This window comes from Polypterus senegalus, chromosome 2, assembly GCF_016835505.1.
Source record: "Polypterus senegalus isolate Bchr_013 chromosome 2, ASM1683550v1, whole genome shotgun sequence".
NCBI classification, from domain to species: domain Eukaryota; kingdom Metazoa; phylum Chordata; class Cladistia; order Polypteriformes; family Polypteridae; genus Polypterus; species Polypterus senegalus.
The window spans coordinates 128,948,649-129,092,827 of record NC_053155.1 but is presented as its reverse complement, the minus strand read 5'-3'; the positions used below and the strand labels follow the sequence as shown (position 1 = coordinate 129,092,827).

The following is a 144,179-nucleotide window of genomic DNA, read 5'->3' as shown; positions in this document are numbered from 1 at the left end:
CGGTGCAGGAACTGGGAGTGGCATCCTCATGCCCGGAAGTGACGTCATCCTTGGGGCCGGCAACAGGCGAGATTTCCCAGGAAAGGTCTGCACGGGACTGAGAGAGATAGTCAGTACATTCCGCCTGGCGTAGAATTACTAGTGCTTAGGCCCTTCAGCTGTTTCCCATGCGCACATGTGTGACAATATATATATATATATATATATATACTAGCAAAATACCCATGCTTCGCAGCAGAGAAGTAGTGTTTTAAATAAGTTATGAAAAAGAAAAGGTAACATTTTAAAAATAACGTAACATGATTGTTAATGTAATTGTTTTGTCACTGTTATGAGTGTTGCTGTCATCAAGGATTTGATTAGCATTATTTCTTTCAATCATGTTCGTATTTGGAGGATGTGTTGTGTTCAAGTTACATTCTGTGTTTGTCAACCGTTGTAAAGTTAACATGTTTCATTCATCGAAGTGTTCACTACCCAAATCGTTACTCGTGAATCTAAGATATTTAACAGGCATTCCCGGTATTAAGTTGTGGAATTGTCTGCGAGTATTTAGTGGCAGCGTCTCTATGAACTTGTGGATTTGCCTGCAAGTATTTAGCGACAGCGTGTCTATTAACTTGTGGATTTTTCTGCGAGTATTTAGTGGCAGCATCACAAAGTTGTTTTCGTCTAGCTGAATCAGAAAATGTACCATGACGTCTGACATGCCTCCTTTTTACTGTTTTCTCGCAGCTTGGATTGCTGCTGTCATAATCGGTTTGAGTTTCATGGTTTGTTTCAATTATGTTAGTATTTGCAGGACTTGTGATATTCGGCATTTGTCAAGGGTTGTAAGCGTACAACCGGCTTCATCGATAACTTCGCATCCAGCTTTTGCAAGTTGAAACATTCATAAACATCAAAGTGTCCACTACTCAAATTGTCACCTGTGAATCTAAGATATTTAAGAACCATGGCGGTTCTCCAAAGGTGTAAAATATTTGGCCATTTCGGTACACTTGAAAGCGACAACCGAACAATTCAGCGGCAGCCATCAACTAACATGCAGAAACATAGGTGAAGGGCTTAAGCATTTCACTCTTGTAGTGCCCCTGTGTAGTATAATTATCTCCTGTATCATAAGTCCACACCTTGAACCTGTCCCAGTCATTCAATACATAAGACACAATGTTTCTCCAGATATCGAGATTGAGCCTGATATGGCCGTGCAATATGTAACACAGAGAATGTAAAAGGCAGGCGGCATCTCCGGACATTGAAACCACTCAGTAAATGACAGTTCTTTGACCGATGGTGATCACCTCGATAGACATCTCACTACCCAAATTGCTACTCGTGAATCTAAGATGTTTACCAGACATTCCCGGTATTAACTTGTGGAATTGCCTGCGAGTATTTAGCGGCAGCGTCTCTATGAACTTGTGGATTTGCCTGTGAGTATTTAGTGGCAGCAAGTCTATTAACTTGTGGATTTTTCTGTGAATATTTAGCGACAGCGTGTACGGACAGCCTTATATGGGCAGGCAGTCAATTACGTGGGAGGCGTGGGGATGGGGGACGCAATATAGGCGGGCAGCCAACTACGTGGGAGGCATGGTGATGGGGGATGCAACGCTGCCTCACACGGCGACTGAGCTGCAGGCTATGGGTGTATATATGTACATAAGTAGGATTCAATTATGGCCGCTACACATAGACTTTCGAAATGAAACCTGCTTAACTTTTGTAAGTAACCTGTAAGGAAAGAGCCTGCCAAATTTCAGCCTTCTACCTACACGGGAAGTTGGAAAATTAGTGATGAGTGAGTCAGTCAGTCAGTGAGGGCTTTGCATTTTAGTAGTATAGATATACAGTATATATATGAAAATTCATGTAAATTCATGTTTTCTACTTCTTGTTATTAATGCAACCTTATTTTTCTGTAGTAAAGAGTGAAGTATCCAAGCCAGTCTTAACTTAAACTTTCCAGTCTGAAATTATACAGTATATCCATCCATGATTTCCAGAGCGAGGAGGGAATAATGCAGTTGCATCACAGTTCCAGGAGACTGGGATTAAACCTCTGCAAGATCATGGTCTGCTCGCAATTGCCTTATTCTCCCAGTGTCAGAGTGGATTTTTCTCCTGGTTTTTCTCTAACATTGCCTGTAGTTGAAGTGGGCTGATACTCACTGATATGACTTCTTCCAATTTCAACTTAGAGTACTTTTCTTAGGATACTGTTGACTACCAGTATGTTATACATGCATCACTAGAAGCTTCACAAAGGACCCCCCCTTTGATTGAATGTAATTGTACTGCAGTACTCAGCATTTCAAAGGTGGACTGCCCCTACCCTGATCTTTAATCGAATGTTATTGTTTTGTGGCACTTGAACTTTTAAGGAATACCTACTAGGTGTACTGGCATTCTTTTCCAAAATAGTGCAGCATGGTGCTTGAATTTTTAAGGGGGACCCCTCCAGCTTTACAATTCAATGTTATTATACAAAAGTACTTGTGGAGGAACCCTCCTACTCGTTAATCGAATGCTATTATTGCTATAAAAAGAATACCACCTGTCAGTTGGTTCCTCTTTAAGCACTTCCCAGAGCACAACACCTTAAGTCACCTTGTAGTTATGTATTGTGATTTGAGGCTTCATGTGAAGGACACAAATGTAAAGAAAGGTGCCAAGCTGCCAAATGGTCTTCACCTAATATTGAGTTACCTGAGACACGGGGTATTGACTGGACAGTTCTAGTAAACTTCTAGAGGCCATTACTGTTATTCAGTAGCCTTTATTCGAGGGTGAATTCAACTCTAATCTCCTAAAGAGTTTCCTGTTCTTTGAATTTGAGAATACAGACAATGAACAAGCTGTGCTCAAGATCTTTGTTGCTTTGCTTAGATGTAGTTGAAGTTCTTCATGGTGTCAAATCAAGCCACAGTGTAGGTCATTTCAGAGTTAAAGAAAATCTTCCATGCAAATATAGAGGGAAAGACTGTGGATTTGACTGAAAGATGTCAGAAGAGCAAAAAGGCAAAAAATGTGCAAGTCAAAGACATGACCAATTAGTAGGAAATTGGTGGGACCATCAAGGATAACTGTGCAACCTGAAAGAGGCCTATGTACATATAATCAAAACAGGGAATTTTTTGCAATGGTGTTTCTCAATAAGGGTGAGGAAACCTTGACCTTAAGTACGATATATTGTTGGATGGTAGAAGAAGCACTTTGAGAAAGTTTTGAAACAGACAAACATACCCTTCTCTAATTATGCAACATTGGAAATATCTGGTAGCTGAGGTCATATGCATTAATAAGAAGCACCTGTAATGTTAAGGGTGCAGAGGTTGAAGAGATCCTGCCCAGTAAGACAACCTCATTAGTTAATCTGTCTTGGTGAATGACCTTGTTTAAATTTGTGCTGAAGACATGATAATATTTGAGGTTCAGCTCAAAATGTTGAACAAGAGGTTCTGTTCCAATTACACAGAAATCACACTCCTCAACCTGAGTCTGAGTCTGAAAAAATCTATTACCTTTGTATGGAAGAGAAACTTCAGTTGATAATCTTGTCCTGGATTAGGAGAAACATTTCAGAGTCCCTCATGGGCCAACTCATTATATTTCCAGAATATTTGAGTGGTTGTGTGAGTTTGCCAGACCTGCCAAAATATATTTTCTCAAGAAAGATTATGACTATGTATCCCAGGATACTTTGTTGGAGTTATTGTGAGAGACTGAGGTTCCACAGCCATTGAGGTAAAGGGCAGGAACCATTCTTGTTTGAGATGCTCTTCCAGAATCAAATAAATTCAAGGTTATACTAAACAGGGCAAATTTGAGTTAGCAATTGTCCTAACATGCACTTCTTTGCAATGAAAATGTAAAAGGTTGGAGAAAACCTGTACCAATAAATCGGTAGGACAGGACTGGGCCACTACAGAGTCCTGACAATCAAATAAAACAATAATTTGGACTGGAGCTACATCATACATGCAAAATGAATGGCAGTAGTGTGTATATTTATAGAAAGTGTTTCAGGAGCGCAAATGTCTGAACAATACATTACAGATTTTTAAGTAATGGGTTATAAATCCCTCAGTTCATTAGATAAAAGCAAGAAGGTCCTGTACTTTAAGTTAGGTTCTTGCTTTTTGTTTGGATGGACATGCCACCTTACTGATCTGGTCTATTAAGGCTGAAATTGAACTCAGAGCTGTAGAAATGAATGGGGCAAATACATGGAGCTCTAGAGAGCTATCCAAATGGGTTAAAAGGGTAATGCCTAACCTTGAGAGTTGGTGCATTTTTATTCCAGAAGTGATGCCTGGCTGTAACATGAATGCCCCTCTCATAGGTGATCAAATGAGTTTAGAGGCAGGAGTTCAGTTGGCAACAGCTTGACTGGTGGGATCAAGATAGGCTAGAAGATTTTAAAAAGAGGTGTGGAAGGAAAGATCGAGGAGTGCTGGGTGTATTTTTTTTAAGGTGGGAAAAGGTCCAGCAGTTAATATTATGTATTACATAAGAAGGTCCAGAGAAGCACTGAGATTTGTAGTTTTCTTTTTCATTGTGTACTATCATTACTTCCTGTTTTATCTCATTATTGTCCTTTATTTATAAAAATGAAGACATCCCTTCTGTAACCTTTGCCTCTATGGCATCCTGTGTCTTGGAATGACTTAAAAGCACCCCTATTTTTCAGTCCACATAGGCAATGGGATAATATGCAAACTCCATACAGAAAATGAGCAGCATGGGAATTGAACCCAGATCTATGCAATTCAGAAGCAGTGTTGCTAAACAGTACAGCAATGTGTCACCTCATGCTGAAAATCTTACATTGATTAATGTAGCAGGCACTGTGAAAACAGCCCATTACCAGCCCAGAGACACTGGAGACTGGTGTCATTCCTAGGTGCGACTACCAAAGGTCAAAAGCAGTAAATGTTATCTGTCTGAAGTGAAAATTGTCTTGTTGCAATATTTATATGCACAATTCATGAGGTGTTTCTTGTATTTGTCACTGATCAGGAAGATTGCTGCAGATTCACAGTTCATTTGTATTTCTCTATAAGCTGAACTTATTTCCATTACTGTGTCATCTCTGCAGAGCCTTAGGTGCTAAGATCCAGGCTCTAGTGCAAATACTGGTGTCAAAAGACAATAAATGCAGTATGTAAAGCTAAAGTAATTCAACCATCTGTTTTCTGTACTGGTGGTGCAGTGGTAGCGCTGCTGCCTCGCAGTTAGGAGACCTGGATTCGCTTCCCGAGTCCTCCCTGCGTGGAGTTTGCATGCGTGTCTGCGTGTGTTTCCTCCGGGCGCTCCGGTTTCCGTCCAAAGACATGCCGGTTAGGTGGATTGGTGATTCTAAATTGCCCCGTGAGTGTGTTTGTGTGTGTCCTGCAGTGGGTTGGCACCCTGCCCAGGATTGGTTCCTGCCTTGTGCCCTGTGTTGGCTGGGATTGGCTCCAGCAGACCCCCGTGACCCTGTGTTCGGATTCAACGGGTTGGAAAATGGATGGATGAATGTTTTCTGTACTTGCTTTGTGTAGTTCTGAGCCATGGGGTTCAGAGCTTAATCCTGTGTCATTGATGAGACAAAAGATTGCTAAAAAACTTGAAGGAGAATAATTTCCAGGGTACTTGTGAGGGTGACTAATGGGCAAAAGTTCTTTGGGATAATCCACAACATACACATCCACACATCAGTGAGATCAAAGGTTAAAGTAACATGTACAGGTCCGCCACTTCTCCAGTGTCACTGCATTTTCCCATCAACAGCTTTTCAGATAAGGAATCCTGCTATTTTATAACATTTTCAAGATTTATAGAGAAATGTTTATCCCCTGCTGTAAACAATAACATTTTGATCAAAAAGAAAGACAGAACTGATTTAAATAAATGCAAAATACTTTTTTTATTTTTACTTTTTTTACATTATTTCTTTATTTTATTCTGCTTATAACTACATTAATGATTGACCTTTACACCATCAAATCACATTACTTATCATTTAGTTTGCATTGACTTCAGCAGCAGTAAAAGTTTGTTTAAGATATGAGTTATTCTGTGTGCTTTTACTCATGTAATTTTCATAATAAACAACTGTCACATCATTGATTTTAACTAACCTGAAACCTGTCAAAATACTTCTTATTTATTATATGTTCATAGCACTGGTGTCCTATTCAGGCTTGGATCTTGTACTGCTGCCAGGATAGGCTCCTGTCCTCATGACCATGAATTGGACCAAGTATTGGACCAAGTGGGGGTAGATAATGGATGGATGGATGGATGGACCTACATTATAGTTATCAATGCATTCATTAATTACCATACTGGAAGATGATGATGATTGTTCGACTGTGGCATGCACAGTAAGCTTTAGCCCTGTGTGACTATATGGTGTCAAAAAGGAGACACAACCTGGGGCACCTTGGTCACCCTGTATAACTAGAAAAGTTGAGTATCACAACAAGTTGCAAGAGTACAAGTTGTTGTCGACTTAAGACCTATGCATCTTATGACCAATCGACTTTCAACCGTTACCACATCTCATGGGCAAATGACAGTTTTCACCACTCCAGCTCTGTATGCCGTAGCTCCTTCATCTTGATGTCAGTTTATTACCTGCAGTGGTTTTGATTGCATTTAGTTATATTTGTCTTACAATTACAGGAAAAAAGGCAATTGATTTTGACACAAACATGAAGATGATCAAGCAGTATGTGACTGCTGTGCTCTGCCTTTGAATTCGGTTAACCGCCAAAGCTTTTGCATTGCGTCTCACAATGTGCCACTTTGTGCGAACCACCACAAAGGGGTAATGAAACCACACTGAACTTTATCTGTTAATGTTTATTATTAGCAGGCTAAAATGTTAAAACAGAAAATAGATGAGTGCTCAAACTCTGCCAGTACAATTCTTCCTCACACAGTTAACAATCAACACTGGGAGAGGCTCACGCTGATGAGTAACATAACACAGACAAAGAAAGGATCTGTAAAGCTGTTAAAGGTTCAGCACCCATGCAAGCAACAGTAATCATAAAACAAAATAATAAAATAAAAAAATTAAAAAAAAGAGAGGAAAACTACAGAATGAGCTAAGAAAGATGATAAAACAAGGATATAAAACAAACAATATGACTTAAAGGACTTATTAATAGTACTATACATACGGTTAGTTTTTAATACATATATGGGTCCGTCTAACATCCAGATCTACTTAAGACCAGTCTGTTAGAGCTGAATGTGGTCGTAAAACGACAATTGTTTGAGTGTCTTTTAAGACGTGAGCTCAGTTACTGAACTTGAGTAAAATGGCCAGTTCCATGTTTATATGGTGATTTGGTAGGAAAGGGTCCAGGAGGGTGGAAAACGGAAGTGACGTCAGCGGTGGAGTGGCTTTCAGTCTTCCGTTCTCCAGAGGGAGGAAGAGAGAATGTATTAGTCTATAGCACCAGCCTCTGGTTTGGCAGGTTATTACCATCACCAGATCCTTTAAGCTGCTTCCCATCTGCATGTGTAAGCAAATGGATAGAGAAAATCTGATTTTTTTTCATCATGTTAAAGGACAGAATCCTATAGGTTTATATTATTTTGCTTTTTCCTATTGTGTGCCATTTATTGTAATGTATCTGATAAGTCTGGCAGTAATAAACCTTATTGTTCTTTCTTCCATCCCAGCAATACATCCTGAGTTTGTTTGTTCCTCTTCTTTTCTGATACTTATAAACGTGTCCGTGCTTTCATTACATCTCACAATAACTACTGCACACCTTTACTGGCAAGTGCCCCTTCTAATCTGTTAATTGCAGTTCTAGCTGGTTCAAAACTCTGCTGCAAGAATCATTGCACAGACCTGCAAAAGAGAGCACATAACACCCATCCTGATCCAACTTCACTGGCTCCCTGTGTCTTATAGGACTGAATATAAAATTTTATTAATAACCTACAGTATAAAGATTTAAATGGCACTGCACAAGACTACATCACTAATCTCTGTTAATCTCATTTTGTTTCAAACTAATCTGTGCTCTATGGGGGGTGTCAGAGTCCTCAACTCTATAGCACCCAGGCTTTGAAATGACCTACCTAAATTAATGAGATGCTCAATACATTCTTTTAAAAGGCAATTTAAAACTAATTTGTTCAGGAAGGCATTTAACATACCCTGACATTCTGACCCTTTCTTTTAGTTTACCCTCTCTGTCCAAGTGCTCAGGATTGTATGTATGTGCAGCGGCTGATCTACTATGAAATTAATGAAACTTAAACTTCAGGGCCCCTAATCCCAGAGGGACCCCAGAAGCAACTTTAGTCCAAATTACTCCAAAATTTAGGTAGTCTACTGTATGAAAAGGCCCTACATATAGTGGTTAAGTTTAGACAAAAAAGTCTGGTGCTCTGTCGTGGAACAACCCCATTGAAGAAGGTAACAGTGGTTACCCAGGCCACACTGCTGTTTGCAAAGATGCCTCCATAACAATTAAAGCTTCAGGGTCCCAAAAATATAGGTTGTCCACTACATATTTGTATCACTTATTATGTTATTTGTGCATGGTGTTCTAATAGTATTTTATATTTTTATATTTTATTTCATCTTATTGTCTCTTATTCTAATTCAGAGCTTTGCATTTCCTATAAAATGTATTTAATGTAATTTTGTATCCAGTATTGTGCATTTGATCTTTTCTATTCTTTTTTGCTATTATTCATTTTGAATATTTATGAAACACTTTGAGCAAAACAAAAATAAAATGTTATTATTAAATAAATAAATTATTATTATTATTATTATTACTACTGCAATTCAGCATTTTATCTATTACACTCAAGCAAGATGATCCGCTGTGGCAACCCCTAATGGGAGTAGCCGAAAGAAGAAGAAGAAGATCTATTATACTCAAGCATGCTGTTGTTTAGTGGTGAGTGGATCACAAATAGCTGTGTGTGTGAGTGAGGGTTAATTTTATCTGAGTCATATTCCATGAAAGTACAAGTTTAGGCCTTGGTGTGCACAGCTATGTTTGTATTGTTCATATTCCTTGGTTATTTCAGTAAACATCAGATAAAGTAAAATAACTCTTTGACACATGAAGAATTACCATTTTACAATTACCTGTCAGCTCTCTTTCTGCTTCATGCTGCCTGGCTAAGGGAAAAGCATCAGTACAAGTACTAGGAAAAGTGCAAATACCAATACCATCTACTAATATGTCCACTTGTACACCTGTGAGTTTTTTTAAAAAATACAGGGAAAACTCTTGACATCTTGAGGACTTCCAATAAACCCACTCTATTCTGGAAACCCAGCTACACAAACAGGACAAGTTGCATAATTATTGTATGGCTGAAGAATCAGAAACAGTTAAAACTCCTTTTTTTACCTCAATAGAGGACCTTGAATAAATAGCACAGCTTTATTGATTAATATTGATCTGGCTTCTTTAAAGATAACAAAGTTGATGCTGAGCTGCAGTTTCCCAACAATTTGGCAGAATCTAGAAATAGCACCTAATGGCTTATGTCTAATCCCTCAGACATTGCAGGCTACAGCAAAATAGGAAAAGGGCAATGATTCAGAAAGTGCGCTTAGTGGCACTGAGTAAATAAATAATACTGCTCTCAGATAAACAAAGAAAAAATAAATTAAATAATTTGGTATTAAATAAAACAGTATTTGATACAATATTTGGAAGACAAAAACTAAATTCTACATCCACTCAATTGGCCTTTATTTTTAATAGTGAACACCATCCCAAGGTATCTTAGAATTACCGAGGTATAGTACCTTTAATGTGTATGTTTTTTTTTCAGTTTCAGTTAAAGTACAATTCTCTATTCATTAGGGCACTCCCAGCGGTGGCTGGTGGTCTTTCAAAAACAGGAGAAGCATGTTTTAGGCCTACATCTTAAAATGAGTCAATTATTGCTTCATGTTACTTATATATAAATTCTGCCCTCCTTTCCTAGAAAATGCTCTGTGAACCTGTCATAGTGACTGGGAGTCTCTTCCAGAGACTTCACCAGTTTCCTCTCAATGGCCAGCAGAGATGGGTAGCTTAAATGGTTTTGGCCTGTTGTGTTGAGGCTATACGATTTGACTTGTTTTAAGCAGGACAGGTTGTCTCTACACCTCCCAATTCAGATCCAATTGTCACCACTAAAGACAATAGCTTGTACAGCTGAGGCATTGCACTATCCACATCCACATTTTTAAATAACACCAAGAACTCACACAGCTTAACCCTGTTGCTCTTCAAGTCAGGATTTGAATATAAGACTTAGAGTTCAGATCTCATTCTCCCTGAATCAAAGACATAACTTTTCATTACACATTGGAATACCTGCTCAGAAAACACCCGTCTCATTTTATCAAATTTTCCTGTATTGATTAATTCTAGGAAGTGCATACTTTTCAAATTTGAAAAACACTGAGAAATCTGCTCCATAAGTTGGAATAGGATAGCCATTTACAGATTTCCGTACCACTCCTTGGGATCCTGTACTGCGTTCACCTAGGTTCATTTTGAGGATTTGATATGTGAATTGCCGCTTTTGGCTAATCATCTCTGAAAGTCTCTTCTGATGACTTCTCCTTTGCAAAAGTAAAAAAAAACATCCATAGCCTTCTGCTGCACAATGTCAAAGACCACATCAGTTTCTGAGATAATTTGTTCATATGTGTTCAAAATGAAAACAAACTCAAAAACCTCCAGTGTCCTTAAGAAGCCTTTGGCAGCATTGAGTGTGTCCTCATCTACCATGGTCGCATCCTCAATAATCTTTTCAAGAGTCTGCAGGAGCCCATTATCATTGTTCACCACAGCACACACTATTCATGATGTAAAGTTCCATTCATTAAGAGTGTGTCTGACCAACCTTGAACACCATGCAGACTCAAGGAAAGTCATTGTCTTGGTAGATTTTGAAAAAAATGTGGCAAACCCAGAGAGAGAAGCAAAAAACATTCTGGATTCAGGCAAGCATTTTGCCCCCTGAGACAATACCAGTTTCAGTCTGTGGGCATAGCAGTGTACAAACATTGCATTGGGGGCTATTTCTTTAACTTTAGCCTGAAGTCCATTCAGGGAAGAAGCCATGACAAGTTTTTCTTTGTAATGGTAACCCTGCATGTTTTTATTTAAAACATCAAAGACAGACTGGGCAGCTTGCCACCCAAAACATTAAAAAAGTCCAACAAATAGTTCCTGAATTTGAGTTGCAGTATCAACATATCAAACTAAGACAGACAGTTGTGCAGGGCATGAAATGTCAGCCGTCTCATCTTCTTGTCATGCAAAACAGAGAGCAGTTTGAACTTGACCACTGATTTCTTCAACAACTGTGGATCCAATAGCAAAAATCAAATCGTTTGAATGGAATGAGACATGCCAGAAAACACAGAAGATGATTGGACGTGTGTGGCCAAGTCAGAAACATATTTGGATAATGTTTCAGTGGATTCTCTATAATTCCTCTTGTTAGCAGATTCACTACCCTTTTCATGCCCACTGAATACCAGCTCTTGACAGCCGAGCAGTAAAGTGACGTCAATTAGGAGGTGAAGAAAGGCCCTGTTTTTTCACTATAGCACTTCATTCAAGCCAGAACTGAGGGTAATTTCCCTGCTTCCTCATATTTCTCATATTTCACACCTTCTCCTCATATAGGGTTGTGCACTGTTGACCACTAGAACTTGATTTATGATGGTAATAAAGGAATACAGTGATCTAGGTATCCGACATGAATACAGAAAAGTACTGTATGCCTTATTGAGCGGTAACTATTGACTGTAATGAAACCTTCACAGTTATAATGTATTACAAAAAAATTAATGAGCATGAAATTTCAAGTTGATGTTAGCCATCTTCTACAATAGTAACTGCTGATAGAAACACAACCTTTTACTTTTAAAGTGGAGGGCAAGTAATTTTTTCAGTTTGTTTTCTGTCTCTTTGACCTCCCTCTCACTCTTGGATGCATCTAAGCTACCCAAGCAATTTCTCTCTATGTGCACCCCTAGCACACAGTAGCTTGCTAACTCCCTTTTGTTCCCTCAACTCCAAATAAAGTTGGAGTCATCAAGTTCCTGTACTTTTGGAATGTAAATCATAATAACTATAACACAGCCGGACAGTGATGTGAAGGAGAGTGGCTGTCACTTCCTAAACTGAAGGAACATCTCTTTAACTTAACATGCTAAAATGCTACTAATTCTCTCTATGTGGTTGGGTAATGGGATATCCTTTAGACGTTAAATTTATGCAGGGTGGAAAATATGATGAAATTAAGGAATGGACATTTTTAATTCAGTGCTGCAGTGATGTCAGCTTCCATTGCTGAAAAGGGTTATTGTAACTTCCTGAACTGCAGCAATATTTCTTTACCTCAGCAGGCTAAATTGATTATAGGTTCTTAAGTATATTGAATTGTAACACAGCTATAATGTTAATTCTTGTCTTCCTGAATAACAGTTATCATGAGTTTGAGATAATAGTAATGTTTCCTAATAGTATCTTTAACAGGAAGTGTCCTTGTGAATTCTAGCCAAATTATACTACAGATCATTGGATGCTTTTAAGAGCCCTAGACTGCTGTACTCCAATTGTATTGGCTCTCTCTACATACAGTTGAGTGGGAATTGCTTCTCCTAGCAATACAATTTCTCTTTAGGGCAGATACTGAGAACAAAATAGTTTAATGGTGTGAGACTTACTTTTTTCAAATTGTTAAAGACCAGTGTCCATATTTATGAAGCATCTCACAGTAGGAAAATACAAGGGGGTAGCCAAAAATAACTGGAATTGAAAACAAAAAATTTTTACTTACTGAAACTTTAGTCTCCTTCAAAGTAACATCCATGTGAATGAATGCACTTGTCCCAATGGTTTTCCCACTGGTGGAAACATTTTTGGAATTACTGAAGAGGAACATTGTCCAATGCCTGTAGCGATTTTTCTTACTCTTCCTCCACAGTACAAAAACGCTTTCCTTTGAGTTCTTTTTTTAGAGCAGGATCAAGTGACATTTCCCCCTGTTTAAAACACTAACATCACTCATAGACCTGTGTTGTACTTAAAGTTGACTCTTTCAAAACAGTTTCAAACATCACTGCAGTCTCAGCAGCTGTTTTCCCTAAGAGAAAACAAAATTTACTGCAAACTCGCTGTCTTTATGATCACCCATCACAAAAATCGCAGAACATCTTTAATAAACACCAAGAAAAAAACAACACGGAATGCCATACGAACAATACAGAGCAACACCACTTGGCAGACTTCCACAGAATACTCTAGAAATGCTGCACCTAGCAGCAAAATTCTAGATTGTGCACCAGGTACAGATTCCGGTTATTTTTGGGTAGCTCCTCGTAGTTCTAACTGGCTCAAAAATCTCAGAGTGATGCCTATTTGTTCCTATCCTTAGAAGTAGGAATAAAAGCACTTTATTAAGTTTCCCAATGTAGCTAACTACTCCTAACTTCACTGGGATTTAGAAGAGTTTGTGAGCTGTCTTAAATCCCTAGGGACTGCCAAATGATGGCATTCAGGAAGAGGTCAGCACACACATCCCTGAAAATGCAAAATGTTTTGGAAACACTGGACAATAATGAAACTTTAAAAACATATCATTTTGACAGAGGAGGAGGAGGAGGATGGGAGCATGTGCTGATTACAGCATTTTGCCACACCCACCAACCACATGACAAACCACCAAGATTGGGATCCAAGTGCAGGATTGACACTCCAGCCTCTGTAAAAAACATCACAGTTTTCATTGTGGGGGTGAGGTGTCAGAGATGGAATAATAAATCTTTTATTTTATCTGATCACTCCATCCTCATGGAGGAGCCAAACGCTGTTAGCCAAAATGAAGATGCTGGTAACGATATATTACTTGGCCATTGGGAAAATGCAGCTTGGCAATAACAATGATTTGTCATAACCAACCATTTCTTTGAATTTTATAACAAACTCTGAATGGCTGTGCAACATGTGAGGTAATTAATAGATTTATATATATCTCCACCGCTCAACATGAGGTAAAGTTAAAATAAGCTGCATTCATGCAAATCACTGTTTGTTTTTGTTTTTTTTGGGTTGTTGGTGTGACTGATGACACTCACATAAAGATCTTTGCCCCAAATCTGTATTGCAACCAGTATCACAGTATCAACACCAAGGTGGACATAGATACAAACTGCATTGTAGTAGTCAGCATATTACTCTGAAGATAGGTGGGGGAGGCTAGGCAATTAACAGTGAAATGTTACACAGTATGCCACGTTCTGCATTCTGTGAACCCCTGGAACATTTGTTTTGCACTTTACAAGTTCAGGAAGGTTCAGAAAGGCAGGTGGAGACTAACGAGGCATTGGATAAACAGAGCCTGTCAGAAGAAAAGGGGGTATCACTATAGAGATATAGAAAATACAATCAGGAACACTGGGAAAATGAACGCAACTTCAGTAACAGAGAAAGAATAGCCAAGTCTAGCTTTAGTAACTTTTATTTTACAAGGCATTTCCATGGCCATAACAGCAGGATAATGATTATTCTGAAAGTTCAACTGTGTTAAATAAACATGGCCGTTATTGGCTTTACTTCATTTTAATGTGTGTGTGTGTGTGTGTCTCAGTCTTTCCATCTTGGTACTTGTTACAGTATTATTCTTGATGTTTTTGTGAAGTGGCAACAGTTAGTTGTAGTTTTGCACAATATCCTGACTAATTATGCCTTCCATATTTGTCTTCTTCTTCTGTTGCTACTACTTTGAAAGTTACTATTATTATTATGTTTGTGGTGACACCTTAGCTCTAGTGTCATAAAACTACAAAACGTCATCACAAGTGCAGCTGAGATTGTTGTAAATCATTCATTCTCACATGTGAATTCCTACTCCTCACTCCTACAATGTGTACAATGCTTCATAACTACTTCTGATGTCCTACTCTGGGGTAGGAAATAATTCCTATCCTAGTCAGACTTTTAGTGCAATTACTGAAATGTTTGATAATAATATGGCACAGATTTCTGTCATTTTGGTATTCCAATCAAGATGAGATATTGTATGAAACTGGGAGACATTTAAACCATACAAATAATAAAAAATGAATGAAGGGTATACCCAGCTGAGTCAATCTTATTTTGTGGCCAACTGAGATTCCGGTTAAGATGAAGAGAACTCTACAAAAGTAACCTATTAATGGTGACAGATTGTTGGATTATAGAATGCCAACAGGGGAGTGAGTGATCTTTACGCTATAGAACTTCACAGTTTTATTTTCTCCAGCATACTGTCCACTGGAGTGTTTACTTTCATGTCTTCTCTGGTCATCTGGCCATAAGAATAAGGTTGAGCAACATATGGCAAGAACATGAGTTTTACTGAACAGTCAATATGGGTTCAAAAGAGGGAGATCATGTTTTACCATCAAAAGGATATAATAAAAGTGGAGCATATGATATTATTTGTCTGTTTTCACAAAGCGTTAATAAGGCGCCAAATGAAAGGTTGGGCATTAAACTAAAAGAAGTGTAAGTTCAGGGTGTGGTGTGTAGATGGGTGCAGAATTGTCTCAGACACAGAAAGCAGAGGGTGATGGTGCAAGGAGCCTTATAAGAATTGGCTGACGTTAAGAGTTGTGTTCCACAGGGGCCAGTGCTAGTGCCAGTCCTATTTTATACATATACAAATGGCATGGATAGGAATATACAGTAAAAAACAAGCTGGTTAGGTTTGCAGATGATACCATATTAAGTGGATTGGCAGATAATCTCAAAACATTTGAATCATTACAGGGACATTACAGGGACATACAGGCTTGGGCAGATTTGTGGGAGATGAAACTTAATGCTAGTAGATGTAAAATATTACATGTAGTAAGTACATATGTTGGATGTGAATATACAATAGGAGGTCTGAAAATTGAAAGTACACCTCATGAGAAGAATTTAGGAGTCATAGTGGACACGTCATTATCAACTGTTCAAAAGCCATTAAGAAGGCTAACAGAATAGCAAGATGTGTAGAATACAAGTCCAAGGGGTTTGGTTATGCACAAGTTTTGTAACATACTGGTGATGCCTCATCTTGAGTACTGTGTGCAGTTTTGGTCTCCAGGCTACAAAAAGAACATAGCAGCACTAGAAAATGTCCAGAGAAGAGCGACTAGGCTGATTCCAGGGCTACAGTGGATGAGTTATGAGGAAAGATTAAAAGAGTTAAACCTTTTCAGTTTAAGCAAAACAAGATTGAAAGGTGACATGACTGAAGTGTTTAAAATTATGAATAGTATTAGTATGGTGGATCAGGACTTTTATTTTAAAATGTATTCATCAGGAACACATGGACACAGTTGGAAACTTGTTAAGGGTAAATTTCGCACAAACATTAGGAAGTTTTTCTTTACAAAGAGAACGACAGACACTTGGAATAAGCTACCAAGTAGAGTGGTAGACAGTAGGACTTTAGGGACTTTCAAAACTTGGCGTGATGTTTTTTTAGAAGAATTAAATGGAGAGGACTGGCAAGCTTTTTTGGGCTGAATGACCTGTTCTTGTCTAGATTGTTCTAATGTTATATTGTTCATAATTTCTTACAAAGCCGAACATTATGATTCTCTGTTGTTAAAAATGCAGTACCTGTTTCGTTACTTTTTACATTCTTTTGTAACTCTCTTTAGCTATTATTATTGCTATCGTGGGCTGCATCAGGAGTGGGCAGGAGGAGGAGTATAGGAAGCTAATCAAGGACTTTGTTAAATGGTGCGACTCTAACAACTTACACCTGAACACCAGCAAAGCCAAGGAACTGGTGGTGGATTTTAGGAGGACCAGGCCCCTCATGGACCCCGTGATCATCAGAGGTGACTGTGTGCAGAGAGTACAGACCTATAAATATCTGGGAGTGCAGTTGGATGATAAATTGGACTGGACTGCCAATACTGATGCTCTGTGTAAGAAAGGACAGAGCCACCTATACTTCCTTAGAAGGCTGGCATCCTTCAACATCTGCAATAAGATGCTGTAGATGTTCTATCAGACGGTTGTGGCGAGTGCCCTCTTCTACGCGGTGGTGTGCTGGGTAGGCAGCATAAAGAAGAAGGATGCCTCAAACCTGGACAAACTTGTGAGGAAGACAGACTCTATTGTAGGCATGAAGCTGGACAGTTTGACATCCATGGAAGAGCAACGGGCACTGAGCAGGCTCCTGTCAATCATGAAGAATCCACTGCATCCACTGAACAGTATCATCTCCAGACAGAGGAGCAGCTTCTGCGACAGACTGCTGTCACTGTCCTGCTCCACTGACAGACTGAGGAAATCATTCCTCCTCCACACTATGCGACTCTTCAGTTTCACCCGGGATGGGGGGTAAACGTTAACATTATTCAAAGTTATTGTCTGTTTTTACCTGCATTTTTATTACTCTTTAATTTAATATTGGTCTTTGTATCAGTATGCTGCTGCTGGATTATGTGAATTTCCCCTTGGGATTAATAAAGTATCTATCTATCTATCTATCTATCTATCTATCTATCTATCTATCTATCTATCTATCTATCTATCTATCTATATACAAAGTATTGTAAAACACTTTAAGCTACTTTCATATGTTGAAATACAAATAATTGTTATTGTTGTTCTTTTCACTTTTTCACATTTCTCATAATCAACAATTGCAGGAAAACATTTTTATGATTCAGTTGAACTATGGAAGGCTATTCTCCATAATTTTTTATATGATAAATGGTTTCAGCTTTACCTATATCATTTATGGCTTTTGCTGAGAAAAGGTCAGAGTCTTTCATAGAATGTGTTCCATTCACTGAATTTATTTACATCAATAGAAACAAAGCACACTTCAAGTGAAAGGTGTCAAAGTGAAATGTCATAGTAAAAAGTAGTAAAAAGAGTATATTTCCACTAGTGTTATTTTTTAAAGTGATCCTGAAAAAAAAAGTTACTAATAGAAAAGGAAATTAAAACATGCAATAGAAGTTTAAACTACTGTATACTGTAGATAGTAAAAACTATAGGATATAATTCAAAGGAGCATGATGCTCACATTCTGCAAAAAAAAAACCACTTAAGTATAGGGGCTGATTCGGAAACTGACAAATTTCTTTCAATAAGCAGGTGTATCCATTTTGCATTTGTTTTTCTAACTGGTTTTGGTATTGTAGGCAAAAACAGTTGGATGCTCTTTATCTGCTTTACCTCAAAGTCAATATTTTGAATGTTACTACTAGGCACCTATTCATTTTCTAAACCTGCAGGTATATATATGAGGTGAGACACAAAAATAACCAGACTGGGCTTGGGGCTTTCTTGGAAAACCATCTGGAGGTCAGCCAGATGTGAATCATAGAACTATATCCCTTCCTACACGCCCGCTCAAACCGCTGACTGGCTAGGTATATCCTGTGACTAGCCCAGTCAGTATTTGCACAACAATCGCTACACAAGTTGCCATGATAATGTTGGGTGAAAAAATCGAACAGCGAATCAACATCAAATTTCTCGCAAAATTGAACAAAATGGCCACAGAAACTTATGAAGTGATAAAAACAGTGTACAGTGATAACAATTTGTCTTGCACATAAGCTTTTGAGTGGCACAGACATTTCAAGGAAGGACAAGAAAATGTGGAAGACGTTCAACGCCCAGGTTGCCTATGCTTGTCTCGGACGGATGAAAGCATCAAAACAGTGAATCAGATTGTTCGAAATGATCATCACCTTGGTGTTTAAGCTATTTCAGAGTTGGCTGGTATTGACATGGAATCAATGAGACGCATTTTGCACAAAGAGCTTCACATGACAAAAGTTTGTATAGAAGGTGACAATGTTTAGAATGCTGTAATTCAACAATAAATATTTTTTTACCAATCCAGTTATTTTTGTGTCTCACCTCGTATATATAGATAGATATATACATACATATATATATATATATATATATATATATATATATATATATATATATATATATATATATATATATATATATATATATATATATATATATACACACACGGTGTTGTACAGCCAGGGCCCTTGCCCAACTGGGGCGCCTCTGCACTGGAAGGATCATGGGGTGGGAGCGTATTCAGAGCATTACCTCTAGGTGGCAGTCCCTCCTGGGTTGCAACGACGCCTGAGACTATCGCCTGGCTCCATGGGAGCTGAAGTGTGGTGCAGCCCTGTTGGGTCCCATGGGCGCTGCTAGGGGGTGGTACAGCTGCTGCTGAGCCATTCATTGCAGCTCTTACACCACGTCTGGAAGTGCTGCTGGAAATAGACACTTCCGGGTGCCTTATAAAAGGAGCCAGCAGCCACTGCTCTGGGAGCCAGATTCAGGTGGAAGATGACAAAGCTTGCCAGGAGGAGTGAAAGTGGACAGAGAAGAAAAGCAAAATGTGCTTTGTGTTAGAACTGTGCTGTACACGTGGGAAATGTTTTTTTTACAAATTAGAGTGACATGAAGGTACAGTGTTCAGTATTCTGGGTTCAAACTTTGCACCTGACCATTATCCATATATTCTTCACATGTCTATGTAGGTTTTCCTCCGGGTACTTGGGCTTTCCTCCAACATTAATCTGCATTCTGGCTGTCCCAGTATAAACAGCTGTTAAGCTAAAAAAAAGATTCATTAGAGTATGTTGTACAAAAAGGACTTGTATGATATGCAAAATGGTTTTAGTTTCAATGGACACGGAGGAAGAAATTACAAAGAGGAAAACCTATGGTGAAGCTATGTATGCCACTCTATATTTACTCAAACAGGTCAAAGCTCTTCAAAGTTGAATTTTTGCTGCAACCCCAAATAGCAAGCATGGGTTATAGGCCACTTACACTATGTATTAAGATACAGGCTTCATAGTAAAATACTCCCCCAGTACATCCTAGGAACAATAGGCAAAAACTGATATTTTACAGAAAATGTGAAAACAATGGAAAGGTCTAGCTTAAAATCAATAAAACACACTTAATAGGCAACAATAAAAATGTATATATTCTTAACTGTTATTACTTGACCTAAATAAATATTGTTTATTGAGTATACCAGTTGCAAATCTGAATGTGAAATTAAACACTTCTCTAAATACCTGGACAGTTTCCAAAACTGTCGTGCAAGCTATAAATTGCTGGTGCTTTCTAACTAAACACACATGTTAAAACTTAAGATAAGCTTAACAAATATTGTGCCTGTGACTGAAACCTTGATAACATTCCAAAAATGAACCACATTTTACAAAAAGACGATTAATATGTGCAGTATACAATACCAGATATGGTATAAAAAGTCAGGAAAACAAATGACAGTACCAGTTATTGACTTGTAGCTTTGAAATATCTATCTATCTATCTATCTATCTATCTATCTATCTATCTATCTATCTATCGTGGCCTGTCACAGAGCCCCAGACACAACCAGACTAAGGACAGTTTTGGGCACAACTAAACTATTTATTTAAGAAAGTACATTAAAACAGGATACTTCTTCAAACTCAGCATAATACAAATTTGATTCTCTTTCTTCTTTCTTCATTCCTCCTTCACTCCTCCTCAGGTGAGATGATGAGCTCCTTTACGCCAGACCGAGAGTACTTCTGGTGCATCAGCACTGTCATGTGGGAGCACTTCTTCCATGTAAGTTAGAACCTCCATCCAACAGAGAAGCCTCTTCTAAACAGTTCCCTCTAGTGGTCCACAAAGATCCCACCATGACTGTTCTCCAGAAGTATAGCCCTGTGGGTGTCCAAATACGAGCTACACCAGAGGAATAATGTCACCCAGTACACTTAGCAAACTCATGGCACCACGGAGACTGTCACCCCCTGCCCTTCCATTATATCATATTGGCTGGAAAAGGAAATGCCAACCATTGCAGCCAGGATGCCCATTTATCAATGTTTTCCATTCATTTTGATAGCCTCACAGCCTGTTGACTGATCCCCCATCTATCTATCTATCTATCTATCTATCTATTGTGGACATTGCCCCGGACACAGACAGGCAGACACGCTCATGTCACCCAACACACATTTATTTTTCATCGTTTTTTACAAAAGTCAATTCTCACCAGTCCCAATACCCCTCAGTCCAGGCCAACACAATGCCTTCTCTCTTTTTTCTCCTTCAGGCCACCTCCTGCCTCCTCCAAAGACCTTGTCCACTCTTCCACCTGACTCTTGTCCTCTTCTGAAGGTAGGCGGCCCCTTTAAATAAGCACCCGGATGTGCTCCAGGTGTGTTCCCGGCAATCTCCCACCGACACGCCCCAGTGTGGCAGAAGTGCCGGCTGTCTCCCCAGAAGCACTCCGGGTGTCCCTGTTTCTCTTCCCTCCAGCACTTTCTGGTTTGGCAGAAGTGCTGAGGTCCAGAGTCTTCCAGGTATTGGGGTCCGGTTACCGGGTCCCTACAGGGTCGAGCTTCCCAGCTCTTTACCCGCGGCCCCCAGGGCGGCCGCCCCCTTGAGGTCCGGAGGAGGCACAAGCCCTCCTCCGATCTTCTCGGGCATCCCAGCTGGGTACGACCTCCATCCGGGTACCACACTATCTATCTATCTATCTATCTATCTATCTATCTATCTATCTATCTATCTATCTATCTATCTATCTATCTATCTATCTATCTATCTCATTTAAAGGTACTGTTTCTTTCTAATGCATTTGTAATTTGTTAAATACATTTATTAATATTGTTTAAATTTAGTCTTATATTTTAAAATAAAATAATATATCTTGTAATTTCTTAAAGGTTGAGGGTGGTTCATCATCTGGTGGGTGCGGCCAAATGCTGTTATCAATGCATGCTCCCAACGTCTCCTCTTCTCCTTCAAAGGTTATGATATTATGAGGTCTCGGTGGGGCAACAGTGGAGCACTTCTGAAGAAAGGACATGCTGAACCCCGTGATATATGGCTGAATGAAAAAAAGGGCACAGCCTTTTACAAATTGGCATTATTTACATAGAAACACTTTTTTAAGCAAGTCAAGATTTCTACAATAAACAAACTCCCAAACCGCTTTACAAGTTTAGAGCTACAGAACAAGTCTTTCTTATTTATCAATTGACGGACAGCCAGATTAAGTGTTAGTGTGCCACTGAAGGAGTTAGATCAAGCAGTCAATCTTTTATCTATGGGGCACTCGTCACATAGCACACTATCACAAGACACTTTATAAAAAAACAAGGATATAATTCATATTGAGCCAAACACTTTTTGATTTCATGTCCAGAACCTTAGGCCACAAGACCATAAGGTAAATCGACACTGGACCAGTTTAAAGAAAGCATTTAGCCATCTGTTATGTGGAACATTGACAGGAAATGAGAATCCAGAGGGGAAGCCCACATAAAAATTAAAGAAGCACATAGATTCCACATTGAAAATGGTGGTGGGATAGCATTGGGCCATTCTCTGTAAAATAAATTTAATAGCTAATTATGATCAAATATTTAAATCATGCTATTGATTTATTATCTAATTTAACCTGTACTGTTATATTAATTACTTTGCAAAGACCTTTTTGAATCTTTCTCTACCATCTTTAGTACTGTTCCATTATAATATTGCTAAGATCCAGAGCCTCTCGTGTTGACATTAGGAGCAATGGAAAACCAACATGAAGGGAGGATTAAAGTGGTAAGTGTGTACATTACAGGGCACCCTTGCATTCAATAATATGAGGTCAGTCAACAATGGCTGTGAGAATATAAATGCTTAGGGATGACACCAGAGCTGCCCTGGAAAAAAAACCAAAAAAAAAAACGTTTGAATGCCACAGAAGAAGCACCCTGGCAGAGAAGTAAACCTGGGCATCAGAACCTGCGCGGCAGCAATGTTAAGCATTGCGTCACTGTGTTAACTAGACTTTGTGATTGTAGCCATATCAGATTACTTGTAGATTAAACAAGGATACCATGAGAAGGGGGCCATAGCACAGTCAGAGTAGTCAAACCAAGCAAATACGCAGTCATACAAACTATGATGTGATTTTCATTTAGTTTGGACGCCTGTGTTCACATTCTCTGAATGGATAAGTAGAACCTTCTGTTCTTATTTTTAATCAAATTAATTCAAAATTATAGTCCCAAGTAAGTAATTTGGTTTGCCAGCTGGGATTTTATGCATTGAAAACACAGTAGACAAGAACTCAGCCAACAGACATAATTTTGTACAAATGTTGTAGTGAAAATAATATAATATCAGATCACAATCAGGATGTATGAACTGTATTAAAATTAATCTAATATTAACACTTACCAAATAAATGTCAAAAATGAAGAACAATAGGACCATAAAATTAGTATGTGGGTGTTTAAAGTAAACCGTATTTAAAAGATTAGAAGCATTTGGAGTGAATGTGTGTCCCAGCTCACTTTACATTGTAAATCAATTTTTGTGAATGTGCAGTAAATAGTATCATAAATCTTTTAGGACAGCGTTATTCAATCCTTTGCAAAACAGGTTGTACCCGAGTTCTCTATGAAAGACACTTCACAAATGCATGGATTAAGTTACCAGGTTGAGTGGTATACAATAATACATTGGGGACATTGAAATCTCAGCTCACTAATATTTAGCAAACTATAAATGAATAAGGATTAACAAGCAATGCTGGGGTAGAATGGTCTGTTCTTGTCAAATGTATTCTTATAGTCTTTTAAGAAAAACACCAGCTCATTGAAATTTTAAATTGGAAGTGAACATCAAACAAACCAATGCCTTTGAGCTCTTGTAAAATACTTTTCTAATATAAATACTGTAATCAATTTGTAATATTAATGTTTTGATCTCAGTGGAAGCCTCATAAATTAAAACTGTGTGCAGTCCCTGAAATATAAACTTTAAAAAGATGTTATGTGGTAATAAACCACTCAATACCCATTAGTGGGTTTGTGACAAAGTAAATATGAATTCAGAAGAAGGTCATCATTAAGGTTTTTACTTCACACTGTATTTTAGGCTGTCTTAGCCTCTTCTGCCTTCCATGTGTTTAACTAACTAGATCTGTAGCACCATAGTGAATTGGTTCCTGGTACTCCATTACCTTAATCTGTATGATCCAATTTTCAGTTTTTGGCTAGTGCTCTGAAACTAAGAAAGTTGAACAAGGTTCTGTGCTTCTGAATTTGGAATGATCAAACAAAACAATGAAATTGTTCCTTACAAAGATAATTCAACTTCTAGTCTTGCTGGCATCAGCACTACAATGGAGAGTGAGTTGAAGAGTTAATTTGCTCTACAAAAGAGCATGGTTTCATAAAAAGTGGCTGTTCTGCATGATGCTGGTGAGACATATACAGTGGTGTGGCTTTTTTAGAAATTGCATATCTGTCTATGATGCAATTTTTCTTCTTAAGATATGCATATCATTGGTGATATTGTTCTACATATCTGTTTGTACATTCTGCTGTAACAAAGTACAACTACCTTCCCCCAGATTACCACAGAGTATTTTGCACTCTGTATATGACATAACATTAACAACCTTGTTTAATCTGGGATGTATGGGGGCAGCTCCCTGTCATGCCAGCATTGCATAAAATTCAGGAACTGAACCTACATGGGGCACCAGTCCATCACAGAGGCTACTTACACATTTACCCCCCAGTCGAGCTTACACAGGGCATGCTTAGATTTGCTTATAACCCAAAAATGTATGTCTTTGTGATTTGGGAAGAAAACTGGAGTAATAATGTGCTAAAAGTGGATAAAATTATCATTAACAATTTCAGTGTGACTGTGACAGGGCGGGTTAGCTCCACGCTACAGGTTCCTCTTGAATCTGTTTTCGTTGGTTCTGTCGCATAAAGTGATTCAGTGCTTTTATTAAAATCCAGCAGTCAAAACAAACAGTGATCAAAGAGCAGTGGTCCATCTGCTATAAACTAATAATCCACAAAATGTGATAATGGATGTTAAAAATAAATAAATAATCCATTAAAATGAAGGCAAAACACTGTGAATGTAGCTTCTTTACAAATCTCCCAGCTCTGGTGCATCTCCAGCCTGGCATCACCTCCCCTTATCCTTGTAGGACCTTGCAGGAGGTAAGGATCCTCCTTCTTCCACAGGATCCAGTCCTTACTGTCCCATAACATCTAGCAGGGCTTCCAATCTGGACCTCATTCCAAGACCCGGGTACATGTGGCCATCTGTGGGCCCTACAGGGCTCCCCATCTGAGCCTCCCCAACTCCCGCTGCCTCCCTGGACTTAGACAGACGCGGCATCCAGGTCACTCCAGCTTCCTAATTGCTCAGCTGGAGTAACCTTCTCTACCCCCAGAGCGTTGGCTGTACATCCCCCCAACATCTCTCCTTCCAACTGACTGCCTCCTGTATCACTCACTCTTACACCAGCTCTCTCTCCTGTTTTCCTGCCTGCTTCTCTCTCTTTCATTTAACCTCCTTTCTTGTCTTCCATTCCCTTTCTTTTCTTACATTTTCTACTGTGCCAGTTCCCTTTTTATCTTTCTATGCAAGTGAAGTGCCTCAATTGTGAACTGCGGAAAACCAATGCAGCAATTAAGACAGAACACACTCTCATGTGCAGGTGTGCTTCATCTCAATCACCACACCAAACTCCTGCAGCCAACCGAGCACGCACACTCATGGAGAGTGAGCCAACTATTAGTTATTTATTTAAAAACTGACCACTGTGGCTTAGCCATGGACCTGTTATACCTCAGTCACTTTAAAGACTTAATCTAACTTGACAGTAAAGGCTTAATAAATGTGTTGGTTTACCCTTGCCCACTTTAATATATTGGTAAAACACTGACACATGGAACACAAAAATAATACCTGGACTCACTCCAAACACTGAAGAACAAAAAAAAACCACTGTAACCAAATTTTTTTACCAACCAGATTTTGTTTAAACACTAGCCAGAGTACCTGTCAAAGACAGATAACAGAATAATTTAAAAACACAGTATTTGCTACCTCTGGTTCTATGTGTACCTTCAGTACCTTTCTTCTGTATTTACGTGTGTGTGAACATCTCTTCACTAGCGCTCAGTCTCTCAAGCGTGTTCCCATAAAGCTTGCTTTCTCGCATCTCAAAGAACTCACTCTTGTAATTTAGAAATTTTAATATAAGAAGCCATGGATGTACTGAGGTAAGACATCTGGCATAAATATTGTGACATCTACCTCTGGATGAAAGTCATTTAAGCATGGAAAGATAGTTATCCTAATTGTTTCAGTGTGTCAGCACCATCTAAGCCTACTTTCAGACCTGAAATGTAAAGGTTTGAACAGCAACTTCAGAGTCAGTGAGCTTAGCCATGAGAGGAGTCACCTCAACTTGCAAGCTTTCAAGTTTCTGTTAATGATGACTTTTGACCATTTTTGTCACAGCAAACTCTCTTGCAAACATCTTTTGCCCTTCCTTAATTGGCAATATTTCTAACCACACCTCTAAAAATTATGTTGTACAGTTACATGTATTTTCGAGACTTGATCTAAAACCAAAATGTTTCATGTCCTCAGAGAGGGCAATCATGCTAACATTGGTAGTGTAATATCCCTTCCCAGACGGGGAAATGAATCTCACGGCAAGTGGTGGTAAATTATCAAATAAAAGAACTAATCAATGGTTTTTATTCACTTTCCTTCTTACTTCAACAAGCTGACAACCACAAAGTAGTCAGGACAAAGAAAATAGCAAAAACACACCCCACTAAAACCCAACCCACATACTAGAACCCCACCTTTTTTTAACTATTTATAATTAAACACTCTGCCCAGTGGAAATTTCTTTCCCAGATCGTTACACTGCCCCCCCCACTAGCTTCTCGCCCCCGAGGACACTTCAAAATGTTGATAACGAGCTGGTAATCGGATGATTCGTCTGGGCCGCTCAGGACACGTGATGTCGTCTGTAGACGGCATTTCTGTTCCGACCGTCTCCAGCACCGAAACGGGCTGTTCTTGGTTTACATCTCGGTCGGCTGGTGCTTCAATCCTAAGGCGCCAACTGATCCTGATGCAGAAACACCCGACGTCCCCTTGGTGACATCTGCACCCAGTACACTGCTTCGCCCACGCACTCGAGCACTTGGCAAGGGCCCACCTATGCACTGTCAAGTTTGGGAGAGAGACCTTTCTTCTGTCAGGGACTATACACCCACACTCGGTCGCCGGAGGAGTACGGGTGTTCTCTGGCTCTGATGTCATAACGCCGCTTTTGGGTAAGGCCAGCCTTGTGCAGATGGTCCTGTGCGAATGCATAAGCCCTGTCAATGCGGTCCTGAAGACAGCTGGCATAGTCTTGTCCAGACTGATGTTCTTCCCTTTCTGGTGGCAAACCATACTCGAGAGAAGCTGGGGTTCTCAATATCCGGCCCAGCATCAACATGGCAGGGGTGCACTGCGTAGACTCCTGGACTGCTGTCCGGTATACCAGGAGAGCCAAAGGTAGTTGCTGATCCCAGTCACGTTGGTCCTTGTTTACCACCATAGCCAACTGAGCCGATAAAGTACGGATGAATCGCTCGGCCAAACCATCGCTCTGTGGGTGAAGCGGGGTGGTGTGCATTTTCCGAATGTGCAGCAGATCGCACACATGATGAAAAACTTTACTTTCAAAATTATGCCCCTGGTTTGAATGGAGTTCTAGCAGCATGCCAAACCTACTAAACATGCCTTCAACTAAGGCAGTAGCCACGGTTTCCGTATCTTGGCTCGGAATAGGGTACGCCTCCAGTCACTTGGAGAAATAGTCTACCCCAACAAGGATGTACCTATTTCCCTGACGCGAATGGGGAAAAGGCCCCAATATGTCTATTCCAACCCGCTCCATAGGCAGACCGACTTGATATTGTTGAAGGGGGGCAACCGATTGTTCAGGGGGCCCTTTTCACACAGTGCACATGTCGCAACGGCGGCAGTGATCTTCAACATCTCGTCGGCACCGCCCCCAGTAAAACATCTGTTGGAGCCGCTTAAGCGTCTTACTAACCCCAAAGTGGCCAGACCCCACACCCCCATGCATCGACTTACGAACATCATCCTGTTTCCCCTTTGGCACTATTACCTGCCAAGTGATCTCTCCAGTGGCAGGGGCTCGCCATCTTCTCATCAGCACCCCATCCTGAATGTTCAAATTGTCCCACTGGGCCCAGAGACCCTTAACAGTCATACCCTCTGGGGCTACCTCCTCCCAACTAGGTCGTTGATTGTCTGTCACCCAGGCTCTAACTTTCTTTATCTCTGGATCCTGGTTCTGCCAAAACCCCCAATCGCATTGCCCCTTAGACAGCGCTGACATTGAGCAACTGTGTCTCACCTCCCCTGTTCGCTCTCGGTCCTCCTGACGGCGGCAGTAGTCATAGTTTGTCTGAGCACATGGCCTGCGGGATAGCTCATCTGTGTTGTGATGTTGACCCCCCCGGCAATGTTGGATTTCAAACTGAAATGACTGTAGCCATTCCAGCCACCTTGCCACTTGCCCCTCTGGCTTCCTAAAAGACATTAGCCATTGTAAGGAAGCATGATCGCTGCGCAGTGTAAATGCAGTCCCTTGTAAGTAGTGTCGAAAATGCTGGATTGCTTCCACTACTGCCAGGAGCTCTCTCCATGTGACACAGTAGTTTCTTTCTTCTCTGCTTAGGGCTCGGCTGAAATAAGCAACTACTCGTTCTCGCTGGGAGTATGGTTGTGACAGGACGGCACCTAGACCTACATTGTTGGCATCCGTGTCTAAAACAAAAGGCAGGGCAGGGTCAGGTGGGGCTAAGATGGGAGCCTGGCATAAGGTATCTTTCAGGGCTTGGAAAGCGGACTGTTCCTCTGCTCCCCAGTGGAAATACTGACCCTTCTTTGTTAGCCGGTGAAGGGGAGCAGCTACCATAGTGAACCCAGGAACAAAACGCAGATAGTAGGATGCCAATCCGAGGAACCCCCGGATTTGCCGTACATTAACTGGAGTCGGCCAGTCACGGATCACTCGAGTCTTGCTGTCTTCTGTGGCCAGCCCCCTTTCACTTACTCTGTGTCCCAAGTAGGTGACTTCTCAGTGCAGCAATTGGCACTTATCAGGGTGTAGGTTAAGTCCTGCTTCCCGCAATTTTGCTAGTATGGTTCTAAGGGAGTGCAAAGCAGTTTCAAATGTGGGTCCATGTGCCATCACATCGTCCAAATATACCAGGCATCTGGAACGAGGGATGCCCATTAGCCGTTCAAAAGTTGCCGGCGCATTGCACAATCCAAAAGGGAGCACTCGAAACTGGCAAAGCCTACCCCCGGTTGAAAATGCAGTTTTTTCCTTGGCTTCCGGGGCTAACTCCACCTGCCAGTAGCCACTTCTCAAATCTAGCGTGGAGAACCAATGCGACCCAGACACCAGATCAAGGGTCTCATCGATTCTAGGAAGCGGATACAAATCTTTTTGCGTAACTGTATTCAACGGCGGTAGTCAACACAGAAATGCCATTCTCCTGATTTCTTTTTAACCAAAACAACAGGGGAGCACCAAGGAGAATCTGATGGTTCAATAATTCCAGAATTCAACATCTCAAGTACCGATCTGCCTCGATCTGTCGTGCCAGGGGAATGCGCCGCGGATGTTGTTTGATCGGGTGTGCATCTCCCGTGTCGATGTGATGGTGGACGAGGTGAGTTCGCCCGATGTCCTTAGAAGAAGTGGCGAGACAGTCTCCAAATTCCTCCAATACATCCTTAAGTTGTTGTCACTGAGGTTCCTTTAATCCCTGGCAGCTTCTTTCCCAAAGGTCTTCCAGGATATCGTTCCATTGCCCACCATTATTGCTCACAGGGGTGGGGAAGGCTCCCAGTTGATTGACAGAGTGGGGAGGTGGTCCTGACTGAAATTGGCAGCCCATCAATTTTTAGGGTGCACTGCCAGGTATCAAAAGAGTCCCGTGGCCAAAGTCAATCTGTGCCTGGGTTTTAGTCAAAAAGTCTACACCCAAGATGCAAGTGTCTATAATTTTTGCTACCCAAACAGGGAATGTCCAACATGTCCTCCTATTCTTAGAAGAGCGGTGGTCCGGCCCTCCATCATAACATGCTCACCCGTAGCAGTAACGAATTGGCAGGGAATGGCTTGTAGGGAGCAGTTTTTAGGTAGCAGATCACATCGCACTACAGTAGATGTAGCCCCGGTATCTATCAAAGCCTTCACATCAGTGTCCAAAATTCGAATAGGCAAATGACAATAATCTCCACAGCCTAGCTGTCCCACCGGGATCACCAACTTGTCCCGGCCCGCATTTGTTGTCAGTTGCAGCAGAACTACTAAAGGGTGCGGAAATGTCCTGCTTACTCCAAACCCTGGCCGTTTCCCGACATTTCTCTGGAGCCCAGAATAGTTGCTGGACAGAAAGGACAAAATCGACGAAGATGCCTGGGTTGGCCACAGCGCCAGCAAGTAGGTGGTGTAGCGGCCTTAGCTGATGTTCTCATGAAGTTTAGTCCCACCGGGAGAGTTCCTCCTGAGGGTTCCTCTCCCAGACACAACACATAGTCACGCGGTGGCTGGCGGCACATCCTTTCCCGCTCCCTCTCCCGACCCTCTGTATAAGTCGATTCCCCCTCACATACCAATTCAAACTCTACAGCCTGCTCGAGGGCCGCTTCTAGAGTTGCTGGTCGGGCAAGTTGAGCGTGGTGGCGCAACGCTTTAGGTTCAAGTCCACGGAGAAATGTGTCACATGCCAATTCGTCCCGGACCCTGCGGGGGAAATGTGCATAGGCTCGCCCCACCAGCCCCTGCACTTCCACAGCAAATGTTCCTAAACGTTCTCCAGACCTCTGAGTTCGTTCGTGCAGTTGCCTTTGCAGTCCTAATATGGTTTCTGTCCTCCCAAAACGACGCTCAATGGCCTTCAAAAGCAGTCCTAGGTCTGTTAAATCCTCCCGCGGAACATCCTCAAGGATTTTCAAAGCCTCCTCTTCCAACGCTGCCACCAACTGCACTGCTCTATCCTTGACTTCCCACCTATTCGCCTCTGCAACAACTTCAAACCTGTTTCAAAAGGCTTCCCAGCTGCCCATCCCGTCGTAGCGTCCCGGTTTCAACCTTGGTAAATCATGCCTTTCCCTCACGCCTCTTGGTTCTTCATGTTTGACCTTGGGTTCTTCTTTGCACTGCAGTAACCACCAGGGTGGAGGGGGAAATTCTTCGTCCGCCATTTTCACGTCCTCTGTTTCTTGCAACAGCCATCTTAATGGGATGCCTCATCCCACTTCTAACACGAGTGCAATATCCCTTCCCAAACGGGCAAATGAATCTCGTGGTGGTAAATTATCAAATAAAAGAACTAATCAATGGTTTTTATTCACTTTCCTTCTTACTTCAACAAGCTGACAACCACAACGTAGTCAGGACAAAGAAAATAGCAAAAACACACCCCACTAAAACCCAACCCACATACTAGAACCCCACCTTCCCAGCACCCCAGAGGCTGTTTTATTAAGAGTGGCAGTTGTTTCTCTGTCCAACCCTTTTTCTTTTTTTTTAACTATTTATAATTAAACACTCTGCCCAGTGGCAATTTCTTTCCCAGATTGTTACAGTAGCTTTACCATAAACAGACGCATCCTTCTCTCAGGGAGATTTTTTTATTGGACCGTGGAGATCAGAGTGGAATGTTCCCGAAGGATCCAGATCAGGAAGGTTTGAGTCCAAGTGAGTGTCAGAGTTATTATTTTAATTTGATTTCAAAGAAGTGTGCTTTTGTGGGGTGAAGGCACAAGGTGAACTCAGAATGAAGCCATCATCCTCAAGCATCATGCGATTCTCGCTGTAACCCAACTTAAATACTCTGATTTAGATATAAACCTTACGTTAGGCATGGCAATTTTGATTCTCTTCTCTTACAGACTCAAGAATTCAGTATATTTAAATGACACACAGTAATGTCACACAGGTTTAATGAAAATTTAGACTTTGCTTATTTTCTATAAAAGAAGGAATCATTGGGTTCATATTGTGTTCTGCTGTTCACCTCTGTAAGAACATGTTTTTTTTGGCATTCTTTCAGAAATTTTTGAGAGAAATCTCATTTTATCTTCCTTCATTCAGATACTTTGTCTTTTACTAAAGCTAAAATTTCTTCTTATGTATGGAAGTTTATATTTTCAATAGTTTGTTTCCAAGTCTCCAGTTATTACTCATTAATTAGTATTGATTTTTCTACTTGACACAGGACAAGGTAGATTATTTCAACAAAAGGGATTAGTAGACAGAAGGTGACCCTTAGCCATGATGAAAATCTATATCAGGAGATCAGAAGCTCAAAAATAAAGCCAAAACGCTAGATAGATTTGTAGTCAAAACAGATCTTAAAGCCACTGACATCCCGTGTTACTTTATCGAAATCTAGCATGAACAGACAATTTCTCAATTAAGTCATGTTTCAAAATGGTAGTGCGATGGCATCATCATAACAATAGAAATCTACAAATATTATTGTCAAGACCTGGCTTATATGTTTAATTATTTTCAACTGTTCTTTGATCGCTAACAATTATGTAAATGTAGTTTTCATGGTTTCATTATTTTCATCTTTTGCTTCCTTGTGTTTTTGATGGTTGATAAAAATCATTCATGTCTTCCTGTAGTGCTATCTTATTTTCCTTTTCATTCTGCCATGTTGTTAAGTTGTGAGGTCCCATTGCTGGAAGGTGGTTCATGGAGATTGCATGTCTTGTCATTGCTAGCACAACAGTTTAAAAAACTGGCATCAAACTTACCTAATCATCCAAGACTTGGATTGGATTAACTGGTTATGACAGTTTTCCTGCCCTCTGATTACATGTACCCATTTCGGCTTATGACTTACCACTCTGTTCTCTGACCATGATTCTAACTGCAAGTCCTGAGCTTTGTTGCTTAATTATTGTCATTCTGCTTGGTGTAAATTTTGACTTCTCTGTGCCATCTTCAGATTCCTTTTTTTTTTTTAAAGTGATATCACCTTGTCCGAGAAGTACAATTATAAAAACAAGCTTTAATTCAGAAAGAAATGCATAGAAATCAAGGAGTATATTGGAGCAATTGAAATTAATGACAGGAACTGTAGTAGAAAACTGGAGTTCCTCAATGAAAAATCTCACACACACACGTGAGAAAGTGTTCACAGATTTTATTTTCTTTCATGCCCTTGTTAAAATTTAATACACTTAAATGCTATTTTTCTTAACCACAGATGCCAATTAACAATGAATTTTAGATGTCAAGATAATTAGCAAATAACCAGCTCCCTTGGTCCCATTTGCTGTATGTTTAAGTGAAATATTTAGAAAGGAATAAGAGTGAAAAAGTGCAGGGCCAATCAGTTCCTGTCCAATTAGAGCATTAGAACAATCTAATCTAGAACAATCAAGAGAACAGGCCATTCAGCCCAACAAAGCTTGCCAGTCCTATACACTTAATTCTTCCTAAATAACATCAAGACTAGTTTTGAAAACCCCTGAAGTCTTACTGTCTACCACACTACTTGGTATCTTATTCCATGTGTCTATGGTTCTCTGTGTAAAGAAAAACCTCCTATTGTTTGTGTGAAATTTACCCTTAATGAGTTTCCAACTGTTTCCCCGTGTTCTTGATGAACTCATTTTAAAATAACAGTCTCAATCGACTCTACTAATTCCTTCATAATTGTAAACACTTCAATCACGTCTCCTCTTAATCTTCTTTTGCTTAAACTGAAAAGGCTCAGCTCTTTTAATCTTTCGTCATAATTCATTCATTGTAGCCTTGGAATCAGCCTCGTTGCTCTTCTCTGGACTTTTTCTAGAATTGCTATGTCCTTTTTGTTGCCTGAAGACCAAAACGGATCACAGTACTCCAGATGAGGCCTAACCAGTGTGTTACAAAACATTAGCATAACCCCGTTGAACTTGCACTCCACACATCTTGCTATTCTGTTAGCCTTCTTAATGGCTTCTGAACACTGTCTGCTACTATGTCTTTTTCTCATTTTTTTTGTAATTAGTTTTTTTTACTGATGTCAAAAACAAATAACAATGCAACAAAAAGGAAAAAACAACATTTATATAGAGAGAGTTTGAAGAAAACACCTCACTGGCATCTACCCACAACCTACCCCACCCTGGAGGTGGTTCGCTGTCAGCCATGACTTGGTCAGGGAAATAGTGTTTTCCCATTTGCTAATAGTATATGCAAGCACCCCATTAATTTGTGTGGCTGACAATCTAATAAAGCAAGGTTGTAAAAAGAGAACTTCCAGACTGAGACTGGTATGTCCTATTTGTAGCCTGGACACCAAAACTGCACACTGTACTCCTGTAACAAGTGTGTTATAAAGCCTGAGCATAGCTTCCTTTAACCTGTACTCTAGACATCATGCTATATAACCTAACATTTCGTTAGCCTTCTTCTGATCACTGTCTGTCTGGAAGTAGATAGTGTCCAATCCACTACGACTCCTAAATCCTTCTCAAAAGATGTACTTTCAATTTTCGGACCTCCCATTGTGTATTCAAAACCTAACATTTTAATTTCTACATCTAATACTTTAAATTTACTTACATTAAATGTCATCTGCCACAAGTCTGCTCAAGCCTGGATGCTGTCCAAATCTCTTTTTTAATGACTCATCAGATTTTAGGTTATCTGCCAATACACCTATTTTGGTATCATCTATAAAACTTAACCAACTTGTTACTTATATTATTATACAAACCATTTATATAAATTAATAATAGCAGCGAACATAACACTGAACCCTGTCGAATAGCACTGTTAACATCAACCAATTCTGATAAGGCACCATAACCCTCTGCTTCCTGGGTCTCAGCACATTTTACACCCATCAACAAACATCACCCTGAACTCCCACTTCTTTTAGTTTGATGCCCAACCTCTCATGTAGCACCTTATCAAATGATTTCTGAAGCAATTGGAAGAACAGAATTTTACTTTATTTATCAATAGCATGAATTAACTTCAAATTAAGAAACTGGTTTGAGTTAATATCTGCACCCATTGGAGTGCTTGCCAGGGAGACCCTTATGACTGAGTGAACTACATAGCTTGATCAAGAAACAATGTGGAGCTGCCATGTGAGCTTATCAAGAGCAAGTTTAAAGGTAGGGATAAGGTGCAATGCCACGAGGATGTTTGGAGTATTTGCTTATATATAACATAATATTCTCTGACTTGCTAAATCTAATTTAGACTAACAGGGAACTATGCTAACTGCATTGTGGGCATGGCAGTTGACAGCCAAATACAAGGCACCAGTCACTTGTAGTGCCCACTCATGTACACATCCACTCTCACACTCAGTCAACCTAGAATCACCAACTAACTTAACATGCATGTGTTTAAGAGTGTATGTGGAAAACCAAAGAACTTCGAGGGAAACACCCAAAAACATAGTGAGAATGTGTAAATTTTATGTAAACAATACATGATTCAAACCCAGAAGTGTAGCCCCATGATATATAATGAAGTATATGTAGAATTACCTTAGCTTGGGCAGTGTATGTAGTATCACATCTGTATTTACTGTTTGTCATGCAAAAAAGGGTGGGAAAGAACATTCTCAAACATGCTTCATCCAAACCATGATCACAGGCGGCCTGTAGTCTATCCTGGCTGCATGTGTGTAATAGGGGATTAAGCCCTGGAAAGAGCACATGTCTATTGCTGGACATATACAGTGGTGTGAAAAACTATTTGCCCCCTTCCTGATTTCTTATTCTTTTGCATGTTTGTCACACAAAATGTTTCTGATCATCAAACACATGTAACCATTAGTCAAATATAACACAAGTAAACACAAAATGCAGTTTTTAAATGATGGTTTTTATTATTTAGGGAGAAAAAATCCAAACCTACATGGCCCTGTGTGAAAAAGTAATTGCCCCCTGAACCTAATAACTGGTTGGGCCACCCTTAGCAGCAATAACTGCAATCAAGCGTTTGCGATAACTTGCATTGAGTCTTTTACAGCACTCTGGAGAAATTTTGGCCCACTCATCTTTGCAGAATTGTTGTAATTCAGCTTTATTTGAGGGTTTTCTAGCATGAACCGCCTTTTTAAGGTCATGCCATAGCATCTCAATTGGATTCAGGTCAGGACTTTGACTAGGCCACTCCAAAGTCTTCATTTTGGTTTTTTTCAGCCATTCAGAGGTGGATTTGCTGGTGTGTTTTGGGTCATTGTCCTGTTGCAGCACCCAAGATCGCTTCAGCTTGCGTTGACGAACAGATGGCCGGACATTCTCCTTCAGGATTTTTTGGTAGACAGTAGAATTCATGCTTCCATCTATCACAGCAAGCCTTCCAGGTCCTGAAGCAGCAAAACAACCCCAGACCATCACACTACCACCACCGTATATTACTGTTGGTATGATGTTCTTTTTCTGAAATGCTGTGTTCCTTTTACACCAGATGTAACGGGACATTTGCCTTCCAAAAAGCTCAACTTTTGTCTCATCAGTCCACAAGGTATTTTCCCAAAAGTTTTGGCAATCATTGAGATGTTTCTTAGCAAAATTGAGACGAGCCCTAATGTTCTTTTTGCTTAACAGTGGTTTGTGTCTTGGAAATCTGCCACGCAGGCCGTTTTTGCCCAGTCTCTTTCTTATGGTGGAGTCGTGAACACTGACCTTAATTGAGGCAAGTGAGGCCTGCAGTTCTTTAGACGTTGTCCTGGGGTCTTTTGTGACCTCTTGGATGAGTCGTCTCTGCGCTCTTGGGGTAATTTTGGTCGGCCGGCCACTCCTGGGAAGGTTCACCACTGTTCCATGTTTTTGCCATTTGTGGATAATGGCTCTCACTGTGGTTCGCTGGAGTCCCAAAGCTTTAGAAATGGCTTTATAACCTTTACCAGACTGATAGATCTCAATTACTTCTGTTCTCATTTGTTCCTGAATTTCTTTGGATCTTGGCATGATGTCTAGCTTTTGAGGTGCTTTTGGTCTACTTCTCTGTGTCAGGCAGCTCCTATTTAAGTGATTTCTTGATTGAAACAGGTGTGGCAGTAATCAGGCCTGGGGGTGGCTACGGAAATTGAACTCAGGTGTAATTCACCACAGTTAGGTTATTTTTTAACAAGGGGGCAATTACTTTTTCACACAGGGCCATGTAGGTTTGGATTTTTTTTCTCCCTAAATAATAAAAAACATCATTTAAAAACTGCATTTTGTGTTTACTTGTGTTATATTTGACTAATGGTTAAATGTGTTTGATGATCAGAAACATTTTGTGTGACAAACATACAAAAGAAAAGGAAATCAGGAAGGGGGCAAATAGTTTTTCACACCACTGTACATGCAAACACCCAAATCACAATTATACAGGGACACTGTAGACTTACCAATCAGCCTAACACACACAGCCCTGAGATGTGGGAGTACAAGCCCAAGGAGGTTATGCTCAACCTTTATAATGCACTGGTGAGGCCTCATCTTGAGTACTGTGTGCAGTTTTGGCCTCCAGGCTACAAAAAGGACATAGCAGCACTAGAAAAGGTCCAGAGAAGAGCGACTATGCTGATTCCAGGGCTACAGGGGTTGAATTGTGAGGAAAGATTAAAAGAGCTGAGCCTATACAGTTTAAGGAAAAGAAGATTTAGAGGTGACATGATTGAAGTGTTTAAAATTATGAAGGGAATTAGTACAGTGGATCAAGACTGTTATTTTAAAATGAGTTCATCGAGAACATGGGGACACAGTTGGAAACTTGTTAAGGGTAAATTTCTCACAAATATTAGGAAGTTTTTCTTTACACAAAGAATAATAGACACTTGGAAAAAGCTATCAAGTAGTGTGGTAGCCAGAAAGACGTTACGGACTTTCAAAACTCTACTTGATGTTTTTTTGGAAGAAATAAGTGAATAGGACTGGCGAGCTTTGTTGGGCTGAATTGCCTGTTCTCGTCTAGAGTGTTCTGATGTTCTAATGTTCTGAGTATCTGGAGAAAAACCCACCTATACATGAAGAGGGCCTGCAAGCCACACACAGATGACAACCAGGCTCAGGATTTGAACCAAGGACATGGACTGTTAGGCAGCAGCACTACTATGTCCCGCTGGTTATACACAAAGTATAAATCCTAAATTCTGATGTGTGCCACCTTTCTCAATGACCTTTCTCTCACTTTTCTCCTCTGTAAAATAACTTGTCAGTCCCCTAACTTCATACTATACACTAACCTTCATACCTGCTAACTTCATTTTAAGTTGGGCCCTTCATGTGTTCATTTCATAAGCTAGGGATTTAATTTTGTTTATTGTAATATTTTTTTTTCTTAATTTGAAGAACTGCCACTTGCATAGAAAATAAATGCTCTAATTCACTGAAGAAGCAGTAGTTTGAACAAATAATCAACACTTAATCAAATGAAGTAGTGTTGTAAAATCTTAGGTTATATTTTGCAATGCTTTGAATCAGATTCGGTTTTGCAAAACTGAAACTAAAATTCATTTTGATAAGAGTTGTAGGGGGTTTAAAATACAAAAAGAATATAACTCTTTAGAGCCTTGTTCACACTTCCATCTTTACCTATGTTCTTTTCTGCAGCTGCGTAATGCATGTAATCTTCATCAATAATAACATCAATTCTATTTATGCCTCATGTTCATGTCACAACATGCTGCATATTTTCCACATAAAGACAAAACTAAAATGCACCGTTGTGCACATTACCTGACTTTAGAACATGGCAAGTCACTGCTGCCAAATGCCATGTACATCTTTTTTACTAGAGATATTTCATTCCAGTGAGGAACAACACACCTCTTCCTTCAGTGCTTCCATTGGGATCTATCATTAGAAAACATAATGTTAATTTTCACTTATATGCAAATGACACCCAATTATACCTTTCTTTCAGACCAATTGATGTTTCTCCTTTGTTGTCATTAATTAGTTTTCTTAGTGAGTTAATGGAGAGAATGGATGAAGACTACTTGTCCCCAAATACAAAAATATTAGAAATTTTATTTACTCGAGGGAATAAAGATAACTGGAACAACATTCTGTCACTTTTTAACTTGGTTAGAATCACCATTAGTTTTACCGAATTAGTATGCAAATTAAGTGCTATCTTTGACACTAGCATGTCATTTAAAACACACATTACAAAACTATCCAAAACATGTTTTTACCATCTTACAAATTTTGGAAAATTAGGTTGTTTTCCAAATATGCGGGATACTGAGAAATTATTTCATACCTTTATTTCTAGTTGTATTGACTTAATCATTCACCGGCTTGTTAAAATCATTCTTTATGCAGCTTTCCGTTCATTCAAAATGCTGCATGGAAGAATCATTACAAAAACTAGAAAGTACAAACACATAACTCCAGTTCTCAAGTCCTAACACTGGCTCCCAGTTAAGTTTAGGGATAATTTCAAAATCCTCCTTTTACCATAAAAAGCCTTAAATGACCAATGCCTTGCTTACTTATCTGAACTTAGGCTTATTTACAAAGCAGAGTACACTTTAAGATCTCAGGATGCTGCCTGCCTGCTTAAAATTTCAAGGATTAATAAAATAACAGTGGCAGTTTGAGCTGTTAGTTGCAGGGCCCAGAAGCTGTGGAATGATCTGCCAGCTAATACGAAAGGTGCCCAATAAATCTCATCTTTTAAATCCCAGCTGAAGACTCACTACGTCTGTTTAGCATATCCTGAGTAGAGTTGCAGATTAGCTGTGCATACTGCAATCCTTATTTGTTAGACTTTTGCACAAAAATATAAGTAATACATCCATCCAGCCATAGCCTAACTACAGAGTCATGGGGGTCTGTCAGAGCCAATCCCAGCCAACACAGGGCACAAGGCAGGAAACAAACCCCAGGCAGGGCGCCAGCCCACCACATGGCGTGCACACACAAACACCAACACACCAAGCACACACACTAGTGACAATTTTGAATCGCCAATGCACCTAACCTGCAGGTCTTTGGACTGCGGGAGGAAACCAGAGTACCCGGAGGAAACCCATGCAGACACGGGGAGAACATGCAAACTCCCCGCAGGGAAGACCAGGGAAGCAAACCCAGATCTCCTAACTGCGAGGCAGCAGTGCTACCACTGCACCACCGTGCCACCCTATAAGTAATACAATATTTATAAATTAATAACCCAACATGGTGGCACAGTGATAGAGCTGCTGCCTTGCTGTCAGGAGTTCAGGATCCCAGCACAGAGTTTGCATATTTTCCTCATGTCCAATTCAAAGACAGGCAGTTTAACTGTGCTGGCAATGCTAAACTGACTGATGTGTGCATGTTTGTGTGTGTCTTTCTCTTTGATGGACAGGTGCTGTATTTGGGGTATTGTTCCTGTCTTCTGCCCTGTACTTGCAGGGATAGGCTTCAGCCCCTCACCACCCTGGGATCAAAAAAATGGTATGGTATGGTACAACCTATCTCAGTTCTGTTTCTCTTGATGGTATCTTGAGGTAACACTTGGTGACATTGCTTTATAGCCTATGTAAAAGTGATCTTAGATAAAGCAGCATTGGAATCATCGGATGAGATGATTTTCTCATCAGATTGCATGGGGGTTGTTTAGTTGACCGAGTTCTCCAGGACCTTGACTGGGTCTGAGTTTGTCTTTGAGTTTCCCTTTTAAACAATTTTTATCTCTTCTGTTGCCATAGTTCAACAATTACAGTAACTAATGAACAGATATTGTTGATTTCCATTTATGTTAATCTGTTTCCGCTTTGTTTCTATGTGTTTTAACACATTTGTGTCTTTATCTCTACTAATTCTGTATTGAGTGGTTAGTATAATGTATTCTTGCATTTTACCTGAGAATGTGTTCTCAGCACTCTGTGTCTGCTCTCAGTGAAGAGTGCTATACAAAAATAAATTATTTTGTATTATGTGTATGGTACGGATATGGATGAAAGCAAAATGCAACTTATTTTCACAGTTTTTTTTCACTGCAAATTTAATTTCACTCTTTACTACTTATATTTTTAAGAGTCTCTTGTATCAGAACTTGGTTGAATTGAGCACAGGAAATATTTGAAAAAAGGAATGTTTAAGTACAGTGATTATGCACTCATTATCACTGGAATTACAATAGCGTACTGTAAAGGTCTTCTTTGGATAACTTTAAAATGGTCATAATTTTTTTTTTAATAAATGATAATTAGTCTTTTTCTTACACTAAGAATCTATCGAAGGAAATAACACCAAGTCAGTAAGCAACAGAGAACATAAGGTATATGAACAAGGAGATAAATAGTGATTTTGCCATTTTAGAAATGTTTTGTACTTTTATTTCAAGTAATATGTACATTCAGTACAATCTGTTTAATAGCACAATAAAAGCAGCAAGACAGCTTAAAAAATAAAAACAAATGGTTATTAGAGGCACAGTATTTTTGAGAAAAAAAGTCTTTTAATGCCATTTCATGAAGAAGAAAGAAATGTGCTGCTTTTCTAAATAAAAGAAAGGTGCTTATCCTCTGGTACGTCGTATTTGGATTTATGATCTTCAAAAAGCTGGCAGAGTTCTTCAATGTACTTCTGATGTAAAGTGTTCACTTCCTCTTCAGTGGGTTTGTCGTTCTGGATCACTTTAATGGGTTTCCCAACTAAGACAAAGAAGGAAAACTGTTAAATGCTTCATACTGTATCTGCAACGGACATTAAAACAGCAGTTCTTACAAGGCATGGCAAACCCTGATGTTTTCAGTTACAGCTGAATAAAAGGTGTTTTCCTAGTAAAGGTGCCAGGAGGAATTTAAAGGGAGGTGCTGTACATGGACCCTGACCTCTTTTTTTAGCAGTCTAATGTTGTTTTAAGGGAGATGAGAGAAATCTGCTGACACCGATGTTAGGATCTATATAGTAAACTAAAACACTGATAAAAAGAAAAGCCCTTATTAAGAAGAATGTTCTCCTCTGCCATTTAAGTCTGAGCTGCCTTTTTTTACAACCTATTTTAGAATAAATGGTATTTTGAAAATTCCATAAGTATATTGTAAAAATCATGATTTAGCAGAATGTAAATTTCTTGCAAATAGATGGAGCCCCATGTTTTATACTTCTGAACTGAGGCAGAAAGCTTTAAGCAAATTTTGCTGAGGTGGGGAGGGGGTAATGTTAAGATAACACTTATCATATCTAAAGGTAATGTGTAAAAATGTAAAAAAAAAAAAAAACATAGTAAATAGTGTTTTGTATTTTAAAACAAATTATATTAGTTTAGATAAACTTTATTAATCCTATGGAAAAATTCAGCTGTGCAAACATTCAGAACAAGGATACAGACTCACAGGACAAATAATACAGCCAATCAATCAAGTGTTAAATAAAAAATAAATAAATACATATTGTGAAGATATTTTAAAATTAACTTAATGAGTACATAAGAAAGAAACATTTAATTGCCTGTTAGCAGTGGGCAGAAAATACACCCAAAGGTGTTTCTTAGCACTCCGTGGTTGAATGAGGATTTTTCATCCACTTTTCCGCAACAGCTTCCAGTGTGTCTAGGGTTTGTCTAGTGATGGTGCAGGCTTTCCTGATAAGTTTACTCAGCCATTGTGCTTCATTTGAGCTCAGGCTGCTTCCCCAGAGGCAACATACATCAAAAGACCTGAGTCTCCTTAGCAAGTACAGTCTGTTCTGGCCCCTTCTTGTACAGAGTCATTGTGTTGCCAGACCAGTCCAGTTTGTTGTTTATGTGAACCCCCGGGTTCTTGTAACTGCATCACTTCCACCTCCTTCCCCTGGGTGGTGACTATTCTCAGAGGTTCTTTGGCATGCCAGTAGTCCGCCACCAGCTCTTTTGTCTTGACTGATGTTGCATTGCAGATTGTTGTCCTTGCACCACAAAACAAAGTCCTCCATAACCTTCCTATACTCTGACTCATCTCCATTATTAATGCAGCCTATGATGGACGAGTCATCTGTAAATTTCTGTGGATGACAAGCACTGGCATTGTGCTAGAAGTCTGTTGTGTACATAGTAAACAGGAAGGAAGACCGGACAGTTCCCTGAGGTTCTTCAATATTACACACAACCAGATACAGATACAGACAAGACAAAATGGTATGTCTTAGCATCATCAGCTGGGTCTAGCCCAGTATGCTGTGAGGGTAGTGGGACAATCGTGATTTGCATGAGTATATGAGTATACTGATTCATCTGTTCTACACTACAGCCAGTATGAGGCTTCTTCTGCTGTTTCTGACACCTGTTGGATCATAGACTCTCTTTCTTTGCTGGTTATCCCCAGATCCTCTAACATTCTTCAGAGTGACTGGGCTAGAAAACTACGTCTTCCTGCCTCAATTAGAAGTGACCAGGCTTTCCTGATACTTTGCTTTTTCCTCTCAAAAGTATTTTACGAAAAGTAGCTCACAGAATGCAAACAATAATGTGTAATGAATAAGGCGTGCAATTATTATCTCAGACAAGTCTGTGTTTGTGTTTGGCTGCAGAATGAGCCACCCATTGTGGAAAACAGACTGATAAATTTGATATTTCACCTTTTTAGCCATTGTTAGGAAATGTGGAGCATATTCACTTTTCTGATTTAAGTCAAAAGCCACAAAAACAATATCTTTTATATATGCAGGTTTGCCTAGAATAATAACAAGTGATTTAAAATTACAATGTTTTGCTTGTATAAATGCTTCCAAATTCCACTTTTTCAGCTGTTGTCACTATTACTCTGTATGAGCAATAACCACTGAGTACATATTACATGTACTGTACTGTGAAAATACCGCTGACTGTCAAAATACCATTTATTCTAAATTAGCTCAGTACATACTACATGTAGTGTGCAAACATAAAGAGGCTCAAAGGTCAAGGGCTAACTTGAACACATTAGTGCATTGTGGGAGCCTCTGAAATTTAAAAAAAAAACAAAAACTGTCAAAATTTTAATCTTTGAATATGCTTGTCTAACATCCATAAAGAGATACTGTCACAGAAAGATTTTTAAAAAAGGAGGTAAATTTGACAGATAAGATTGGAAGCAACTATTCTCTTCCTGCTGTTTGCTTTTGGAGAGGTGCCATGCACTTAGTTTTCACTGTTAAAGTTGCTTTATGGCTGGAAATCCCAAAGATTTTTTGGATGTTGCAATAGAGATTTGGAAAGTGTAGCATTGCTCACTTGATTTGGACATCATTTGTGTGATAAACTCATGAAAGAACAGAGATATTACATTAACTTTTCTGCATATAGACACTGTGAGAAACAGACTCAAATTATATACGAGAAAAACACCTTCAATGTAATTTATAGATTTACCTACACAGCTGATTGAATAATAGTTAATTTTTTAAATATCTGTTGTCACGATTGGTTGTCAGAGGATCTGTCAAGGTATGCAATAACCCGCCTGGACAAGACGGCGAGCTACCACTAGCATTGTCTCCCTGCAGCACCAAGAAACTACCCAGTGAGGGCATCTCCTACCACTTCTTCCAGTACCCCATCCATAAGAACCCAGGCTTCAGTTTGGCAAGAGTGACCTGCCGGATGGAGATCCCTACCAAACTGACCCTAATTCTAGGCTTGAAGCCGAGCTTTACTTTTTATAATTTTCAGCCCAGAGATAAGGGCAAAACACCTAAGAAGCATTTCTTTTGTTTAGTTTTTGCTGCTTATTAAACTGGATGACCTGGATGGCACCTCAAATTTTCTTTTAGCAGCCTGTCATTCCTACACCTAGCTACACCTTGTTATTCTGAACAACCACTCATACTCCTTCTAGTTATAAATGCAACCCCTATAAAATCTTCAATGCAAAATAGATAAAATCATTTTTTAAAGTAGAAGAAAAAAATATTCTCATTGTAGAAGGAAACAAGAGTTCTTGATCATGTTCAATTATTTTAGTGCTAAAACCTTTTGGTTTTGACTTTGAAAGTTAAGCCCTCAATCTGAAGGCTACAGATGAGTATAGGAAAAATTCTGACATGTACCACCACTGACTAAGAAGGAAATATAAAAGATATCACTCAGCCATTGCCTGTATTGAATTCTTTAATTTTGATTTAATTGGGACCCTGTAACTTTTCAGTTACTGGTGGTTTGACTGCTCAAGTCTCAATAATCAGTATGCTATTGTTTACCGTATATGCTCCCTATAAGTTGGGTCTTGAAACCCGAAAAATCGATCATAAAATCAGACCCCAACTTATACGCCTGTTCAAAAATGCAACGCTTTTTTTTACATCTTCTTGCCTCCTCCAGTCTTGCATCAGTTTCTCAGATGTATCGAATTTTGATACAGCAATGCTGCTACAAATTTCGTTTGCTATTTTTCAAACCAGCTTCATATATTCTTCTTATCGAACGCTCCATCGCAGATAAGGGATGCTCTTACGATAAAGGTGAATGAGGGTGTGAGATACAAAAAACACAAATCAGAGCAAACATTGCTTTGGAATATTTCAGGTATTACCGTGTGGTCACGTAGGTAGAATAGAGAGGGAGAGAGAGAGTAAGGCTAGGTGCACACGCTGATATAGCGCATTGCTGCACCCACATAGAAAAGAAAGGCAGTGTGTTCCGTGGTTAGTCTCTCGGGTGGGCATTAGCATATCATAATCTCTTGGACCAATAGTGTGAGTTTTCCGCATTCAACTTATACAGCCGACATTATAAAATAGCAGAAATTATACTGTAAAATTCCCAGCTTATCGGCGAGAATATACAGTATGTGGAAGACATTTTTATGTACTTGACAACTTTGAAGATTCAGTCAGAGGTCGTTCTTTATACTGTTATATTAGAGCAGCTGTGCAAAACTCAAGACAAACTTTAATCAAAAACTAGGATTCAAATCTATGAGAAGGCATCTTAATATAAAATAGACCTGGCTCTGAAAATCAAGAAGCAGGCTTGTGGTCTATACATCCTCACAAACAATGCCAAGCTTAGAAATATGAAGTGAGAAACCATAATAACAAAAACTCTAGCCTAAATAAAAAAACAAAGTAATTAAATATACATTAAACGATTTATTGTAAAACATTATTCCAAAACAATTCAAAATGTGCAAAACAAGAACAAAAGGAGTAGATAATGTTTGCTTCAAGGCTAAGCCAAAAATAACAAACTCAAGTCCACAATCCAAACACAGAATCCAAAGTCCAATGGAGAGTTCATAAACCAGAAGGTCAAAGAATTACTTGCAAACTAACAATTAAGTCAACATCCAAAAATTTAAAAAGGAAAAAAAGATCTGAACACACATTAACAAATACAAATGTATCAACACCGAACTGAGGACTTGTCAGAATTTACATAGGCAGATGGTGGTCACCAGAGCTGCAACGTCAAAGCCCAATCCCCCTTGGATTCAACATATAAAAGACAAGGAACATCACAAACACAATAACTGTTATATTTGGCTGAAGTTAAAATGCCATTTTTGTTCATTTTTTATTACTTTGCTTATGTTAATATTATTGCTCATTTAGCTTCTATGTACTTATGTATCTTATGTATTGTGCGTTTAGTGGGTGGTCATCCAAGAGGCAGACCCTCCTGCCAATCACCACAATTGACTGTCTTCAGCCTTATGAAGCCAGAGGAAAACCACAGATCCTTGCGGCTCACTGAATGTGTTCGTGGTGGTGGTGAGTTTTCCTGTATTAATAGCTTGTTGAGTATTTGTGATTTACTGGATTCTTGCCCTAATACATTTTTTGACTTTGTATTTTGGATTTGTTTAGATTGTCATTTCCTTTTCACGCATCCCCTGTTTTCCTTTTTGTGCTCTTCTGAGCTTAGCTTGTGCATTTTTATAAAAAGTTTTCTTTTATAAATATTCTATATTTACCCTAATTATTTCTAGCTAGAGTTTGATGGTTAATCCTCCTTCTAGTGGGTGCTTTGAATATTTTTTGTGACATTTCACTTAGGCCCTCTCTAACAAATTAACACTAACAGAATTAATATAAATTAAAGAGTATTAATCAAGAAAATATGAATTAAGGAAAGAAAATCAGCCATTAAAATCATGCCAAAACATCTGTTGGAGAAGTGTGTTAAAAAAAATAGTGACCCCATATAAAATTGGGAATAGCTACAGAAGAAGAAGAAGAAAAGAATTCAAAAACATAAAACACAAAGAATTTCATAACAACATCAACATTTAAAAAGGAAACAAACAAAAGTCACATACAAAGTCCTGTTTAAACACATACAAACTTAAGTTTCTTATATCAAAGGTAAGTTCTACACTGGAATGGCCTAAAAACAAAATGCAATGCAAACACAAGCCTTGTTAAAGTTAATGAAATATTATGGGTTGTTTTTGTAAGATGTCACTGGAAAAGCTGTGCTCTTAACCAAATTAGTTTTGGAAGAAGGCTCCATTAAATGTCTCATGATCTCAACAAGCTGATGTATAGCTTTCAAAAAACTTAGGATAGCATTATTGAGTGATGACTCAGATTATCCAGGGAATGAAATTCCCCTTAATGTTCCTTAACTGAAAGTTATCACTTTAGGGGCGTACAGCCAAAAAGATGGAGAATGGCAGTTCACATGAGCCGATAAAAGAATCACTAGATTAATGAAAACCAAAACAACATGTAAGGACAAAAGAATCTTTCGTCAAAACTAAAAGATGAGTCAGAAATCGAAGTCAAAAAAGCCTAGCCAACACTGTTATAAAATTCGCACAACAGAGTCTTTTAGAAATTATTCACAATCTTTAATTAAAAAGCTTGGTACAATGCCATATGATGCAATTTCCTAGCAATCAGAACTCACATCATAGCAGCTGCTGACCAAAAAAGTGAAAAACCAAAATGGCACAATAGAAAATAATAAAGTAATCATTGTCTTAGAGAAGAATGTCAATAGAAATAATCACAAAATCAGAATCTGCTAATATCAAAAACCCGCAGACAAGTAACTGTCGACTTTATAAAAATTGTAATATAGGAGAAATATGTTTTTTTAAATCTTAACAGGGAGAAATTGTTTTCTGCTCTTGAAAGAGATGGTTTGGCTATAAAATGGGCTATTACTTTGTTAAAATATAATTGGGTAGGTAAAGAGCACTCACCCTGATCACAGACCATACGGGTGATGACTGGCAATAATAAATAGAACCTCATGGGAGAAGCTTATCACTTTAAGGAAGATAAAGAAATTCATTTTTTGGCAATGCAAATCCTCTGCACTAGATGCACAGCTTTACAGCTCATTCTCCTACAACCAGTAGCTCAACATTTTGCGAAAAGTTAAGTAATTATCACAATGGGCCTGTTCCTAATTAATCATAAGGTTAAGGGAAAGTGTATATGTGTGTTTCTCTGCATTCCTCAAGGTGTGATTTTGTTGCTTCCAGGTATAACATCTGGCTCCTTCACTCAAGGAATCTTGTCAAGGAGGTCAATCCCACAGCACACCTAAGGTCTCTTCACATTTGGTAGTTTGAAGGCTTAGAACATATATAACAACATAAGAATTCTGACAAACAAGAAGAGACCATTCAGTCCATCAAGCTCCTTTGTTTAGCTAATTGCTAAGTCCTCCGAATATCTCATCCGGATTCTTCTTAAAGGATGTCAAGGTTTCTGCTTCAGCTACATGTCTTGGTAGTGGTGGTTTCTTTCAGTCTCACAACTCTTTGTGTAAAGAAGTACTTCCTGGCTTCAGTTGTAAATGCACTTCCTCTTAATTTCCACTGTTCTCCTCGAGTACTTGATTCACCCTTAAGTTGACAGAATTTACTTTATTAATGCCTTGAAAATTTGTTTTCTCAACTGCATATTCCTAGAGATTTATATTTACTGATTATCTAACTTATATTTACATTGGTCTATTCCACAACTCTAAAACAGCCTAATATTTGTGAAATCTTGAAGACAGTGGTATTACCCGCCCTTCACGCATATTTTTGCAATGTTTCACTATGCTTTAACTGTTTAATGAGTTAAAGATTCATTCACTTATTCATCCACCTGAATCCAGTTTTTGCAGCTAGATTGCACTGGACACAAGGAAGTCTTAGAAGCCTTTATGAACACAGGGTATGGAAGGGCATTCAAGAAATGCTGAGTGACTAGTGAGGTAAAAATGACCTCAGGAGTTGGCAAAAACCTTGCTCTGTGAATGGACCAGGGTCAAAGAGCTGGGAGGACAGAGTGATCCAACACCAAAAGCATAAACCAAACCTGGAGTAAAAAAACACAGCCAAGATTCTTACTCTTAATAAAAACTAATTCAAAAGTAGTAAAGCGAAATTAAAGGGAGGATATCAAAAGCCATGCTCCGCCATCTTAAATAGGTTGAATGAGAACATGGTAGGTCCTGTTACCCGAAACAGGAGTAGCGAATAAAAAAATGGCTGGATAGTTGGATTACCTTGTCAGATCCTCAAGGATATGTTTTGAATCTTAAATGACTTACAATATTTTGGGTAATATTTCAAATGAAGTCAATAGACAAAATTAGCTACTATATTAAAAAAATGAAAATTGATACATTTATTATATCTTGAAAGATATAAAACTGATTGAATAGCTGGTTATGAAAACACAACACCAGATAATATGAACATTTTTTCTTTTTTTATTTGAAACTTTGTAGGTTTTATAAATCTCAGTAAAAAATGACATTAAATTTTACACCCTAAATATAATCACATTTATTACCTTCCATGATTCAGACTATTTTTATACATCCAAATATATATGTTCCTACCATGTGCCCAGGGCTTTACTAGATGGCTCTGACTTTTCATGCTGGAATAAAAAATATGATAAATGGTAGAGCTTTCTGCTTTAAAAATCTAAGGTCTTTATTTAAGCATTTTGCAAGTGAAATTTCTTACATGTGGCCTTTCATTACCCACACCTCCTTTCTGCACAGCCAGTAGCTCATGTTAGATAATGCTCAAATCTTACATAAGGTGTTTATTTCAGACACAAGCATTGTATCACATAGACTGAACTCCCCTCAGAAACAAACTCATCTTGCAAGCCATTTTTGACAGCTGGACACACTCCATATTATGAAATCTCTGAAAAGAGTTCTTGGAAATATTATTTTTTTATTTCAAATTAGGCAGCTAAGCATGGCCTTGTTTTTTTGGTTTCTCATGTAATTAGGCAGCACAGTAGTTAGTGCTCATGCCTTAAGGCTTCAAATTCTGGGTTCATCTCCCAGCTCAGACACATCCTGTGTGGATCTGTATAGGGTGATGTAGTCTTCTTTCCATATACATGTCACTTCAACTGAATACCTTAAATTATGCAGGGTGAGTGAGAGTGGGTGTATGTATAAATGTACCCTGGGGTGGACTGACCAGAGCTGGCTCCTGTATCACATTAAATGATGTCAGGATATTTACTAGCTCTAGATTAAGGAGGAAATAGCCAATGGATGATGATTTTGCAAAGTACTTTGCTATACTGTTCACAATGAAGGCTTCTCACCATGTGCCCAATGCTTTAAAGGAAGGTTTTTGCTTCTTCTCTAATGCATGAATGAATGAATGAATGAATGAATATATGTGCATTCTCACATCAGAAAATATGTGAGAATATAGTTTTATATATCTTCACTTTTTGAAAGTATCTCTCCATTTATTGACATTCTAATGCAAAATGGACAATGATGTCCTGTAACATTCTCTGATGTTGTCCTTAATTAGATGTGTTAGTGAATTATAGCAGTGGATGGATGAGAACTATTTATCTTTGGATATAGGTAAAACAGAAATATTGATTACTAGCCGAAGCCCGCCATAACATACGGCGGTGTAAGAATAGGAATGGAAAACGGTGAGAAAGGAATTCAGTAATCAAGAAGAAATAAATACTTCTTGAAAGACGCAGGTGTGAATAGGTGTTTTGGTGGTGACGACAGATGATGAGTCGAAAGATCTAACCCTAGAAATGGCCACATACAACTAACCGTGGCTGAAGACAGGTTGTTAGAATTTTTGTGAAGAGTAAAGAGCATGTAGGTATGAGGAAAGCCGCACTTCTGAAATTCACGCGCAACTCTTGTTGATATAATCTGAGATAGTTGAGATGCATGCCCTATTAACATACGTATATACGACTTACTGTTGGAATAGTTCGCAGTTTGAGTGCAAAATACTAAATATATTCCTCATTGCTCATCTGTATGCGTAAAAGTGGCATTAAGTAAGCCTTCTTCGCTTGGCGGTTCTTTTATCTGGAACATGTTGTAAATCTTTGTGCCAGCCAATGTCTCCGTAAGGGAATAAAAGTGGGTAAACCATAGGATTGCAATCTGTTTATAGGAGTTGCCTATGGGACAGATGCAAATGTCCCTTTCAGCAGGCTCGCCATCTTCTCTGACGAAAATCGCTGCAACATTGGTGTGACATGTTGGGGCATTGTATCGTCGTAAATCCTGACTAGGGTTTTTCTCGAATAGCATTCGTACAGATGCTGTTGGATTGGACTGAGCAATTTCATGCATGTGTTTGTATGATTTAGCAAAGGTTTGATGGTCCTGAGCATGGAATCTAGCTGGAGAAGTAAATTTTCACTACATTTAGCTCTCTATCTTGCATGCGTCTTGCTTGCCCTTAGTTAAAGTTGGCGGGCGGGGTTCTGTCGAGCATATCTCATGGTCTTAGAGTTGGCGGGCAGGGCTCTGTGAGTTGGCAGGCATGGCTCTCTGTCTTGCGTGCGCTCTCTATCTTGTGTGCGTCTTGCTTGCCCTTAGAGTTGGCGGGCATGGCTCTGTCGAGCGTATCTCATGGTCTTAGAGTTGGCGGGCGGGGCTCTTTGTCTTGCGTGAGCTCTCTGTCTTGCTTGCCCTTAGTGAATTATATATATAGATTGGACAGAATGATGCTGAAGGCAATAATATTTTGTCATTATTTAACTTAGTTGGAATCACCATTAGTTTTACTGAATCATCCCACAATCTAGGTGTTATCTTTGACAGTAGCATTTAAAACACACATTACAAAACTATCCACATCATGTTTCTTCCATCTTAGAAATGTTGGAAAAGTAAGGCGTTTTCTGCAGGGTACTAAGAAATTAATTCATGTATATTTAGTAGGATTTACTACTGCTCAAATTGTTCTTCATATGGCTTTCAGTTAATTAAAAATGCTGCTGCAAGAATTATTACAAGAACAAGAAAACATGAACACGTCCTTTCACTAACTCTCGGTTAAATTTAGGGCAGATTTCAAAATCCTCTTTTTAACATATAAAGCCTTAAATGCTCAAGATCTTGCTTACTTATCTGAACTTATCATTACTTGCAAACCAGATCGCACATTAAGATCTCAAGATGCCGGCCTGCTTATGATTCCAAGGATTAATAAAATAAGAGTGGGCGGTTGAGCTTTTAGTTTCAGGGTCTTGAAACTGTGGAATGGTCTGCCTGCTACTATAAGAGGTGCAGCTTCATTCTCAGCTTTTAAATCCAGGCTGAAGACTCAGTTCTACAGTTTAGCATACCCTGACTAGAGCTGCTAATTAATTGTACACACTGTATCTCTGATGTTAGTCATTAGTACTAAAACGCAAGTAATATGATATATATAGACTGTTTTCTCATAGCTCAGGTCACATTATTGGCCACAATAATCATTCCAACATATTTGCCACATGCTTCCCTAGCTCTCAGGGTCTCTTTTACCCTAACCCTGGAGAATATTTCTAGAGAAATGCCTACCATGGCAAAATAATTTATAAACAATACAGTATTCCATAAAACAACAGAGGCAGAACAAAACTAAATACAAAATTGATAACATAATATGAAAAATAATATTTTAAAGATAACAGAAAGACTAAATAGACAAAAATATATACTTGAACCAGGGACAAATCCCTGATGGAACCATGGAATATATAAGCTGAGGGTCGCCCCAAAGCTGTAGTGTTAGGGGGTCTCACCACCTAAGTTCAACATACACAGAGCAACAAAAATAATAAGCACAATCAACGTAAGAGTATTACCAGTATTATACATTTTTCCTGCCTTTATTTTACTTATTTTAAATTCTTTTCTCTTGGTCTGGGGTGTTTTGTTATATGCACAATTACTTTCTGAACTTCTTGTTTTTGTTTAAATAATACTTTGCTGTGTTTATTTTATTTTATGTCTTTTCTCTAGACCTTGCCATCTTTGCCAGTGCTTTTGTTCCAGTGTAGTTTCCCTTTCTTTTTTAGATCCACATCCCTGACGCAGCTTTATCAAATGCACTGAAATTAACCGAATATCGTTTATTAGTTTGAGGCATCTGATTGCAATCAACCTGTAACCATATAATGATGCACAGAATGGCCAAACTATTCCAAATAGTGTAGCTGCTTTAGCGTTGTCACTGTCAGTGCACCACTCAGAGTATTTAACACACTGTATCTGAGTGTGGAGTAACAGCTGTACAGCAGCTGATTGGATTATCGGGATACAGCATCAAGCACACGTTGCCTCAACCATGTGCGCAGTCTATTTGAATTGTTCCCATACAGCAAATGCTTCAGCGCATTTCCTGTAGGGACCTTGCGGTTCAGAAGCAGTTTCATCCCAAGAGATCTAAACGCACTCAATTAGTCCATCAAGTGTTCCTGGTAGAACTGTTTATACTTATAAGTACAATCACCTCACTGTAAACTTGCACTACAGTTGTAATATTGCACAACCTGTGCCACTTTTTAAAGCATGTATTTACATATGATGGTGACTGGCTTCTAAATCGATTTAGATTTCCAAGGGTTATCTTCTTTGAGCTCTTGAGCCAGGGATTGTTCCTGCCTTGCGATGTATGCTTGCTGATACTGGCACGACCCTTGATGGATAGATGGATAGAATAATTAAACATGTACTAGGAAGATATTTCAATGTTTCATGAGTGTTTTGAAGAATCAGTGTTCTAAGCTTGGCATCTATTACAGAGCTGATCGTGTGGCGATTGGTTACTTGGAGAAAGAAAAGGAAGAACAGGAATTGGGGGTTAGTATGTTTGAGAGAGACAGTACTGCTGCAATAAATGATGAAATTGAAGGTCGCGTACAGTGCAGTAAGCATCTTGCGGGAGGCAGGAACAATCTCTGGACAGGGTGCCAGCTCGTCACGACCACTGCGCTGTGTCCCCATGTTTAATACATGCTTTAATTCCTATCATTACGAAAATGATATCAAGTATACATCTTAGTATTTAAATTGTTCAGAAAGCTGTAATATCATGAATGCAATGTCCTGTCCTGTCGGCAGAGGAGAAAGCCTGTTTAAGAAGCATATAGTGACTACATAGAACATATACAATATGAAAAGCATTTAACGTGCTACTTTAGTTATGATGGGATTTGAGAAACTAGTAAATAAAATGATTTTAAGATGAAGTTTATGACGTTCTACTTTAATGACAAAATAAACTACATGATTAAAGTGGAAATTACGAGATTAAAGTTGACATTATTTTCTCATTGTGTCCCTATTTTGTTTTTCTTTTCCCTGTACCCTAATACGCTTCCATATGACACTCAGATGGTGGGCAACGACTCGCCTTTTCATGGCGACTTTGATATCTGACCACTTCTTATTTATTTTGGGCACTTTGCGACTTTCTGAACTTGAACTTTCAAGTTTCTCCACCACTCTGTCACTCGATCAGCTTCCTTTTGTTGATTATATCATTGCTTAAACCAACAAATAGTACTTTTTCCCTTGCCTCTACCTGGTATTCAATGAAATTCTTCTTTTTCCCCTGTGCTTTTGCCATTGTCTTTTCACAGAACGCTGAGCTTAAGGGCTATTTATATTGATTTGCATATTCAAAGAGGTGTAATTCTGGGAGGAGTCTGGGAGGAGTCTGGGCGGTAGGTACGTGCACGAGTGTTACATTTCACGCAGACTGGGATTCATGCAGCGGAAGAATGTGGAAGATGGCGTACACACAGATTTATGCATTTGGATTTTTTTCCACTTTTGTCTGTATGCCATGTTTTAGTGTGAATTCTACGCATGGCGTTATGCATGAGGCCCCAGGAGATGAAACATTTATCAATCAAAAATTAATCAAAACAATTAAGACTAAACCTAATATACCAAAGTCTAATCATCCATCAACAATCAAGATCAGATAAGTTTTTATCCAAATCACAGAAACCTAAAGACTTTTTGTGCTGGATTTAAAGAGTCTTGCTGAGACGGAAAGGTGTGGTGTCATTCTGCACAACTTTCATGGCAAATGGATGATGCGTGCTGGTAACGACAACAATAACATGGCGATGGCTGATTGTAAAACAAAATAATGTTGCAGTACAGTAAATAATGAATCATTACATTCAGCAAACAAATAACTGTGTGGAACCACTCTGAACAGTGATAAGAGAATACCCACGTAACGTGAAAAATATTTTAAGAGAGAGAGAGAGAGAAAAAAAATTCTCAAAGTGCACAATTCATAACATTTGAGTCCTCAGATAAATCATGACAAATCTCTGTGTTAGTATGCTTTTTGCTCATCAGGATTCTTTACTTAAAGGTCTTCTTTTATGACTTTGAGTTTTGGTTTCTCTTTCTTGGTTTTGGATTTTTGGTTTTTGGGCATCAGCTGAGGCCCCAGCATCTCCTGGTCGCTGCATTATACTTAGTGTGTCAGATGCGGCAGTAATGAGAAGTCAAGCAAAAATGATACCTTTTATTGGCTAACTAAAAAGATTACAATAAGCAAGCTTTTAGGGCAACTCAGGCCCCTTCTTCAGGCAACACCCTAGTACTTCAGATGTGGCAGAAAGACAAAGAGAAAAATGCACAATAATTGCTAAATGGAACAATGCTGATTAAAAAAATTATAAACACAAAGGTAAAGAAAACAAAAACATTTTCAATAATGTAAGGCACAAAATAATTCTCAAAAAGCAACAAAACAAAGAAACAAAAAGAAAAGAAAGTAAAGCTAGGGACAGATACCTGGCAAAACCTGGGCAGGAAATTCTGCTGTAATTATCCTACAATGTTAGTTAGAGTATCAGAGATGCTGAAGCACAAACAAATCAAAGTAAACATTGTGGTATATGGCCGGCTTGTCATCCCGGCCAATACCCCCAGGCCGCCACATGGAGCCCTCCCTGCAGTGTGGAGGTGCTCCGAAGACCAGCAGGGAGTCATGGACTATGTAGTTTTTATACACGACCCTGCTGGATACCACAGGGGCCGCAAGAGGGAGCTGCAGGGAGCACCGAAGAATCATGTATGCCCTATAACCCGGAAGTGCGTCATAGGAAGAGCAACAACAGAAATGACGTGCTTCCGGGGTGAGAAGAAGGACTTGTACCTGACCCGGAAGTGATAAAGAATCACGTGGACTGGGGATTGGAAACACTTCCAGGTCAGGGAGGATAAAAGGACTGTGGGAGCTCCCAGACGGTGAGCTGAGCTGGGTAGTAGGAGGGCAACGTGTCTGGGAGTGGTGGAGTGGTTATTGTGATTGTTTTGTGTATATTTATGAGTATTGTGGAAGAGAGGGTGCTTTGTGCACTGTGGCTTATGAATAAAGTCATATTTTGGACTTTTATCTGGTGTCTGGCGTATTGGACAAGGGTTCAAGGGAGTGATAGCGCCCCCTATCTGTTACAACATACATAACATAAAAGTGTTATTTTATTGTGCTGTCCCCTATGCAACCCTCCCTTTAACTTAAGAAACGTTTGTCTTAGCATTTATTCAGAATATTCTGAGATGCAAGGAAGGTGCTGAACATCTCCAACTGTATGTGGCTAGCTGGTGTAAACAGCACAGATATTTACGATTGCTATCCCCTGTATGTTTGTGCTCGTTTTCAGCATTATGTAGAATTAAAAGTACATTTTCCAAGAAAAAAAAATGGCCAACTAACAATAAGGATTGTCTTTCAAGAATAGATCATTTATGGTCAGCCTCATTGGGTATCCTTATACATGTGCACTTTACTCCTCCACAAACTACACTCAGCTAACCCTTTGTTTGAGCTGTTAATTTTTTTCCACCTTAATTTGATAATTGGCTTCTGAGTTACTTGACTAACCATGCATTTAATTGTCCCTACTGAAAAATAATGGGGCTAGGAGAGCACCAAAATTTAAGAAGGATTAAACCAGAAACATTTTGGTGGTGGGTGGAGAATTATTAAGACTTTAGAGTCCTCAGATATCATTTTGAAAAAAATTAAAAAAATGATTTGACCTTTTTTTTTATCTTATTGCTTAATGGGTGCAGTTAATTTTGAGTCCAGAGTAAAAGAGAAACATTTAGACTATTAAGCAGGCATCATGTTCAAATGTAAAGTTCTTAATGTTCTGTGTGCCCTAGCTTTCCATCACTTTTAGAGCAGAAGTCATAACAACATCTAATATGTTGTGTAACAAAATTCTGATGAAACTCCAAAGTACTGGAAATTTCCTTCTAAAGTGTCTTAAATGATATCTTTGTCCAAACAGTCTGCTATGTAATTTATTTTAAATGCATTAATCTAAAGCGAAGCAGAATAATTGGCCATAGATAATTTTGATCACGAACTCCATGTGACTCACCCACTGTAAAAATTGGCTTCCTGTAGGGAATAAGTCCAAAGCTGTACTGGAAGACACCTCTGGCATGGAAAAGCGGGAGTGCAACACCCATCACCTTCTGTAGACGCTCCTGTATCCATCTCAGCCATGTTCCTCTAGGATTCTCAACTTGATCAAACACTTCATTCTCACCAAAGGAGAAGATTGGCACAAGATGAGCACTGTGAGGTCAAAGAGAAAAAAACTTAAACACAAATGCTGGAGCATCTCTATCCTTTGAAGCATTTCTCTAATCAAAATGTAAGCAATACATACAGTATAGTGCAAATAGGTCATGTGCTTAGTGCAGTGAAGCTCAAATAAAAGCTACTACACAACCAAGAGCAGGGCAAGATGTTACACCTCTGCATCTTGTTATATACAAGTGGAAACATGACTCTATTTTCATGTTATGCAGGTAAGGTCCATGAAGTAGTGGACTAGAGGTATGATAGATGGCCAAGAGTTTGTGAAGTTTTAGGCAGAGGGGCTACAGAGGCTATTATTAGGGGAACTAGTCATCTGACCCAGCAACAGCCCTGTTGAGTGAACATGGAAACATTGAAGGAAATTGTTCTGTATGGCCTGGGGCCACATTTAAATATCCATCCATCAACATTAAAATATTCATCTCTTCATTTCCTCATCCATCCATCCTCTTCCGCTTATCCGAGGTCGGGTCACGAGGGCAGCAACTTGAGCAGAGAGGCCCAGTCTTCCCTCTCCCCGGCCACTTCTTCTAGCTCTTCCGGGAGAATCCCAAGACATAGTCCCTCCAGCGTGTCCTGGGTCTTCCCCAGGGCCTCCTCCCGGTTAGATCTGCCCTGAACACCTCACCAGGGAGGCGTCCAGGAGGCATCCTGATCAAATGCCAGAGCCACCTCATCTGACTCCTCTCGATGCGGAGGAGCAGCGGCTTTACTCTGAGCCACTCCTGGATGACTGAGCTTCTCACCCTATCTTTAAGGGAAAGCCCAGACACCCTGTGGAGGAAACTTATTTCAGCCGCTTGTATTCGCGATCTCATTCTTTCGGTCACTACTCATAGCTCATGACCATAGTTGAGGGTAGAAAAGTAGATCGACTGGTAAATTGAGAGCTTTGCCTTATGGCTCAGCTCCTTTTTCACCACGACAGACAGATACAGAGACCGCATCACTGCAGATGCCTCACTGATCCGCCTTTCGATCTCATGCTCCATTCTTCCCTCACTCGTGAACAAAATCCCAAGATACTTCAACTCCTTCACTTGGGGCAGGATCTCTCCCCCAAACCTAAGAGGGCACTCCTCCCTTTTCCGGCTGAAGACCATGGTCTCGGATTGGGAGGTGCTGATTCCCATCCCTGCCACTTCACACTCAGCTGCGAACCGATTCAGAGAGAGCTGAAGATCATGGCCTGATGAAGCAAACAGGACAACATCATCAGCAAAAAGCAGTGACCCAATCCTGAGTGCACCAAACCGGACTCCCTCAACACCCTTCATTTCCTGAGCACACTTATTCCATATAAAGTCAAGAGAAAATCTGGAGCAAGATAGGAACCTTTATAAATGTTAGTTATGTCTCAAAAAATTATCCATGTATTTTTCACTGAAATATTGCTCATAACATTTTGTCTATTTAAAATTGGGCTTTTCATATCTCTCTGCCTTACAGTATATAACACTTTATCTATCTATCTATCTATCTATCTATCTATCTATCGTGAAGGGTTTTTGGGGTTCATGCCTGACCGGGACACCCTTCACCACATCTGCCTTGGGGACAAGGGTGGGAAGCCCAGTATCTCCATGGACGCTAGATGGCAGCCTCCCTGGGTTGCAGCGGTGCCTCGGACTCCCCCAGGGCTGCATGGGGGTTGGAGTTCTGTGTAGCTCTGTGGGGTTTCACAGGCGCCACCAGGGGGTGCTGAAGCAGGAGCTGCTGGCCCCTTTTGGGCACTGGTTTCGCCTTACCCGGAAGTGCAGGCAGATATCGCCAATCAAGCACCTAGAGCACTTCCGGGTACCTGAAAAAAGGGAGCCAGCGACCACCACTTGGGAGCCAGAGTCGGGTGGAGGAAGAAAAGGTTGCCTGGGGGGAGTGGTGGTGAAGAAAGAAGAAAGTGCTTGCTGTGATTTAGTGAGCTTGAGACTGTATATTGCCTGTGGGACACGGGGAAGACTTGCGCACACAGGGGAAGAAAATAAATTGTTTATTTATTTTACACGTGCCTCCCGTGTACAATTTGTGTCGGAATGGGTGCTATATAGCATCATTCTTACACTATCTACAGTGGTGTGAAAAACTATTTGCCCCCTTCCTGATTTCTTATTCTTTTGCATGTTTGTCACACAAAATGTTTCTGATCATCAAACACATTTAACCATTAGTCTAATATAACACAAGTAAACACAAAATGCAGTTTTTTATTGATGGTTTTTATTATTTAGGGAGAAAAAAATCCAAAACTACATGGCCCTGTGTGAAAAAGTAATTGCCCCCTGAACCTAATAACTGGTTGGGCCACCCTTAGCAGCAATAACTGCAATCAAGCATTTGCGATAACTTGCAACGAGTCTTTTACAGCACTCTGGAGGAATTTTGGCCCTCTCATCTTTGCAGAATTTTTGTAATTCAGCTTTATTTGAGGGTTTTCTAGCATGAACCGCCTTTTTAAGGTCATGCCATAGCATCTCAATTGGATTCAGGTCAGGACTTTGACTAGGCCACTCCAAAGTCTTCATTTTGTTTTTCTTCAGCCATTCAGAGGTGGATTTGCTGGTGTGTTTTGGGTCATTGTCCTGTTGCAGCACCCAAGATCGCTTCAGCTTGAGTTGACGAACAGATGGCCGGACATTCTCCTTCAGGATTTTTGGTAGACAGTAGAATTCATGGTTCCATCTATCACAGCAAGCCTTCCAGGTCCTGATGCAGCAAAACAACCCAAGACCATCACACTACCACCACCATATTTTACTGTTGGTATGATGTTCTTTTCTGAAATGCTGTGTTCCTTTTATGCCAGATGTAACGGGACATTTGCCTTCCAAAAAGTTCAACTTTTGTCTCATCAGTCCACAAGGTATTTTCCCAAAAGTCTTGGCAATCATTGAGATGTTTCTTAGCAAAATTGAGACGAGCCCTAATGTTCTTTTGCTTAACAGTGGTTTGCGTCTTGGAAATCTGCCATGCAGGCCGTTTTGCCCAGTCTCTTTCTTATGGTGGAGTCGTGAACACTGACCATAATTGAGGCAAGTGAGGCCTGCAGTTCTTTAGACGTTGTCCTGGGGTCTTTTGTGACCTCTCGGATGAGTCGTCTCTGCTCTTGGGGTAATTTTGGTCGGTCGGCCACTCCTGGGAAGGTTCACCACTGTTCCATGTTTTTGCCATTTGTGGATAATGGCTCTCACTGTGGTTCGCTGGAGTCCCAAAGCTTTAGAAATGGCTTTATAACCTTTACCAGACTGATAGATCTCAATTACTTCTGTTCTCATTTGTTCCTGAATTTCTTTGGATCTTGGCATGATGTCTAGCTTTTGAGGTGCTTTTGGTCTACTTCTCTGTGTCAGGCAGCTCCTATTTAAGTGATTTTTTGATTGAAACAGGTGTGGCAGTAATCAGGCCTGGGGGTGGGTACGGAAATTGAACTCAGGTGTGATACACCACAGTTAGGTTATTTTTTAACAAGGGGGCAATTACTTTTTCACACAGGGCCATGTAGGTTTGGATTTTTTTTTCTCCCTAAATAATAAAAACCATCATTTAAAAACTGTATTTTGTGTTTACTTGTGTTATATTTGACTAATGGTTAAATATGTTTGATGATCAGAAACATTTTGTGTGACAAACATGCAAAAGAATAAGAAATCAGGAAGGGGGCAAATAGTTTTTCACACCACTGTATCTATCTATCTATCTATCATATAGAGTCTTTCCTATCTATCATATAATGCCTTTAATATCAATTTATGGAAATTATCAAAGGTTGTTCTTGTTTTCATTTCGGAACACTAATTTTATGAACTGTACTTAGCATACTCAGACTGTCTACCTGAATATTGTATAGCATTGAAAGGTGTCCAAGTGCTGCATATTGGTTAAACATACAAATAAGAATTTCACTGTATTTGGTATACATGACAGCATTATCACTATTACTACATGTTAAGCAGTTGCATCTTAATTAAATAGTATCATGGTGAATATTTCCTTTACATAGTTTTACAATTTTACAAGCAAATACATATTATCATTAATGTTAAAAGAGCAATTACTCAAAGAAATGATCATTTTTAGTCACCATACCCTTTTTCTATGGCCAGCCTAACAAATCCTTTCCTATTTTTCAGCAGTAGAGTGAAAGCACCAGGCCTGGCATCAAGAGACTCAGGAGCGCCCCCTATAGCTATGACGACTGCACTTCCACCTTGCTTGTTCTCAAGCAAATAGGTTGCACTTTCTTTGTCTGATGGAATTAGTCCTAGCAGAAAAGAAAACAAAATGTTATCCAAACACTGCAGAAATTGCTAATTATTTACAGCCTTTTGTGTTATTGCAATACACATGCTTCTAGTGTTTAAATATTCATTATGCAACATTATTTCTCAATGAAATACATTGGGATGTTACATTTTTGCTGGTAATATAAATAAATAAGGTATTGTTGTTTGAATCTAAAGAATGCAAAATATAAAAGATTACATTAGATGCTTGCACGGGTGACTCCTTGGATGGACCCGCTATGACTTCAATGGATAGTCTCATAAATCTTTTTGTCACATGAAGTCACATGCACATTCAAGCTTTACAAAGCTTTATTGGACAAAACATTCTGAGGATGAGGCAACATCACCACACACAAAACAATATTAAACAGCAATTAATTGTGCAAAAAAGTCAACTAAATTGCTCTGTGCATTTTCACTCTTAAACCATTTCATCTCTTATTTTATATTTAAAATAATTTTATTTTAATTAATTTTAATTCAAGAATGTGACATAGTATACAATCAAGTAGGTACAATTAGCAGAGCCTACACAACACATTATTTCAAAATCAATCTAGCAAAAATTTAAGAGAATTTAATTAAAAAAAACCTAACAAAACAAGATTTCAACACCCACAAAAGAGAAAGAGAAAAAAGCAAAGAGCAGAGAAAATAAGTATTTATATTTTCCCCTTATATGAATGCTTAATCTATTTTTTTTAAATTAAGTCTCATAATGTTTTAAAAAAAGTTATGGACAGATCCTCTAAGCGAGAATTTGATTTTATGCAATTTCAAATACTATAGAAAATCAGTTACCCAAAGACTTATAATAGGTGAGCTAGGATTCTTCCAGTTAGGCAACTGTGAAAACAGTGTTAAAAGCATTAGTCCTTAGTGTCACTCAGGCATCTGCATAGACTTATCTTGCAAAAACATTAGGACCCAAGGATTACTATAGCTATGAAGCGCTAACAGCGTTAGTCCTGAGCATTACTCGGACAATGGTATAGGCATGTCTTACATAAGTGTCAGGCCTGAGCATTGCCCGAGCAATGGTGTAGATGTGCCTTCCCCTAGCCTATAATGGCGACTCATAACAAACATTTTTCAGCAGCCCAGGAGTTGCTTGCTCTTGACAATGATATGAGAAGTAATGTTGAGGAGCCTCTCATCAGCAGTGATGACAAAGTGAATCAGTCTTTAGTCAGTGAAATTGAAACAGACAGTGAAGCTGAAAGTGATTCTGAAGAAACTGAAGTGAAACTCGCATTGTTGACCTTGCTTCAAATAAACCAGCACCACCTCATTTTGATTTTGTGGCCCAGCCAAGAATCAAAGTGAATGTTGAAAACCAAGATCCACTTACTTAGTTGAAGTTATTTCTTGATGGTAACATGATTGAAAAAACTGTTGTTGAGATGAACCGTTATGTTGAACAGCGTAAGTAGTATTCCTAATTAAAGATACTCATATGCCAAACAAAAGACATATTTTGGCATTATTAATGGTATTAGCATCATTAATATTATTGCTTTCATTTTACTATTATTATTATAATTATTATTTTTTCAAGCCAAAAAATGCAACACTTTTTACATGTTTTTTTGAGAAAAAAATGTCAAGCTAAGGAGGTTAATGGTTTAAGAGTAATTGTGATGCCAAGACTGTCTGATAGGTATTCATAGATACTGTATTTGTCCAGATTGATGTTAATTTGGTGCATTCCCAGAATGTGTGGCTTAGTGATGCTGGATCTAGATTGCAATGTTCACAAGTTGGATACATTTTGGCCAATTTTAAATGAGATCATTTTGATTGATGAAGAATTTTAAGTGTATTATTGAGCACTTGGTGTATGCAGAGTGCATTCCTTGTATGGCTGACGTTCGTTTCTTTTCTGAGATGTTCATTGAAAGGTCCTTTTCCCATTGTACCCTAGGATCGTTGAAGGGAAGATTCTATGAGATGTTTTTATATATTGTTGAGATGTTTTCGGAGTCATCGAGACTGATCGGTGTTGCCTCTGGAACAGAAATGGGTGGGAGTTGTGCAAAATTGGGTAGGTTTCTTTTAACAAAATTCATAATTTCAAAATAGCAGAAAAATTGTGTTACCAGAAATATTAATTTCAAATGTAGTTGTTCATAATGCGAATTTTTATCTATATATAGTTCTCTAAGTGACTTAATTCAGTGGTTTCCAAAAATTAAATACAGAGTAAGTATGAGAAAGTTGAAAAAGTTATTGTGTAGAGGAGCAACAAACAAAACCTTTTTTGCCTTGAAGTGTTTCCTGAATGTTTTCCATATTCTGAGTGATTGGTGGACTACTGGATTATTGGTATATCGACAAAGTTAGTATTTACTGGGGCACAAAGTGTTTTCCAAAGATTAAATACTGAGTAGGTCTGAGAAGGTTGAAAAAGATATCTCAAAAATATATAAAAGCCTCTCAAAGAATCTTCTCTTCAATGATCCTAGGGTATGGCAGGGAAAGGACCTTTCAATAAACATCTAGATTCAGTTTTCATTGCTGATCTGGCTGGTGTAAATTCATTAATTTGTACTGATTTCCACGTCTTCACAGTATGTATATTTACCACTCTGTACTAAAATTGAAATTTAGGTACTTCCATGCCACCTTCTGCTGTAGGTCTTTGTAGATTAGCATTTTAAATGCGCGTCCATCTCAAATTTCAGATAAAATAGGCTATAATTGAGTCTAATTTCTTGAAGAATGATTTGTTGATGAACAGTATATAAAAATAGAAGCTTAGGAAGAATGTACATCTTGACTGTATTGCTTCTGAGCGGTCTCTTGGTCTGGAATCCCTGCAGATTTTATTTTTTTTCTCCAGCCGTCTGGAGTTTTTTTTTGTTTTTTCTGTCCACCCTGGCCATTGGACCTTACTTATTCTATGTTAATTAATGTTGACTTATTTTTAGTTTTTATTGTGTCTTCGATTTTTCTATTCTTCATTTTGTAAAGCACTTTCAGCTACATTTTTTCTTGTATGAAAATGTGCTATATAAATAAATGTTGTTGTTCTCTTAAGGTAAGATGGAGTGTAGACCACCTGTTAACATTTTGTTTGATTTTTTTTCCATTCTGCTGCCAAAAGTATGTTGAAAAAGATCATTATATTTGCTTGTGATGTTTTACCATGATATTTAAACTGTTTTAATAGAATGCAGGGATAAATGTCCTGTCTAGTATGATGTGGTGGAGAATTCACTGCAAAAAATTTGAGTCAAGATCTCTTTTGAAATTCTGCTAATGCTGCTTTGCCCAGAGGGCAAAAGAAAATGAAAATGACTGGAAGAAAAGATGTAGAGAAAAAAAATGTATTAATCAAGCAAGGGGAATAAAAACCACCAATTACCAAAGCCAAAACCAAAAAAAGCAAGAACAAAGTCAAAAAAATATTACAGAGTTCAAAATCAGTAAGACATCAAACACTAATTTACAAACTTAAAGCACAAGAAGGATTTTGAAATCCAAATCGTTGGATAAGAAAGCGAACCCAGAATGACGGTTTTATCTTGATGAGTAATAAGTGATAGGATCACAACCTTCGAAACCATTAATGAATAAAACCTGGCAATTTAGCACAGCTGAATTAATAGGTAAACGGCCTCTGAAAACTGTCCAAATCAAATAAGAAATTTAAAATGAAGTATTATATCGAAAACCAAACAATATCATCAGATTCATTGGTGTCAAAAAACCCCTATAATGATATGCAGCTCAGTACTAGAACCAGAAAATAACCTGTTAATAATTTTAAAAAGTCTCAGGATCCTGATAAATGTGCTAAAGACTAATGGTAAAGATATTTGTGGGTGTGATATATAAAGTACCATATCATCTGTGTATAGTGATATGTTCTGTTTAAGTCCTTCACTGACAATCCCCTTTATCTCTGATGTATTTCACAAAACGAATAGCCAATGGCTCAATGGCTATGTGAAGAGCAATGGTGACAGAGGGCACCCTTTTTGTGTACCAAGTTCTAGTCCAATGTAGTCTAAGTTAGTGTTATTAATATGAACTGAGGCTTCCAAACTGGTACATGGCGTTGTTATGCATGCAGCCCAAACCTGAATTTGTGCAAGTCGGTTCATTAGATAGTCCCATTTGTCTCTATCAAACGTGTTTTCTGTATCCAAAGATTATGAGTATATTGCATTAAACAGTCACAGTTTTGAGGCTAACTGTCTGCCTTTCAGGAATCCAATTTAGTGTTGTGATATTATGGAAAGAAGTACTTTTTGAAAATTTCTAAGTAAAGCTTTGGAGAGCACTGTAATATCATTATTCAGAAATTAAATTAGTCTGTATAATGCATATTGTAGTAAGTCTTTATTTTTCATTGGAAAAATGGTAATTCATGCTTGGCGAGAAGTCTGAGGTAAAATTTTATTTTCTCCAGTTTGTATGAATGTTGTTTATAATAATGGAGCTTATTTAGTTAAAAATGTGTTATAAATTCCATTGGGTAGCCATCAGGGGCTGCTCCTTTTCCACTCTGGGATGAGTTTATAGCATCCAGTAGTACTGTACTGAGACTGTCAGAGGTGCGTTTGTCAAGTTCTTCTGAACTAAAAGTATTGAGCTATGGTATTTCTATCATATCAAAAAACCTTAGATTATGTCCCATCTGTTTTAACCTGAGTAGAATATAAGTAGAATCGTATGATACTCTTTAAAAAAGAATACATAATAACTTACTCTCCTTCCCTTCTCTGCCAACCCTCCTCCATCTTCCCTTCCCAAGAGAGGCCAGACCACACTCCACAAAATCCCACTCCTCTGACTACCAAGAAACAGATAACGGCCAAAACAAAGAGCACAACAAACAACACCCTCCCCCAAACAAAGAGACCACACACACCCACCCAGGGATAGTAAGAATTAAAGTTGAGATATCTTATAATAGTACAGTGCAGATAGGATCTAGGGTAAGATTTTAAACAGGCTCCTGAAAAATAAAAGCAAAGGACAATCAAGCCATTTGTTTAATTAGAACAGTTATTCCCAAAGGGATGGGTTTAATGATTGTAATACACATCTTTATATGCATATTTATATACTTTATGTTCTAATTTTTTTCCTTGTGTAGTGTTTTTAAAAGCAACTCAAATTAGAGTAGTTTTATTTACTCATATATAAAAGATTATATACATGTAAATACATGTATGTCCATATAAACATACAAACCTTCATATACATTTGTGTTAAATCTATTGTCACTTTCAATTACTTAATAGGTATGCATATATATGTATAATTAATAAAATAAACTACAATATAGTAACTGAATAAATGTCCAAAAATTTTGTCAAACATATAATATTAAAGACAGACCAAGTTGCAAACAGATTTTTCTTTATATTGCAAAGACAGAATATGACTCCTGTTCATGTTTTAAAAGATGTCCTAATCAGCTGTGATTTCAGCTCTGCATAGCAACTGTTTGATGCTGTAGAATGCAGCTCATTTTGCAGCAGTTTGAAATCTGGGAAAATACGAATTAGGCTATTTTTGAATATAACCTTCTGTTTCTGTCTGAGATGAGACATTAAATTTTCTTTTTCGCATAGTTTATCATATCTGGCAATCTGTCTTCTCGGTTTTAAGGCATTCATTCGATCCTTGAATGCAATAAGCAGTTCAAATCTCTTAGTACAGTGAACTCATTGTCATGTTCAAGAAACCAATTTGAAATGATTCGAGCTTTGTGACATGGTGCATTATCCTGCTGGAAGTAGCCATCAGAGGATGGGTACATGGTGGTCATGAAGGGATGGACATGGTCAGAAACAATGCTCAGGTAGCCCGTGGCATTTAAACAATGCCCAATTGGCACTAAGGGGCCTAAAGTGTGCCAAGAAAACATCCCCCACACCATTACACCACCACCACCAGCCTGCACAGTGGTAACAAGGCATGATGGATCCATGTTCTCATTCTGTTTACGCCAAATTCTGACTCTACCATTTGAATGTCTCAACGGAAATCGAGACTCATCAGACCAGGCAACATTTTTCCAGTCTTCAACTGTCCAATTTTGGTGAGCTTGTGCAAATTGTAGCCTCTTTTTCCTATTTGTAGTGGAGATGAGTGGTACCCGGTGGGGTCTTCTGCTGTTGTAGCCCATCCGCCTCAAGGTTGTGCGTATTGTGGCTTCACAAATGCTTTGCTGCATACCTCGGTTGTAACGAGTGGTTATTTCAGTCAAAGTTGCTCTTCTATCAGCTTGAATCAGTCGGCCCATTCTCCTCTGACCTCTAGCATCAACAAGGCATTTTCGCCCACAGGACTGCCGCATACTGGATGTTTTTCCCTTTTCACACCATTCTTTGTAAACCCTAGAAATGGTTGTGCGTGAAAATCCCAGTAACTGAACAGATGGTGAAATACTCAGACCGGCCCGTCTGGCACCAACAACCATGCCATGCTCAAAATTGCTTAAATCACCTTTCTTTCCCATTCTGACATTCAGTTTGGAGTTCAGGAGATTGTCTTGACCAGGACCACACCCCTAAATGCATTGAAGCAACTGCCATGTGATTGGTTGATTAGATAATTGCATTAATGAGAAACTGAACAGGTGTTCCTAATAATCCTTTAGGTGAGTGTAAAATAGATAGACAGATAGATGTGCTGGATATGTTGATTTTCTTCACATATATCAATCCGTCTCCCTCTTTAAAAGCCACAGTGTGCAGAGCTCATCAGTGCCTGAACATCCCTGATTTAGTGGCCTATACTGTAAAGAAGTGTCATAAACATGATGTGCAGGGCTGACTGTGAGCATTAAACATGAAGAGGATTGCTTGTTCAGGCTATCTGCCTCAAGCACAGACTAAACATGGTATACATCATTTAAACAGAGTTAGGTTGAAAGTATATGTAAGTGATAGCATGTCAAAGCTGTGAGTCTGAATGGCAAAGCATACAATGTACGTTAGGCAGATATTAAGAATCTGATTGCCCAAGATTCCAAAAAAGAGAGAACTATAAATAACCAGCTTATTTTTTCTCATAACACATATGGTACAACATAAAGTAACTGTCAAATCTTAATAAGACAACTTAAAAGGTCAGATTAGCAATAGAAAACTTTAAGTATCCAAATGGTGTATACCCTTGCAGTGCATGATCCATCAATAAAATACATAAATAAGCAAAGACACAATAGGGACTCTCCTTATCAAATATAAAGTCACTAATGTGGCATTACCTCCACACATAATGTAATCTCGGAAAAATGGAGTCCTGAACCACAAGGGCAACATTAGAAGATATGGGGTCATTCCAGGGAAAAGAACAGAAAATCCAGTTGCTTCTGTACAGAAATTCACAAAAGCACCAGCCACTAGGATTCCATGAGGGTGAAAGCCGAGAATGTAATTCTGACTGGGGTCCAGATCAGCAGTTTTAATCAGCTACAAAGAAATAAAGAATAGTCAAATTATCTGCTGTAGCAGTAATTTGTACATAAACAATTTCTCATATAGTATACATTTTACAAATTATTATCATTCTTTATTCAACAACTCCTCCTTTTTACATTCTACCCTTTATCAAAATACATTTTACAACAAATTTCTAGATCACTTAGGTTTAATCTTGTTTGTTAAAATACACTTACTTTTTAATATTTCTTCCTTATATTAAAGTTTTGCATTTTACACTCACCAGACAAAGGTGGAATGAGCAATTGTCCTACAGCTTAGTAACCTAGTTAAGTCAGAAACATATTATGTTATATTGTTTGGCTTAGTTTTTTCAGTTATTATGGTTGTGTTGCTATTATCTTTTGTCAAAAGTTTGGGATTTTAGAAATAATTGTTGATTTCTAACAGAACTGGTAGAAGTCAAGGCATGTGAAATAAGCAGAATGCTGATATAAATGATGGCAATGCTTGTTTGCAATCATCCAAGATTATGGATTTACACTTTTAAGGAATAGTGAGTGTTACGAATTTTAAGTAAAAAAAATATTTTGCAATGCTAAGAGATTTTTTTTTTGAGTTTTAGAAGTGTTTTTCACTAGTTAATTTATGTGAGGTAATTGAAAAATGGGATTATTTCATTTTCATTTTTGCAGCATTTTTGCATGCAGACTTTGAAAATAAAATTGCAAAAGATAAGTTGCATTTTCATTTTTTCAGAAAATACCTCCCATATTAATTAGTTTCTGGTAATGTTGTGTGGTGTAGATGTTGATTGTAATTTACATATTATCTTGTTTTCTAGTGGGCACCACCACTTTGGGGACTTCTTGCTAGGACACAACATCCTGCTAATGGATAAGCTGTATTTCATGTTGTCACATGCGTGACACTTTAAATGCCTGCATCTCATGTTGTTGGATGTTTAAGACTGTTTTTGTTTTCAAACAATTCATGCTTTATCTATAAATTATTTCTCTTGTACATATCTCTGAAGGAACAAATCTCGCTGTGGTTTTTGATTTTGATTATGGTTTACAATGAGGTTTAGATACAAACAGTTTGTGATCCCTGCTAGAATTAAAACTTACACTGTTCTTCTTATCCCTGGCACTCTTGTGGTTTGCCTCATGTATTTTCTTATTTCAAATAACAGCAAGGTTGGCAGTTCTATAAAAGATTATCGACTTAAAACAAGATTTTTAGTTAATCTTTTAGTGACTTAATTTGGTTAGTGTAGATTTCCTAGTATTTGACCACTCTCTGGCTTTCTCTACTCACTAATCTTCTACTCTAATTCTTAATCCAAAATTCTGTATCATTTTTTAACAGATTATTGTAATTACTTTTGTATGGCCATTTGTGTATTTATTATTTTGTGGACACTGACATTTTGTGTCTCTGGTTAAAATAATGTTGCATGGTTAGTAAGCACACGTGCCATATGTTGTGTAATATGATGGCAAACATGATATATAATGTTGTAGTTCACTTTAGCAAGTGTCTAAACTTTGGATTATAAAAAGGGAATGAGCCAGTGATTGTCTAGCACAAGAAAATGCCAAAAAAGAAAATTATTCAGGTTTAGTTTGGTATCAGTTTTGTGACAATTTTTTTGGATTTACCCTAAAAAACTCTGTTTATTTTTATTTATATAACTCTATTTGGATCAGTCATCATTTTAGATTAACTCAACAGTTTAGCATAATTAGATCTGAGTGTGTTACATTAACAAATGTTTTTTATAGGTTTATAGAGTCAGTATTGTCACATGTACAGAGTACAGTGAAATCCTGTTTTGCATGTGCCTATCATCATGTAACATGTCATGATTAGTAAGCATAACGACTTAAGAAATAATAAAATAACATGAGTATAAAACATAGATAAGGACAAACAACCCAGAGATGTAAAATAAGCAGTCATTTACAATAAGTAGAAAATAAGGTAGAGAAATTACCATAAGGAATGTAATGCTGAAACAATAGCAAATGTAACACAGTCCATCACAAGTTAAAAAGCAGCCCAAACTGTTTAGTACAGAGGGACTGTCAAAATAAAAGAAACTAGCCAACCTGCAGGGTAGCATACGCCGCATCATTATCAATGTGAACAGTCAACGTGGCTCACAGCTGCATGTGGACTGTAGCACAGACAAAAGCGAGTGAGGATGTGTTTGGTGACGTGTTGGGGGCACATAAGCAAGCAGTGTGCATGCCTTGAGAGCGAGGGTGGACGTGGGAGGAGGGTGAGAGTTGGCGGGCGGGGCTCTACCGTGCGTTCCCCATGGTCAGGTGACTTGGTCGATTACATATACAGTGGAACTTCGGTTCACGACCATAATGCGTTCCAAAACTCTGGTCGTAAACCGATTTGGTAATGAACCGAAGTAATTTCCCCCATAGGACTGTATGTAATGATAGATAGATAGATAGATAGATACTTTATTAATCCCAAGGGGAAATTCATGTCAGGGATGCTAGGGGCGACAACCCAGCCGGAATGCCTTGGAGGACCGGAAAAGGGTGTGCGCCCGCCTTGGACCACGTGGGGGCTGCCACCCTGGTTGCTTTGGGGTCCATGGGTAGAGGGCTTGGAAGCCCAACCCTGTAGGGTTCCGTGGTCACCGCCAGGGGTCGCACAGATGCCTTGGGAACCCTGGACCTCAGCACTTCCGCCACACCAGGAAGTGCTGAGGGGAAGATGAGCAGGGACACCCGGAGTGCTTCCAGGGATACAGCCGGCACTTCCGCCAAACGGGGGCGTGTCGGTGGGAGATTGCCTGGAGCACATCCGGGTGTGAATAAAAGGGGCCGCCTCCCTTCATTCGAGGCTGGAGTCGGGTGGAAGAAGGACAAGGTCAGGAACGAGAGAGTAGGAGGCGGCCCGAAGAAGTGGCAGTGTGGTTTGGCCTGGACTTTGGGGAAGATTAAGGTTTTTGTGGCACTTGATTAACTTGTACATAGTGTAAATAAATGTGTGGTGGTGCATGTCTGCCTGTCTGGGCCCGTGTTCCGTTCACAGTAAATACAATTAATCCGTTCCAGACCGTACAAACTGCATGTAAATATATATTTTTTTTAAGCACAAATATAGTTAATTATACCATAGAATGCACAGCGTAATAGTAAAATAAATGTAAAAACATTGAATAACACTGAGAAAACCTTGAACAACAGAGAAAACTAACACTGCAAGAGTTTGCGCTGTAGCGCTACGAACCACTTGCTAAAAACACTTTTCTTAATGAGTTTTAAGCACAGGGAAAAAAATGAACATTTGAAAAATCAGTAATTTAATAAACAACCAAGAAAAGTAACATTGCAACAATGCATGCACGCGCCTGTGTGTGTGTCTCTCTCGAGCGCCTGTGTGTGTGTGTGTGTGTCTCTCTCTCGCAGGCCTGTGTGTGTGTCTCTCTCTCGCAGGCCTGTGTGTGTGTGTGTCTCTCTCTCTCGCACGCCTGTGTGTGTGTGTCTCTCTCGTACGCCTCTGTGTGTGTGTCTCTCTCTTTTGTGCGCCTGTGTGTGTCTCTCTCGCATGCCTAAGTGTGTCTGTCTCTCGCGCCTGTGTGTGTGTGTGTCTCTCTCGCGTGCCTGTGTTTGTGTGTGTCTCTCTCATGTGGGCTGTAGCACAGACAAAAGCAACTGAGGCTGTGTTTGGTGAGTTGTTGCGTGCAGGCACATGATCAGGCAGTGCACATGTCTCGAGAGAGACGGTGGACGCAGGAGGAGGGTTACAGTTGGCGGGCGGGGCTCTGTCGAGCGTATCCCATGGTCTTAGAGTTGGCGGACAGGGCTCTGTGAGTTGGCGGGCGTGGCTCTCTGTCTTGCGTGCGGTGAAAAGTCAACGTGGCTCAGAGGAGTATGTGGACTTTTGCACAGACTAAAGCAACTGAGGCTATGTTAAGTGAGTTGTTCCGTGCGGGCACATGAGCAGGCAGTGCACATGCCTCGAGAGCGACGCTGGACGCGGGAGGATGGTTACAGTTGGCGTGCGTGGCTCTGTCGTGCATATCCCATGACGTGGTAGGAGGGTTAGAGTTGGCAGGCGGGGCTCTGTGAGTTGCCGGGCGTGGCTCACTGTCTTGCTTGCGCTCGCTGTCTTGTGTGCCCTTAGTGAATTATATATATATAGATACAGAGAACTGAGAAGTACATGCAGTACTTTACTGACAGATCTCCTCAGCAAACGAGTATAGATAGAAGTAAAATGGTAGTTAAGAAAAGACAGCTGTTTGACGGATAAAAGACAAAGAACATAACCATTAATAACAGAAGTTATGAACAAGAACAGTTAATAAAGAGATCAGAAATAATTAAAAGGACTTGGAGAAGAATATTATTACTTCTAACCAGAATTGTATGAATGAATTTTCCGTATTAATATTTATCAGATATGGGGAAATAAAAATATAGCAGATTTTGCAATTTAAAAGATGTTTATCAGACTAAAGAACAAAAATCAAGAAACTAGATTAATGACTGTCTGTTTATGCAATATAAAAATTATTTACCTCTTTTGACAAGCTCACATTAGAGTTTAATGGTTTTGAGAATTGTACTGAAGACTTATGTCTGTTCTCACTGAATTTAAAGTTTGGACCTGTTATTTACGCTCATTACAAAACTTGTGCATGAAAAGTCTGTTAGTAAAATAAATATCCTGGAATTAAAAATATACTTTTCCAGTTTTGTGGAAGTTTTTACTTATTAATATTGTACAAAGCGATGGAGGATTCAAATCTGATAAACATACAACAAATGTTAATAGGTTTTAATTTAAGGTTGTGACTTGTGCCACCCTGGAACTTTAAACTTTAACTTTAGACTTTTTAAAGTTTATAAAGAACAGTGAGCTGTGTACCACAGTATCAATATGACCTTTCAACACTGGCAATTTGTATTAAAATTCACCCTTGGGACAAATAAAGTGCGCTCACTGATCAATTCATCAAACTATCTATCTAAATTAGTTTAGACAGGTATTGACAATTTACTGATGATTGTGGACACGTTATATAATATAGAAGGCTGTTTTAAACATCTGTGTTATTTTTTACTTGATTTGTTTTTTTAAATGTATTCTTATTTATTGTCTTCATTCTTCTATGTTTCTTTGTTGATGACACCACAGTGCTGCATTATGCTGTAAGTCTACGGACGCTTTTTTGTTGCTGCTGTGTTATTTCTGTTTAAGAACAAATGATTGCAATGATTTCTTGTTGCGTTTTTTCCCTAAAATCTAAGGAAATACTTGAAAAAAGACATAAAATATGTTTTTGCTTAACCTCCTTAACGTGTATTTTATGGCTTGAAAAATTACATATACCGGTAACATATTCATTGTATTTGTCAATTTGTCATTCTAACAGATGCATCATAAACATTTGTAGTAATGCATTTTATTACTAGAAATTCTTGTGATGGGCCATCTGTTGCAATGACACATGCAATGCATTTTATTGCTGCATGCATTACAAAATACATTCCAATAGAAGGTCTATGTTGAAAGTATTTTTTGTTGCATTATTAACTCTTGAATTTACCATTTAGAGGGATAATTTTCATTTATTTATTGAATTTCTAGCATTTTATCTGTAAAGCAAGATTATGAGGACAAATGTTACATGTATTAATGTCCAGGATTCTGCATCCTAAGTGCAGCATAGTTACTCTTTATTTACATTTCTCGGATTAGACTTCTGGTATGGTCATTGCAGCTTTGGCCATTACTAACTCAGACTAAATAAATCAAAACTACTTTATACTACAGTAACAATTCACTCCAGATGATCAATTCAGTTATATTGTTTAAGTATAGTAAAAATAAAATTAACCAACAGACTTCTTATCAGTAATTAAGTGAAGGTAAATACTGAAATAAACTTGTTTTTTTAAGCATTATCCTGTGCTTATCTACAGATGGCATAGTGAAGGTACAGTACTTGAGATAAGCAACTATTACTCCAGGGCCTGTTTTTCTTATAAACAATTCTGCTTTTGTTTGTCAGGCAGGCCTCCTCGCAGACAGATTAACCCAGTACAGTCCTGCTGCAAGCGCTTGTGACATCTGTGTCCTTTCATTGTAGGAAAATCAGAATATACATAGGAGAATAGTGCTATCAAGATACACTTGGCTGATAATACATCCATTTCATGTTCTGTACCAACTTTTATCCATCAGTGGGTTTCAGTGAGATGGGTTCCAAGAAAGGAAACAACCTCGAATTGGCATAGTGATCGATTTACTCAGAATTCAGAATCACATACTAACTTAACATGGGACATTGTTACACTATGGTTAAGATTAGGGTTGTGGGAGGCTTATCTGACTCAAGTCAAGTTAACCAACTGACAAAAAAGTGCAGTCCAATTGATTGTCCAGCTTTGTAACTGAATCGTGTAGCTGTAGAGGTCTGTAACTGGACACATCTCTCCTTCAGAGCTTCGTTTTGCATTATACATCAGTGATGTTATGTGATATGCCCGATTACACTATGGTTAAGATTAGGGTTGTAAGAGGAGTTCTCAGATCCAGGTCAAGTAAACCAAGTGAGAAAAAAATGTAATCCTATTGGCTGTCCAGTAGAGCTCCAAAATCATGGATGCCTTCAACCCTCTAATGGGCTCCCCTACATCGGTCCTCTGATCATAGGCCCCACATATAGTGCATGAACCATGAAAGCAAATTTGACATACAAAAAGAGAAATTAGCTCAGATTAACCTTAGTTCTTGATTCATTTTCTTGGTAGCTAACATTATTGTTTCAATGAATAACATTGATATCTGATGTCATGGGAAGGACATAATGAAGTTTAGACTAATTCATAAGTGCACAGTAGTTGATATATTTACATATTTATTTTTTAAATAATTAAATATTCAAGTTAATTTTGACCTTGTATTTACTGCATTAAGTAAGTTAATTAAGCACGTTCAATAGCAGAATTAGTAGTTTTTAAAATGTTATTATTATTATTATTAATAGTAGTAGTAGTAGTAGTTATAATAGTTTTTGCTGTTTTTGTTTCATGTCACAAGTGATACTCCAGTTGTATTAATTAACCAAAAGTAGCAGCACATTATTACTACTACTAATTAGGGCCTTCATTTACAAAGGAAACACATCAAAAAGTTAGTTAAGTTTGTGATGCGTGATTCTTTATTTATTATTTACTCATATATCTATTGTTCAAATTAAAGCTGTTATTAAGAAATACTAATGTAGTGGATTCAGAGAGGGGCAGGGTGGATATAGGGGGGGAGATACCAAGGCGACTCCACTTAGGGCCCCAGTTTGTTTAAGAGAAGACACTGCTCCTCAGTATCTTCTGTTCTTCCACCTACACTACCAACCAGTATTGCTGTGCCATACTAGACTCTAGTAATTAACTAAGAAGCAGAAAATAAACATGAAAGCTCTAAAAAAATGTCCTACCAGTCATCTGCTGTCATCAGATTATTTTTATCAGGCACATGTTAATCATTAAATCTTATTTTACTACACTCTTGCCCAGTTGTTTACAAACATTTCTCACTTCATGGATGTACAACCAGGAGGCTTGCTTGCTGTGTTTTTCGGTGTTTTTATTGTGGCAGGTTTACAAGTCAAGGTTATCATGTTTTTTTGCTGGTGAGAGTAACAGTTTTTATTTTGAACTTGACATTGCACTTTTTTATGTTTTGCTGTTGCATTGAAGCCTTAAAAATATCTTATTCGACCTTCAGTCTGCATTCAGCCAGAAGTATCCTTGTTTAAATTTGAGTATTTGAGAAACTGCAGTGCTTAACATGAACAAAAATAAAATATTTTGATAAATGATCTGGCTATTCCTTAATTTATATTACTGCAGCTGGTTTGATATAATTTAATGATTTTGTTTTTTGATTAATGATTGGTTGTTTGCTAGGAAGTAACAACCTTAACTTGTGCCAGACAGCTCCATCCTCTCTAGGAGAGAATTTTAAGCCACATGCTCATTCCACCACGGTGTGCCAAAAAAGTGCCTCTGGGTTGTTTTCACGCCACTGCTATTAGGTAATTTAATTCTTCCTCCCAATGTACTCATTAAGTTCATTTTGAAATATCTGCACAATATGCTTTTATTTATTTTTATTGGTTGATTGATTGATTGGATGTATTAATCTGCTCTGTGAGTCCGTATTCTTGTATTTTTATGATTCTGCTACTGTATGCATCTAAAATTCCCCATGGGATTAATAAAGTTTATCTAATCTAATCTAACTATTAACACACTAAAACACTCATCACACTCACTATTTATAGTGGTCATTCAGAAGTTCTAATCGCTGTTAAATACCGTATGTGTTATTTTAAAATTGTAAATGTAAAAATACCCCTTCTTCAGTGTACCCCCGATTATTATCAGAGGATCAGTGACCTGGCCTGGCCACAATGCGCTGCCAGACCATATACAATCTGTCTGCAGTTTGTTGGGATGGGATTGTAACCTGTCGTAGAGATAATGTTTAAGTTCGCATTATAAAGTGAATTCTGTCTTTATAATGACAAACAAGCTGACCGCATAACCAATTCTATAGCCTACTTAAGTTGACTCTTCATGCTTTTCAAAATATATAAAAGGTAAAGTACCATTTCCAGTTAATGGAAATAACCCAAAAGTTGATAGAAATCTATGTTTTGTACCTAATACTCAAGTTATCGTGTTGACATACGCACACAGACATAATTCCAAAAATAGTATTTTCGGACATAGGGAGGTCTAAGATTCATCAAAATCTCGAAATGGAATTTTTGGCCGATTACAATACTTTCCCTATACTTTGTATACAAGAAAGCCAGGGAGGTCTAAAATGTTGAGATTCATCAAAATTACAACATCAGATCGATTACAATATTTTCCCTATATTTGGTATATGAGAAAGTAAAAAAAAAAAAAAAAATCATTAATTGTTATCCTTTAACTGTGTGTTTCCAAACTGATGCATCTGGGGTGTTTGTGCAATAAGGCATCTCAGTGATGAACCAGCAGGCCACAATGAAAATAACATGAGCAATTGAGGGGGAGAAAATTAATTTAAAGATGAAATTAATTTATGCCTTAATTTAAGCCTCTGTTATGTGAAGTAATGTTTTAGATGCATTTAGTGAAATGGGAAGCATGGTGGCACAGTGCTGTCTTATGAACACAGCATCCCAGGTTTAAATCCAGTTGTTGTCAGTGTGGCGTTTGCATGTTTTCCAATGTCTGTGTGTGCTTTCCACCAGGTCCGCTGGTTTTTCTTCCACAGCCCCAAAACCATGCAGGTTAATTGGTGTTACTAAATGAGTCAGAGGAGTGTGTGTTTCTGTGTGTGAGTGGGCTCTGCAATGAATTCATACCACGGTCAAGACTTTTTCCTGTGCTTTGCCTAAGCAGTGGCATCAACTAAACTCCCTAGTCTCTCACCAGTCTTGAAATGGCTTAAGCAGTTTTAAGACAATCTGAAGTGGGGTGGCACAGACATCGCCACTGCTGCCTCATATGCCACCCCACTTGCTGTTTTGGGATTCTTCTTCTCTTTTTTTCTCCCACATATCTAAAGCTTGTGTGTCTAAGGTTAAATGGTGACTCTAAATCGTAACAGTATGAGTGAGTGTAACCTGTGAAAGCAGAGCTGGTTCCTGCTTTGTGTTCAATTCTGGTAGAATTTACTCCATCTCCTGGCACCCTAAAGTGGATTTATTGGGTTCAGCAATGGACAAATAAATCATGTAAGCCACTTACCACCACCATGTAGTTTTGGTTGTTTTGAAATCCATCAATTCATATTCGCTAGCACATCATTAAAAAGTAAGAATACAAGACAAACAAATGGTCATCATTCAGTCCATTAAATTAATTTCAAATATGCTTAGAATTTTGGAATGCTATATAAAAGATTGATATAAAGAAAGATCAAGTGGCCTAGGACATTTACAAGACAGTAACCTATTTGTACTTGAATGAGATACTGCTGTGTGGAGGTGTAGTGGTCACTTCACAGCTATAATCCAGGCCTGCTTACTTTCTGTGTGATGTTGCATATTCTTCTGTGCTTGCTTTGCTTTCACATCTCCAAATCATGTAAATGCATAAGAATATACTGTACATTCTAATAATCCAGTCTGTAGTGGTGGGGGGCCAGAGCCCATATGTGGTGAATATAAAATCATCAAGTAACCCAACATATGCATATCCTTCAGATGTGAGATGAGCACTAAAGTACCTAGACAAAAACACAGAGAGACATGGGAGCACAACAGAGATCGAACACGGAGGGACATTTGCAGTGTGCTATGAGTTCAGGATGATCTTGTGCTGATCTGGTATTAGTACATATTTATGGTAACAAGACTAACTTTGGGGATTTGAACCATTGCAGTGTGCCACAGTGCTGCAGACTAGCAGTGGACCAAGGCTAAGATTCAGTGCATTTGCAGTGGGCTTTTTGTAGTCGGACAAGGGGTACAAAGTTGCATACTAACTAATAGACCACCTCATGAGCCGGTTTAAGGGCCTTAGCACGATAGGTAAAAGTCACACAGACTGTTACGGACAAGAAAAAGCACTAATATGTCATTAAAAAAGTATGGAAACCATGTTTTATATTTTTAGTTCTGCTGAAGTATAGCATAATACTGAATTAAATATATTTAACTCAATGCTGTAGAAGAAGACAAGTGATGCACGAAAATGTTTACATTGAATAATATGAGAAAGCAAAAAATACAAATCAACATAGATTAAACTATTAATCTTTGATAAAAATACACAGAGTCTGTGTCCTTAATTAAGAAATCGCTTGACCCACTGTTCAGAAAGTGTGCATTGAAAGATGCTGCTAGTTTCTTCAATGCTATGTTTCTTCAGAGTGTCGTGGAGGTGTCTTTATATTCTACGGACTTCACATATAATAATAAAACTGGAGATATGAGCATGCAGTCACTAATACATTACATGTTTCATCCTCAAAACATTTGATCGAAATATTACGCATACATTATATCAAGTGGAGGGGAAGTCCTCTTTAGAGATTTAAGCAATGGGTCACTCGTATGTTATATAGAGTAGGAGCGATATAATGTATGAGTAGCCATATGTGTGTTATGTGGAAGAGCGCATGATACTGCTGAAACAGAAAAATGCTGACATTACATTTTTCTTGGATATGTAAAAGCCTTTTGGTGACCAGGGTGTGCACTCAGGTCACTCTGATGGCAGATCAGGCCAGCAGTTACAAAGAGACAATTATGCTTCAGATATTATTCTACTAATGTGTACCCCTCTGTGTCATTACTTTTTGTATAGGGATATCCGGACCTTTTTATATGCCTGACCTGAATAAAGTTTACAATAGAGAAAGCCAATCGAATATAGTTTAATGATTGCAACTATTTTTAATAAGTTTACATGAGGATACACTTTCTCCTTGTGCTCTGTCCCTTTAAATTGAGAGGAATGTTTAGTGGCACGTTAATTGAGAGAGGGTGAGGCGTCAATTGCTGGTGTACCACCATTGACTGGCAATCAGAGTGCCTGCCGAGAAAACCGAGGAGAAACACAAAGGTAAAGCAATACTAGCTGTGAATTAGTTAAACTTGGTATTAATCCTGTCGCCCTATTCACTGATACAACACTTAGACCAGAGGATCGTCTCCTCTTAGTACCGTATTACATAGTCTGCTCTTGAGCTGCTACTCGAACAGTACTATCTCAAGTACAATGCAATTGACGGGGAGTGTTTAGCTATTTGAAACCTGGTGTGAGTGTTGGAGTAAATTTGTCCTGTGTGAGTCACCAGTTAACAGAATATGTACTTTTCTGGTGTAATTGGATTGATCAGAGAAACTTCTCATAGACATGGGGGAATGGTGTGTCAGAATATAAATTGAAATGGGTGCAGATTTGTTGGAAAATGGTAAAATAATTAACTAAACTGGTGCTGCCTTCACACTTAAATAAAACTTAAGCGAGTGTAGTTTGGGGTGATTTACTTTGGTTGTTGTTTTGGGACTGTGTTGGGCCTGTGGGACACGGGGAAGACATGCTCCAAGGCTGAAAAAAAATGAAACGTTCTTTTTATTTATTTTACATGCGCCTCCGTTGTAAGTCTGTGTCGGGTCGATGCCTATATAGCGCCTTTGCCACACCATTTAGATTCCCATTTAGACTTCAGAATATGTCAGACTTGAGCTGAGAAGCTCACAGTTCAAAAACTCACTATCCTTTGTATTTTTCTGTTTTAACTCAGTGTGAGATTATGTCCCTTCTGTAAAACAGCCCTTTAGTAGCCCATCTGACATTTGTCAGGACTACCAGATGGCTACACTTTGGGTGAGGGGACAGCTTATGGTAAGGCAGGTGGGGATAAAGTTAATCAGAAGTGGCTTCAGAAAAGTAAGAAGACCAATTAGCTTTTTTATTGAAAGACTGTAAGTGTAGCAGTAAGGTCAGGCTCCCCTTAAGCAGATTTAGTAACAGGATAGATGGCTATAAATAAAGATGTGAATTGTTATATACATGTTTTTTAAATAAAATTAATATATCAAAAGGGATGTTTTTTACAATTTTGGTCAGTGCTCTGTACATTCTTGGGACCCAGCATGTAACAAGAAGATGTGTCAGCAAAAACACCCTGTTTCATATGTTTTATATTCTAAGAATAATTTCAAACTTTAACAGCTTCTTAGCCACTTGAAAGCCCTGTAACCCTTGACCCTGGAAAGTATTCTGTCTCTTGGTCCAGAAGAGATCATGAAATGCATTTCAAAGGTATTTTGGGATGGACTTTAATTGGTGGGAGGATGAGGGACCAATTGAGTTGGAGGTCAGAAAGTGTAGAAGCCACCCTCACAATCAGAGCAAAGAACAGTGCTGGAAAATCCAAAGGGGCAGTGGAATTTGATTTACAGTATCTGTTTTTCATTTGACTACTTTGTGTTCTCCCTTTGATTATCCCATTCTTGTGAGTATTTACGTGTACACTCATATTTGATCATTTGAAAGTCTTCTTGACATTGCTCCAGGTTTTCAGTGGTATGAAGGGGTGTTCTCGAGTCTTAAGACGTTCCTAAGTTAGCACCAGTGATTGTAGCTCTGTGTGTGTGTGTTTTCTGTCACTGAGTGGGGTCTCAGCCGAGATTTGGTACTGCTTTTTGACCCATAGAATCCAGTATCCTGTGACCATGGAAAGATAAATGTGTTAAGGTAGTATAGATTTGGACTGATTAGGCTCCTACGTGCCATCCGTTATTCATATTCAGTCTGTCTGTTCAATTTTAGAGCTTTGAAGTGAACTTTGTACAGAAGTATTATAGCTTTTTGAGTTCAATTCTGCAAGACCATGCTAGCGATGGCTTCCTAAGACTATGGCAAGCATCCAAAAAAGCGAGTAGGAACATCAATATTTGACAATGACATTGAAAAGCTCATCATGAGTGACAAGAGTCTCTGTTATGTACAAAGTGGTAATGTTAAAGAGAGAGAGAGAGAGAGAGAAGAAAGGCATAATTTAGAAGCAAATCAAACATAAATAAGGACTGGCTTTGGGGTTAGCACTATTCTAGTCAAGTCAACATAATTTTTTCTCATGTTAGGATCCACAAGGCTTTAAGATCTTCTTCCTCACACTTTAAGACATCACACACAGGAGACTCTAAATCGGCCCACTGACTGTGTGTCTAAGTGTGCCCTACTGTATATTGGTGCCTGGTCCAGGTCTGTGTTGTGCCAAGCATGGCTGGGATAGTTTGTTGTCACTTAGGAGCCTCAATTGAGTAAGAAAACGGACAGATGGTTGGACAAATGTCAAATAAAAAATGCCTGTATTTAAAAGCATATGTTAAATGGTGCTACATCTAGATAAAGATTGCTTAAAATGCAGATTGCATATTTACTGTACCAACTTTGACCTTTGACATACTGAGCATTTCAGATTAGACATGTGCTGAGCTAAGAGTAAGAGCATCAGAAAGAGTGGAAATTAAAAAATAATTTCAAAACACCAGGCTGTAAACTTCAATGTCAGTGACTACTGCTGAAGCAGCAAGTAACTAGCGATAAGAATTAAATAGGAGTGTGATGTGAAAGTGAAGAGAACCACAGCATGCCACTCAGTGTGGTGTGCCATCTCATTCATGATGCCTTCTGCAATGGACTGGCATGATGCTCCTTATTCTCTTTGTTGGTGATTTGTCTTGATTTAACTGATCAGCAGTTGGGTGGGCTACACCACTTCATTGTAGGCACCAAGTGCTCAAGGTCCATTTGATAACTGGCATATGACTGTATAATGTAAGCCTAAGTACAAGTCAAAAGGATAAAAGAGAAAGTGGATGGAGGGTCTTATTTGCTTAATTTGTTCATGCACAGATCTGTTCAGGTAATCTTTAGAAAGCCCAAATTAAATTGTTTTTTTGTTTTTCACAAGTATGCGCTCGATGACTCCCTAGAGCCTGGCAGCTTAATGCAGTTGATAGCGGGCAATAGTGGGTGCAGTTTCGTTTTTCATAAGGAGAGTCTAATATTTGAGGATTAATGAATTTGTCATTTCTTGTTTCCCAGATTGATATTTTTACATTTGTACTTTGTATCAATTTAAGCACTTTATGTACAAGTGCTTATTTTACAGAAGATAAAACTGTGCTCTTTATGTACAAGGATTGATTTTACAGAAGTGTATTCTGTTGCTTTGATGTGCCTGTAATAACCTTTGTGCTAAACAATTTTAAGATATTTTCCAATAAACTAATATTTCTGCTCTTAATGGGTACAACTTTTCACACTGGGACAAGTGTTGCATAAAGTTCCAACAGCAATACTTGAATACTAATACTTGAATTTGTAATGGGTGGCATGCAGGGATGTCCTTCCCTTATCTGGCTTCCAATCCCAAGTGGCAAATGGACAAAAAGAGTGGCATGGCATTCCCTGCCTAGGCCAGGAGGGTGGCAGAAGATGCCAGAACAGAAGTGGGAAGGTTGGCATCCTGGCAGGGTTGGATCAAAGAACAACACCCAGCTAGGAGGCCAGTGTGACAGAAGGATAGGGGGAGATAGCCTGTAGTCCTGACAGGTAGGATGGGCACCACCATTAAGGTGAATTAGGCATTCGCCTAGGTCACAGATCATAAGGCAGGGGGGAACCCAGCGACACGGGTTAGCACACTAATGAGCTTGGTCTGTGGCACAAAATAACTGCTGACAGTGTCCCTGATATGCTAGATGGCAGCATCCCTGGGACGGGATTCCCTCTTGGACACCTGCAAGTTGTTTATTCTAAACTCTTTTTGAGAGGTTCATCCAATGATGAGGTAATGAGTAGCTGTGTGTTGTCACCTTATATAGGTGCAGGGAGATATCCAGGATACCATTTGACCAGCAACAGCCATAGTAGCTATAAACAGCTTGGCCACAGGCATGCAAAGGCTCAAAATTGTGGCAACCAATCAAAAAACAGAACTCAAAATAACAGACAACAATAAAATAAATATGCCAGTTTAAATAAAAACACAAAAGTTCAAAACACAAAAACAATTGAACCAGGAAAGTTAAAAACAGAGATTCGTCACACCACCTAAATCTCAATGTTGCAGTTGTTAACTTGAAATAAAATTATTCATCCATCCTTTTTATGAACCTGTTTATTGGATGTCAGAGTTGGAGAGATTACAAATATTTAACAAATCACATATGAAAAAACAGAAAAAGGCACATCTTAGTGAGTGGGGAGCCATTTCAACCACCGCTAATGTGAAGCATCCACCAGGATGATGCAATGGCAGCTATTTTTAGACCAGTACTCTCACCACACCCTAACTACTAGGTGGTGAAAGGGTGAGAGTGATGGTTAGCCAGTTAGGAACAGAGGACAATTAGAGTCCTGAATGAGCAGGCCACAATAGGCAATTTAGCCGAGACATTGGGGGTACACTCTACTTTATAGGAAAGATGCTCAGGGATCTGTTATGACCACAAAGAGTTAGGACCTCGGTTTCACATCTCATCCAAAGGATGGCACCATTTTGTTTCAGCACGGTGTCCTCATCACTGCACTGGGATCCACATTCAGACAACATTGTAAGTGCCCCCTGCTGGCCTGACCAACACCTCTTCCAGCAGCAACCCAAGCTTTTCCTAGATGGTCTTCCCTCCAAGTATTGGCTGGGCCCAAACATGCTTAGCCTCAGGTGGATGACCTCTTCTGAAGTGCAGGCTAAATTGATCTTGGGCTCAAACATGGGGAGAACACACCTACACTATAAAGACAACAATAGGGCCTCTGGGATGGAACAGTACCATGCTGTCACTCCTTTTAAAGAAAATAAAATTTGTTTGGTGATTTCTTTATTAAAACACTTGTATAAATAAGGCTTATTAAATTTTAAAAATGTATTGTATATCAGATGCTTTTAGCTGCGAGACAAGAAAGCCCTGATAAAATAATAAAAGCACTTTAAATGATGTAAACTGTAGTCAGCATATACTGTACCAGGACATGCTGAAAAATGCAACCTCAGAGCAACCGAGCATGAAAAAAATCAGCTTTAAATTGCCAAACATCCAGTAGATGGAAGCACCTCACCATGTAACTGTGTAAACCAACCCGGGAGTCTGAAGCACATTCTTCCTTTTGAATTACAGAGCTAGAGGACTATTCTAAAGTGCAGGATTATTCAATGTTATGTTGATGAATCCTCAAAAATTAAACTCTGTACTTTTAAATTATAATTACTTTAGCAGATAAGGTGGAACGGACAATAGATTTTGACCCCAATTTACACAATGTGTTATTATCATTACACGACTTCTAGCAAGAAAAAAGGCATAGCCCTGTAAAGTCATTTTTAAGCATATTATAACAATAATATGTTTAGGATTGAAACCAGGAAATGTTTCTTTATGCAAAGAGTTTTGGGAATCTGGAACAAACTACTGAGACAAATAGTTGAAGCAGAAACTGTGATAACCTTTGAGGAGAGCCTGCATGACATATTGAGACAGCTTGGCTATTAGCTAAAAAATGGCTTGATGGAGTGGATGGTCTCCTCTCATTTGTCACATTTCTTATCATTTTCTGTTCTAATATGTGTTTATCATGTTATAACCCCATAGTATATTGTGATCAACTCTGATGTTCTGAACTCTGGCATTCAGTGTGTCGTTGCTATGCTAGGGAGCCATAGAGGTCTGCCAGTAACAAAAAACGTATTTTAGGCTTTGGTTTATTTAAAAGGCTAATTCGTTAATTATTCACTAGAATTTAGAGCTACACACATGTGCATCACTACAAGCATGGCAGCATTCTTTCGCACTGTCATACACCTCTATGATTAAGCGTATGACTCTCTGCTCTATCTTGCTGAATTAAAAAATGTAATTAAAAGAGCTAAAATCAGGTATTTCCAGTGCCTAAAACTGGCTGGCTGACTGCTTAGACCAGGCACTGGAAATACCTGATTTTAGCTCTTTTAATTCTATTTTTTGTAATGCACAACACAATACTAAATAGCAAGTAAGAATCTGCTCTGTATACATGACTTTACTGACCCTACAAACAATCTAATTTTTATTTTTGTACAACTGGAACATTAAATCCAAATCTGCTTTTGTACTGGACAGGCTTGTGGTGCCCGGCAGTCTCATGCACACACTTAGGGTCAGTAAACATGTAGTCACCAGGAAGATTGTGAGTAACTGTGCACAGAGTAGACAGATGTATTTAATATAGAACGGTTGATACTAGCACTTTATTATACCTTATGGCTGTACATTTTTTAGCAGACTAGATCAGCATTTGCAGTATATAGTTTGACCCCTTTTCTTCTTTTTGTTAGCTGGTATAGAAGTGTGGCTCTGAATGTGTGTGTTCCCTGAGATGGTCTTGCTGTCCATCCCAGCTTGCTTCTTGTCTTGCACCATCCCATTACTTTCAACACCATCTCCCCACAACACTGAACTAGATAAGTGGATTGAAAAATGGAAGATGCATTTTTTCCTGTCAGTAATAGATATATTTACACTCTTGTGTTTATAAGAGATTAAATATGTACCAAAGAAACCAAAAGGTCCAGACTCTGTTCAGCCTAATTTGAAGAGATACCAAAATATCAGCATCTAATCATATGGAATTCTGGAAAGATGTGCAAGATGCCTCTCATTAGCATTTAGAGGTTTGCACTAAATGAAGAATTCACTGCATCCACTTAACAGTGTCATCTCCAAGCAGAGGAGTACCTTCAGTGACAGACTTTTGTCACCGTCTTCCTCCACTGACAGACTGAGGAGATCATTCCTCCCCCACACTATGCGACTCTTCAATTCCACCCGGGGGAGTAAATGTTAACATTATTCAAAATTATTGTCTGTTTTTACATGCATTTTTATTACTCTTTAATTTAATATTGTTTTTTGTATCAGTATACTGCTGCTAGATTATGTGAATTTCCCCTTGGGATTAATAAAGTATCTATCTATCTATCTATCTATCTATCTAAATTATCTTCTCCTGCTATTGAATGAATCCCTCTCCAGGGTTGGTTTCTGCCTTGTCTTGATGCTGCCAGTATACCTTGTGGCTCTCCACTACCCTGAATTTGTTCAAATGACTTCAGTACATAAATGAAAGGAATGATGGATGGACAGATAGATGGAACAATGGATGGATGGATATCATCTGTGACCAGACGAAAATGGTGGAAGTGGACATTGCCTACAATGCATAATAGTGTGAAATACAAAAATTGCTAATGTAAAAACTTATGCTTTGTTCTGTTTGATCTTTTCTGCTATATTTTAAACCTAATTTGCTATTAACTAAACACAGACTTAAAGGTGGTGCAAAAAATAAAATAGACATGGCTTCTACTGCCTAACTGCTGGATGAATCCAGTCTATTAAAATGCACTGTACAAAAAGGAATTCTAAGCAAATTCAAACAAAATTGTACTATGCCTTGTAAAAGGAGTTTAACTTTGACATTCCCAAAGTATTCAAGATCAGCAAGTACTGTAATAATAGCAATAGTACTGTAACAAATATATTATATTATATTATATTATATTATATTATATTATATTATATTATATTATATTATATTATATTACTGTATATTATAGTATAGGGTGGCACAATAAGAAGACCAGGGTTCACATCCCAGGTCCTCCCTGCATGGAGTTTGCATGTTCTCCCCATTCCTCTGGGGGCTTCAGCTTCCTTCCACAGTCCAAAGCCATACAGATCAGCTGCACTGGCAATGCTAAACTGGCCCTAGTGTGTGGGTGGAGTGTGTGTGTTCACCCTTCGATAGATTGCTGTCCCTATCCAGGGTTTGTTCCTGCCTGGGATGTGCGCCAACCTCCTTTGATCCTGCTCAGGATTAGGCAGGTTTAGAAAATGGTATAGCATAATATTATATTCCTGCTTTGTACCCGATGACTGCTGGGATAGGCTCCAGCTTTCCTATGAACCTGCTCTGGATAAGCAGGTTTGAAAGATGGATGGTTGGGTACATGTTATGGTGGCCCAGTGTACAGTACTGCTGTCTTCTGGGTTTGCCTGTGCAGTCTTATGTGCATGGGTGTTTCTCCCACATTCCCAAAGACATATGGGTTAGTTTAACTGTTAATTCTCAATTCCAAAATGGCTCCATGAAGATGTTTTAAAATTCAGGTTCCTTGATGGACTATCCATGGCTGGTTCCTATTCTGCATCCAAACTTGTCAGGACTGGCTTCCATCTCCAAGTGACATTGAATTGGAGAGTGTGTATTTAATTATATTATTTCTCGGTGCTGGTTTAACAGCCATTTTCTAAGTTCAGGCTTGTAGGTCAGCTCCAAATATGAGGATATTGGAGCAGAACATTTTTACAGTTGGATGTCCTTCTTGATGCCAACCGCCTTTAGTTGCCTTTTATGCCACTCAAGAGGTCATAGGTAATATTCTATTCTGCTCTGTTCTCTTCTGCTCAGTCCTGTTCTGTTCTGTTCAGCTTTATTCTATTCCGTTACACATTTCTCCTTAAACATCCCAAAGAGGTGTTTGTTAGATTAATTGGAGATTCCAAACTGACTATTTCAGAGTATGGCAGGCCTGCATATCCTTTAATGGGCAGGCATCCCAACCAGGGTTGATTTCTATCTTGCACCAATTCTAGTAGGATAGGCTCTTGCTCTATAACCCTTAACTGGGTTAATGGGGTTTGAGAATGAATTTGATAGATAGATAGATAGATAGATAGATAGATAGATAGATAGATAGATAGATAGATAGATAGAACTTTTTTTGATGAGTAGGTTCAATAAAAGGGTCAATGGATGTGTGGGTTGGGAATTCCAATCAATACATGAGTCAGTATTTTAACAGTGTTATAAAAAGAGTACATCTGGGATCGGCAAACCTCTCCTGCTGCTCTCTTATGATACTTTCTGTCCACAGCTGTGCTCTCTAATACAGATACATGTCCTAATGGTTGGACTTATGTTCTTTTATAGTCACCTGGGGAAAAAGATCAAAATGTGCTTGTAAAAAACCTACATATTTGCATAAATATTTGAATTGGATTTAGTTTTACTTAATGAACCATTATATAATACAATTGATTTAGCATTTCAGTAGGCTCCAAAACAGCAGTGAATTACTAAACTGGACCAAACAATTATACACTAGCATATTGAGTCACAGTGATTATCCTGAATCAAAAGTAAGTCACAAGTGAGTCAATACTTTAATTAAGCTGGGGCAGTTATCATCAATGACTGTTTTTAGAAAGGAAATGAAAAAATAAACTGAAGCTTCATAAGTGGTACAAACTTATCAACATGGTTCATCTTTTTTAAATCACTTATTATTGTCCTGCCTTGTGACTGTAAATTGAATATCAGCTTAAAAATGGCTAGCCAGCCAGTAATATCGTCAACAAAATACAAAACAAATAATGCAAAGCTGACATTTGTTTATTCAATAACGCAAATTGTCAAACTTGGAATAATTTGATTCTGAGTCATTTGGGATGGGACTCTATACTGGCAGCTCCAGGTGCAAAGGGGTACCAGCATGGACAGGGTGCCAGTCCATTACAGGATCGACACACTCACATCTACACCAACACAATGATTAAAGTAACATGCACATCTTTGGGAATTATAGAAATAAAACCCAAGTTACAGAAGAAAATGAATGCAAATATGAGGAGATCAGGCAAATTCCACACAGACAACAATTGGCTTTAGGATGACAATCTTGGGTGTGGGATACATGATGCAGCAGCTCTAATCACTGTGCCACTGTGCCAACGCTATAGTGTCTGTTATAATATAGGATATGGTGCCAGACAACTGCAGGAAATTCAAATCCTGTCCCTGGTCACTGTCTATGTGGACTTTGGTCATCCTCCCTATACCTGCGTGTGTGCATTTGTGTGTTTTTTCAGATGCTCTGGTCTACCTTCTCATTCTTAAAGACAAGCACATTAGGTAAATTAGTGACTTCAAATTGGCACAATGTGTTTCCAGAAGTGAGATGGTGTAGCACCCTGTCTAGGGTTTGCCCGTGACTTGGTAAGCTTGTTTCTCTAAAAAGTCTAAAATGGAATAAACATGTTCAGAAAATAGATAACTCATGATTCATTTGAGCTGCTTTAATTTTCTAAAGAATTGTTCTATTGCTCCTTATAGTATTTGATCTTCAAAGTGAATGTATTCAGTGCATGAAATACAGTAAATACTATTCTTTGTAGCCTTCTTAGTGTTACATTTTTTCTCAAAAGAACATGAAAAAGAATTGCATTTTTTTGACTTGAAAAATTACATATTTACTAAATTTCATCTTTCTACTGTAAAACATGCAAAACACTAAAAGTACAAAGTCAGAAGTGTAAAAAGTACAATAATTATACAAATAATAATAATGCATAATTATAATTAAAAATAAAAATAATGCTAATATTGCATATAGTATCAAAATATGTCATTTGTGTGGTATATTTTGAAGCATGGTGAAATACACAATCTATTGTTACAGTTGGGAAAATATCAGCATGATTCCTTGCATATTTTCTTTTCAGACTGATTGGCTTTTGAACAGCACATGTGCAACTGACCTGAGCGTCTCTTTCGGATTCATCAGAATCACATTCTATTTCACTGTCCGTTTCAATTTCACTACCTGAAGTGAGATTCACTTCATCATCACTCCTCGTATTACTGTCAAGAGCATGCAATACCTGAGCTACTAAAAGCGTTTTCCTTCGAGATGCCATTATGGGGCTAGGAGAAGATGTGTCTTCACTGTTACCTGGGTAATACTCGGGGCTGTCGTTTACGCAAGATACACCTACTGTATATTGTTTCTCGAGCAATGCTGGGTACTAACGCTGTTGGCACTTTTATGCTTTTAGCACTTTTTTACAACCTGAGTGATGTTTGGGTCTAATGCTAAGAAGGTTAATTGAGATGACATTTGTGGATTGAGTAGTGATGTCATAGATTTCTCATGTGATAAAATAATGAACAAATTGAATAAATGGTTGCTGTATGTAGATGAAGTCATGAGGAAACAAGACCCGTCTAGAGCAATAGAAACAGTGGTGGAAAAATCGGCTAGACAAAAATGGCCTGCGACTAAACCTCAAGAAGACTGAATACCTTGAAAGCCGTCCACATGCAAAGGGAACAATATGAGTGGACAGCCACGAAATTAACAAGATCACCAAATTCAAATACCTTGTGTAAGCGTCGTAGGTTGCACTCTCCCTGACGCCCGCACACATGTTGCATGGCTCAAATGGCAACAAATCATGGGCATCCTGTGCAATTGACGGATGCCGAATTACATAAAGGCAAAATTATAAAAGACCGTCGTTCAACCAGTGGCCCTCTTCACCATTGAATGTTGCCCAGCCACCACACAACAAGAACAGGCGGTTCATAAGATGGAGTTGAAGATGCTCAAACGGTCTTTCGAACTCACGAGGTGAGATCACATCATGAATGTGGACATTAGGAGAAGAATGAGAGTGGTGCTGATCACTAAGAAGATGCAAGAGGCTCGATTGAGGTGGTATGAACATGTCTTGCACAGCAAAGAAGAGACAGTGGCCAAGATCACCCTTCAACTCAGCCTAGATGGCATCTAAAGTAGCGGACCCTGCGTTAGTGCAGGACAAACACTACGAAAGAAGTAGAAGAAGGAATGAATGGTTGCAAATAAAAGAGGTGAGGTGGGCAGTCCAGTGTCCACATTACAACAAATCTAACAAATCAAATGTGAATATCAGTCTAATAACCAAACCCTTGAGCAGCACAGCTTCTTCGGTGGGTAAAGGTAAAACTTTTTTTCATATTGAACTAACAACAGTGCAGTGGAGCTACAGGGAAGTGAATGGCTCTGATTGTTCGATTGCTGTGGGTGAAGGGGCTGCTGGGGACAAGGAGGCCGGTGCGAGACTTAAAAGGAGGCCAGTTATACAGAGGGAGGAGAAGTCTTTTGTTGTTCATGTCTGGAGTACCCCATTTGCTTTGTTTTCCCGTTCAATTCCTCTGGATTCTTGTTTTGTCCTGGATTATCTCCTGTTCATGTTTATGGACTGTCTGGTGTATGCCTGCTGTGTGAAGAATGATTTGGATTCTGTGTCAACTTTCGAAGAAAATAGTGCTCCTGATACCATCATTTGCCATCTTCAGGAAATACCAGTAGGACTGTCTTTATATTCACATACAGCAAGTTGGTCTTTGGATAATTTATCTCCATCATTTCACACATCGCTTGCCGTTTTCATGGACTTCATCATGAGTGGTTCTTGTTAGTTGCTTGCTATTGTTGAATTTGGGTTTTTTGTAAGTAAGGTGGGATCGTTAAGTTTGTGTAGTTGTATTTTGCTTATTATTGTTTAATACATTCATTTTTTTTGTTTTATTACTGGTTGCTTTTTTGTCTCTGTGAGAGTGTGTGTGAGTTGGGCCAAGGCTGGGTGCATTCCTGGGATCCCCACCGGAAAAATAAATAAATTACCGTCCAAGGCAGTGAGAATCTTAGCTGGGTTTTTTAGACTGCTACAATGGGCTAATGGAATGGCTGATCACTAAGCATGACCATCACTATCTCCAAAGGGTAATAATAAGGTTGAATTACAAGCAGCAAGTAAAGCTGCAGTTGAGAGTGGAGCTGTGGTCAGGGTCCCATTACAGGGTCAGACTGTCATAAATTTTTAATGGAACATGCAGTACATTCACAAAGAATAAACAGAGAAAGAAAAAATGCCAGTGGAGTGAAACGCCAACCACCCTCTTACATTTGGGGAGTTCAAGTAGTATTAAGGACTTAAGGCAATTAATTTATTTCTTATCATTTTTATCGGTTTGATGCTTAAAATATATGCTGCTTAATAAAATCCTCATGCATTCTGCTGTTTTTCATTGTTCATTGAAGGGACATATCAATATGATTACTTATGCAAAGTCTATATGTCTGATATGACTGGGAAGGTGGACCTGCTATTTGGAAGATTTTGCAATGGAAGTATTGGGTTTAGAATACTAGCAAACAAATTAAATTAAATTTGTATCAGGAAGGATTGTGATAGAAAGACTTGGTATTTTTTAATCCAGACCATTACAGCTGCAGGTTAAATACCAACTCTGTTGTTGGCCCAGCCCTGTTGGCTTCTGTGGGTGCTGCCAGGGGTCTCTGGGAGGACTGGTGAGCCCAACTTTATCGGGCTCCAACCTTACCCAGAAGTAAAATCTTTACCAGTCAATTCTCAAGATCCATGACGATGAGTTGGCATGGAATAGGGAGCGACAAGATAGACAGAAAATGCACAGATGCTAATTAAGGGGAAGCTGGCCCAGTGTTTGAAATATCCTGAAATCTTACTTTGGTGCTTCAGAGAATCTACAGTATATATATAATTCACTAAGGAAAGACACCCATTGAAAGCACGCCGAGAGGGGCGTGGATTCACCAAGCCGCCGACAAGTGAGACACCTATGGTGCATGCAGGAAGGAGCCACGCCCACCAACTCCAAGACCATTGGATACGACGACAACTCGCAGAGCCACGCCCACCAACTCGGACGCAATGACACAGAAAAAACGACGTCATTTATATTCGTCTCGTAGAGGCCACATGCACCTCCAAGCCACGTTGACTGTTCATAGAGGCATGTTTCTCGCGGAGGTGAATCACCATATGCAGAGTGTAAAACGGTTTGCGAGGGGTATCCCATGGGATCCTTAAAACAATCCTTTACAACTGAGGTTAAAACACAATGAAGTAAGCAGTCTTTAAAAACCGAGTTTTCGGTTACGACTCACAACCGCATGCACTATAGCAAACTGTTTTACACGCTACATACAGCAATTCGCATCCGCGACAAACATGCGTCTTCTTAGATGCTCCTGCAGGAACACGGAAGACATTTCCCTGCCCACCAACACTCCTTTTCACCGGCCCGCCTACCCTCGCTCTCTACGCATTCAAACTGCCTGCCCATGTGCCCGGACGCAAAAACTCACCGACCATTCACACCAACCCGTTTTAGACAACCGTGTCTTTCCAGAAGTGTTTAGCATTCAATAAATAATTATGCATGAGATTGAGCGTGTGTGTACCAGGCGCAGAGAGGCGTGGGTAAGCAGTTGAACCCCATTCGGGCTGCAAACCCTGGAATTCCCACTAAGTGCGACTCATACGCTCCCATTGATTACGTCCCTACCTTTTGTACACACCCACCTCCCACCTCGCTACTACCGTGGTCAGCTGTCTTGGTGGATTATATATAGAAAAGGCAGCCAAAACTGCACACAGCAATGAAAAGTCTACATGAGTCACAGGTGCATCTGGACTGTGCAAAGACAACAACGACTCAAGTGACGAGTTGGAGGTGGGCACATGAGCAGGCAGTGCATACTGAACGAGAAATCAGCAGACTAGCATGACGGAGGGAGCGGAATGGACGTCCTTCTCCTCTCCTCTCGTTCCACCCTCCGCGCCTGAACGCCGTCCACCCCCATCCCTCTGTCTGGGAGGTGAAGGCGCGATGGCGGTCCACCATTTTTCAATTACGGACGATTGTGTGTTGGTTCGTTCTGTGCATTGTTACAATTTATTACATTACCGATTTTTCAAATGTTAATTTTTTCCCTGTGCTTAAAAATCATTAAAAAAACGGACCTGATTATACGGCATATGGTACGCCGCGGGTTGGCTAGTAGAATAAATTAACTTATTTGAACTTGGAATTGTGTTGGGTGACATTGTGTCTGTGGTTTGGGTCTCAGTGGTGCCCTCTTGTGGTTGCACACTATGGCAATTAGATTCATTTGTCACACCAACTTGCCACTGATATTCACTGCAGCTTTAGGTAGATAATAGGATGGAGGTCAGAAACACATGATTTCAAGGGTGGATAAGGCTAAAATAAAAGGAAATCCCCTCATAATTCCCTTCTTTTGGATTCATATTAAAAATACTTTCTTGAAACTTAAGTAATGATCACTGAATACTCTACTACAACATAATATTTTTTTAGAATGTATATTTAGGGACCACTCTACAATTTTGGTTTCAAGGCTTTCAGGCTTTCTGGGGGTCCTACAAGTTAATTAAGCGACCCTGGGACCCTTGCATTTCCCAACTTGAACTGGATCACTAGACAGGAAACTGCACCCCTAGAGAGCTATATACTTTGTAATTATGTTGCTCAACTTGCTAGAGGAGCAGTGAGGAGTGACAAGTAGGAGGAAATGCGTCCTGGAAAGAAAAATGTAATTTTATAGGATCATTACTGTCATGTGTAAAAAGTACAGTAAAATTCTTACTTGTGTGAGCTAATCAATTAATTCTGATCAACATTCAACAAACGTCCACTCTCTGGTGCTACATTAGTAAGCATAACATTCTTGCCCTGAAACTTCACCTTTCTTACCTGAAAAATCTCTAAACATATTTGCCATAACCTAGCAGGTTCTGGAAGTGCATCACACTCATTTGAAGAAAAACAAAACAAAAAAAACCAAAACAATTCTGAATAAGGTTCCACCTCTGGAGTGGTATCTTACTGCATTTCAAAGGTAGGGTCCATGAACACTCCTGCCTATTTATTGGCATCACACAGTTACCGAGTGGAACAGTGCAGGTCTTATGATTAATATGGAAACTTTGTAAGAGAGCTAGAGCTTTAAAAGCCGTGGATGGGTCAAAGGTGTGGTAATCTCAGCAGCTGGCAGACAGCATTATGACTTTGTGACCCCGAAACTTTCTAGATCCTCTCCTGATCTCATAAGTTAGTGTGGGCTTGACCAGAAGTGAACTTGTAAGAGGATTTAAAGCTGCTTCAGGCTATTGATCTATTCAGTTGAAAATTGTTTTGGGATGAGGACAACCTTAATAAGAGAGAAGAGATAAAGCAAGAGAAAATATGCAAGATAAACAGAGAGGAAGTAAAGGGAGTTTTTATGTGTGTGTGACTCTGTGATGGGCAAGGATTTCACCCACAGATGCTATTTTGTAGAGACACGGCCATACACACTTCTGTAAAGAGACTTACAAATACAGAATTATTATTGAAGGAATACATTTTAGGTCTTTCCTCTTGAGGTGGCACCAAATAAATCCTATGAAGTTAGTTAAGAAAGAGGTAAGAACCACTTGACAGATTTAACTACTGGATGATGATCAAATATTCAAAAAAATCATTAAATTAAGAATTCTCTACTAGTGTTGGATTGATACTAAAATAGTTCTGAAGCAAATAACAGGTAACTTACATCTAACAGGCAACTTAACTTCTGTTACTCAGTATTCCTAGTATGCTGCACAATTACTTACTTCCCTGGGGTGTTGCACCTTTGTGTCCAATAAGCATTGCTTCCCTCTTAATAGCCATTAAGTCCCAATCATGTCGAAGCAATAAAAGGGTATGTGGAGGGGCTGGGTCCCCTATAAAGTTCCAATCGCATCAGAGCGTGTAGGTTTATTTAATGAAGACTATGAGGAATGGATGTTTCTCCACAATCACAATAGCGAATGTTGATGGATTGGGTTGGTTATAAGAATAAAGCTGATGTTTACTGTACTTCTTGTGCCAAAATACCCAAAATGCTGGCACTATACCATTTAAAAATTTGGGTTTTTCTGTACTATCCCAGTACCAGTTGTGTCCACCAGGGGGCGGTCCAGTTCACCAAACACCTAACATACCTGACAAAGGCTGAGACACAAAAGTAAAATTAACATCACCTCCCGACTCTGGCTCCATGATGAAGTAGCAGTCAGCTCCTTTGATGAAATCCCTGGAAGTATCCCAAAAGCTGTGGCTCAGAAGCACATCCGAGTAAGTTTGAGGCCCGATAAAGTAGAGCTCATCAGTCCCCCCCAGCTCCCCCTGGCAGCACCCACGGAACCCAACACAGCTGAACCAACAAACTCCAATTCCCATGATGCCCTGTAGGAATCACTGGTAATGCCACAACCCAGGGAGGCTGCCATCTAGTGCACTGGAGGAGTTAAAGCCCTATGCAAGATGTCTCCCCTCATCCTTCCATAATGTGGGCATCACAGCCCAGTAAGACTTCTGGGTGGCACCTTTCACACAGTATCCCATGCAGTCCTATTCTCCACTTTCTCTTGAATTTGTCATCTGCTGACTAGAGGTTCTAGATACTGCATATGTACGTAGGAAAAGAATTTTTGTTGTCTTTCTGAGATTCTAAAATGTCTTTCTATAATGCATGGACCATAAAGCAGAATAGTGCAATGGAGTTGGACAAATGACAATTTAAACCTCCTTGTTAGCTAATGATGAGGACCTAAACAAAGTCCTCCCCTCTGTGTGTGCTTTTGATGTGTTAATATTTATTGCTCTGTATAATCATGCTGCACTTTAAATGGTAAATACTTTGGGAGACTCTTCCTCCTGAATGGTAGAATAAAAATAAACAACTACGCAAGTTAAAGTTATACACGCTCCTGAAATTTTAAACGTTTTCTCCGGAAACAAATCAAAGTAATGAAGTCCTAAAGTGAACATTTTGAACTAACAACAGTAGGAATGTTTGGAGGATCACAAATCTAATGTGGAATAAATTAGTATTGTGCACTCTTTAGGAAGAAAATACTCATCTGTAAGTTATTGGCTGTTTAGTGTTTTCATGTGTGTATCTTCCAGGTAGTCTTTTCTTATCCCATATTGCAAAAGCATCTGTGGTCTTATGTGAGTGCAGATCTCATTGTGTAAGTGATTGTGTCCTGACCTGAGTTGGCACTCTCAACATGGACCTTATGCTCAAGGACGGGCTCTGACTCTGTGTCACCCTGCATTGGACTAGATGGGTTTGAGAATGTATTGCTATTTTACTTATTTGTGTATGATAAAATGTAAATGTGTATGTGATAGCCTATGCACTGCCTTGGCTGTGGGGGTTTTACAGCTGCTTCATTTCTTTTGTAAATAAAGGAGGCCACAGTATAGATGAGAGCAAAACACATTTCAGGTTAGTTCCTACACTAAGCTATAGGCCAAAGGTTATATGTACAGCTGCACTGATTTCTGTGAGCTGTTAAAATACTTTCAAAATTTATATAAAAAAAAACTTTGAACGTTCCACAAAGACTTACTTAGTTAAACACTCCTGGTTCTTATTAACACTCTTTGCCCTTGCAGAATTGGCATCTTCATCTGTCTTTAACCCCTTTAAAGGTGCAGAACTTGTGAACTTGATCCAGAAATATAAAGTTAAGAAAAATATGCTGAGTTGGTATATTAATCTGAGATCTATAACCATAATGCTAATAAAACTCCTAACTTGAACTTGTCTTTGAAAAGAAGTTTATTGCTTAATAACTTCTATAAAAATAAAATTTCTTCTACAGTGTAAATATCCAGGTTATGAACAGAGCCAGCATCATACTTGGCTAATCATGAAAGTTGCTGATAAATTAACAAATCTGTGGCAAATAATCTCATAGACATAACTGAGATAAACTTCTCTTTCTAATTGAATTATTTTTACCTCATTACAAAGATACTGAATGTCTTATGTAATTCAAATCAGTGCCTTTCATGAGGGTGAAAGTTATTTCTCACTTACAATGCTTGGCACATTTAACAGAAAAAAGCCAAAGGACCCTCCTGTTCTGACATGTTCACTGATACAGAGCATTGCCGCACCCACCACATGACAAACCAACTCAGGATCCTAGATTAGGACCCGAGTGCAGCCATGCAACGGGTGATACCTCAGCACCGCACTAGTTCAAATGGAGTGGAACAGTGTGAGGTTTTTTTATGGTGGCTGGAGTGCCAATTCTGCCACCAATCCCCAATTCTTTCCCTGCAGGTTGGAGGGCCTACATGCAGGGCGGATGCAGATTAACGCCATACCCAGGACGGAGCAATTGCAGGTTAAGGGCCTTGCTCAAGGGCCCAACAGAGCAGAGACCCTTTTGGCATTTTTACGGGATTTGAAATGGCAAACTTCTGATTGCCAGTGCAGATCCCTAGCCTCAGAGCCACCACTCTGCCATGAAAAGAGCTTAGAGAAATAAAAAATCTTTTAATTGGCAAACTGAAAAACTAGCAGTTCAGCAGTAGTGCAGCACAGGCAAAACCCACGTGTTTTATTAAAACCAAAGCTCTCTGCTACAAAAATAACTGACAAAATGGAGCAGGCGATGAACTAAAACCTTAAAAATAAAGTCAAAGATGGGAGATCAAGAAAATCAGGCACCTAAACCAAAACAGGCAAATGCATACTCTCAATGCTTGCTATAATCCAATTTCTCATAACAAAGAGGAATGAATTAAGAACATTTATAATAGGCAAAGAGCTCATTGGGGGCCAGGCAGGCTTTTGGCTTTAGAACCCTTGCAGATTTTGTTTTTTTCTCCAGACTATCTGGAGTTTTTTTTGTTTGTTTTTTCTGTCCTCCTGGCTGTCTGACTTTACCACCAGACTCATCCATAGAAACTTACATCATGGTATTGTATATAAGGACACTACTCTTCTACTTGATATTTATCTTATTTTAAGATCATTTAGATTAGTTTTGTATTTATTTGGTACTTATTCTTTAGTACTATTGGCTAATCTTATTGGTTTCGTATTTCTTGTAACTTTCTCTTTGACTTCTTGTGCTATAGAAATAAATGTTGTTGTTGTTGCTGAACTGTAAAAGAGTCAAACATGCTAAAAATAACCAAATCTCACATGTAAATAAAAAAAATAAAAAATTTGACACTGGCTTTTAAAGTATCAAGCCAATGATATCATGTGACGTGACTTCTGGGCACATGACCTACCGAATAGGACCCATATCCTAGTCACAGCCACTCAAAATGATGGCAATCAAGCATAAAAGAAATGGCATTTTGGTAAAACAAACATGTAAAAAATGTATTAGCATATATCCAGAGACTGTGGTCGGCTGGCACCCTACCTTGTGTTTGTTTCCTGCCTTGCGCCCTGTGTTGGCTGGGATTAGCTCCAGCAGACCCCCGTGACCCTGTAGTTAGGATATAGCGGGTTGGATAATGGATGGATGGATATATCCAGAGAAAATAACTCATTAAAATAATCAAACATTATGACAAATACCTTCCAATAAGTCAAAATGGGTGGAGTGGTGGATCTGTGCTGGTATCTGCAAGTTTGTCAGTTCCAATTCCAATACTGCCAGGAGGATCCTGCTCCACTGGGCCCTTGAGCAAGGCTTTTAACCTGAAAATTGCTCCAGGGGAGCTGTATAATGGCTGACTCCACACTCTTACCCACAAAGGTCATGCAAGATACAATTTTCCCATGGAAACAAAGTAGGTCAAATCAAAAAATTAAAAAAAAAAGAAACTGAAACAAAATCCAAGCAGAAAACAATAAAATATACGTGTGTACCCAAGGAAGATGTGATTTGTCCTTCTGTTCATTTTCTTAACCTGCTTAGCTAACTACAGAATTTTGTGTAAAGTGAAACTGTCCAATAGCATTTGGCACAAGAAGTGATGAGCCAGTGATTTACAAAGGTTTAAGTTAACAGCAAATTTATTTCTAGACCAAAGAAATTTTCACCATTGACTAAGGAGAAAAGGTGTTTAGTTCCTGTCTAGAATGTGTGACTATGGCTTACTTATATTTATTTTTGGTCATTTACATCTGTATTACTTTGCACAATTTTTTATTATTTTCTTGTGAAGAATCTGATTTTGTTGTTTATTTTGGTTCTCTGTGTTATTTTGAACAATGTTAATATTTTTTAATGTTATCCTATTATGCATGTATGTGAGGCTGTTTAGAAGTCAATGATTCGGTACCGTATGCCATGCTGGTAACATAACGTCCATTTCGTACAAACTTGGCTCCATTGATTCACAGAGATATTACTCTTTGGATAAAGAAACACATCCTTGCAGTTCTCAGTAGCTTAGTTTAAGAAACAAGTGGTCAAGTTTGTTTGGCTTTTTGACTTTGACATCAGTATCAAGACAAACTCTTTATCCATCCTGCCAATATTTAACATGGTGTTTGTTTTATTTTTGTCTTCACGGCTTTGACCTTTGCATGTCTGACTTTGTTGAGAGGCTTTGCTATTCATCTTCCAGTCTCTTTCAGTCTCACAATAACATTTGTGTACTGGAGAGTGCACATAACATGGAATTGTTTTCCTGTGCTAATTCTGCTGTTGGTCATTTAGTGTTTAAGTAAATTTCTTTAGTGAATGAAAATAACTGAAGTCACTTCCAGTCATGTGCAGACATTTTGTTTTGCCAGGAGACGTTTGTTGTGGTTGTTTTGGTAGTACCATATCCACTTTGCCAATTAAGATGACAGTGTTAATAATCACAATCTTTCAAGATGTGGTAGGGTGTGGAGCATGGATGTCCTCAGCTTCATCTTCCTTTGGAATCAAGAAACAGGAAGGTGCAATTGCTAGGTAACAGTGCCTATGTAGTGCATTCTCCTGCAGAGAACATTCAATAACACACATGATGGTGTGTTTTTGTCATGTTCTAGCTTTTGTTTTTAATGTTTTGTTCCTACGACTTGGTCTCTATTAATGTTTTAAACATCATTTTGGGGGTTTTGGAGGCCATGGTTAAGTTTATTTTTGTTTCAACGATATTTAAAATGAAATGTGTTTACTTCTGCAGCACTAATTTTTTAATTTTAGGGGCCTTTCTGTTGATCGTTGCTGTGCTGTTTCTAGGGTAAGGTCAACTGGAAGTGTGTGGCACATTATTTGGTAGAAGGTATAAAGGCAAGTGTCATGCACTTTGTAAGTTTGTGGAAATAACAAAAGTAAGATTAGCAATCTTATTACTGTTTCAATCTGTTTTTCAGCATAAAAGACTTTAGTTTGTTAACTGTGACTTTTGTTTATTTTTTACCTCTGGTTGCATGCCATTATTTTGGTGGGCCTCTCTTATATTTATATATCTCTCTTGAGTTTTGTTAAATTCTTACTTGCATGAACGATCACCGCTACCAACCCTGGGAGGCTAGTCCACTGAAGGACATATTCAAGTTTAACAGACCTTCTTAAGTAATTTGATGAGTATCTCTAACTGTAATTTTCTTAGTCTGATGGTTAGTAGGCTGTTTGCCAAGTTCTCCTTATGCTTAAGACTAATTTGGTGTTTTTTATTTCTGGAATTTTCTTTGCTTTCTTTCACATAATATTTTTTTTTATTTACAAATACACTTTTTGATTTTTTTATTACATTTAATGATGCCACTATTCATGTTGCATCAAGCTGGTTATAGGTGATGGTCTGCCATTCCCCGATTACCACAGTGGTCACAAGTCCTGTCAGTTCCTTGTTTAGGGATGTGGCTGCCATTGCCTATCATCTAAAGTTTAAGACAAATACAAGACCAGTTTTCTAAAATACATAAGAAGAGGATTTCCGATTCTTGACTTTGTGTTTTGGTTTCCCCTCATCATGAAAGTATGCCCAATCTATTCACCAGTTTATCATTGATGAGTGATTCCAAAACCTCTGCCATTCAGCTCTCTAATGTAATCTCTAATCATAATATATTTTAATCTATACTAATAAAAGGCAAAGCCCTCACTGACTCACTCATCACTAATACTCCAACTTCCCGTGTAGGTAGAAGGCTGAAATTTGGCAGGCTCATTCCTTACAGGTTACTTGCAAAAGTTAAGTAGGTTTCATTTTGAAATTCTAACTGAATCCTACTTATGTACATATATACCTCCATAGCCTGCAGCTCGTCGCCGTGTGAGGCGGCATTGTGTCACCCATCCCCACTCCTCCCACGTAGTTGGCTGCCTGCCTATATAAGGCCGTCCGTCGCTCCGGTATCTTCATTCCCTTCCTTGCTTTGCCACGGTATTTATGTCTCCCTGCTGATAACTGCAGCCTTTTTATTTAATCCACGGCTTCTCCGCTGTTTTATTGTTCGTTTATTACAATTGTAGTTATTGTGTAGTTATTTTAGACTTACTTTACATTGTTCAGGTACCCATTTCCTTTACCGTTCCAAACGTACCCCCATTAACATGTCTATTGAGGTCATCACCATCGATCAAAGAACTGTCACTTACCGAGTGGTTTCCATGCCCAGAGATGCCACCTGCCTTTTCCATTCTCTATGTTACATATTGCATATCAGGCTCACTCTTGATATTCGGAGGAACATTGTGTCTTATGTATTGAATGACTGGGACAGATTCAAGGTGTGTACTGATGACGGTACAGGAGATAATTATACTACACAGGAGCACTATAAGAGTGAAATGCTTAAGCCCTTCACCTATGGTTCTGCATGTGAGTTGATGGCTGCCGGTGAATTGTTCGGTTGTTGCTTTCAAGTGTACCGAAATGGCCAAATATTTTACACCTTTGGAGAACCGCCAATGCCTCTTAAACATCTTAGATTGACAGGTGACGATTTCAGTAGTGGACACTTTGATGTTTATGAATGTTTAAACTCTCAAAAGCTGGATGTGAAGTTATCGATGAAACTGGTTGTATGCTTACAACGCTTGACAGATGCCAAATGTCACTTCAACACAAGTCCTGCAAATACTAACATAACTGAAACAAACCATGAAACTCAAACTGATTATGACAGCAGCAATCCAAGCTGTGAGAAAACCATAAAAAGGAGGCGTGTCAGACGTCGTGGTACATTTTCTGATGCAGCTAGATGTAAACAACTTCGTGACGCTGCCACCAAATACTCGCAGAAAAATCCACAAGTTAATAGACACCCTGTTGCTAAATACTCACAGGCAAATCCACAAGTTAATAGACACGCTGCCGCTAAATATTCGCAGGCAAATCCACAAGTTAATACCGGGAATGCCTGTTAAACATCTTAGATTCACGAGTACCGATTTGGGTAGTGAACACTTCGATGAATGAAACCTGTTATCTTCACAACGGTTGACAAACACGGAATGTAACTTGTGCACAACACATCCTCCAAATACGAACCTGATTGAAAGAAATAATGATAATCAAATCTTTGATGACAGCAACACTCATAACAGTCACAAAACAATTACATTGACAATCATGTTACGTTATTTTTAAAATGTTTGCTTTTCTTTTTCATAACTTCTTTAGCACACTACTTCTCCGCTGCGAAGCGCGGATATTTTGCTAGTTATGGATAAAAGAATTTGATTGTTGCACTGTTGAGGAATGATCAATACTATTTTCCTTATCAAACAGCACAATAAAGTAATTTTTAAAGGTGCAAGATAGTCTAATATGCATGGCTTTGTTAAGTGGGAGGGAATTTAAGCATGTGGAAGAAACAAATATTGAAACAAGGAGAATGTTTAAACGCCATTGAAAACGTGACGTGGCTCAGGATCAATCCCAGATCTCTAGAGGTGTAAGGCAGCAACCCATACCATTAGGCCACCATGCTGCCCATGTTCCATGCTTAATTTAGAAATGCTTCCCTCAAAAGTGTGAGTTGAATACATTTTTCTCTATATAAGCTGATAATAATGTTTTAATGCTGAATGATCTGCAAAATCTTTACAACTTTCAGGTAATAGATGATGATGATAAGCATTTGGGTTACTTTTATGGTATCTATGTTAATATATATTGCTCATTTATTAGACCACTGCTTTCTTTATACTCATATTTCCCTTAAATTATTTCAGATGCAAGTTCATCTATACATAATCAGTACTTCATAATTCTCATTTGTGCTTCTTCTTGTGAAGAAAAGCAAAATTTGAAAAAAATAAAAAAGGAAATTGCATTTATACAGGAAATAAAGTGACATGTAATAATGAAATTATATCACCATGTGCAACAGCAGACAACAGAACAACCTTTAGGGAGCCTTAACTGTTCACACACTTGCAGACTACAACTGCTTATGAACGTGCCGACTTGGGATTTGATCTCACCTTACCATCTGTAAGACAGCTGAGGTGAGGGCGGTTTGTACACGCGGTGATTGTATTATTTTCAAAGTCTGACAGCTTTGCTGCACAGTTTCCTAGCAGCACATAAACAGGTTTTATAAAAATAGTGTTACATGCATTTGGTTGCTTCTTTACATTTTTATATTTGTTATCTAGAGGCACAGCAACAGTGCAAAATGGAAGTGACATCGACCAGCACAGGAATTATAGGAAATGATATTTGTTACCTGATTGGAATCAGAGGGTGCTTTGTTTTGAGCTGAAAGTACTACTAAATAGATTCAAAAAAGAAATCTGATACTGTAGTCAGGTTTTTAAATCCCCTTTTGTTTTTACCACGTATTATGCTTTTCATTTTTTGCTTTATAGTTCTGATCTGCGAACAGGATTTTCTCACATTAACGTATTTAATTCTAGAAGAAATTTGATGATGTCAAAAAAGGTATATGTAAAATCTGAAAACTGTCACGACAGATCACAGACATTATCATTACTGCATTTAAAATAAATGTCTACAGGCAACAATTATAAAAATGTGTGGCAGTAAAAAATGACATTATACTATTACAATAACTGCCCCTGCATTCCAATACAGTATTTATATTTTTTCCACCCACCTCAATAGGAAAGTAATCGCTGAGATATCTCCAAAGTCTAAGCCTGCGCAGAAACTGGGACTGTCTCCCGCCATGCGATGGTGTCTCTCGGTCCCAAAACCACCAAGTGGCATAAATCACACTCACCATCCAAAAGCGAGTAAAGATCAGTAGGAAGAAAAGAATGTAGCAACAGGGCGCTGGAAGACAAAGACAATATGAAAAAGTGAATATGTTCACAGGTATTAACACATCACTTTCTTTTATTGAATCATTTCAAGCTTTTGCTTAGTTTTTGGGCCTAAAGTTAACACCAAGTTTAGTGCTGCTGTCTCAATGCTATGTCTATAGATGGCCTCCCTAAATACTCTTATTTCCCATCACATCCAGAAAATATACATTTTTTTAACAGTTCCCTTATGAGGGACTGTGATTTTGTGTCACTTAGTGTTTGACCTGCCTTCTACCCACTGCTGCTGGGATAGTCACCAGCTTCTCAAAGACCAAGAAAATGAAATAATGGGTTCAGAAAAAAGTTGGATGGAGGCTCAGGTTGTTAGTGCGAGACAATGCTCAATGTGCTTTTTTATTAAAAGATCAAATTAATATATAGCAGTATGTTTACAAGGTTTTTATATTTTTGTTTATGTTTATGTTATGAGATATAAGAAGATAATTATCAGAAGCCAATTTATGCAGTGACAGTCAAATAGTGAGCTTATACAGAGTAGTGGTCCAGAAGGTATTTATAGATTAAAGGATGGTTCTAGAGAATTTGAATAGCATGGTGGCACAGTGGTTAGCACTGCTGCTTCACAGAGTAGTGAGATGGCACTGAGAGAAACCTGAGTAGTTATAATACTATAATACTACTTCTGTTGCCATCATAATTTTTAATATTTTGAAGCATTTGGCACAGATTTTAATGTTATGCTTCTACTTTAAATTTAAACCTCTGGCAGTTGCATTTCAGCTGATTAAATTTGAAGAAAAACTGGAAAAAATTAGGTGTTCTAAAAATTTTGACCAATAATGTATATGTGTATGTTTTTAAATAAAAAAAACTCATATGTAGTGGATGTAGCAGTGATATTCAATGAGAAATATGTCACTGTGTACTTCAAATTGGCTTATATACAGTAGTTGCAGGTGCTATACTTAATTTACACACATATGATGTGCTGTATATGCATGCATAATGCCAAAGCATTCACATCTTTGATTAAATCTATAAATTTACTGAATAACAAGCTCGAGATTGAAATTTTGTTCTGTGATATTTTTATTTTAAAGAACTAAATCTCCAAGTTAATTTATTTTTAATGTGGTGTTGTTGTATGCCTGTAAAAATGTTTAAAAAAAAAAGACAAATACCTCTTAATTGTTCTCAATACATTCTTTAAAGTAACTGCCATGATAAAGGTGCATTATTCAGGTAGTAAACCTAAAGCACATCTGAGAAAACGAACGCCATGCTGAGCCATCAAAATAAGTCAGAGATAAAAAAAATTAAAGTGCATACACTAGAATAATTGGGGGGTGGACACTGTTGATTCAGTGATTAGGAGATGGAAGCCACATTAAACCAATGAAGAGAAACTGGACACATGCCTAACAGAAAAAAAATAATTTACTAATTTAAAATATTTTTTTAACTAACATAAAATACTCTAAAAATTCTAAAACTGGTAATAAATGCTGAACAAGGTTGGACGTTCAATCAGAGATGAAGTATGGAAGGACTTATGCTGTGATTAAACAAACACAGTTATGGTTGCTTGGTCTCCAGGCTTCTTCCAGCAATGCTTGTTGAAAAATGCAAACCACCAGTATTAAAACAAGCTAAGCAAATCTCCATTTTTTATTTGTTTAAGGGACATTCTATAATCTTATTAACTTGACTACCTCAAATAAGAACTGAATTCCCAAAGCATAAGCCCTGCCTGATGGAGACACAGTCACAGCGACTATGTGCAAATCCTTCAAAGAGAACAGAGCCCTGTATTTGAATTCAGGATGCTGGATCAGTGAAGCTCTAGCATACCTTACATGTATAAATTGTATGAGGGTTGCCCAAAAAAACTTCAACACTTTTTACATTTGAGTCATAGTTAATTGGAAAAACATTCAATAAGCACTTGGCTCCCAACATGGCCTCATGTAGGGATGTTTGTTTTAAACAACAGGCTGGTATTAAATTTCTGATGGAAGAGAAGAAATCAGTAATGATCAGTATCCCAGCCAGGTTAAAAAATGCACATGGGGACAATGCTGCAGATATAGTAAAAGAACTATTAGTGTCATGAATTCCTTGGGTTGCATGTTATGATATGTAAATACTACTCCCTTGCATTATACTTGCTTTGATTTTTTCTTAACTTTTTTGTTTGTTTGGTAAGCTTTTTGCTGTATTTTGAACATGGGTGCAGCCACATTATTTAGGGCTGTCCCGTCTGTTGCTAGCAGTGTTCCCTGCATGATGTGACATCATTGCCAATGGTATAAAACATGGTAGCGCAGTACAGTGAGCATCCTAGTATTGGGATATTTTTGGTTATTTTGATTAAGGGGCTTTTTGTATGGTTGCGGCAACAACTTTTGCCAACTTTTTGACAACTTTGATGTCTGATGCTCATCTAACATTTGGGTTGGATTTCTCTTTTTGAATTTCTGGTTACCTTTTTGATCATTCTTCTGCCTCTGGGCCTTCGCTTATTTTATCTTCTGATCTATTTGTACTTTGTTTTATTAGGAACAAACCTATTTTTTTATCTTAGGCATAATTAGTTGTTAGGCTTCACAAATTGCGTGTCAAACAGATCTCACTGACATGCCTCACTCTGGCCAGCTAACAACAGCATTAAGAAAGTGACTTGAACCATAAGGACTGATTCAGATCATTTACATTAGATAGAATGCCCAGTGAGGGCTGGGTGGTCTCGTGGCCTATAAACCCTTGCCAGCCATCAGATCTTACTTTATTCTTTGTTATATAGTATTGCATAATGTTATATTTATTTTTTATAAACTTTTCTTGTAAAGCACTTTGAGCTACACCATTTGTATGAAAATATGTTATATAACTAAATGTGGTTGTTGTTGTTACTCGATGCTGTTAAATTTAACGGAAGTTACATAGAAAAATGATAAATAGCAAATACATCTGTCCTGACTCTGCAAGACAACAGATAACTAATTTCTTGAGTTAAACCTGCAGATGTATGCAAAAAGCAAACAAACAAAAATAAAATAAAACAAGATGAGAGGCAAAAATCAAAGTCAAAATTCAGGCAAGAAGTTGAAAAACGTGCAAGACACTAAAATAAATCACAAAGAGAATACAATAAAAGTTTCAAAGGATTTATGCACAGATCGGATAAAGCTCAGTGAAAACGTTGACCTTTACAGGAGAGTGGTGGACAGCTTTGTGGAGTGGTGTGAGCTAAATTTTTTACAGATAAACATCACAAAGACAAAGGAACTGGTTGTGGACTTTAGAAAACAGGCTCCTTTTCCCACCCCTGTCACCATCAGAGGAACTGATGTTGAGGTGGTTGAGGACTACAGGTACCTGGGGGTACACAATGACTGTAAACTGGACTGGTCCAAGAACACCAACACGGTTTTCAAGAAAGGGCAGAGCCGACTTTACCTATTGAGGAGGCTCAGGTCTTTCAATGTCTGTAGGAAGATGCTGACTATGTTCTATAACTCTGTGGTAGAGAGTGTGGTGTTTTTTGCAGCTGTGTGTTGGGGCAGTGGGCTGAAGACAGCTGAGGTCAACAGGCTGAACAAACTGATTAAAAAGGCTGGTTCTGTTCTGGGTGTCAGACTGGAGAACCTGGCGGAGGTGTCTGAGAGGAGAATGCTGAAAAAGATTCTCGGTATCATGGACAACCCCTCTCACCCCATGCATGCCTCCTTGATGGGTCATCGGAGCATGCATAGCAAAAGACTCATTGCCTCCAAGTGTAGAACCGAACGCCACAGGAAATCTTTTCTACCTGTGGCAATAAGACTGTATAATTCTTCCTCATTCTGTAGGTGATCCTTCCCATCATCACATGCACCACTTGCACTAATAATCTGTAATTTATTATATCTGTTATAGTTTTTTGTTATAGTTGTTTGTTGCTTTGCATAAAATGAGTTATATAGTTATAATACAAACTATTAGTTATAGTTATAGTTATTTGATATTTTGTTTAGAGTTATGTTGTTATTCTGTTTATTTAGTTATTCTGTTTGCACTATTACTACTGATCTTCTTAACTCTTTATTACCTTATCTTTATTCCTCTTGTTGCACTGAGCATGTATATGACAAAAGAATTTCCCTCGGGATAAATAAAGTATCTATCTATCTATCTATCTATCTATCTATCTATCTATCTATCTATCTATCTATCTATCTATCTATCTATCTATGACCCCAGAGCCCACACCCCTAGAAAGGCTTTCATAATAGGAAAAGGCTATCTTCTTCTTCTTCTTCTTCTTCTGGCTGCTCCCGTTAGGGGTTGCCTGTTCTCATGATAAGGACTGAATTTTGAGGTCTTTTAGCCTTTTCCTGTATTTCCTGTAATACAGATTTTCAATACATGAAAATGCTATAAGACCACAAAATTCAGTCGTGATTATGACAAAATCTATCCTATTAGAATGTTTAAACAATTTTATTATAAATTGGTTGCAATAAAAAATGTCACATTTTCGGTCAACCCATATACATATAATTAAAAAAATAATTCTGTTTTTAAAGGGCATGGATGAAACATGAAGTTACAGGCTGTGTGAAATAAAGGTATGATTGAAGATAAGCAGAACAGAGAAACAGAGAAAGAGCAAGAGAATGGATGTGGAACTGTCCTTCATCTGGAATTTCAAAGCAAACTGGGGTGATGGGGCTGTAAATTGGAAAAAGAGACACTTATCAGTATGTTGTAACTAGGAAAAACAATGTATATTAAACAAAATTGTGGAAGTATTTGTTTTGATGCATTTTTTTCAGAATAAGAAAAGTTGAAGAAAGGAAGTATACTGAAGCCGCAGTCAGGCAGAGGACAACAGGAAACCATTAACCAGAGAATAAGAACAGTAAAAACTAAAATATACAGACAAGACAGTCATAAATATTAGAATGCACGCTTAAAGTTGCACACTGCTTTTTCTAAATAGCAGTTCTACTTGCATTACTATGAGGAAGGCTGAAAACGTTTGACTTTAGCATTGGCTACTATTCTTAAAAAAATATATTGTCAAGAATTTTGGACACCCTGGTGAATACAGTGGACAAACATAGCAATCTGCTAATATTGGATGTTGTCCATGACAACTGCAGCCCTTCTGTCTAATGCTGGGCATACACGTTATTCAGAAACCTTGATCAAGTCATATATGTGCTCAAACTGTATGAGCATGTTCAGTCTGACTGACATGTTTGCTGAGATGATACATGTGCAGTGCCCCGATGGACATTTTGCAATAAAGCTTTTCCAGTTCAAAAAAACAATATGATTACAGGCTTCCCAAAGTGTATCTTGCTGTGCTTTGCTCCAAAACTACAAAGAAAAGAAAAATGTGTAACTAGACACGGGGATGGTTGGAAAGACACAGACAATATGGTCTGTCAATTTCACAGAGAGATCTGGAGGTATAATCCCTGTAATTTATCATTGTATTTGTTTATTTTAGGTTCTACTAGTAAAGTTTCATACAACACTTTTGTCATTGGCTATTTAGTCGTATATGTGTTGTTATATGATAGTTAGCTTTTTGAAATCAAAAGAGGTGAAAATAACAACAGTGGTAATAGCAATACCCAATGTCAAGCCACCACAGCAAGCTGAAATTCAAAACCTATCAACCAATTTGATGGTGACATCAGGAAATCAACTTGTGAGACATCTCACCCTACTAGACAGAAAACTGAAGTTTATGACATGACAGAATTCCTTCCACTTGTACAACAGCACAATCGTAAGATAAAATTTGGCAATGCAACCCCTCTCATTCTGCATAGGAAGCAACGGTTGATTAAGCTAAAATGCAGGTCGACTCCCAAAATTGGACAGAAAGTCAGGTTTAAAATTATGCCAAAATTGAAAGCGTATACCCGGCTTAAATTCTTAAATCCACCTACTTGTGTTTTCTGCCACACAATTTTATTGAGGGTTATTACAACTCAGCAATAAAAAATTTGAGCCACAAATTAATCTTAAAATTGTCGACAGTCCAACAAATGGCCCTCTTAAAAACATGTTATTAGGGTACCACAGGCATGTAGCATGAGCAGGTTACTAAGGCACTAGACAGTAAGCCACAAAGATGAATTTCAATCCTCATTTTAAGGTGTGTGGCCTTTAGTGAGTTGCCTAACCTGCCTATGTTAATAATGTTCAAAAGATCTGAGAACAACTTTAAAATAGTGCTGAACCTATAACACATCCTGGAATCGTATTCATAATGGAATACTATATAAAATAAAGAACATGGGAAGAAAAAAGATTCACACAGGATCAACCAGCTGTGAAACTACACAGCCACCTCTCAGATATACATAATTAAAAAATGAAATACATAAGGAATACATATCAGTTTTAACTTTTTAGCACTGGTTTATATTTGTCAACTCCAGAATATAAAATCATTTAGGAATGTTCCACCACAACATTTGTAAATCACATCAAGTGAAGAGTTTTTTTGCCATACCGTATATATATTGTCAGAGATGCATGAATGCATGATTAGGAGGCAGCCAGAAGGACTGATGGAGCACAAAACCTCACCGGACGGGGATCTAAGACAGCGTACTAATGCTTCGCTCCTCTTTTCATCAGAAAAACCAAAGACCAAACAAAATCCTGGTACGTGAATTCTATACCAAAACCTGATCCCGTCATAGGAAGAACTGCATTACGACCGTCCCTCATTGATGACTTCACCTCCGGTCATCCTTTGATGACATCACCTCCATCACCCTCTGTTCAAGTCATCTCCTCCCTGCACCAATTTCCAGGTTCATTCACCATAAATTCAGCAGTCTTTCCGACATCGTTGTCGAATGTATATTGCAACTGTGACCCAACCCTTAATCTTTCTCTCTGATCTCTTTTCTTCACATAATATATATACCAGCCGTCCCCTGCGGCTCCTCCCGTGTAGTAGTGAAATAGGACAGTGAGGAGGGTCCTGCCTGGCTCCCAACTCCTGACGTCATCGCTTCCACCTTCCCTCGGCCCGCAGCCTCTATTTCAGATTAGCACGAATATATCGCTGCTGCAAGTGAACTATGGTATATGGCGCAATGACAGAAGTCACAAAATCAATTGGAATGATCAAGTAAATTATAGAAAAAAAAACCCGATCTCAATCTGTTAAGTAGTTCTCTCATTCGTTAGCTAAGTGGAGGTAAGGAATGCCCTGTGGCACGTGCATGAGTGAGGATGGCCCCACACCCCCTCCCCTCAGCCTGCTACATATCTCTCACATTCGCACAAATAAATCGGTACCGCAAGCAAACTATGATACATAGCGCAATGAGAGAAGTCGCAAAATCAACTGGAATGTTCAAGCAAATTATAGAAAAAAACCCGATCTAAATCCGCTAAGTAGTTCCATTGTGAAAAGCGGACAGACATACAGACAGATAGACGTTGGATTTTAAACATGGAGAGATATATATACATATGTATATACATATACATATACTCTCTCTTTATATACTGTGTATATATATATGTATATGTAGATAGATAGATAGATAGATAGATAGATAGATAGATAAAAGACCAGTCACAGAATTGCTTCTGCCCCCCACAACTCTATAACTGAACTAAAGGAGTTGCAGAAATGGGTGGAGAAAATAAGGGAGAAGTTGTCTATGCTCTCTGTTCCAGTATTTTTCCTTTCAACTACAGCCAATTCAAATTTATAAGAGCACAGGAAGAGCAAAGGAACTCCACACAGCACAGAAAGCATCCCAGATATGAAGCAAGGCTTCTACCTGCCTGTTAAAAAAAACAGAATGAAAAAAATAAGGCTTTATAACTTGACTAAGTGGGCTCCAGAAGTGGATGAATAGAAAAATGGGATAACTTGTCAATCTTGATAAATTGCCAAAGTTTCCTTGCCTGTGTCAGCGTTTTTCACCTAAACCCAATTCAAAGTTCACTTTCATATTATATTGTGCCATTTAAATATGACACCAGGCTAGTAGGATAAGCAGGTAAAAAGCCAAGAAGATATGGCACAGCAAAACATTTAAAATGCCACTGCCACAGTGGCCTGTTCCCAAGGTGTACAAGAAGTTCTGGTGGGGCTGATTTCAATTGTAGAGTGGATTGTAAGTGGATTATATCTACAGTGCATATGGGACAGAATGCAGCCAGGGTACCTAGCTGGCGATGACTGGGTTCAGTGACTGGAGTATCAGCAGATGCAATATGTTGTGGACTGAAATGGCATATGGATTCATGTTGCCCTTGAGAAATTCTGTATAAACACATGGTGATAATCACAGCCTGTACTACATACTGTACTACACTACATCTTAGAAAGTGGAGACTGGTGTCAGAAGTTAGTTATTATACTGCTAGCCTCACCAGAGACAACAAACTGAACTTTAGTAGTACACTGGCATCAGGATCAGATGAATGTGGCATTCAGAGACTTGCTCAAGGGCCCTGCAGAGTAGGATCCGTTCTGACAGTAACAGGATTTGAACTAGCAACCTTCCAGATACCAGCGCAGATCCTTAGCCACATATATAGTGCCAGAGTTAATAGTTTGGGAAAGTGTGAAGCTTAAAATAAAAAGAAGTTTGTATATGTTTGTAACAGGACAAACTATAAATGCTTGAGATATCTTTTAGTGAACATGTTACTGCAATTAACTACACGGTAATGATCAGAATGCTCTCACTGACAAGCAACCAAACCATTGACAAGTTACCAGTTGTCTTGATTTCATCTCATGTAACATTTTGGCTGTTTAAAAGTACTTTTCCAAAAAGATTTTCTACTCCGGGCTATGCATAAAAATAAAGGCTTTGAGAGTACTAATTGACACAGTGTTAAATATGACAGAGAGTGCAGGAGACCACATATTGGAGACATGAGAGGCACCATACTGGATATGTGAGAGAAACAGTTTTGAAGGCGCATTAAAACAGCATGCTGTCAGGGAACGCAAGTAACAGTATATGATAAGCTTGCCACCTATGAAATGAAAATGAGCCCCGACAGATACAAGATACAAGACTGTGCAATGGAGTGCATTTTATAAGAACATTTTAGCTGAATTACAGTTTTTCCCCATTTTATAAGCGCAAAAAATGGAACTATGCACACAATTCTGAAATCATGAAGCTCATGTATTAACATAGTGACTCCAAACTGCTACACTTTAAATACAATTCCATTGGTCTCACTGAGATATTATTCTAAATCATTTAGCAAACTTTGTTCACCTAGAAACACTGGCCTTTAAAATGCAACGCCTAGATTATCAATTAGTCTCACTCATGTTGTGCCTGTGCAAACTCAATTGGAAGAACAATTGAATCAAACTGTATGTCAGAGAATAAAGGAGGCCTCAAGTGACTTACATATAAAGACAGGTGTTAGGCAAGAACACAGAGAAAGAGGAACAGTGAGAGTGAAAGCAGGCTCAGCAGACAGCAGAGTCCATCGAGGATGAGGAGGAGGAAGAGGAAGGCAAAGGTGAGTCAGTATTTCCCAAGAAACTATGATGGAACATGTAATCAATCATTCCATGACTGAAGCTGGGCGGCGAGTCCAGCTGAATTTGAGCCATTTTACATTTGCCTCAGTAATCCAGGCCTTTAGAGAAGAGAATCGGTAAGTGAACACTTGAGAAGTTTTACACTACTCTCTACAGTAAGTAAAGTATACTATAACTTTATGGTTTCTATGAATATCTACAGTACTCACAGAAATGTACCCTATAGTGCAATGTTTTGTCTTACATTCACATAGCTATAGTGTAAAATGAGTATCCTATAATGTGTGTTCTAATGAACAGCTACGATTCTTACCAGGCTGAGATGCCTCCATAATGGAAAGACTGGGGGAAGGAACTTGCATGGGGTAATACCTCCCCTGGAACGACAGAAGGCAGCCCCCTTTCGCGTGGTATAGTACTACTGGTTTGGAGCATGGAAGCACAACCCTGCTGGGTTGCAGAAAGGCTGAGTCCTCCTCGGCAGGGATGCTGCCACACCCAGAAGTGCTGCCAAAAGAAGATCATTGGACATCTGAAGTGCTTCCGGGTGTCCTATAAAAGGAGCCAACCACCACTACTCGAGGAGCCAGAGTCGGGAAGACGTACAGGAAGCTTGCCGGGAGAGTAGTGGAGGCGGAGAAGAAGAAGCAGGAAATGCTTTTTGCTTGGACTGTGTTTAGGTGCTTGGTGTACTGTGCTGTGGGAAGCAGAGAAAAGCGATTCCCAATTCAAAGCGATTCTCCATTCAAAGACAAGTAAGGGATTACCATAATCAAAAAATAATGCCATTACCCTGAGAAAGTCCTAGAAGACAATATCCAGTTCACAAACATTGACCATGTCAGCCTGTCCACAGTTAACAGTTTCTTCAATCAACACCTGCTGAGGATGAAACGGATGTATTGTGTTCCGTCAGAGCACAACTCTGACCGAATGAAGGTGCAACGTTACCAATATGTGCATGTGAGTACAGCATCCTCTCAGTACTCTATAAAGACATGTGACTATGTACCTCAGTGTTCGTGCATGTAGGCTTTTTGCCTGATATGTTCATTTTGCCTTTTTCAGAGAGTGCTTGACCTTGATGCCAGTGCTGATCCTTATGAATATATCTTCATTGATGAGGCAGGGTTCAACCTGGAGAAGACCAGGAAAATCATTTGCAGCCGTGCCATTGTCAATATCCCTGGGCAGCATGGCAGAAATGTCACCATGTGTTCTGCAATTGGTCAGCGTGAGGTCATACATCACCATGCACAACATGGTCCCTACAACACTCCCCATTTCCTAACATTTATTGACATAGTCAAAAATATCCTTCTCCTCCCACAGGAAAAGGAACCAGAGCAGCACACTTTCATTGTCATTTGGGATAATGTAAGTTTCCACTGGGCCACTCTGGTCCATGATTGGTTCACCAACAACTCACATTTTGCAATCCTGTACCTTCCACTATATTCCCCATTTCTAAATCCAACAGAGGAATTGTTTTCAGCGGGCGGTGGACACAGACCTCACAAGTGTGTGGCACTACTCTAGCAAATGGAGGAAGCATGTGACAACATCTACACAGAGAAATGCCAAAGATGGAGCCACTATGCAAGATGATTTTTCCAGCACTGCTTGGCATGGGAGAACATTGCAGCCGATGTGGATAAAGTCCTCTGGCCGGACCACTATATATACATAAACATCAAGTTCAGTAAGCTAAGATGCAGTATAAAGGTATTTGTATTTGTTCACCAATAAAAAGAAATATAGGAAGCTATTATAGCACCTTTTGCGAAGATCACTGGAAGTTCATTCTTCCATCATTTTTTAATAGTAACTCTCAGTTCAAGGTCATGAGATGCCATTATCATGATAAACACCATCATAGCAATGTTTACATGGCATATTCCATCTTGTTATGTAGCGTCTGCCTCTATGACTGTATGAATTTGACTTTAGTGCCCAATGTAGTGTTGTTTTAAACACCAACATTTGAATGCACCATAAGTGTCATATTTGTATAACGAGAAATGAGAAACCACATTTGACACTTAGCACTAAAAAGAATGTGGCTCACAACTGAGAAGAGTTCGGGTAGATTATAGAAGAAAATGAGTTAGGATTGTTAGCACCCTAAAGTGCAAAGTCACTTTAGGGCGTCTTAGTGACATAAGTATCTTGTCAAAAAAGTGCAAATTAATTGCTGAACTCAAGAATAGAAATTTAGTTAAAACGAATAAATTCCAACAAATTAACTTAACATTATGTACAAAAACACATATACATGTTCAAAAAAGAAAACATTTTATGTCCAATAGTCAGGATTAATATCAGGTCTCATTGTGTAAGTGCCAATGAGGAAGGACAGGCATTCAGTTCGGAATGGAGGATGATTTCTTGACCAGCCTGGAGGCCATAATGGAGGGACGGAATGAGTGGAGACTTAACCGAGCTGGAAAGTCTGACAGTCTTCATCCCAACTGGGCTAGAAGAATAATGGATAGATTGGGAGAACATGGATGCTAGGAGCAGTTCCTTCCCCCACATGGCAGATGGCAGTGTTCATCTGAGCTGAACCCGCTTTGGACAGCCGCAGGGAGGCATGAGAATAGAAGTCTGGAAGCGCCGCCATGCTGAGGTCCTTGGGTGCCGCCATTGAAAAACCAAAAAAGAGATGTAGCCAATTATATCATATGTCGCCTTGGATAAAGGTGTCAGCTAAATAAATAGAAGTAAAAGTAAAGAACAGTGTTGGGTGACATTATGTTTGTGACTAGAGCCTTAGTGGTTTCTCCTTGTGGTTACAACTGTGAAAACATAAGAGGTGTTGCTTTAAAATGCTTATTTTTTACAATTTAGGCCTAATAACATGCTTTTATAGAGCAAATGAAAGACAAACACTCTCTGTTTAATGAATCAGTTTAGGTTAGTTTTATTTCTACATGACTGCAATACATGTTTCTTGTGTTACTTATTCACATTTTGATAAATGTGTGCCCCAGTCTAGGACTTTAAAGCTGTAGTCATATTTAATAGCTCTGAAATAAACCCCATAGTTGTAAAATGGGTAAATAAGGGTTATGTCTGAGGGACCTGATATTGATTGTATTGTGCGCATCTGAATTCAGTGAAGGACAAGTACTTCCAGTTAATGAAAAGACATCAGGTGATGGACAGAGCTGAACTGCATCCCAGGACTATTGACTAAACGATTATAGTAGTGTAATGATATCAAATGGCCACTTAGAAAACACAAACCTGAAATTATAAGAATAAGTCATTCTGTCAGTAGCAAAATGGGGGAGAGAAAGTGCCCTCTGTCTGCAGCTCAAATCATCGAAAGCTCAATCATTCATCATATTTTTACAGCAGCTCTCAGTTCAGGGTCATGAGAGACCATTATCTATTCTCATAGCATCAGGAGTTACCTCTATAGGGGATGCTAGGTCACTTCATATCAGTACACACTTCATTTTAAATCAGACTTCTAACAAATATTAGGAAAAAATAAGATCATCAAAAAATTTCTTATTTGCATTATCATTTGGAAAAATTATAAGCGGAATACAGCTTTTACAATTTCAGTTCAGTGTATGAGAAATTTACATTGCACTTGTCCTTGAAAATAACATTGACATTTATATCAGAGTAAGGCCATGTACCACTAAAATATCTGCTGCTGTTATTATGTTATAATGACACTGAATAAAAAGCCTAGCAGTGATATTAAATGAATTTTAGAAAATGAAAGAAATTAGGTGGGTGGCAACAATATGTACATTTTCGGTAGTAAGAATTGATCTACAGTTTGTCTTGTCAGTCAGTCAAACTTGATTGCCACTGAGGCCAATTAAATGGCTACATTCTGAAACTCATTTTGTCCTTTTCAGGCTTTTGGTGGGCTATATCCTATCCCAGAAGAACTGGGCAAAAAGCAAGAAACCGCCCTGAGCAAGAAGGTAGTCCACTGCAGGGCACACACTCACTACTTGGACCCATAATCAAAAAGGAATAATTTAGAACCATCAATTCACTTAACACACATGTCATTTTGGATGTGTGAAGAAAACCAGAGAACCAAGAGAGTACACAGACAGACATGAGGAGAACAGACACTCACAGAAAAAAAACAAAGTGTGGAATTCAAAGCCTAAGATATTGGCTTCATGATTCAAATAGTCACAAATGGATGGGCATCCCGGCTGAGATGGACTCCATTTATTTTCCTGACTGGGAGGCTGATATAATGGATGTTAGGGGAGACAGACAGGGTGTGGAATGTCAGCATGGTGGGAGAATAAGATACAATGGAGTCCTGGCTTGTGGGTACAAAAGTTTCTTATCCTGTTGGGAGACCAGTATTATGGTTGGACTGTATAATGGGTGGAGCATGCTGACTATTATAGTTGCCTTTCCCTTTCTCAGCTGGGAGGCCAGAAGAAATGAGTGTCAGACTGCCTTCCATCTATGTATAGGTGCTGGTCATAAAATTAGAATATCATGACAAAGTTGATTTATTTCAGTAATTCCATTCAAAAAGTGAAACTTGTATATTAGATTCATTCATTACACACAGACTGATGTATTTAAAATATTTATTTCTTTTAATTTTGATGATTATAACTGACAACTAACGAAAGTCCCAAATTCAGTATATCGGAAAATTAGAATATCAATTAAGACCAATGCAAAAAAAGGATTTTTAGAAAGGTTGGCCAACTGAAAGGTATGAACATGAAAAGTATGAGCATGTACAGCACTCAATATTTAGTTGGGGCTCCTTTGGCCTGGATTACTGCAGCAATGCGGCATGGCATGGAGTCGATCAGTCTGTGGCACTGCTCAGGTGTTATGAGAGCCCATGTTGCTCTGATAGTGGCCTTCAGCTCTTCTGAATTGTTGGGTCTGACCTATTGCATCTTCCTCTTCACATTACCCCATAGATTTTCTATGAGGTTAATGTCAGGCGAGTTTGCTGGCCAATCAAGAACAGGGATACCATGGTCCTTAAACCAGGTACTGGTAGCTTTGGCACTGTGTGCAGGTGCCAGGTCCTGTTGGAAAATGAAATCTGCATCCCCATAAAGTTCGTCAGCAGCAGGAAGCATGAAGTGCTCTAAAACTTCCTGGTAGACGGCTGCGTTGACCTTGGACCTCAGAAAACACAATGGACCAACACCAGCAGATGACATGGCACCCCAAACCATCACTGACTGTGGAAACTTTACACTGGACCTCAAGCAACGTGGATTCTGTGCCTCTCCTCTCTTCCTCCAGACTCTGGGACCTTGATTTCCAAAGGAAATGCAAAATTTACTTTCATCAGAGAACATAACTCAGCAGCAGTCCAGTCCTTTTTGTCTTTAGCCCAGGCGAGACGCTTCTGACGCTGTCTCTTGTTCAAGAGTGGCTTGACACAAGGAATGCGACAGCTGAAACCCATGTCTTGCATATGTCTGTGCGTGGTGGTTCTTGAAGCACTGACTCCAGCTGCAGTCCATTCTTTGTGAATCTCCCCCACAGTTTTGAATGGGTTTTGTTTCACAATCCTCTCCAGGGTGCGGTTATCCCTATTGCTTGTACACTTTTTTCTACCCCATCTTGTCCTTACCTTCACCTCTCTATTAATGTGCTTGGACACAGAGCTCTGTGAACAGCCAGCCTCTTTAGCAATCACCTTTTGTGTCTTGCCCTCCTTGTGCAAGGTGTCAATGGTCGTCTTTTACACAACTGTCAATTCAGCAGTCTTCCCCATGATTGTGTAGCCTACAGAACTAGAATGAGAGATCATTTAAAGGCTTTTGCAATTGTTTTGAGTTAATGAGCTGATTAGAGTACGGCACCAGGTGTCTTCAATAATGAACCTTTTCACAATATTCTAATTTTCCGAGATACTGAATTTGGGACTTTCATTTGTTGTCAGTTATAATCATCAAAATTAAAAGAAATAAACATGTGAAATACAGTCTGTGTGTAATGAATGAATCTAATATACAAGTTTCACTTTTTGAATGGAATTACTGAAATAAATCATGATATTCTAATTTTATGACCAGCACCTGTATTACTCCTCAGTACTCTGGATGGCAGCATAACTGTTGGTGTTCCTTATTTGGACACCAGCAGGGCAACATAGGAGTTGTGGTTCCATAGGTCTGCTCTGTTCTATGTGTGCCTCCAGGGGGAGCTGTCAAAAGAAGGATCTCATGTCCCAACATAGCTCCACCTGAATCAAAAGTGCTTCTTGGAGCTTATGGTTTTGTCATGGAAGTAGTCATGGGTCATGTTTAAAAAGGAGACCTCTACATCGTTGAGGGAGTTGGGAGAGGAGGAGGACATAGCTTGACTTGAGGAAGTGGAGGAAGAAAAAGATTGTATTGTTTATTGTCAGAGAAATAAGTCTGAATAAGGAATGCTGTAAAAATAAATAAAATAAATGTCATTGTGTGGTTGTAACTGGGATTTGGTGGGTCTGCCCCTAATTGCCAGTATATATATATGTACTATATATATATGGAACTCATTGAATGTCATCAGGCCTCCAGCCAGAACAAGCGGCCAGAGGAATGACACTGATTCACCCAGCTTGATCGCAGAGAGCTAAGACGCGAACCAGGGAGACCAAAACGGCTCCATGGAGAAGGGAGCAGTCATCCCTGCCTCTTCAGTGCTACCGCTGTGGCAAGCAAGAACAAATGGTGGCCAACTGTCCCTGCGAGGAAGATCCAATGAACTATGGATGGGCTTGGGGAGAAAGGTACTGCTTTGAGGTCATGCCTAACCCTCTCATGGTTCTCTTTTAAGGCACAGCTCAACTAAATGGACACACTGCCTACATCCTCGATTCTCAATCCTCATTGTTGCAGGCCAGTATATCCTGTCTGAACAATATGACAGTAAGAGGGGCTGTCTAACCTGCATCCACAGCAAGTCAAGGAAGTACCCTACCTCTGTCTGCTGTCTGGTAGTTCAGGGGCAACTCTGATGATGGTGTGTGGTGGTGTTCCCAAGGAAGATAATGGCCCCACAGAAATTTGGGCAAGGGACCACCATGCCTGCCTGGGGCAACGAGCCTGGCTATAAGACCCATCGTCCAGAGGAGAGGCCCAGGAGCAGGTAAATATGATCTGGCAGATCTTGGACTGGACAATAATGATACAGCAACTCCAGTGATGCCTGACTCAAACCGTGACCCTGCAAGGTCTATGGACACTGCCCCGACCCACTGGCCTCACTGCAGCTTTAGTTTCACTCCCTACCCACGTCCATCAAGCATTAGCAGTGGAATGACAGCTCCCTGTAGTATCCAAGGAATGTTGTTGCTGCAGTGGATGGGCATCCCACCAATGGGTTCTTGACACCCTCACATCACTTTGTACTAGATAATGATCAGGTGTACCAGGTGGTGGAAACTAGGAGCTCGCTCCTGGTCCAACTGATATATCACCTGGAGATTTGTGACCTGGCTCACACCCCTCTTCTGTCTTCTGGATCCTTCTATTCCCATTTACTTTATATAATGAAGGACAGCACAAGGTGTGGAAGGGTGGTGAAGTGCACTGCATGGTAAGCCAAGGTGTCATTTGTGAGTAGGGCCAGACCATTGCCACACACCAGAGGGAACATTGGAGGCTGTTGGAGAAAGTCATGAAGTAAGTTTTTAGTTCTCCAAGCCTGTCTGAAGCAGTAGTAGGTTGCTGCTGTACTCTGGCCACAATTGTGGGTTCTGGCCTTTTAAAGGGACAGCTGTATTTGTCCCAATGGCATTGCTTTATGTACTTTCTGACAGGCTGCCACATGCCCCAGATATCTTCCAGGGCCTCTCTTTGAAAGGAGCTACAGTTCCTCAGTAAAGAGTGGTTAGAGCTGGGAATGAAGAGCAGAAAACTGCTCACTTGGAAAGGAGAAGGAAGATTGATCAGAGGAACTAGAGTGAAGTAAAAAGGTAGGTATGTGATTTTGTGTTGAGTTAGGCCCAGGACAGGAATAGTTTTGTTGCTTGTGTCTGTTTTTGTGTGTTTCTACGTTGCACAACATATACTGCTCAAAAAATTAATGGAACACTTTTTAATGAGAGTATAGCATCAAGTCAATGAAACTTCTGGGATATTGATCTGGTCAGTAGCAGAGGGGGTTGTTAATCAGTTTCAACTGCTTTGGTGTTAATGAAATTAACAACAGGTGCACTAGAGGGGCAACAATGAGATGACCCCCAAACAGGAATGGTTTAACAGGTGGAGGCCACTGACATTTTCCCCCTCCTCATCTTTTCTGACTGTTTTTTCACTAGTTTTGCATTTGGCTATGGCCAGTGTAACTACTGGTATCATAGGAGGCAATACCTGGACTCTACAGAGGTTGCACAGGTAGTCCAACTTCTCCAGGGTGGCACACCAATATGTACCATTCGGAGAAGGTTTTCTGAGACTGTGCTGGGAGACCCAAGGACATGGAGGAGATTCCAGGAGACAGGCAGTTACTCTAGGAGAGCTGGACAGGGCTGTAGAAGGTCCTTAACCTATCAGAAGGACTGGTATCTGCTCCTTTGGGCCAGGAGGAACAGGATGAGCACTGCTAGAGCCCTACAAAAGGCCACTGGTGTGAATGTCTCTGACCAAACAATCAGAAACAGACTTCATGAGGGTGGACTGAGGGCCCAACGTCCAATAGTGGGTCCTGTGCTCACTGCCTGGCACCGTGAAGCACGATTGGCATTTGCCCTAGAATAGAATTTTGCAGAACTGGCATCTCATTCACTGGCACCCTGTGCTTTTCACAGATGAGAGCAGGTTCACCCTGAGTACATGTAACAGACGTGAAAGGGTCTGGAGAAGCCATGGAGAACGTTATGCTGCTTGTAACATTATTCAGCATGACCAGTTTGGTGGTGGGTCAGTGATAGTCTGGGGAGTGTTATGCATGTCATCCTCTAAGGGCCGGGGAAAGGTACACAATAGCCTGCTGAGATGAGAGGGGGGCTACTGCTGACCTTGCCCTGTTCTTCTTCCCTCACAGCTCCAAGAAGCTGCCCAGCCAGGGCACATAATCCAGCCCCTTCCAGAAATACTGCTATAAAGGAAGTGCCGGCAAAGAGTCACAGCGGAGCACATGACTCTCGAAAGTACTGTTGTTCTGAAAGAGGTCCCTGTTTGGGACAGCGCTGAAGCACTATTTTCGTTGCTTTTTGTTTATATATTGTATATTCATCTCGTGACAATTAAAAAGGGACGACCCGATTAGTATCCCCAAGTTCCGACTGTTTCCACTCTGTCCTTCCACCGCCCAGCCACAGGAGGCATATCCATGGTGGGAGACACAGACCACTGCAGGCTAGACAATGGCACCTTGACTGCCATTAGGTATCGGGATGAAATCGTTGGACACATTTTCAGACCCTATGCTGGTGCAGTGGGTCCTGGGTTCCTCTTTGTGCACTACAATGCCCGGCCTCAGGTGGTGAGAGTATGTAGGAAGTTCCTGGAGGATGAAGGGATTGATACCATTGACTGGCCCTTACACTCACCTGACCTAAATCCAATAGAACACCTCTGGGACATTATGTTTTGGTCCAACCAATGCACCTCAGACTGTCCAGGAGCTCAGTGATGCCCTGATCCAGATCTGGGAGGAGATCCCTCTGGACACCATCCGTCGTCTCATTAGGACCATGCCCCGCGGTTGTCAGGCATGCATACAAGCATGTGGGGGCCATACAAACTACTGAGTACCAATTATGAGTTGCTGCAATGAAATTTCAGCAAAATGGACTAGCCTGCAGCATACAAGTTTTTCACTTTGATTTTCGGGGTGTCTTTGAATTCAGTCCTCTGTTGATTGATAATTTTCATTTCCATCAAACGATGTGACATCTTTTCATTCCAAACACATTACCCAGTCCATATCAGTATAGATATCCAGTATGATTTTTTTTTTCCCATTGAGATCTGATGTGTTGTCAAAAGTGTTCTCTTAAATTTTTTGAGCAGTTTATTTTCTTTTCATTATATCCTCTGATATATACACAGATCCTTTCATATTGAATAGCAATATAAGTTAGTACAACATAAATAACAAGATTACCATACCAGGTACACTTCTCACATTTCACAGATTTGCTTATTAGGAGACTGCTGACTGGCCCCACTTGAATGAGTATTGGTGCCATACAAAAGATTGGTACTTGTGACAGCAGGTTCCTGCCTTAAGCCCCATGCTGCTGGGAGAGGCTCTGGATACAGTCGATTCTAAAATGGATTATGTAAGTTTGAAAGTGGATGGATGAAACAATTATAAAACTGCATAAGGAAAAGCACAAATATACTGTAGGCGAATAGTACATAAAATCAGTAAGAACAAAGAATTTGCTTCTTCTGCCACATGGTTGGAGGGTGTCACAGCCTTTTCTAGTTGCATCAGTTTCAAGGCAGGAAGTAGTTCTGGACAGGGGGATAAGTAGGGGTAAAAGGCCAAATAATATAATCATGTTATTTAGTCAATACATAGAATATCTGTATTAAGATAAAAACTAAGACTTTCTGGCCTTCATGTAACTGTGATAACAGAAAAAGATTCGAAGACAGACTTGGGAAGAGATTTTTACAAAAAGGTGCATTTTGGTAAGATTTTAAATGCAGTGATGATGAATGTAATGCAACACTCACATATACCGTATGGTTATATTATACATACATATTATAAATGTTTGCAGTGGAAGATTTATCTTCCAAATAAATGTCAGCAGAATGTTCCACTAAGCTTCTAATGGACATTTACTTTTACAAAAAGAGGAACAAATGTCCCACACCTGGAAACCAAAGGTCTGCAGGTTCTTTTTCTTCCAGTGACTCACTGACCTTGAATCACTTCACCTGGCTGTGTAGTTCTGTATAAAACACTCATTATTTAACATGGAGAGCGCTTTGAGACACTGCCCAACTTGATAAGTGCTACACGAGATAAAGGTTCTTATCTTGCCCTTTAAGAAAAAAGCCCTGCTCCATTAGTTAAACAGCCTCAAGCACTGCATGTCTGTATCCCTTAATAAAGTTTATCTGAGGTTACAAGAAATAGATATATGGTAATTTAAGTATAAAATGCTTAAATGTTGTATGCCTTTCATACAGAATCTTTGCTTACGTTTCAATCACTTCTCTAATACACTTAGAGTAAAAACACTGCATCGTGACAAGCTGGCATGTGTCTGACTAACTTTTGACACTACCAAGTGTAGCATGTTGCACAATATTTGCAACAGGAAGCGTTCATTTCACCAGAGGAACTAAAGGAGCTAAACTAGTATTGCAATAAATCTGAAAAGCTTTAACAACTAAAGTTTAGAATCAAAAATGGAAAATCACTTACCAAGTGCCAGGAAAGAGAAAACCCATTGTAAAACAGCTGCAGTCTCCAGCCGCCTCTGTAAAGGCATTTTCAAAGGCGCAAATTCTATCTTCATGATGATGATGTGCAAGTTGTCTGGAAGAAAGACGGCACGAATACACTAGAACTGCAACAGACAGGCGGTTCAAAGTCTTTCCTATTGCTTGCTCACAGCCGGTTTCGCAATGCATGAATGTATGGGAAGACAATGTGAAAGGCTGCCCAGCCCTTTGAACCTTTCACGAGTAAAAGATTTTATAGTAGAAACAAGTGTTAAGTACAATTACTGCCCTTTTCAGTCAGATAATTAAAAAGGCACTAGGATAACTTTAATTCTGAGTTCTGACCTACCTGTCTATATATTTAACAATATTTAAGGTAAACTGCAAATATCTGAATAAATAAAACAAAAAAAAATCAAGAATATATAAGCGATATACAGTATCATCCTTCCATTTGCTAAACCTTCTGGGAGATGAGTCCTAAGCCTAACAACACAAGGCATGAGGCCAGTTCTGCATGGGGCCCCAGTCTATCAAGGGGCATATATACTGTGACCACCAGGGCGTGTTGCCGCACCCCAAACCCCAGACATAACCTCACAGACACAACTTCCAGTGTGAACGAAGGCTTAAACAAGACATAAACAAACCAAAACACAATTTCTTTCTTTCTTTCTTACTGTCCTACTTCCACCCAAACTCCAACTTGCCTGGATGAGGTTGAGTGGCCTTTTTTATCTTCGACCAGAGAGTACTTCTAGTGCTACAGCATAATCAGGTGGAAGTACATCCGGATCAGTCGGGAGTCCCACAGAGTAGAGATTTTTATTCCTTTCAGCTCTCCCTGGTGTTCCCCACAGAACCCAATAAGGCTGTATAACGGGACTACCGGTTCCAGCATGCCGTTCAGGCGTCTGTGATGGAATCCTAACTCAAGGAGGCTGCCACCTAACATATTGGGGAAGAAAACGTCCCAAATAAATTGTCTTCCCTGGTCCTTCCATTATTGACTGGGTAAGTATTCGTATATAGTCCCGGCTGGGATGCCAGTCTCTGCATGACTTCCATTACAGTACATACACACTCATTCATACTGGGCCATGTTAGAGTCGCCAGGTAATATTAAGGATGTGGAATGGTAACCTGTGAACCTGTGAATGAAAAACCACATGGGAAACTTGTAGACTCCTCTCCAGACTGTGAACAGACAGAGATTTGAACCTGTCCATGATACATCAATCAAGCTTTTCAATATAGCACTAATAACAGGAACTACTGCAGCAATACACCAAACAAAACAAAACTGCATACTGATATTGAGACTCTGGGCAAAACTTTCATTGATTGTGGTTTCACGTGAAAAATAAAGGGATTGAAATGGAAGTATGGGAAAAAAGAAGGGATACAAATTTTTTGAACACAGATCTGCCTACACAGATTTGGTGACTAATATAATTAAGAATCTAACAATCGATCATTCTTAGAGTGATGCACAGAAATGCTTTGCAGAACCACTTACTGTTATTTTGGCAACCGTGGCTGTTAGGAGAGATCTTATTAATTCTGAGAGGCAATTCTGATGATACTGATAACATTTCATGAGGGACACCAACTAAGATGATGTTGGACATCAACAGCTAATGTCATCCGTGAAGAACTGAGAGAACCTGACTGATGCCTACAAACTGATGCCAGATGCAAAGATAAACAGACAAGCGACTGTAAATGGTGTGAATAGAAATTTCAGTCTAAGACACATGCAAATTGCTGCACCAAAAACAAACTGGCATACTGAAACCAAGCAGTCATCCACTGAGAAGTGAAAAAAGTAAGGGTCAAATGAGTAGTCCTTAATTTTGTTCTCAACAAGTGAACAAATTCATGTTAGTCCCATACCAAAGTAAAGAATTGGCTCAAATACTTCTTTTCTGATGGTGAAGAATATTGGCGTCTCAGTTATGGTGTGGCCTGCAATTTTCTGCCGTGGTTTAGGATCACTGATTCCCAAGTTAAACACTAATAAATAAGAAGGAATTCTGTGTGATCACATTTTCCTGTTCTCTGCATTGACTTCCAATTGCAGCAAAGATCAAATTCAAAACTTGGTGGTGAAGCATTTTGATTCTGATTGAAGTGGAATCTTCAGGTTTGTTAAGATTTTGTCCCTGTCCTTTTTTCTTTTTCATTTGTGTTATTGTCATTATTTACCCCTGAATCCTTTTGAAATTTGTTTGAAAGGTGCTAAATTAATTTTTGTGCTCAATGTATGCTTATTTATTTGTTTAGCACATATCATTATATTTTATCTTAATTTTTATAACATTACTGCACTGACTTTTATTTTTTGCTCCTGCATGAACTTTGCTATTTTGTTTGCTCATTGTGGCCATTTATTGTGGCTGAATGTCACCATGTAGGCATTGCGTGACATCATAAGACCATCACTATTTATGATGGGGGCAAATTTTCTTTAGAACTATTTATTTGGGGCTCTCAGGTGTATACCTATATCACTCTCCACACCTCTAGTGACCCATCTGTAAAACTGCTGAAGTTAGTTTATGACACCAGCCTGGCTGGACAAGGTGCAATTTAGGAGAAGTGTATCCATTGGTCTGATGGTGCAGTCTCAAAGATCTCACCCTGGATACTCTGAAAATGGAGGAAATGTTTGTGGACCTTAGGAGACACTCCTTGTGTCTTACTCTTCTATAAATAGTATCGCTGTCAATAGCATGGAATCATTAAAATTTCTTGCCACCACTATCATGGTCTGAACTGGGATTAAAACATTATTTCTATTATCAAAAATTTAGCAGCGTATTTTTTTTTTCTCTATAAACGTAAAGAGTTTAAGCCCCAATCAGTATTGTTCCACATTTATAGAACTTTCATTGAGAGTATCCTTGCCTTCTCTATAACAGTTTAGCATGACAATGAATCTGCTCATGCCAATCAGTAATCAGAAATGATCGCAGGCCAGAAACTAAGCTTTGTTGAAGACCTGAACATGTTATGAACAGCTAAAGAGGAAGCTTACAGAAGTGAAGACAGGGCTGTCTACAACAAATGTAAATATCAACTAGACAAGGCAGTTAAAGATGCCAGAAGCAGATAAAATGCTGAAAATATAACCAAAGACTTCACTCACCCGGGTAACCATCTCTTTCAGTTATTACCTTCATCGTTACTGGGCACCAAAAGCAAGAACTGCTAGACACATAAAGCATTTCTTTCCTGCTGCAGCCAGTCTGATTCATGTCTGTCTCTTCATAATCTCCAGTCTCCTCTATTCAACCTAAATTATGTTTATTGTGTAAGGTCTTTAAAATTACTCAGTGGGAGTTCAATTCTACATTGTCAAATAGTGTTTTGTGCAATGTGTTAATATTTGTTATTACTGTATATAATGTGATGGTGTCATGCATTGTATGTCATGCTATTAATTGTTATTTATTTTGTTATGTGTATGACTATAACATTTGGGGAAATTACTAGCAACTATATTGCCCAGCAAGTTAATTTGATAAGTTAAACTAAATTTTTTTTTTTTTAAATTGAGTTGGGCAAGGTGGTTTTTAGTACTTCAGGCTTTCCCTGTTCAGGTAAATAACGCTAAGATGACAATGTTCCTATTTTGAGGACACAAGTAACCAACAACTGGAAGAAAAGCATGTACCATCTCATCCCAAATATCCCATTACTGGAGATTTGAAGCAGGACTGAACATGATTTCTAACACCTGTAATAAGAATGAGTCTCCAGACATCATAAAGGTTTGGGGCAGCCACCTGTATATTATATCCCAGCTGCAAAAGTTTTTGAAATATTTGAACAGAGATGTTCACAAGACTGAGACCAAAACAGAACTGACTCTTTGGAGGTAAGAGGGCGGTTTTAAGGGCTGGGGAAGGAAATTATGTAATCTATGCTGGAACCGGAAGTGACGTCATCAGAGGTGCCAGAAGCTGGTGAGATTTCCCGGGAATGATCTGCAAGAAACTGAGACAGTCAGCACACTCTGCCACCCCCTGGTCTGGTGTAGTATTACAGTTACCCAGGCCCTTTAGCTGCCTCCTACTCACACGTGTGTGACACACCATTATAGAAATATAGACTTTTTCAAGAAACAATGGTTTCACCTCCAGAACTGTAGTCCCATGGATCTTACTTTCACTCTTTACACATACATGTGCCTCATTTGGATTATTAGAACATTAGAAGTCTGGACGAGAACAGGCCATTCAGCACAACAAAGCTCACCAGTCCTATCCACTTATTTCTTCCAAAAAAACATGAAGTCTAGTTTTGAAAGTCCCTAACGTCTTACTGTCTACCACACTACTTGGTAGCTTATTCCAAGTGTCTATCGTTCTTTGTGTAAAGAAAAACTTCCTAATGTTTGTGCGAAATTTACCCTTACAAGTTTCCAACTGTGTCTCCGTGTTCTTGATGAACTCATTTTAAAATAACAGTCTCAATCCACGGTACTAATTCCCTTCATAATTTTAAACACTTCAATCATGTCACCTCTTAATCTTCTTTTGCTTAAACTGAACTTTTAATCTTTCCTCATAATTCATCCCCTGTAGCCCTGGAATCAGCCTAGTCGCTCTTCTCTGGACCTTTTCTAGTGCTGCTATGTCCTTTTTGTAGCCTGGAGACCAAAACTGCACACAGTACTCAAGATGAGGCCTCACCAGTGCATTATAAAGGTTGAGCAGAACCTCCTTGGACTTGTACTCCACACATTGTGTTATATAACCTAACATTTTGTTAGCTTCTTAATGGCTTCTGAACACTTTTGGGAAGTTGATAGCGTAGAGTCTACTATGACTCCTAAATCCTTCTCATAAGGTGTACTCTTGATTTTCCATTGTGTATTCAAACCTAATATTTTTACTTCCTATGTGTAATACTTTACATTTACTCACATTAAATTTCATCTGCCACAAATCTGCCCAAGACTGTATGCTATCCAAGTCCTTCTGTAATGATATAACAGATTCCAAATTATCTGTTAATCCACCTATCTTGGTATCATCTGCAAACTTAACCAGCTTGTTACTTATATTCTTATCTAAATCATTTATTTATATTAAAAATAGCAGCGGCCCTAGCACTGACCCCTGTGGAACGCCACTCTTAACATCGGCCAATTCTAAAGAGGTTCCTCGCACCATCACCCTCTGCTTCATGTGCCTGAGTCAATTCTGCATCCATCTAAAAACATCACCCTGAACTCCCACTTCTTTTAATTTTAATGCCCAACCTCTCATGTGGCACCTTATCAAATGCTTTCTATTGATAAGGAATGAAGGAACCACCTAAACAGTGCATGCATTTTTGTTTAACAGCATAAGGAAAGTCACACCTACTGTTCTATTAAGTAGCTGGACAGCTTTTACACCTACTCTTGTTGATTTGATCATTTTGTTTCTCTTTTTCCTTGTCCACATTAGCATCTCTTCCTGAAAGAAGGCTTTCTTTGTGTTTCATTTCTTTCTCTGCCTCCTTGCATGTGCATTTGATTTATTTATTTATTTAAGCTGTGCAAAGCATGCACATTAAGAGATTTGTGTCAGACTCATTCACGCTGTCTCTTTTTGAAATTATTTTTCTTTCAAACAACACATTTCGTCAGTGGTTCAGACCTAATTATGAATTCATAATTTCTTTACATAATTACTAAGATTTGGCCCTTCATTAATTGTGATGTCACTCCAAATTTTTTTTAGACTTTTTAATTTCTGGCTATACTACAGCAAATCTACTTTCAGGTCTTCCAACATCTATTAGACCTCTAAATATGTGACTCTCTGCCTGCTAATGGCTGACAAGCAGGATAACTTCCCACAATTGCAGAATCAGAGGCTTATTGGCCCAGAGGTGTCAAATAATGATGGTTGCAAGAGGCATTCACGCAAGATACTGAACATTGTGTCTACGTAGATTAAAAAAGGCAGTCTTGTCCTTAAAAAGACAAAAACAGGATAATATGAAAAAGAAGATCAGAAGATGAAGGGTTAAGATAGAAGAGCAGTCAAAATGTCAAAACAAGAACATCAAAAGAAGAAGCTGATGTAAGACCCCATGTGATCCATAGGTTACAAGACAACCAGTGGTCGCAGGAACAGAAAACAATATGATGGCATCCATGTAAAAAGTTCACACAATAACATCAGAATAAGAGAAATTTAAAACTGAAATCTTTATAGTGTTTGCTTGTGTCCTGGCCTTTTGTATTCCTTGGCCCTTTTCTCATTATAGTATTTTCTATATTGTGGTTGTTATTTTTCAACCAAGGTTGCTTCTCTGGCCCATGTTTAATTCTTGTTTGTTTAATCTTTTTTTACTGTTTTTAAAAATAACTTTGTGGGGTGTGTTATTACTTCTGTTTTAGGTTTTGTTTGGTCTATATTTTATCTATTTGACAGTATTTTGCTTATTGATTGTTTTTCATTTTTGTATTGTGTTAAGTTTCAATATTTTAATATTGCTTATCGGCCCTGTCCCCTTTATGTTGAGCTAAAGGAGGTGGGCAACCTGATTAGGCAGCCAGTGTACTGCACCAACTAGTACTTAAGGCAAAGCACCAGCTACTCTTTGATTTCTATGCCGATTCAGTAGGGCCAAACCTGAAAACAGTGCAGGTTTTGCTCTTTGGTGAGTTTTTCTGAGGCTTGCCCTCCTTTTTACCCTTTATGGATTCAGGAATCATAACAGTGGCTTAGGTTAAGTTTGCCCTTTTTGTCACATTACAGTATTTCTGTATATTTGCCTTTAGTATTGTGTGACATGTTGACTGTATTGTATTTGTTGCTTCTTGATCAATTTGTTTCATTATTTTAAATGAACATTAATTCATTGAATATTTTTTAAATAATTTGTTAATCAATTAATTTTTTTGTCTCTTTTGGGGCTCATTTCAGCTATAAGCCAAACTTATAACAAAATGTACCAGCCCAATAATGAGAGCAACGGTGTGTGAGCAAAGAAAGTAAGGAAAGGGATTTGTCGTGGTTCAGACCATATTTGTTGGTATGCACAGGACAGGCATTAGTCCTGTTCAAAATATTTAGGAAAACTTCAATAGCTGGTAGGCACACACTAGATATTCAGACTGGGTTAGTTGTAGCATTGATTTTCACAGGAATATAAAATTTGTAGTAATAAGGAGGAAAATGAAGACCTTCAGGATTGTGCGACTAGTGAAAAACTCCAAGTGCTGTGATCAAGCATTTAAAAAAACAATGAGAGAACAGGACTAATTAGACCATTGTCACTTAACACTGATTGTACTAAATATTGCAGTATTGGTGAGCAAAGCAAACAGATTGGCGATGCTCACATTGGCCACCACTTTCAGTCTTCACTGTTGCCCATGTACAGTCACTACTTCTGCCTTTTGTTACTTCCCTGCCTGATCATCCGGAGAGTGCTATCTCTCTATCTGTCTCTCCCTGAGATCTGTGTTCCAGCTCTGATGCCTGCTCAGTTAAGTGTTTCCTGCCTCACTGTCTGAGTTATGTCTTGTTTTCCAGTTATTTTCACTAGAAGAGTTCCACAGTCCAGTGCTGCACCTACAGAAGGTGCCATCTTAAAGTTATGACTCCTGGAGAAAGCTTTCCTGAATTCTTTTTTGAATCTCCAGGAGGAGATATCCCAGAGATCTACTTCACAGCTACAGAATGAGTTCCTGAATCTTTTGTTACATTACAGGAAGAGGTATCTTTGAGTATTTAAGCCTCACCTTCAGGCAGGAATGGACTGGGATCAAAAATTGCCCTTGCACTTTTGTCCAGACTGGCCCACCACTATTATCTGGTAGATGTGCCAAGGAGAAAGTTACAGGCATCCTGGCCAGGATAAAGGAGAGATTCATACCTGGCCAGGAGGATATAATGGATGGACTGGGCAAACAGGCTTACCAGGAGCAGTTCAATCAAGATGACAGGTGGCTGTGTTCCACAAGGCTGGACCAGATCCTACACTGTCCTTTGACTCCCTGATTCTGAGTTCCCTCTCTCTCTTTCTCTCTCTCTCACTTACTCTGTCAGTTTAACAGTCTGTGCCCTGACAGCATGGCCTACTGTGACAGTGGCCCATTGGCAGATGTCCTGCCAGTCCAAAAATTCAGTCCATCCTTGCCTTCAGGAGGAGGTGTTTCTGAGTCTTTTGCTGTGCCTCTAAGGTGTTTTGCCATATCTGCCAGTCCAGAACTGCGTCCAAACCAGCCATTCTTCAAAGTGGGTGTCTACACCTTTGCAATACAATTTAGCCTTGTCAATTATTGGATAGTTTTGATGGTTTCTCATTATAGTATTATTGTAGTGTTGATTTGTAAAACTTGGGTTTTTTGTTCCATTATTGTATTTGTTTATGTCATTGTTTTTAGCATTGGGTGGCCTTTTTTTCTGTATTTCATTTGCTTCTTAGCTAATTTGCTTAACTATTTGGAATGAATGTTAATCAACTGATTTTTGTGTTAAATAATTTGTTAATCAATTTGTCTTTGCTTTTAGCTTTAAGTCAAAATCATAACAGCAATGCCTTATGGAAAAATCTCTACCTCTTTGTTTTCTTCTAACATCCAACATCAATATGCTAATTTCCACAGCATTATTTGTATATAATATATGCATACTGCATACATTATCCAAAGAAATGTTTGGTTACTATGACATCACAGCGAATGTCTTAACCCAGTCTTTTTTTTGTCTTTCTTACCAAACACAACAGTCTGCTTCTCTTCACCACACTGTTTATTGCCTCCACTCCATTCTAACAAACCTACACTAATCTTTCAATCTAACCAGTTAAGCATCAGCCCCAAAGCACTTCCTGGAAAACTGCAATGGCTATTCTGTCAGAGCTGCATCCTGCATTTCTCTGCCTCAGGCATCCTGGCAACCTCACTACCTCCTTTATACCAAAAGTGCCAGGTGACTGTGCAGGAGCTTCAATGACATAGGCAGCTTCACCAGTGGCATTTGTCGCATGAAAATGTTTGGTAGAGACATGCCAGAATTGTCCTTTATGTACATAGACGTCTCCAAACCTTGGAGACCAAGGTGAATATTAGCTTACCTAACTAATAACATCTGTTTCTGTTTTGCTTGTGGATAGAAAGACAAGCAAGTTAATCTAAAATCTAGAACTGGGTGACTTTTGAGGTGAAAAAGAACAAGCCACAATAATATGGAAAGAATGCACAGACTACATACACAGTGTGCGCCTCAAACACAAGACTCCAGGGCTGCCCATAAGCAGCACTAATAACATTGTGGTCAGGTGTGCTGGACAGCAAACAATAGAAAAAATGATTTCCTAAATACAGTACCTGCTCTCTCCACACTGTACTTCTTCTAAACAGGGGCATACTGCTGACTTCAGGTGATGCTATCTTATCCAATGCAATATTTCCAGGGACATCATACTGCTGATTTCTTTAAAATGAAGTGGAAGAAAGCACAGGTAAGGCTTGCTTGCTTTTTCAAATTTAGCACTATCAATGAAAATTGAAAATCAAGATGTCACACAGCCCCATTCTGATCAGTTGAAATGGCTTGTGGTAGACACATTCTTGATAATAATCTTTCTTTTTTTTTCAAATTACTATGGCTACTTTTATGGGAGCAAAAGGTAATGGCATTGTGAGTAGGAGTCAAAATGGGGTGTGTTGTTTTTCAGAAAGGGTCCCCACATCTGGGCTTGGGTATAAATACTATTCTTATGTCTATTTTATTTTTTTATGTTAGCAGTGTGGGTTATTATGTTTCTTTGTGTCTATTTTCTGTTATGTTTGTTGTGTTTTGTGGGTGCTCCCCCAAGAGATGCAGCTACCTGCCCATTACTGCAAGGGACTGCCCTCAGTCCTATAAAGGCTAAGGAAGTCCCACAGTCCCTTGCAGTTCATCGAATGCTCTGGCATTTGTGAGTTTTGTTGGATGTATGATATTTCTTGTGTTCTTATGAAATTCCTGGATTATTGACCCTTTGCTCTGTGTTTTGAATTTGTCTACTGTATTGTGTATTGGGACTTTGTTACTGAATTTCCTTTTTCGGGCAACTCCTTTTGCCTTTTCATATTTTTTAGAACTTTTAGAACCCTATTTGTGACTAGTCAGGTTTTAACTGTTGTCCCCACTATAGTGACCATTTTTGGGATATTTTTTTTTGGACTTTATGCTTTGAAGCAGTCTAGTTCATAACAAAGTTAGACCTCCTGAAAGACCTACAAAAACTGGCAAGGCCCTTCCCTAATCAGCCCAGAAGGGACTCACAACAAAACAGCTTGCCACAGCCAGCTACCTGCTAGCATCTGCCTGGCTAAGCCCCAAAGTTGGGAAAATTGGATTAACAAATCAAGATATGATGACATTTCCCAAATTATTTCAAAATACCATACAAGAAAGGAGATTACCACAAACCCCAAGCTTGCAAACAGAAGGACAACAAAAAATCTTTATAAATGTGGTATTTGGTACAATGAGGGTGTTATTTAGAAAAGTGGAAATACAGTAAGAGTAAAAATGCTCAAATGAGCAAAAATGTATGTTTCTAAAAGGTAATCCAAAGGTAACAATCTCCAGATTCACAATCTGATAGCAAAAATCAAGAATCAAAAAATAATCAAACCTAGAAAATTCATCAAGGAAAAACAATACTTATGACTGTAATCAAAATCCTGCCTCCTGCTCTGGTCACGTTCAAGAGTTGATGTCAGGATAGCCTTACCTCTTGAGGAAATAGCCACAAAACAAATGAAACATAGCACATAATTATAAACGTAATGGAAAATACATAACAAACTTAAAAAACAATCATTCAAAAATGACAAAAAAAACACATAAACACAAATAAGTGCATAACAACTGGACTTTGTTCACCTCTTTAATTGCCTGTAATACATAGCATTGACTGAAAAAAATGTAGAAATAAATAAATAAATGAATGAATGAATGAATGAATGAATGCAGTCCTAATTTTGGCGTCAAGAGTACTAGCCCTTAAAGCCCCTTTGCTAAGCTTTAAAGTTCACATTGCACTTGTGCACACACAGGGGTACAGAGAACACTACAAGGTCAGGTAGTCCAGACCCTTTGCTGGAAACAGACTTGCAGCACCCAACAGAAAGAAAACCTCATTTCTAAATAAGAAATTACATAGACCATACAGTAAATGGGAAAAATTACTTAAGAAGGAAAAGTAGAGGGTTGTTATAAACATTTAAATATTCTTCTTCTTTCAGCTGCTCCCATTAGGGCTTGCCACATTGGATCATCTTCTTCCATATCTTCCTGTCCTCTGCTTCTTGCTCTGTTACACCCATCACCTGCACATTCTCTCTCACCGCATCCATAAATCTTCTCTTAGGCCTTCCTCTTTTCCTTTTGCCTGGCAGCTCTATCTTTAACATCATCTTCCCAATATACCCAGCATCTCTCCTCTGCACTTGTCCAAACTAATGCAATCTTGCCTCTCTAACTTTGTCTCCAAACCTTCCAACCTGATCCGACCCTCTAATGTACACATTTCTAATCCTGACCATCCTCTCACACCCAATGCAAATTTTAACATCTTTAACTCTGCTATCTCCAGCTCTGTCTCCTGCTTTCTGGTCAGTGCCACCGTCTCCAACCCATATAACAAAGCTTGTTTCATTACCATCCTGCAGACATTCCCTTTCACTCTTGCTGATAACCTTTTGTCACAAATTACTCCTGACACTCTTCTCCACCCATTCCACCCTGCCTGCACTCTCTTTTTCATGTCTCTTTCACAATCCCCATTACTCTGTACTGTTGATCCCTAGTATTTAAACTCATCCACCGTTACCAACTCTACTACCTGCATCCTCTCCATTCCACTGACCTCCCTGTCATTTACACACATGTATTCTGTCTTGTTCCTACTGACCTTCATTCCTGTCTTCTCTAGAGCATATCTCCACCACTCCAGGGTCTCCTCAACCTGCTCCCCACTCTTGCTACAGATCACAATGTCATCAGCAAACATCATAGTCCACTGGGACTCCTATCTAATCTAATCTGTCAACCTTTCCTTCACCACTGCAAACAAGAAAGGGCCCAAGGCTGATCCCTGATGTAATCCCACTTCCACGTTGAATGCATCCATCACTCCTACCGCAGACCTCACCACTGTCACACTTCCCTCGTGCATATCCTTACATACTTTTCTGCCACTCCTGACATTCTCATACAATGCCACAACTCCTCTCGAGGCACCCTGTCATATGCTATCTCCAGGTCCACAAAGACACAATGGAACTCCTTCTGGCCTTCTCTATAGTTCTCCATCAACACCCTCAGAGCAAATACTGAATCTGTGGTGCTCTATCTTGGCATGAACCCATACTACTGCTCACTGATCATCACCTCCCTTCTTAACCTAGTTTCCACTACTCTTTCATATAACTTCATGCTGTGACTCATCAATTTTATCCCCCTTTAGTTACTACAGCTCTGCACATCCCCCCTATTCTTAAAAATCGGCACCAGTACGTTTCTTCTCCACTCCTCAGGCATCCTCTCACTTTCCAAGATTCCATTAAACAATCTGGTTAAAAACACCACTGCCATATCTCCTAAACAACTCCATGCTTCCACAGGTATGTCATCTGGACCAACAGCCTTTCCATTCTTCATCCTCTTCACAGCTGTCCTTACTTCCTCCTTGCTAATCCTTTGAACTTCCTGATTCACTGTCACCACATCATCCAACCTTCGTTCTCTCTTATTCATCAGCCTCTCAAAGTATTCTTTCCATCTTCTCAACAAACCCTCTTCACTTGTGAGTAGGTTTCCATCTTTATTCTTTATCACCCTAACCTGATGCACATCTTTCCCGGCTCGGTCCCTCTGTCTAGCCAATTGGTACAGGTTCTTTTCTCCATCCTTAGTGTCCAACCTCTCATACAACTCATCATACGCCTTTTCTTTAGCCTTTGCCATCCCTCTCTTCACCTTCCGCCTTATCTCCTTGTACTTTTGTCTACTTTCTGCATCTCTCTGACTATCCCACTTCTTCTGTATACTCTCCTACAATTCTGCATTCTAACACCAGGTTTCCTATTCCTCCTTCCTTTGTCCAGATGACACGCCAAGCACGCTTCTTGCTGTCACGCTTACAACTTCTGCTGTAGTTGCCCAGCTATCTGGAAACTCTTCACTGCCACCCAGTGCCTGTCTTACCTCTTCCCTAAACTGAACCTTGAAGTCTACCTTTTTCAAATTCCACCATTTGATCCTTGGCTCTGCCATCACTCTCCTCCTCTTCTTCATCTCAAACATCATCCTACAGACCACCATCCTATGCTGTCTAACTACATTTTCCACTGCCACCACTTTGCAGTCTTTAATCTCCTTCAGATTGACTCTTCTGCATAGGATGTAATCTACCTTTATGCATCTTCCTCCACTCTTGTACGTCACCCTATGTTCCTCCCTTTTCTTAAAATACGTATTCACCACAGCCATGCCCATCCTTTTTGCAAAATCCACTATCATCTGTACTTTATTCCTCTCCTTGACACCATACCTACCCATCACCTCATTGTCTCCTCTGTTCCCTTCGCCAACATGTCCATTGAAATCTGCTCCAATAACCACTTTCTGTCCCTTCTGTACACTGTTCATCACTTCATCCAACTCACTCCAGAAATCTTCTTTCTCTTCCATCACACACCCGACATGCGGGGCATATGTACTAACAACATTCATCATCCCACCTCCAATTTCCACTTTTTCCATAACAAAACTAAAGATCTAAATAATTCAACTAACATAAATACATCATCTTTTTATATCTCTCCCTGTTTTCCCACTCCATCCAGCTCCTTATCTAAGTTCTCACCAGTCATATCTGCTTTTGTTAATGACCTGCTTTGTAAGATGAGGCCGACTACTTGTGTGCTGGATCCCATCCCCACCACACCACTTAAATCCTGCCTTCATGCCATAATCCAGACTATTACAACAATAATAAACTCATCCCTTGACACTGGCTTTGTGTCGCTCACTTTTAAAAGTGTCTCTAAAACCCCAATGTTAAAAAAGTCTGGTCTTGATGCTGACAATCTTAACAATTTTCAGCCTATTTCCCACTTACCTTTTCTGTCAAAAGTTCTTGAGCGTGTTGTAGCTTCCCAGCTCACCGACTACTTAACTTCTAATAATCTGATGGAACCCTTTCAGTCTGGTTTCAGAGCACAGCACAGCTGTGAAACTGCTCTGCTACGGGTAACCAATGATTTGCTTATGGCAGAAGACTCTGGACAAACCAGCATATTAATTCTGTTAGACCTCAGTGCAGCATTTGACACTGTCAGACATGACATTCTACTGTCCAGAATGGAGAACATGCTGGGTATCTCTGGCACTGCCCTCCAGTGGTTCAAGTCCTATCTGACTGACAGGCAAGAGATTGTTAGTCTTAGCATCAGCAGGTCCAGCACAGCACCAGTCATACAAGGAGTTCCACAGGGCGCTGTCCTCGGTCCTCTGCTTTTCTGTATTTATATGCTTCCCCTTGGCCATATTATTCGTAGCTTTGGACTGGGTTATCATTTTCATGCAGACGATACTCAACTCTATTTCAATGTTAAAAGTGGAACTTCATCAGAGCTTTCTCAGCTCACAACTTGCCTCAGTGAAATTAAAACCTGGATGGAGCAGAACTCTTTAAATTTAAATTGCAACAAAACTGAACTCCTGCAAATTGGGACTAAAGTGCAACTTAATAAAATGAGCTCCTTCCCAGTCAATCTTGGCGGTGATCTCATCAGACCTGCCTCTACTGCAAAGAATCTTAGTGTCATTTTTGATTCTTCCCTTTCTTATTCTGCCCACATAAATCACATTAAGAAACTCTCTTACTTTCACCTCCGTAATATATCACAAGTTTGCTCCTTCCTCTCCTTTTCTAACACTGAGAATTTTGTCCATGCTTTTATCACATCCTGCATCGATTATTGTAATTCCCTACAGGCAGATGCCCCTTTTAATCTTATATCACAGCTCCAGCTTATTCAAAACTCAGCTGCAAGCGTCCTTACACAGACCAGCAGCAGCGAGCAAATACCACCAATCCTTCTTCACCTTCACTGGCTCCCTGTGTCTTACAGAATCGAATATAAAATTCTACTAATAACCTACAAAGCCTTAAACAACCTTGCGCCAAACTACATCAGTGACCTTCTCCATCACTATGTGCCTGTCCACCCACTAAGGTCCTCTAATTCTGGTAATCTTTTTTGCCCCACACTAATCTACACTCCATGGGTGACAGGGCCTCCAGCTGTATAGCACCCAGACTCTGGAATGACCTACCGAAATTAATCAGGTCAGCTGACTCCATGAATTCTTTTAAAAACATCTCAAAACACATCTGTTCAGGAAGGCTTTTAGCTCTACCTGACTTTATTGCCCTTCTCTCAGTTTACCTCTCTGTCAAGATGCTCATGCAACTTGTGTGTGTGTGTTAGACCATCAATTATGTTGTCTGTTAGGCTTTTTCTCTGAATTTACTATCTTACTTTTCTTTATTTATTTATCTGGTTTAGTACAATGCTATATACTGTATACCCTGCTGTTCTTTCTTAAACTCTGTGAAGTGCCTTGAGCATGGGAAAGGCGCTATATAAATAAAATTTATTATTATTAATAATAATTTCAAGCTTCATAATTATTACTCTGTCTGACACTCTTTTCACCTCCAAAACACTCTTGAAATACTGTTCCTTCAGAATAACCCCAACTCCATTTCTCCTCCCATCCACACCATGATAGAAAAATTTGAATCCACTTCCAATCCACCTGCCCTTACTCCGCTTCCATTTAGTCTCTTGCATGCACAATATATCAACCTTCCTTCTCTCCATCATATCAGCTAACTCTCTCCCCTTACCAGCCATACTGCCAACATTTAAAGTTCATACCCTCATTTCCGCTCTCTTTACCTTCCTCCTCTCCTCTTTCCTCCGAACATGTCTCTCCTCTCTTCTTTTCCTTCTTCAGCCAACAGTAGTCCAATTTCCGCCAGTACTCTGTTGGCTAACAGTATTGGTGGATATTTATATTGTTGTCCGCATGTTGATCTGGCAAAATTTTACACCAGGTGCCCTTCCTGGCGTAACCCTCCCCATTCATCCTGCTTGGGAATGACATGAAGAAACACACTGGTTTGTGCATCCCCTGTGGCTGGGTTTGTTATAAACATTTTTAATAAAGTAAGTAAAATTACTGAGGAAAGCATATTACTTATTTTGCTGGCGCCCTGCTTAGGGCTTGTTTCCTGCCTTGCACCCTGTGATGGCTGTGATTGGCTACAGCAGACCCCCATGACCCTGTAGTTAGGATATAGCGGGTTGGATAATGGATGGATTGATAGCTTGATCTAAAAAATATACCCAAGATATTACTAATATTACAAATGGCCATTATTGATTAAAATAACTGGTCTGGATCTAACCAGGATAGAAAAATAATCAGAAGCCCCGGATACATAACTGCATAAAAGATAAGCAAACTGGCATCTGCAGTCTGAAAAACAGACGCCCCACAGGTTAGGTGCTTGCA

General features: G+C 39.1%; 1 protein-coding gene across 1 annotated transcript; it reads right to left on the bottom strand.

Moving 5' to 3' along the window:
- Window positions 1-41,245: 41,245 nt before the first annotated feature.
- Window positions 41,246-127,702, bottom strand: mogat2 (monoacylglycerol O-acyltransferase 2). Its single transcript, XM_039746094.1, has 6 exons — window positions 127,559-127,702; window positions 106,485-106,663; window positions 69,233-69,437; window positions 61,802-61,976; window positions 57,495-57,694; window positions 41,246-41,584 (listed from the first exon to the last, which is right to left on the bottom strand). Exons 1-6 carry the CDS (start codon window positions 127,650-127,652, stop codon window positions 41,430-41,432), a joined length of 1,008 nt encoding a protein of 335 aa, XP_039602028.1. The 5' UTR covers window positions 127,653-127,702; the 3' UTR covers window positions 41,246-41,429.
- Window positions 127,703-144,179: the final 16,477 nt, after the last annotated feature.

What these genes read in the sequence shown, in the direction of transcription:
- mogat2 (XM_039746094.1), bottom strand. Translation starts at nt 127,652, where the DNA reads ATGAAGATAGAATTTGCGCCTTTGAAAATGCCTTTACAGAGGCGGCTG. An exon ending in AGATTACATTATGTGTGGAG is followed by an intron (nt 61,977 to 69,232) that starts GTAATGCCACAT and finishes CTTTTCTGCTAG; the next exon opens with GACTAATTCCATCAGACAAA. An exon ending in GAAGCCAATTTTTACAGTGG is followed by an intron (nt 41,585 to 57,494) that starts GTGAGTCACATG and finishes TCTTTGTCTTAG; the next exon opens with TTGGGAAACCCATTAAAGTG.